The sequence below is a fragment of the Ceraceosorus guamensis genome (assembly GCF_003144195.1).
Source record: "Ceraceosorus guamensis strain MCA 4658 unplaced genomic scaffold IE81scaffold_6, whole genome shotgun sequence".
Taxonomy (NCBI): Eukaryota; Fungi; Basidiomycota; class Exobasidiomycetes; order Ceraceosorales; family Ceraceosoraceae; genus Ceraceosorus; species Ceraceosorus guamensis.
This window is the reverse complement of record NW_020290001.1, coordinates 1-126,411: the sequence shown is the minus strand read 5'-3', so window position 1 is coordinate 126,411 and position 126,411 is coordinate 1. Positions and strand designations below refer to the sequence as shown.

Genomic DNA, 126,411 nt, shown 5'->3' with positions numbered 1-126,411 from the left:
TTGAAGAGCTTGCCAACACGGCCGAAGAAGCTGCTGCCTCGCTTTGCGCCTGGCCGAGAGCTGCCTTTTGCGGTAGCCTCATCATCGCTCGACGCATTCCTACGTGCCGTGCGGGACTCTGGCCGAGCCTGCCAGCCGCCTCCGCGATGCTGATGTGTTGGTGCGCCCTCCGATGAAGAGTCATCCCCACCTGGCGCGTCGCTTCGCGGGTACAGGCGGGGTGCTGTCGGCACAGCACCAAGGTTCGTGCCATCCAGATTCAAGCGCGGGGCAGTCGGAACAGCAGGCATTGGCACAATGTTTAAGTCGTGCTCGCGTGCTGGAATAGGTGCCGCATTCGCTCGCTGAGTGGGTCGATCTTTCTTGGGGACCGATGGAGCAGACCCCTTGGCGGCACTCCCGTTCAGAGACGCGCTAGAGCCATTGATTGGCTTGACTTTCGAGGACTGAGCAGGGGGCATGAACGGCTGCGCTGTGGCTCCCACATTGGCGTCAAGTCTGTGTGGAGGGGGTAGGGTTGACGAGTGCGCGCCACCACCCTCGTGCCTGTCGGCGTTACGGTGTGCCTGTTGCCAACCCTCTTCGTCGTCGCTGTCATCGCTTGCCTGGAGTGCGTCAACGGGACCGCGCTCCCTATCTTCATCCTCGCCAATGTCATTGAATCGGTTGGCATAGCTATTCACGCCCGTATTTCCAGGCCTGTTCGTCTGCGATGCGGACTGTGATGGGGTGACACTGTTGTTTTCGAAGGCGGGATGGTTGTGTCGAGACTCTGCGCGAGTTGAAGGGGCAAGGAAGGACGATGAGCCCGGCAAGCTTGCTGATTCAAGCGAGCGCTAGGGATGCGCCAGGCAGCATCTCTACTCACCCTCTACACCCTCTGGCCCGTCTCCGTATTGATTCCAGCTATTGATGCTGTCATTGCGCCCGTGCTGCCCGTTTCCGTAACCGATGCCGGAATTGGTGGGCTGGTACACATCGCTAGAGTCAAAGTCGTTGAGCAGGAGAATGGCGGACTTGGCCGCGTCCACCATGGCAGCACCAGCGTCTCCCATGGTCTTGCAGCGCAAGGTCAGGGCCTCCTTGAACGTTCTTCTCTTGACGCCGACCAGAGCAGCTTCTTCGAATTGCAGCACTTCCTCGCATGCGCTCAATTCTCGCTGGGCGTGAGCGACTTTTTCAGCCCTCTCTTCTGGTGAGCGCTTGCTGCTTGAGCTTGCCTTGGAAGCCTTGATCAATCTGCCCACAAGAATGTCGCGATCTCGCACGACGTTGCGGATGCTGGCTTCCCGATCGGCTACATCTTTGAGCGCGGTGCGGTAGCCCTCGATTGCGCTTACGTGCGTCTCTTGCACATCTGCCGCATTGTCGAAGAGTCCTGCAAGCTGAGCGGAAGCTTCAGCAATATCTGGCGCTTCGGCCGTGCCCCATGCAGTTAGCGCAGAGGCGGCAGTGTGCGCAGAGCCAACGGCAGAGGAGAGGTGATTGATGTAGTTTCGCTCGGTCTTGATCAAGTTGGTCAGCAGTCGCGAGTCTGTGGTCGTTGTCGTATGCGGCCGCGAGAGTGAGGAGGGAAGTAGGGAGGTCATCGCGCTGCGCTGAGGCCGAGCGCGGGGAAGCACAGTGCTAAGGACTCGAGAGCAACCTCAACAAGTCTGTGCACGCGAAGCCTGCGCTGTTTTGGAGGTTGATTGAGAAGAAAGAGTTGGCGACCGCCTCTGATGCGGATGGTCTGCCGTGCGACGATTGTGTTGCGCGACGATGGAAGGCGTTAAGCAAAGTTGTGGTCCTCGCGTGGCATGGCCCGGCTTTGCTGACCGCAACGACACTTTGCGCAGCACGGTGACGACGTTGCTTTGGGCCTGCTTTGGGCGATGATGAGATCTGCTGGATGCTTGTTCTTAGCTCAGAATCAGCAGCACGAGACGGGTGCACGCAGCCGGGCTCTCATCGCGCTTCTCTGCGCGCGCGCACTCGTGAACTGTCTTTAGCCACGCGCGTTTGCTTGATCTGGCTTAATTCAGCATCCCCGCACGTTGCACCGTTGCTTGCCTAGACCCATATAGACTCTTCTGCTGGTCTGCCCAGACGTGCTGACTCGTGACTGTGACTTAATTCACGCGGCGCGCGTGCGATCGATGCATATGAAGCTGGCGATCAGCATTGCGCCGTTTGCGCGACCATGCAGTCAAGCCACGCATGTGGAGGGCAGGTGGGCCAGACTCAAAGACTGCAAATATCGCGCACATTCTTGACTCATTCAATTAAATGTATGCACACCGGCAGAGCAAGTCAAAGTAGAGCTGCATTTATACTTGCGATTGATAGAACATCCAAATCAAGAATATATCACAACTTGTATACCGGCATGTGGATGCATGCGCAGGATCGGCACCGCGGACGCAGCATCTGGAGCTTCGTGCCCTAAATTGCACACTCACAGACTTGAGATCGTTTGGCGCTGAATCTTGAATATGGCGATGGGACACCAGCCGCCCGCTAACTGACGCCGGGCCGCCGATGCCGTGGGGAGCGCTGCACGCATGGTGATCTGCTACGGGGTGAAGAGGTATACGTGCTGGTCAACTAATTGAATGAATGCAGAGGTAACTAACTCCCTTCCAATGCGTGAATATACCTCGAACGTGCCTATATCTGTCTGTTGTACCTCGCTGCCTCTCGGCGCATTCTTGATCGTCCTACGGATCAAATGCCGAGCGCGTCTTTACACAATCAGAACGCAAAACGACAATATGAGAGCATCCAAGCCACTCGTTCTACCTCAAAGCACTCAGCAACGGAGTTGGAGGGAGAGTCACGGCCTCACAGCTCGCTGCTCACACAAGACTCGCCACGATCTCCCTTCACGGTCAAGCCTTTGGTCGCATCATTTCGTGTGATCGAATCCATGTTGACTAGCTCACTGCGTCCGAGTGTGAGACGAGTCGGACATGTATATTTGCAGGCAAGCTCCATCAGACGCGTCGATCCATTCATGGTTATGAGACGGGCCGCTGCTTGCATGCCACGATCGTGCTGAAGGTGGCTTTGGTGTGCCAGCAGCAGCAGCAACAGGAGCTCGGCACGGTCTAGAGTATGACGAACATCACTCGATTATGATCGAGAGTTTTGCGCTCCCGATGGCACGCTCGACACGCCCTTTGGAGATTCGATCTGCGTCGGGTGGGGGGAGCCCCTGCGCAAGTTGCTCGCTTCACTCTTTGCTACTCCATCCACAATTCGGCTGCACGTTCACTCCACTGACTCGCGTGGTTCCGAACGGAAGGGTGTGCTTGCATTCAGCGCCAACAGTGACGGCGTGGGCTTCCTCGTAGGTATAAAACAACAGCAACTAAGCGCGTCGGATACGGTCCTGATCTATCAGCGCAGCACATCTCACAGAGTTACTCTGCTCCAGAAGGCGCCGTTTGCCTTAGATTGCCTATGCTACCTCCATAGAGTGTCAAGGTCCATAGTTGACCCGCCTTGGCACCGCAAGGCCGTCGCTCGGCTTCATAAACCCGTCGTGACCATCTCAAGGCTGCTTTCTCCGTTCAGCATACCGTACGGGGCAAGCGATCCTTGGGCTCCAGTCGGAAGAATGAAGAATGACTCTCGCTGCAACGTTCGTGATTTGGTTCCGGCAAGGATCCCCCAGCGTCCCATTCGTTCCTGTCCGAACGTGATCAGACCACATTCGAGCGGCAGAATGAGCGGTAAGAGGGCCTTGAGCAGTGATGGAGTCGTGTTGACGAGACTTGAACATTGTCATTCGGTAGGCGGCCGATGCGATTTCTCAAGATTGGGGGGCGATGTCGTCGCCAAAGGGTAGAAAGATGAGGTTCTCATGATAGATGGTGGGTTTCGCTCGCATCAGTACACGCGATTGGGGAGGGGGCCTGGCGCTTCGACGAATCGTCCCGCTTTCTGATGGGTAGTCACGAACACCTTACGGCAGCATCCAAGGATCAGCTAGGCGAACTTCGCGGCCGAACACGCATCTGATTCTCTGCGATGAGATTCGCCAAGCGATTTAGGGTCCCACTCTTCTTATCGCGCACCATGCCAAGTGCGCGCTAGGCAAGGCTCGAGATTTCACGTGTAAGACTTGGTGACCAAATCCTGCCACACATCTTGCGGCTTTGTTACACACTCGTCGTGTCTCGGCATGTAGAAGTGTGATTGGCCAAACGCGGAGCATTGAGAGCGCTTCTAATGGCTGCACGGGCGGTCACTTTAGTGTGAATCCCCAATTTTGACCAGGTGACTCTGCTGCATATGAGGTCTTGGCGATGAACCCATTGCACGTGTCAAGACGACGAATACACAGCTAGACTTGCGCATGTGAGATCGCTCCATGCCCCAGAGTCACGAGTCACAACAGTGATTGTCCACGCTGATGATCCAGACGTTCCTCGGACTCCGCCATACGGTGAGCACGGGTATATGCGATGCTGTACGGCGGACGATCAAGCATTCATTGACACCATCGTGACGTCGTGGATCTTGAGTCTGAGGCGTGAATCGATTAACGCCCCTTTCCAAGCCTGCCACACGCCGGACCCTGCGCCAGTGCGGGTGACGTGACAGCCAGACAGACGTGTGACCTGGTGCTTGCATTCTGATTCTGATCCATCCTCGCGCAAGATGGAGTCCTCGGCGATGTCTTACCAGACTTTACTTTCATGCAGTTCTGATCGACCCGGCGCCTCGTGCTACGTCGTGCGGGGATCGCGGAGCAAGAAGGACCATTCGAAGTTCTCGCTGCAGCGAGCGTCCTTCCAGACCTGGGGGATCCGCACATCCACGATTGTTCAAGCCCATTGTGATTCTTGATTCATGTGATTCTCCATCGCCGAAGGTGTTGATGTAAGCGCTGATGATGATGCGCGCGCAGCTAGGACAGTCTTGCGGCCGCCACACAACGGCAGCACAAGCTTGACCTTAATTCGCTTGTTCCAAAGAGCCGGTTTAGGTGTACCAAGAACAGCTCAAGACCTTGGCTTGCCTTATCTTTGACGCTTATCGGGCGACCGCCTCTGAGGCACTTCAAGAGTCTGTCGAGTCAGCACTGCCGTTGCATTCATTCACCTTCCCAATCCGCGTGATTGAAGCAACGACTGCCGGAACGCGCGCTGTTCGCTTGCATCTGTTCGCTGCAGCTGCAGAATGCGAATGAATCACTCCGACAGCCCCCCGACTTTGCATCGCTGCGGCTGCTTTTGCTGTCGAGGTGCACCATCATCCATCTGCTGCTGCTCGTTGCATGCATGCACGTCGTTGCAGCATGGCCCCCATCCAGGAACGGCCGGCAGACGGCAAGGAGCAAAAAGGTGCAGCTGGACCGCATACACCGCGCAAGTCACTCGCTCAACACACGCTGTTGCATGCACGCATGTTCAGTCTGGGCGAATGAAATTTCAATCCTTATCAGTAGGCATTTCGACCAACGAGCAGCACGCATGCACCCATCCGACTTTGACAGCCGCATGATGCGCTCGCCCCATCAGACCCCCCTTGATCCCCATATGAAGGACTGCAGTATATACCGGTAGACAATTTCTGTGTGGCTTCTTGGCTTATGCACGCTAATCAGCGCACCGGACACTTTCCAGATGGAAAGACAGAAAGAGGAGGAAACAGACAGGTCGGAGAGCGCTACAACTCATGGCCGTTCGGCTTACTGTAGCTAGGCAGACCCCTGATCTGTGGACCGCTCCGCTTCCTCAACCGCTTCCGCCCGCGCAAGCCGACAGCCGGGTTGTTCGTCTTGCCGCCGCGGGCCCGTGCTTGGTCGTCGCTCATGCTGCTGTTTCCCGGTGCCCGATGTTGGCCCAGCAAGGACGGAGTTGCGTGAGAAAGCTTGATTTCCAGGCACGTAAAAGCGTAAATTGGTCGGTCCAGCGCCTGTGGATTGGTCGAGCTGCGCGCTGATGCGCCACGACGCATGTGTGTTGCCGTCTGAGTTTTGGGCCAAGCCAAGATAGCATAGCCGCACCGCACCTCGCTCTATCGTCCCTCGAACTCGCCCCTCACTCTTGTGACTTCTCTCTACGGTCTCAGATGCTTCACTGAAGAGCGTCGGCAGCAGCACTCTGACTGTGTCGCCCTCTTTCTCTCTTGCCCCCCCCCTACCTGCTTCTCAGCTCTTCCCTTTCCAGTTCTCTCCTTACACGCGTTCTGCCAAGAAGTTTTGGGTGGTCGCGAGTCCTTTTTTGGCTGCGCACATTGAGCAGCACACTGCTCGGCAAGTGATAACCGCAAGCCACGGCTCGGAATTGCTCATAAGCAGGCGATTGCAGACGCCCATCTCTACTCTGGCTCACCCCCTCCCCTCGTCTCCACATCGACCATCTCCCTTTCCTACTCTCCTCTCACTCTCCTCTTCCCTCCCATCTTTTACCTAACATTTCGACTCCTTCCCACTCTGACAAGGCCACATTGAATACCGCCCACTACCCTCGCGCAATCCCACCTTCGAACTTAACGCGATGGTGAATGCAACTGTCGCCCCCGAGGGCATCTACACAACGTGAGTAACATGTCGATGGTGTCAGACCTCCTGACGTGTAGGTACCTCGAGCCACACTCTTTCGCAGCATCTGACTTTGGTCGCGTATTTACTGCCTGACTTGCAGTGCCGATGGGCAGGAGTATCTCTACAATGTCGGAGACATCTCGTGGGTCCTCACGTCAAGCGCTCTGGTCTTCATCATGATTCCCGGTCTGGGCTTCTTCTACTCCGGTCTGCTGCGCAAAAGAAGCGCTTTGAGTATGATTTGGATGTCCATGGCGGTCTTGTGAGTGCAGTTGGCCCACAGGTTGGGGCACTAGGTTGCCTCATTCTAATCGCTCGTTTCACGCATTTCCTCTGCAGTGCTGTCGTCTTCTTCGAATGGTTCTTCTGGGGCTTCTCGCTCGCCTTCTCCAAGACCGGCTCGCCCTTCATCGGTAACTTGGACCACTTTGGCTTCATGGGTGTTGACATTGGACCCTCGACCGGCTCCGACTTCATGCCCCAGTTGGTGTACGCATTCTACCAGGCCATGTTCGCGTGCATCACGCCAGTCATTGCTTGCGGTGCTTTCGCAGACCGGGCTAGGCTCGGACCCGTTCTTCTCTTTGCCTTCTGCTGGGCTACCATTGTTTACAACCCTCTGGCCTGCTGGACCTGGAACCTGTCTTCCGGCTGGCTTGCAAGCCTGGGCGCCCTCGACTTTGCGGGAGGAACACCCGTCCACATTTCCTCCGGAACAGCCGCGTTCGCGATCTCCCTATTCCTCGGCCGCAGAAAAGGATACGGCACGGACGCCCTCGCCTACAGACCTCACAACGTCGCCAACGTCATCCTCGGCACCGTCTTCCTGTTCTTCGGCTGGTTCGGTTTCAACGGCGGTAGCGCTCTTGGTGCTAACCTGCGCGCAGCAATGGCCAGCACTGTCACTGCCTTGTCCGCCTCCGTCGCCGGATTGACTTGGATGCTGCTGGACTGGCGCCTCGAGCGCAAGTGGTCCGCTGTGGGTCTCTGCAGTGGTATCATCTCTGGTCTCGTTGCCATCACTCCCGCTTCTGGATATGTCGGCGCTCCCGCTGCTGTCGCCATCGGCTTTGTGGGCGCAGTCTGCTGCAACTTTGCAACTAGTTTCAAGGGCCTCGTCGGTGTTGACGATGCGCTCGACATCTTCGCTGCCCACGGTGTGGGAGGCTTTGTGGGTGACATCCTCACCGCTTTCTTCGCCGACAGCCGAGTCGCTTCATTCGACGGCTCTGACCCCATCGACGGGTGAGTACTCGAAGAGTGCACATGACGCGTGTTTAAAGGCCGAGCTGATCATCCAACTTTGCCCTCATTCAGTGGATGGATCAACCGTAACTGGATCCAGCTGGGATACCAACTTGCTGATGCGACGGCAGGAATGGCGTACAGCTTCGTCGTCACTCTGATCCTCCTCTTCCTCATCGACCGCATTCCTGGTTGCCACTTCCGCGCTTCTGAGGAGGCCGAGGTCATTGGTGTCGACCTCGATCAGATCGGAGAAGAGGCCATTGTGTTCCCAGCCAACCACAGCCCTTACTCTGATGATGTGGAGCGCGCAGAGTCCAACACTCCTCACGGCAGCACGTACAAGGCCGACGAGAAGCCCTCTGCACAGCCTCAAGGCGAGGTCGTAGCAGCCTGATCAATGCTTCGCCCGCACCTCGATTGCACCTCTTCACCCCTTTACCCAGCCTTCCATACCCTTCTTGCTCGTGCTCAAAGGCGTCATCGCTTCTCCTTTGGCTCATCCGTGGTCGCGCACCGTTCTTGGTGCTCTATTCGTTCGCCTTCTCACCGATTGCCACCTCGGCGCTTGACCCCTTTACCACAAACCTGTAACGATACCGTCAGAAATTGAAAAGAATCATCATTTAGAGAGACGGACAAAATTCGTGCTTGCTGGGACCTTTGCGCTGCTGGTCTGCGTGCGTTTATAACGAGCCAGGACAGGCTGCTCGTCAGCCAGGCCAGGACGCGTCTGGCGGACGTGCTGCAATCGAGCTGCGGGGCCCGGTGCTATATAGAAGGCGGCTACCCGCAACTTGCGTTCCGAGCTCTGAGGCACGGAGCAGGTGGCAAGGCGATGGGCATTCTTGGCATTCACGGACCGCCATTCAAGATTCCATGCGGCGCTCAGCGCGGCCAGGCTCGCTCAGGCTCTCGCTGATCAGATCCCCTATTGTCGCTTCTCATCCGGCAGGGTGCCTGCCAAAATCCCGAGTTTGACGCTCCGCTGTCCTTGGTATTTGAACGTTGAGCAGGACGCTTGTCGACTTTTGTACTTTTGCCGAAGAAGGATCAGGCCGCGAGAAGGAGCAGAGTAGCAGCGATGGGCGTGCGCATCGCACTGGTGATGAACGAGACGGACGCTTTCTGCCCCAAAAGAGGTATGGCACAGCGCGGACTAAGCACCACGGCACCGCAAGATGGTCTACGCATAGATGAAATTGTATCTGGACAAGAGGTGCGGTATGGCGGACAATTGTGGACCGTATCTGTGTGCAAAAGAGACATTGTACGTCAGCACCCTGCGCCCAAGCTCAGGCGAGAGAAGCGACGTGCGCTGGTGCGCGCTGGCTCACCTCTGGGAGTTGTCGTACAATTCGAACAGAGGCACAGCTAGCAGCTTCATATTCTTGGGAACGCTCAATGTCTCTGTAACACGCAAAAAAAAAGGTCCGGTGTCAGAGGTGAGCATGAAGAAAATGCTTCTCGATGAGCGAATGAATCGCTCAGTGGGGCCACTCACTGGTTGGTGGAATCTGAACGAGAAAGAGCTTCTTGTGCTCTTTGGGTTTGGTGATGTGCGGAGGAACGTAAGGGTACTTGATAGCATCGAAGGGCACAACAAGTCAGCCGGATGCCTCGAGTGGCCCCCCTTTTATTTAACGTCTGCGCGTCAGCACAATACCTGAGCTGCTTCTTGGCCTACGCACCATGAAAGTCTCAAAATTGGGCCTCCACCACTGAGCCAAGCAATCGCCAATCTCCCAAGTCCCAGCTTCGCCCGCTTCGCCTTTGGGACCATACGAGTTGGGATCGCTAGACGTAGGCGCCAATTGACCCTCTAGGCGTGTTGAGAGACCTGAAATCTCATCCTCACCCGGTCTGAGGTAGTCTCCGGGCCTGCAAACATGTCGCGGCGCGTAGATGTCAGCAAAGCGGTGCCAATGCATGCTACTGCGAAATGGTCGCTTGAGCGCTCTCATATACCGATACCAGCCCTCTGCAGCCCTTGTGTGAGCAGCACAATAGTCACCTTCCACTGCCTTGCCATACTCACAGTTTGAAAAAGGCGTTGGCGATCTGCAGCATCAGAACGTGTGGATGACCGTGCTCGTGCACCACCAGGATAGCCTCCACCGTCCTCCTCATGCCCATGTCCTCATAATTGTTCTGAAGTCTCTGCAGTCTAGCCGCTACGCTCGGATCTTCTTCTGGCTGCGAATCCTTGGTTGTGAAGGTGAAGGATGAGAGCGGATGAAGGGTCAGGGTCGTCTGTGTGGCCATGTTGAACCGCTTGATCGTGAGAGGACTGGAATGCTTTGTCTGATTGCGCTTGGCGAATGCTCGTGAATGGCAAAGAGGTCGGCCAAAGTCTGGCTTGAGGTGTGCGGTCGATAGATGGACCCGCAGTGGGTGTGTGGATGTCTAGGATGAGGAGCGACAGTCACGAGTCGTGAAGCGCTGATGATGGAGTCGCGACTTGCACATACAATAAATATGCTCTTCAAATGACATGTTTGGCTTGAGCGCAGCACTTCTTCTTGCACGTGACGAGGATCGCACACACGATTCAAGATTGAGGTGCATGCTGTGCGCTAGCCGCCATGGCTTGACTCGTGACTTTTGAGTTGACGCGCGGCCGGAGCTTCGCAATCGGTGCTGTACGTGTGCCGTGTGCTTTGATAACAAAAATGCACGCAGGTCCCGGCGGTCAAAGCTGTGGAGTGGAGCTGGGCAGCTGTGCAGCTGCTGATGCACCCCAAAGGGTCTCCCTGCATCAGCTACAAGCGCGCGTTGTCATCATGTCCAGCAGCAGCTGAGCTCAGCTCCAAGCAACATCATTGCTGCCCCTGGCCCAACATGTGACCAACTTATCAGGATCGCCTCTACTCCGAACCGTGTGCACTGCTTGGATCCTGCAATGCCGGCCGAGCTAATTCTGCTTGGCCACCATCACTCCTTCTGCTGCGCAAGTGAGCAATTGCACATACCATCCCGGTGTTGCGTTGATCGCCGGACTTGACGGATGGAGCTCATGCAGCGGTCTTAGCATTCTTACTTGCTGTTCGGCAAGCTCCTATTGTCGTCCCTCTTTCGCATTCGAGACCGTTGGACTATCCAGCCTCGCACTGCGACAGCGCTGTCATCTCTGTGCACACCCCGTTCCGCCACCTCGCCACCCGCCACGCGCCATCTAGACCTTTCTCGATGGCTCCTCCATTGCATCCACATACACTTCGACTTTGCCAGCAATTTCAACGATGTCGATGATGATGATGCAGGTCCAAGGCTTCGTTGCGCTGCATCAGCAAGATTCGAATTTTGCAGATGTGCTCGGAGCTTTTCTGCCGTTTGCTGTGTTACTGCTGGCAATCTCGGCCTCCCTCGTGCCGGCATCCAGGTTGCCCAGCTGGCTCAAGCTCGTCCTTTTCGACTTTGTCACCGACGAGGACTTGGAAGAAGCGGGAGTGGCGAGGTACTACGAGAGTCTCCGCGCGCAAGCCGATGCAGCGGAAGTCGAGGAGCACGATGCGGACGAAGAGCTCAGCAGCGAGACTCAAGCTCTCCTCTCGCCTACTGCCACATCAGCACCTGTAAAGGACCGCAGTGACATTGTCACAATTCTGCGGCCCAGCTTTGCCCGTACGGCAGCCCTCTTCGGTTTGGCTACCGCGCAGCTCTGCTGGGTCGCTGGAGGAGCAGCTTATGCAGGAGCACTGACAGCAAGCAGTCGAAATTCGTCGGGCATCACTCCTTCTGCAGTCCTGCGCATCATCGTCTGGAGCTTCGTGCTGCTTCGACTCCTGCTCAAACCACCAGCATCTCCTCCCTACGATGTCGTCGCCATCACCTTTTCGAGTCTGGTCGGCGCAACTCTATGTGCAGCTCAACAGCTGCTTGTTGAGGATCAGGGCGAGACCAAGACACTAAGCATCTTTGGCGATGCGATCTCGGTGGCGTTGCTGCTTGCGCTTCTGCTGCAGCTCAGCGCGCTGCCCCTCAGCACATTGCGGCTAAAGGGGACCAGAGGCAGAGCAGTGGCGCTGGAGGACTCTGCCACGTTGGCTTCATGGGTGACCTTCAGCTGGCTGACTCCGCTGATTCAGCAAGGCTCGAGGCGAGACTTGGACGATGTCGACGTGCCTGACGTCAGCGCGAGCATGCAATCGAGCCTGCTGCTGTCCAAGATTCTCAAAATGCAGGGCTCGTTGCTGAAGAGGTGCTGGCGCGCCAATGCACACGACGTGGTGATTGATGCGTAAGTCGATTACCCAATGTGCGCGCGCCTTGGCCAAGCAGACGAGCTCATCAGTCTTTGACCGCTTCCTCCCCCACATTTGCACGCGACAGGTGCTTGACCTTCGTGTCTGCCGCGCTTTCCATTGCCGGTCCATACTTCCTCAAGCGCATCCTGGAAGCAATTCAGGCTGCCGACGTCGCCAGCGGTGGTACGGGGCGCGTTCCAAAGTCCGCGTATGCCCTGCCCCTGGCTGCCTTCTTCGCGGCTGTGTGCAAAAGTCAAAGCGATGTGCAGCACCTTTTCGCTGGTCGACGTGCTGGCGTCCGCGTGCGCGGCGAGCTGATCTCTCAGATCTATCACAAGGCCCTCAAGACGCGCGCCATGTCCGCGGGACGGACAGAGGTCGAAGCGAGTTTGCCAGGCGTAGTGGATAAGATGAGCATGCGGGATCGTAGAAAGAGCAAAGGCAGCTCCAAAAATGTACCGCCGGACCAGCAACAACCGGCGGGCAAGGATTTGGGGGCCATCGTATCACTCATGGCAGTTGATTCCCAAAAGATCAGTCAGCTCGTGTCCGGTGCGTACTTTCTGTACTCGAGCCCCGTGGAAATTTTGGTCGCCAGCATCTTTCTGTACCGCCTCCTAGGTTGGTCAGCGGCCGTTGGCTTCTCCGTCCTCCTGGTCTCTACGCCTCTACAGTCATATCTGACTCGCAGAGCGATGCATATTACGCGAGAGCTTGGCCAAGCTCGAGATCGAAGGACTGCCCTCATCGCCGAGCTGTATGCAGCCCTTAGACCTGTGCGCTACTTCGCGCAAGAAGAACAGTGGACGCAGCGCGTCCGAGATGCGCGAGAGGTGGAGCTGCAATTGCTCAAGAAACGTCAAGTGCTGAGCGCTGGCATTGCTGTGCTATGGGCTGCCGTCCCTGCCGCCATCACGACGATCTCCTTCTTGACCTACATTCGTACCGGGAACCGTCTTGGCATTGAGGTGGCTTTCCCAGCCATTCAAACCATCTCTGCTATGCGCGCAGCGTTGAGCATCTTACCAGTCTACATCACAAACTTGCTCAATGCGGGCGTCTCCATGGAGCGTATCGAAACTTACCTCGCCGCCGACGAGGTGCCGGAGTGGGTCTCCACCTTAGAAGCGAGCCACTCTCCAGTCGTTACGAGCGGCAAGCTCGGATTCAAGCAGGCCACCCTCAGCTGGGAGAAAGCGGACATCACAGAGCCCGTTCGCGAGGCAGAGCCTCGACAATTACATAAACAGGCGCTCCTTGCGCGCGCTGTGCAGAGAATCAGAGGTCAACGAGACAAGGCTGGAGAGACTGCGCCTCTTTTGCCTGGCGACGGCGCCCTGCAGCCACCGACGGGAATAGATGGGTACGACTCAGGAGCCGCGACGCCAATTTCACCCTTTGCGCTCGAAGCTTTGGACGTCATGTTCCCTCAAGGCAAGCTGTCTTTGGTGTGTGGTCCGACTGCAAGTGGCAAGAGCTCGATGCTCGCTGCTCTCTTGGGCGAGATGGAGATTCGCGAGGGCGATGTCTTCTTGCCCAAAGAAGCTGGAAGAGTACTACAGGGTGGCTTGATATCCAGCGTTGCTTTCGCAGCCCAGAGACCGTGGCTTCAACATGCGACTGTGCGGGAGAATATTCTTTTCGGAGCCCCATTTGAGGCGGATAGGTACGAGATGGTGTTGGAGTGCTGTGCGTTGAAGCCCGACTTGGTGCTTCTACCAGCTGGAGACGAGTCGGAAGTTGGAGAAGGTGGATTGGTCCTTTCGGGCGGTCAGCGAGCTCGAGTAGCTCTGGCAAGAGCGATGTACTCGCGTTCCGCCACTGTACTCCTCGATGATATCCTCAGCGCTCTCGACGCGCAAACCTCCAAGCAGGTGGTCACGACGTGCCTCAATGGCCCGCTTCTGGAAGGTCGCACTTGCATCATTGTCTCGCATCATGGTGGGTGTCGGTCGCCAGATTCTCACGAGATCTCGAGAACTGATCACCCTCTTCCGTCCACACAAAACAGTGGAGCTCGTATTGTCAATACCTTGCGCCCTCGTGGTTAAGATGAGCCACGGCCGCATCGAGGCTCAGGGAACCCCAGAGGAACTGCGGGAGCAGGGTCATCTGGCTGCTATCAAGGCGGAAGAAGCTGCTGAAAGCATCGAGCAGGATTTGCAAGCACCGATCACTGGAGCCCAGCAGTTGGAGCCAGAGGGCTTGCCCGCCGCCGCACCTTCTGTGCCTGCCCTCAACGTTGGAGGCAGCCTAGGCAACGCCGCAGCCCTGGCCGTCGAAGTGCGTAGCAGGCGCGAGCGAGGCAAGCTCGTGGAAAAGGAACGGAGGGCGAAAGGGGCGATGAAAGTGCAGGTGTATGTCACTTATCTTGCAGCTTATGGATCGATCACTGTCGCGCTGGCTCTGCTTGCTCTAGTATCTCGGCAGACCTTTGATACGGGGGAAAAGTTTTACCTCAGCTTTTGGGGCAGCTCATACAGCACCAAGGCAACGAGCGCTGCATTCGCAGTCGCAGCGGCCCCGCAGCAGGCAATCTCCTTCCTATTCAGTTCCGTTGGAGAAGGCATTACAGGCTTCCATGCTCTAACCTACTTAGCGTCCGACCTGCAACTGGGTCAAGTAGGTGCATCGGCGCTACCGCCTGCCAACGAAAATGTTTGGCCATACCTCGGAGGCTTTATCGCCATCCAGGTCGCAGGCTCAGCATGCCTATGCTTGTTGATACTGATTAACCAATCCGGTGGACGAAATGCTGCACGAGCACTCTTCATTCAGGCTCTGGAGACATTAATGCGCGCGACGTCGAGGCACATCGACATGACGCCCAAGGGAAGAGTGCTCAACACTCTCAGCAAAGACGTCGGACAGGTGGATGAAAGCGTGCACGACACGATGCAAGCCATGGCGGGATACATAATTGGTCTTGTGACCTCTCTGGGTGTCATCACTCTCACTTTGCCTTTCATGCTGATCCCGAGCGCGCTCTTGGCCTATGCGAATTATAAGGTGGCGATTGGATATGTTCGTACTGCTCGTTCCCTCAGGCGGATCGAGTCCACTAGTCGATCTCCACTCATCTCGAGCTTCAGCGAGCTGCTGTCGGGCCTGGACACTGTCCGCGCATTTTGCGCCGAGCGACGATTGCTTGGCAAATTCCTTCAGCGACTGGATCATACGCAGAGCGCATTTCACTACTTTTGGATGTGCAACAGACATTCTCTGTTACGTCTGGATGTCCTTGGTGCTCTCGGTATTATGGGCGCGTCCATGACCGCGCTGGCAGGAGGCATTCCGGCTGGCCTGGCTGGTGTGGCTCTGAGCATGGCATCCTCCACCACAATGGCCATTTATTGGCTTTCGAGGTACATCACTTCTCTCGAGCAGGATGCCAACTCGCTCGAGAGGCTGCAGGATCTCATCACATTGACTCCAATGGAGGCATCAGCAGTGATCGAGAGCAACAGACCGCCCGCTTCGTGGCCCTCGAAGGGTGCCATCGAAGTGCGCAATCTGTCCCTGCAGTACGCGCCAGAGCTGGATCCCGTGCTGCACAAGGTGACTTTCACTGTGCAGCCTGGCGAGAAGATCGGGGTGGTGGGCAGGACCGGAAGCGGCAAGTCCACGCTTGCGCTCGCCCTCTTTAGGCACCTGGAGTACATGCCGGGGTCTCAGATCCTGATCGATGGCATAGACGTCTCTGCCATTGGTCTGCGGGATCTTCGATCGAGGCTAACAATCATCCCACAAGATCCCACGCTTTTTACCGGGACTGTGCGCTCGAATCTAGATCCATTCAACGAGCACTCTGACGAAGCCTGCATCGAGGCTCTCCACCGCGTTCATCTCCGCACCACCCCACCGGTCTCCCAACCCGCCAGCAGGATGACGAGTCGATACAACACGCTCAGGCGCAGACCCAGTGCTCTGGACGGCTCGTTTGCGAGTGCAGAGGACGACAGCGGCACGCCGGGTGTAGACGGGGAGGACGAAGATGAGAGGAGCTTCGTCACCCTTGATTCTCCAATTGCCGATGGCGGCACAAATCTGAGTCAAGGCCAGCGCCAGCTCATTGCCATGGCAAGGGCACTGCTACGCGCGGGCAAGGTGATCATCATGGATGAAGCCTCTTCCTCGGTCGATTTTACCACAGATGAAGCTATTCAAAGCGCCGTTCAAGATGGGTTCAAGCACTCTACCGTGCTGACCATCGCCCACAGGCTTTCTACCGTCGTCGGCTACGACCGGATTCTGGTGATGGACGCCGGTCGTGTTGCGGAGTACGACACGCCTGCGGCGCTACTGTCCAAGACGGAAGGCCTTTTCAAGAGCCTCTGCGAAAAGAGCGGCGATTATCGACAGCTGCGGCAGGTCGCTGAAGAGGCCGCGGAAGCGAGACGAAGCAGGCAAGACTGAAGTTGTGCGTCAACGCACCGGATTCACTGACGAATACATCCGTATGGCTCCAGATAGAGCGGGGAATTCCACTTTCATTCCCGGAATGCAAACCTAGTCATCGGCAATTGTCGGCAGTATCAATGAATGCATGTGCTACGTTCACGTGATTCGTGCCTGTTCTGGTCATTTCCCCTATCAAGCACCAGCGACACACTCGGTCGACAAAATGACTACGATCAGCATACAGGTAATGTGCACACATACAGCAGACAGGTCAAGCGACATAGCCTCGTCAAACCTAGAAATTATGAAGTTTGGAGGACGCGTGCCGGCACGTCGACAGTCGTTGAGCAGAGAGATCCATCTGCTGGTTGGGATGTCCATCAACGCATCTCTTCTGTCTGGTCACCGTCGTCCTGCGCCAGGGGAGATCCAGATTGGCTGTGGTAGGAGGAGCGAGAGATGCGCAGGCCAGCTTCGGGATAGTCCCATGTCCTGTCGACGCGATCGCGCATCTCCTCTTCCTCGACCGTGCCAAAGGTCCTCAGGACTTCCATGGCCGATGCGTTTGTGCCATTAGTCGCCGTCTGTCGGTTCTCTCGCGCAAAAGCCGACATGACGTTCCTCGCGGGGATCGTGGAGGGGACAGGCAAGACGGGACGAGATGGTGGCGTGTCGCACTGCGCATCGTCCATGCCTGGTGTCCTATTGTAGGGACTGGTCCGCGCTTCCTCGTCTGGCGTTTTGCTGCGATCGCGCGAGGTCTGCAGAGCCAGCGGATAGCTGCGATGAGGCAGGGTATTGTTCGACGACAGTGTTGCTGTGCCTCGCAGCACTTTGTCGTGTGCTGATGCGGCTCGCAAGGATCGTACGATACGACAGGCCATTGTTGAAGTGAGGACGGTGTGAATGGGGATCAATTGGTCTCTGCAAGCAAGCGTACCGAGTGCAGGAGGTCAGCGTCTATTCATGGGCGAGGAAGAGCAGCACGATACCGCACGCACCTGACGAACGAGGGATAACCATCGGGCGGGATTGCTAGCAGCATCGCGCAGCTTAGTGATGTCAGCACCATCACGGCGAAATAGCTGGCGGTGCTTTGGAGCAAGGAACTGAGCGCAGGGCTTGTGTCTTAGTGACGAGCTTGATCATTTTCATACACCGCCCTTCAGCACTTACTCGCGAACGGGTCTGTGAGATCCGCCGATGCTTCCTCCGTCGCCGTGCAAAAGCCACAGCATGAGGCAACTCATGCCGAGATCGTAGAAGAAAGCCATAAAGTAGACTAGAGAGGAAAGTCTCTCGTAGGTGGGTGTGACGGGGCATGCAGTGACGCTATTGGACGTACAAAAGCATGTTAGGGGCTGCAAGATCGTTGGTTACACAGCTGACGACGAAGGACTCACCCGCCGACGTCTGGCTGTTGGGACGTATAGGTTGCCAAGAAGATGATGTGGGAGCTGCGAGGACGATGAGTCAGCGGACCTTTCCAATGATGCAAATTTGGAGAGGAATCCTCACAATGTGGTCAGAATGCAAGCTGTCCAGACTGTGATGGTCAAGCCTTTCCTGCCCATCAAAAGAGCTTGTGCACGAAGAGCGAGGATGGAGTAGGATCCGGCCGCAGAAATCATGGCCAGCGCAGCTATCGACTTGAAGACTGCGGCGCAATTGATAGCTGGGTGATCACCAGCGAAGAGTTGCAGCAGATAGAGCACGAATGCAGACAGGGTGCTGATCCTGACGGCAAAGTAGGCGAAAGTGATCGTCCGGAAGGGCGCTAGCAACATTTCAAGCTCGGCAAAGATGGAATAGCTCCAATCCCCAACGAAGAAGCCGAACGCTGCGATGTAAGGAACCGCTGATTTGATGACGGCATTGGCAAAGGCTATGCGGAATTGATACAGCGCGACTTGGGCGGACAGGTCGCCGGCAGCGGCCGCCGCAGCAATGGAAGGATCCATAATGTTTTGAAATTTTCACCTCGGAATAGCTATTTGTGAACGAGGCTGAGCGTAGCAACGATGACGGACTGGAGCAGCAAGCAAATGGGAGCTGTGAGACTGGAAGGCCCCACAGCGTCTAGACTTCAGGGATACTTACTTATACTTGGCTCGAAGAACGACTGAGGTTCAGGTTGTCAGCGACAGCAACGATTCGCAGCAGTGTGTTTCGGGTACCGGCGCCATGATTGGAGACAATCGGCCTCGGCCAAAGAACAAATCGCCGGGGGGCATGAGGCACCCTGCCGTTGGAGATTGCCTAGATTGTCAAAGGTGGGGCAAAGCTCTGCAAGCAGAATGCTGTCGCAGCCTACGCGGTCTCCCAACGGGAGCTTGGCCTCGCTAACACAACGGATGCATCACGGCTCTTGGCGGGGCGACTGCGCGTCCCGGCCTTCATTGTTCCGTTGACGAAGTGCTGAAGATCTCATCTCCGCTGCTTGTTTGTCTCACCATCCAAGACGAGCTCTCCATTTGCCGCAACCCGAGTCACTCAGACCGATGAGCAGCAGACCATGCAAACCTTGCCCGCATTGGCGCGCACTTTGGGAAGAGATGCCGTTCCGTGTTTCTGCGGAAGCAAGTCTTGGATATTTCCAAAGACCCGCATGATGAGGTGATTAGCGTAGATTTGTGATTATTGCAGCGGCACACACCCGACGAACAGCACGTGCACAGTCAGCACTGAACTCTTTGAAGGGTACAAATCGGAGGGCAAGACTGGGTCTGCACAGCGGACAATCGTACCACAGCACATCGCACAAATCTGTTTGTGTGTATGTGACGGAGCTCATCATGCGCTGGATCAAGTGCGACAACAACTACGCGCTTCAAATTCGCTTTTCGTGCTCGTGAACAATCGTGAGTGTCACTTTCCGGCCGTTTTGCAATCCAAGATTCCAGACATGTCGCTGCACTACACCAAAGCCACTGACCTTTCTTGCGGCTCGTGACTGGCCTCTGCTCTACACTCACAAGTCTTGCGACAGATTGAGTACTGTATGCGCTTGGGTACCGTACCATTGGACATGCATGATGTTTCTGCACCCTGCTGCTGTGCAGCTAGCTGCGTGCACGCTAGTGTCAGTGAGTTGAGGCCGCTTTCGGTGAGCAAACGTGGAGCTTTGGATGCTCCGCATTCGTGCTTTGGAACAGCCAGGACGAGCAGCTCACGAGGGAGATGAGTAGGTCGAGGTGCCGCTTGACATCCACTGAAGCCTAGCCAAGTAAGTGCTGGCTGCAAGTCAGTCAACAATACTCCTACTCGACCGCGGCATTTCCAAATTTGGTTGAGAGGCCGCAGCATGCATTCTGGCTGTCTGTGTGTAGTGAGTGGCCTTGATACATTCCCCTCCATTCCCATGTCTCAGAATTTTTGACCCGCAATGCGAAGCGCCAACCCTTCGCGCTCGAGACCCGCTCCGGGCTACGCAGTGGCGAGTGGCGGCAGCGTTAGCGTGTGTAAACTTCTTGCGGATCCGCATGGCTCGGCGCGGCTTTGCTTGGGGTGCGCGGTCATCATCCGACCATCTGATGCGTGGGGCTCGATCAGTGAGTGAGTGCCCTTTGATGCCTTGCAATTTGAGCGTGAGAAAGTCGAACACAGCGCTGGGTGGGGAGGCGTTTGTCGCAGCGGTCATCTGTCATCGTTCGCCGAGGGCTGCTAGCGGATGCCGCTGACGCTCCTCTATGCCCCCAAGAGCCGGCCGCTTGGACCACCAAGACACGACCGACTGCAGGTCTGGTGATCAATTGCACCACACGGCGGGACGGTCATAGTCCCGAGCGTTGTACACAGCTTCGTTGTCTGTTATAGGCTATGCGACGGTCTGCCGAGCGGCCACTTGCGAGGCGAACAGATATTCACATGCTCCCAGCCCACACCGTGTGCAGTAAGCAAGCATGGAACGAGTGAGCGAACCCGAATTCAATATGATCCGCACCTAAATGTAATAAATACGTAGAAAGGAGTGTGGATCCGCACTTGATACGGTCATCGTGATCAGCGCTTAGATGAGTGCTGTCAGTGATGGTGTGATGGAAGATAATCCCACTGATCGAGTCGCGTGATGAAGAGGAAAGGTGCGAGTATGCAACCTTGCAGCGATTTCGTCCAATTGGTTCGCGACAGCTTGGTCCATGTCACCATTTCTCTAGTGCTCTGCGTGTGCACAGCCCTTAGCCGAAGTAATATACGTCTTACTGTCAACGCTTACATTGCGGTGGGCAGTCCGTTCAGATGAAAGACAGTGTGCATGAACGATGATGAGGTCGTTGTCGGTGTCGGTGCCAGACATGAAGCGATGCACCTGGACATCAGGCAGAACAAGTCTGTGGCCCGTTCGACAACGTCTACCTTGCCGGCCTAGATAGTATTGCCAGGTCATGCACGGCCGACATGGTGCGGCAAGATGAACATCGCATTGACAACACCAATCCGGTCGAGGCCGAGGTGGAGCGCAGTGAAAATCAGCATGTGCACATCGTGGTGGCCGGTCGCCAGGGTTCATTTGCTGGCGATCAATCGAAACAAGACACAAAACGCTTGGGTCTTGGGCCTTGGGTGGACCGACAATCGCAAATGGTGTGCCAGACCTCTTTGAACGTCCGTGCGTCTTTGGAGGGCTCGCTCTGCAGCAGGACCGCGGTGTGATTCCGACCCGCCTAAGCCTGTGTCTAAGCTGCCAGACGTGAGTGCAGGATCTAAGGTCGAGCTTGCCAAGACGTTCCCAATTTAATCAGCCCGTGCCTTCGGGACAGCGCCTCGAATTTGGCGGCCAGGAGACGGAGGGCGTCACAACCATACAGGCATTTGATCCTGGACAATGCTTGTAGGCAATTTTCGCTGGCAAGCAATGTGGTGCGCAATAGATCTTCATTCTCGAGCATGTATACTTGCAAAGAGACAGGACAAGGCAGTTGGAATGGGATCATTAGGCGTGAGTGACCAGCGCAGGTGTTGTTGTTTCATTGAAGATAACGCAGAGCGAGTGATAGAGATGGATCATGACTATAATAAAGGACGTGACGGTGATGTGCCAACGGTGCCGAGTGCTTCAGCTATGCTCTGCCACTGCTACGTCGATTTCAGTCGACGAGTGGTCGAGTTGCACCCAGCGCAGAAGGCTCGCAACGAATCGAGGATGTGCGTGGCTAAGAGGAGTCTAATGTTGATGAGTCATTAGCTGCAAAGTGATTTAGAGTACTTTGGCAGTGTTCACCCAATCGATGTTGTCTTCGGTACCCTCGATGCGATCACGGGTGGTGCCGCCCAAGGTGTCCCAGATACGAGTCTGTTTGCCGTAGTTGGAGCTTACTTTCCATCCCCTGCGATGGTGCAAGTCGTGATCCTCGAGGGCGAGATCCATATTGAAGAGCCTCAAGACGGGGCCTGCGGAACGCGGCATGGATTGATAGTCTTCAGCCTCTGAAATCAATCTTAGCAGTCATCGAGCGACGCCACTTACCGGTCATAGGTGTCTGCCAGTACAGACGGACGCCAGAGTGACCCATCGCCTCTGTGTAGATGATGAAGACCTGGCAAACCCACCAGGTGGGGAAGTTGACAGGAAAGACGAGCCATGTCAACAGGGGGATGACGAGAATGTCTCCCCACTCTTGCTCATTGTCGGCGAAAGCGGACAAAAGAGGATTTGGATGACGAGTCTTGTGGTGGAGTGCGTGGTGATGCCAGAGCCAAGGGACGGTATGCATTGCTCGGTGGTAGCAGTAGAACCAAAAGTCGAGGATGGCGCTGTACAGGAAGAGTTGCACAGGCAGCATCAACGGATCGATGTTCCATGCACTTTCTTGGCGATTATAGATCAAAAAGATGGCAAAGAGTGGTCTAATGCTGACAGTGCCAAGCATGCTCCACAGCACCTTGCCGCTCATATTGTCCGGAATGCCATCGCGCGGCACAGCACCGTCAAAGTAACCGTATCGCTGACCCATGCGGTTGAAGGATCGGACGGCTGCGAGTGCGGTGAACTTGAAGGCCAAGAAGTAGTAGACAAAGGCGAAAGCTGGATGGAAGTTCCAGCCCGTTAACTTTTGGAACGCGCCGTGGATCGCCAAGGGCAAGAGCGCCCTCGGCATGATCCACTTCCACTGCTCAGTGTAGACAGGAAGGTACGGCACCTTATCGCCCTTCTCCTTGCTAAAGACCGGAGGCTTTGGGGTATCCTTGGCCTGTTGCAACACATTTAACTTGAGAATCAATCTCTGCTCCCAAGATAGCTCGTCTGCTGGTTTGAGGTGCCATGTCGACACCATTCGCGGATTCTTGTTGAGGTTGGGTCCCGCCGCCTTGGCTGGTGCCGGTGCCCCAGCCATCGTCTGAGTCGACATTGTTGACAAGTCTGGCGCGTCGAGTGGAATAGGATCAAGGTCGTGCGAGGCTGTGTATTAAAAATCCTCGACAAGGTGTGTCGTGGAAGACGGAAGGCGGATCGGAGGAATTCAACGGCCAATGTATAAATGCGAATGCCTAACTTCGCTGTTTGCTCCACACCACTCTTGCCACACGCTGGAGCTATCGCTTTCAAACGGCTCGCGTCGCTGCTGATCAATTGCGGGCTATTGTCGAGTGTCCCAATTTCGCCGTTGTTCAACACATTGGCTGACGACCGCTGTGCAGTAGCAGTAGCCAGCGTGTTTGAAAGTTCGGAGGTACCTTGTTGCACATCACGAGAAGTGGACGAGCACAGGTCGCAATCCGTCAATCACAATGGAAATTAGCCCGCTGTCGCCATGAAATGAAATGCCCACAGGACGGTCTCGGGCATCTACCTCGGTCATCAGCCACAGTTCGATGAAAGCGGTGGGGTACAGTAATAGTATCGCAACACATCATCTGCTGAGCTCTCTTCATCAGTAGTAGTAGTGTGACTGACTAGCATCGCATAAGTCCGCGCGATCTCGTGCCTGCACGCTGAGCACTGGCAGGAAGCTCGTCGCAGGTGGCATCTTTCAAACATCGCTCACAATTCTCCACCCAAATTGATGCTGAATCCTCTTTCAGCTCTTTCTCTGAGTTGCGGCGGAGCAGTGCCAAGCGCTTGCCTGCGTGTGCTGCCTCATGCCTGCAAAGGGCATCACAGCCAGCAGACCAGCAGGGCAAGCACACATCGCACGCTCGACTCCTCTCTCCATGGTCTGTTGCAGCCAATTCGCTGCGATGGCGATGCGACTCACGCAGAAGAGGAATGCTCAGCCAAAGTCAAATCTTGGAATGGCGAATCACGAATGCGGAGTGAAGTCTTTCACCGCTAGACAACCTCGGCATGTTTAGGCCTTGATGCGTGAGCCCAGCAGGCACTCGTGACTGCGCGCAGCACGTCTCGAAAGGTGCGTAGCTATGGCTGCATGGCTGGACGTCCTCCAGCACTCACACTCACGCCCACTCAACTCTGACTGCAGAAATGAATCCCTCAGGAGCGAGCTTCGAGATGCGAGATGCAAGATGCAGCGACTACTCCAGCAGCTCCTGCACCGCTGCAGAAAGCTCTCTTGCTCGATCCATGTCAAATGCGCGGCGGCCGCTCGCTTGCGATAACTCGCCATCGCCAGCGTCCCACCGCGCATGCAGCGGCGCGTCGGCGGGCTTTTGGCGCATCGAAAGTCTCGAGAGGCGGGCTGGTGCTGCACGTGCTGCGTGCGTCAGCAGATATAAATTCACCGCGGCGTGAGCGTGCCGAGATTGGGACTTTGAGGGTGCGTCGATTGGTGGCGCGGACAATTTAATTTGTATTCTCAATCGCAGCGCTAAGTCGGTCGGAGTGCTGCGCTTTCTGCACATGACAGCGAGAAGCGAGAAAGTACAAAACATCGTTATCAACAAGTCATCGATCAGTTGTCACGTTCAGTATCCGTACATAGGTGAACAGGGACACAAAGTGGAGGGCAAGAAGAAGGAGCTTCGAGGAGGTCTGGGCCACGAAGTCTGGGCTGCGGACGGCGCGGACTAAAGTAAGGGGATTGATTGCGTTGGGAGAAAGTGATCGAGGCTAGGGCGCCTTATGACAAGTCGTCGTCGTCGTCGTCGTCATCGCCTCCGCCGCGCTTGCCTACCATGAACGCTCCCTTGACTGGTAGATTCTGCAGCGTCAAGTGTCCAAGTCCAGAATTCCAAATTTTGGCCTTGGCCTTGCCTTCAATGCCCGTCAGTGCGCCTTCGCCAGTGACCAGCTTCCAAGTGTAGGCTCTGAATTCTTTGCCACGGCCATCGAGCACAGTGATGGGCACGTCCTTGAGCTCCGAGCGTAACAGCTTGCGCTGCTTCTTCGGGTCCGTCGGATCGATATAAGTCTTGGCCTCTGTATAGTTGTGCGGCCGAACTCTCCCGAATGCGTGCTTGGGCAAGGGCGAGGGCAAAGGCTCGGGTGGTTCTGGATCCTCAGTAGAAGAGCGTAGACCTTGTCGTGAGTGTGAGAGCCCATCATCGTCGTCATCATCGCCGTCGTCGTCATCATCGTCTCCGTGCCGCATGGAAGGCGGCTTGCCGTCAAAGATCAGAATGTCCGGCCAGAGGTGGGTGATCTGGACGTCAATCGTCGCGAGCTGGCCGGGAAGCGCCATCTCGCCCATCACGACACCGGAGCATACCAACTTTTCCTTCTCAAATGGATGCGGCGTGATTTTCAGGTCGTTGATGGTGACGTTTTTGATCAAGTCCGTCACTTTGCTACCCGGGAAACTGATTGGCAGATCGAGCAAGCGCAGAGCCCCATCAAGCCACTCTGGCAGGCGCGATCCGCCTCCAGGAAGAGTCGGGTCGTTCTGTGGGTCACCTTCGGCGAAAGGCGATCCGCCCCTTACAAGGACTGTATTAGGGTCTCCGCGCAAGAAGCGGCTGAGGAAATTGGAAAGCGCTGCTTGAGCAGGCGTTTCAGCGGTGCGAGCCGGACCGTCCTCCGTAACGCCGAATGCGGCCTGTCCAGCACCCGGCACGCTGGTGTGCGCATCGACGCTAGTCTCCGCGCTTTCACCGATACCGTCTGCTGGCGGCACGACACGGCCTTGCAGCGATAGAGAAATATTGGGTGCCCCAGTCAGCTCCAAGGGGTCGCTAGCGATCACTGCCAACAAGGTCGCGTCCTCTTGACTGGCACTGCTGAGACCAGTGCTGTCCGTCTTCGGAAGGGGCAGAAACGCGCCGAAAGGCAAGTTGTAGCGCACGTGACCGTGTAGCAAGTCGCCCAACGGGTTTTTTGCTTTGGCAAAAGCTTTGATGCCCAGCGCGCGAGAAGCGAGAACTGAAGTTGCATCCTTGATGGCTTCGGATCCGACCTCGAAGAACTCGTATCGCTGCAGATCGAGCAAGTCGGACGTGCTGTTCGAGTCTTTGAGCTTGGGAACTGTGCGCGTGATGTCAGCTTGGGAAGAGTTTCAATGAAGGCAGCTCACGCAGCACTCACCTCGCTGACTGATACGCTTGCGAATGTCACCTTGTCCGAGATTGATCCACCCGGGTACATTCCATCTTCCTCCTTTAACATCTCCTCGATTGAGCTCACGCTTTCCCAGCCCTCTGACATTCAGGCTAGCAACTTTGATGTCAAGCGTGGCTTTGCGCTGCTTGATGGCTGCCTTCGCGACCTCCATGAGGTACGGAGCAGGCGAGACAGGCTTAAGGAGCAGTGTCAGATTGAGAGGGCGAAGCTCTTGGTGAGCTCGATGTGTCTTGTTATCGCGAGATTGGCTCTCATCGAGACGCGAGCGCAGCTGAGGGAAAGGCACGATGATGGGGTCGATGTGAAAGGACATCAAATCTTGCGGCGGATGTGTGTTTGGCTTCGTACGAACGGCTTTGCCGTCTAGGCCGAAGGTGATGAGCTCGGCGGACTCTGAGAGTGCATCGCTTGAAGAATGCCGCTTCGAGTCAGAAGGGATGAGATCAAGGTACTTTTCTTCCAGATCCAAAGCCCAATCGGGTTCCGCAAATTGCAGCTGTCCTACTTCAACGCGCACTCCGCCCATCTTGCCGAGTGCCCATTCGACGATGCTGCGATCTTTGCGGGACCACCAGCTAGCCTCTGTGCGCTGTCCCAGCCAGAGATCCAGGGCAGTGTCGGGATCGATGCCCAGACGACCGTCAATGCGCACGAGTAACCCGGCATCGCTGATGTTGAGCAAAGAGACAGCATCAGGGCCTTTTACGAGCAGACTTTGATCCAAGATCTGGGCTTGCGCGTCCGCGTCCGGCGCCTTCAGTGTGACGGTGAATAGGTGCACCAAAGCTACAACAATCAACAAGATGACTGCTGCAATCAATCCAAGGAGCACCCAGAGAGCACGGAGGAGGGCAGGATGGTTCGCTCGAAAGACGGCAAACGAGCTTGGCGAATTGCTCGCGCTCGAGACGCGTCTTGCAGAGTTGGCGCTGCCAAGATCTCTCCTCTTTCCCCTTCGTACTGAGCCCCGACCACCTGTGTGAGAGTGAAAGAAGTCCGACCACCTCTGCGAGACGTTTGCGAACAGTCCACCCGATTGCCGCCGAGAGTTGCTCGTTCTCAACAGAGGGTCCGTCTCGTGTGCTTGCGCTTCAGCAGGAGCGCCTCCTCTCTCCAGCTCTTCGTCATCCACAGCTGGATCGAGCCCATCGGCCGAGGCATCAGAGTCATACATTGGCTTGCGGCCATGTCTCAGCTTACTTGGTACTGAAGTTGTGGTCGTGGTAGTATTGTGTGTTGCAGAGGGTACCTCTGAGCTATCGCTCGCAGCGCCATCCGCCGACCTGCGCTCTGCACCGCTCATCGTGGTGGATGTCTGAATTCGGCCGATGCGTGGCAAGGCGGTAAGACAGAGTTCGAGCAGTATTCAGCGATGTTGTCGTGAATGTTTTGGCGTGACGATCCTCAAGATCACCGAGTCATGAGGATGGGATGTGATCGCGGACGCGAATGACCCCCGACCTTGCTGGGTCGTGCTAGACAGACCCTCGCATCCAGCCGGATGTGACGATCGATCACGCCCACATCAGGAGCCGGACCCGCGCGTGCATTCGTGATTGCATATGGCAGGCGTGGCTGAGCCCATACGCATGCAGCAAGCATCACCCGCGTGTGCCTGCATGGAGAATTTCCTTCGCGAGCATTCTTGGACGAGCGCCCTAGCACAACGTGCATCAGCGGATACGAGGGTCACGGTGGCTTTCGCGATCTCGAGTGACTTCGCGATACGATTTGAAGTCAAAAGTACAAACCTTGAATGCGAACACCAGCACCAACGGGATCCACGATCTGCCAGACTTCAGCAATCTCTTTGGTCATATTAGTGTGTCAAACTCAAGCGGTCTGTCAGTTGCAGTCACGCTCGATTCCGCATTGATTCGCGAGGCTCGCCAGAGGTTGAATCTCCACCCTGATCCAGTGCGAAGTCCTTCTGCCACCAGACACACTTGCTCGCTTGTGTCAGGATCCCCGACATGGCCTCGCTCGCTGCAGTCAGGAACGCGGGCCGGCTACATGCTAGAGGTATCGGAGCCAGCGCTGTTGCTGAAGGCAGTCGCGCTGTCTCGTCGACTGCGAAGGTTCCAGCTGCTCCAGCGTGAGTAGACTTCAACCACCTTTACACACTCTGATGAGGTACTCTTGACTTATCTCTCGCCTCGAATGAACAGTTCCGATGCTGGTCCATCTGTCCTTGAACTGAGCCCATCTGCCAGGCGGCTCGAGTCGCCTGCTGGAAGGCTGTCAGGAATGCCCACTAGTAGACCCGACCCAAATTCCTTGCCATCGCCGTTCGAAGCTGCCAAGGTCCATCCGCAGACACATGGGCATCACGTAGCCTCGCTACATCTCAGAGTGTACCGGTCACCCGCAACGCTCGAGAATCTGGACTTCTTTGCAGACTTCGCGTTGCGGTCAGCATATGCTCTAGGGATGCCATGCACCAGACCTGCCATGCTTCCAACTACCATGAGCCTTTGGACAGTGCCAAGGGGACCATTCGTCCACAAGAAAAGCCAGGAAAACTTTACGAGGCACACCCACTCCAGAGTGCTCAAGGTTTACGATTCGCATCCTGAGGTGGTGGACAGATGGCTTCAATGGTGTCGCATACACGGTATGGCTGGCGTTGGACAAAGAGCGGAGGTGTTTCGGTAAGTAGCAAGCAGCATAGACCGAGACTTCGCATTCTGGTGCTGATCAGTGGACCGCATACCGTCGCAGACACCACCCCATCACTCTCGGTCAAGACATGGCAGACTCTGCTGTACGTCAATTGACAGGAGGAGATGTACTGCCCTCGTCGAAGGAGCATGCACAGCAGGGCGAGGCTGACTTCATGCAAGACACGGAGACATCAGAGGGCAACATCAAACGTCTAGCTAAGCAAGTTCGGCAAGACTTGGACAAAGCCGACGAGGAAGGCCGCAAAGCTTTGGAGGTCGAGCGAGCTGCACTGGGCAACGCGAGTGGATTGTCAGCAGCCGAGCAGACATTTGCGAGCTCCGCGGACGAGCCCCAAAGTACGGGTGCTTCGCTGGAACTGCAGCCCAATGCTGTCGAGATCGAGGCGAAGGAGGAGATGGCGGACAGCAATGTCGAGGCGCTTTCTGTGAATGAGCAAAGTGTTCAAGCCGAAGCTCAGGCTTTCGCTGCGGCAGCTTCCACCTCTGCAGCGACCACTGGCCAGTTGGAACAGGATCCAGAAAGAAGCACTCCTGCCCAAGTTGAAGTTGAGGAAGCCGCTCAGGAGACAGAGGCAGCAGACGCGACACCGCAACTCTCGCAGCGTGGTGCGCACTTGTCTCTTGCTGCAGAACCAGCGCAGCAAAGGCAGTCCGCCGCGGAAACGGTACCAAAGCAGCCCGAGGGCGCAAATACAACTGCAATGTCCGCATCCGAGGCAGAAAGTCAGATTGAGAAGCAGGTCGAAGTGGCGGAGGAACAAACAAAGGCTGATACTAGCTCAACGAAACAAGAAGAGCTGGAAATGGAGAAGGCGAAGGCGGAAGGGGAAAAGCAGGATCGATGAGGTCGTATGCTGATGCAAATGTTGGGAATGTGATGCTCATGATACGTGTATGCGCAAAGTGAGGGATCGACGGCGTGGATGCGGCAAATCTGATACCGTTGGTAGGGTGCACGGTATCTTTCTTGACACATTTGTCACATTTGAAACCCAGGAGAGGTATCCACGGATCGCACCGTTGCCCTGCAAAGTCCTCTGTGAATCATTGACACTCTCTCAAGATCGGTATGCTGCCGTCGAAAGACTCAACCGTCTTCACCTACTCACGACTGTGACGAGAGAGCACGGTCGACCCACATCCAGAGGTAAGATGTGCGAGATTCTCCTCTTGGCCCTGCTGCTCTCGAGAGCACACTAGGGCCCGACTGACAGAGACTTAGGATATGATCTGCTTTGTGGCTGTGTTGTGTCCCTGGTCAAAGCACGAGCGGAGCTAGTCGACAGTGTTGGTTCACGATCAAGGATCATCACCTACTATTCAAGATTCACATTTTTGATTCAAAAATTCGTGATTCATGATTCACAACTCGGGCTTGTAATTTGCGTCGTTATCAATCAAGAATGCCGACGAAGTCAGATGTGCATTGTTAACTTCAGTTTGAGTCTGGAACTCTTGAATATCTCAAAGTCAAGTTTCAACTCAAGACTCGAGAGTTGTACGCGTTGCGCCAGCTGCGGCTACTGGTCTTGCGCACGGCAAGACGCGCGGCGGTTGTGCGCGCCGGGCAGCGATGCACATGCGCGCCGCACAGGAACTCCCACGTGGCTCTCGCAGCGCAGGAAATGTTTGGGCGTCGAAGAAGCGTGACCGGCTCGGGCGCTTACCTGTGCTCGCCAAACTGTTGTTCAATCACTCACCGCTGTCACGCCTCTCAACCACCAACCTCAAGACATTCTCACCCACCTACAACAGTCAAGATGTAAGCATCGCGTCCGTCTCTTCCGTCTCGGGGTGCTGTCGAGGGCAGCACGCGCATTGCTGGACAATGTCAGGCGGACAGCGTTTTGGGGTCGTCCACAGCTGCGAAGCGGTGCAGCACAGAAGCTTGGGAAGGGAGGGAGCGGAAGCACTATGGGGCATGCCATTGGGAATCTTGCAGAGGGATTGCGTACGTGTAATGAGAGTGAAGCTGACAAGACTTGGCCTCCACACTTGCTTCTTTCTTTGCAGGGGTTTCCGTCACAACAACGTCCTGTGAGTGCACAGGATTGCTTTCAATTGGTTGCGATTTCTGCGATGTCGTAGCTGATTTGGCTATCTCTGCTCGTCTTGCCTGCGACTTCAGCCACAACAACCATTTCCGCAAGTGAGTGACCAGCGAATGCTGCGTCATGCCGTTCAAGCGAAGCGACTGACACTTTCGCTACCTTTCCTGTGCTGCAGGGTAAGCACATGTTGACAAGATCATGAGGGATGGGTGGATTAGCGCATGTGATCTCTGAAGAGTCAGGGAGAGGGTGTCGACTGAAAGCAGATGGTCAGAGATTGGCAGAGGCAGCGACCTCTGAAGAGCGAGGACAATGGACGGGTCAGCAAGGTGTTCGCTCAGTGGTCTCGTTGTCAACATCGCCACGAGCTCGTGCGCCGCATGGTGGAGATGGTGGCGTTCGGAGGAGGAAGCCGCAATAGCAGCGCAGAGCAGTCATACTGACTTTTAGCGCATGATGGTCCACAGGATTGGCAACGCCGGGTGAAGGTTTGGTTCGACCAGCCTGGTGCCAAGAAGACTCGCCGCAACAAGCGTCAAGCGAAGGCTGCTGCACTCGGTCTGCGTCCCGTAAAGTCTCTTCGTCCCGCTGTGCGATGCCCGACATTGAAGTACAACACCAAGCTCCGTGAGGGACGTGGTTTCACTGCAGAGGAGATCAAGGCGGCCGGTCTCGGAAAGAAGGCCGCTCGTTCTATCGGCATTCCTTACGACCACCGCAGGCGCAACAAGAGCGAGGAAAGCCTCAAGCTCAACGCTGACCGCATCAAGGCCTACCGTGAACGCGTCGTCTTCATTCCCAACAGGAACAAGAAGAACAAGGGCAAGGTGAGTGACTGCTACAGAGAGCGATTCGGATGGCAGGCCACCAGGTCCACATGTGGAGCCATGCGCAAGGCGAGGGAACGGGGAGGGCCTCTATTCGTCATCAGTCATCTGACCGCGTTGCGTTGAAACTCAGATTCCCAACGTCAAGGAGCTCGCTACCGAGCGCAACGCTTCTGCGGCATTCCCCGTGCCTGCCGGCATCGTTCCCGAGGCACCTCGTGCCATTACAGCCGAGGAGAAGGAGGGCTCTGCGTACCGCACTTTGCGAGACGCCCGCGCCAAGCACCGCAACGAGGGCGCGAGAGTTGCTCGCGTCAAGAAGGCCGAGGAGGAGGCCGCCGCTGCGAAGAAGTAGATGGCTCGAGGGATCTCTCTTTGAGTTGCTTTGCCCGTCGTCTGCCTCATCGTCACGTCAGCCTGCCGCGTCGTTCGTACATGGCCGGAGCAGCCTGTCTTCGCACATCCAGCTCCAGGCTCACACCTTTCAACACGCATCCATGCACCCATCGTCGCACGCTCTCCGCGCGCAATCTCCAGCGTTATGCCTCTCATCCATTTTGTACACCCCCACCCCCAAACCAAAAGTCTCACGGCTGGGATGCGTCCAGCGTGATGCGAATGGCTATGATGTTCTCGGCGAGAGTGAATCCCGTCCGTTTGATGCAAGAGAATTGAGGTGACCCACAAATCGAAGTCGTTACAAAGGTGCGCAACTCTCGCCCGCCTGTTCTGTCCACTGGCAATCGTGAAAAAGCTAACGCGCTAATGAAAATGCCAAGGCGGGTATGCGCGAGTGCGCGTCCAGGGGGATGGTTGCTGGCATCCGGGGAGAATTGCACGGACCATTGAAGGAAGCCAGGGAGCCGCGGAGCTTTGTGCGGAGTAGCTTCCATGGTGCGACCACCATCTCGTTTGATACTCTGTGCATACACTCGACATTCGACCACCACCGCTTGAGCTTTGGAGAGGCCCCGATCGAGCTACAATGGCGCTTGTGGGAGATGCTGGTACGAGGGAGAGCGAATTGGCAAAGTTGTTGGAGCAACTCCGCGTCGCTACACCTGCGGACATTGAGACGCGGGCAGTGCCAGGACGGGAATGGGCATTAGCCTCGGCACCAAGCTCCCCCACCTCCATCGCCGCACTGATCGATCACACGCTCTTGGCCCCCTCGGCAGATGAGAAGCAGATTGAAAGGACGCTGTTGGATGCGCACACGTTTGGCGCAGCGACGCTATGCATCAACTCTGCTTGGGTCGACTTTGCCGTGCGCAAGGCGAGGGAGAAAAGGTTGGATGTGAAAGTCATTTGCACGGTTGGCTTTCCATTCGGAGCAGGCAATACGGAAGCGAAAGCGCTCGAGGCCAAGGTAGCGATGCAGCAAGGAGCGAAGGAGATCGATATGGTGAGTCGTGGCAAGTCACGAGCACGACTGCTCTAGAAGGCACACGACTGACTGCATCGCCATCATTCCGCACCGCACGCTGCAGGTGCAAAATGTGGGATGGCTCAAGAGCGGACATCTCGTCGCGGTGTACGAGGATATCAGGGCAGTCTGCGAAGCTGTGCAAGGCACGCCCGTCAAGGTCATTCTAGAGACTGCATCGCTCACGAAGCAAGAGACCATCGACTCTGCCTTCATCGCTGTGAGTGATGGGTGAGGATGAGACGATCTCACTGAGCTTCGTTGGAGGCGCTAGGATCAAGCGGGGAATCCAAGGCGTTGCCAGGAGCGATAATTCGTCGAAAGCTGGCATGAGCTGACGGAGCCCAAGTCTCTGTGACCCCTGCCTATCGAACACACTCGTCAAGTGTCTCGCCGGTGCTCGTTTCGTCAAGACCTCGACAGGCTACGGACCAGGCGGGGCGACGGAAGGCTCGGTGCGTCTGCTCAAGCACGCAGTAGACTATCACGCCTCCCTCGCAAACTCGAATTCGAGCGCGCAATCTTCCGTCCAAGTCAAAGCGTCGGGAGGCATCAGGAACCTTTCAACCTTGAAGAGAATGTGGGAATGTGGAGCTGACAGGGTTGGAGCTAGTAGCACTGCTGCGATTCTGAGTGAGGCGGAAGGAGCACCTGCAGAAGCGGTCCCAAAGGCCGACTACTGAACATTCACATGAAATGAACACTTGACCCGCGTAAATGGGTTGCCGGGTTGTGGGAGGGCTAGGAAGCGTGTGGGATTCTTCAGCTGGCTGGCAGGGGAGCGAGGGGCGCACTCAAAAAGTCCAATCGATTGCATTTGTTACAAGGTGGCGCGCCGAGGCACAAAGAGTGCTGACAAATTTCACCCGACCCAGTCGGATCTTGCCTGCTGCGCCGCATTCTCCACGGCGCTCTTTACGTCCTTTTTTCCAGCGGTCAAGTCCCACATTTGCGAATCTGCCTGTCGCACAGGCAGCTCAGAGATGGCGAGGAGAGTAGCAGCCACGTCGTCTCTTGGCACCGAGATTCCGATTCGACCCCTCTCTGCCAATGCCACTTGACCAGTGCCAGCGTCGTTGAGAAGCGTAGAAGGACGCAGGACGGTCCACGGAAAGGCTTTGCGCTGAGACAGGTTCTGATCCGCCTCGTACTTGGCTTGCATGTATGCTGGCAACGCTTTCCTCATCCCTGCGCTCTTTTCAAAGCTGGAGCGCAGCACGAAGCAAGGCAGGCAAAAGTACGACCAGAATGAGCTGCTGACCGTGCAAAGGAGCGATGCGGAGTAAAGACGCGCTGCGCTACACTTACTCTTCGGGAGTGTACCAGTCCGGCTTGGTCGTCTCGATGTTGCGAACATCGATGGCACTGAGCAGCACAAAGCGAATGAAATCGCTCGACTTGCTGATGCCCGATGCCTCGATGGCGTCAAAGACCTGAGCAGCGCGATTGCGGCGGGGGGAAAGGATTTGCGCAATGAGGCACTGAGCATCCCGTTTGCTACGCAACACTCACACTGCGCACCGACGCAGCACTGCACTCACGCGAATAGCCGCATCTCTATCGACTGCTCTCGTCCTTTCCTCTCCGCCTTTGCCGCCAGCGCCAGCGGTCCAAAGGATCACGTTGGGCTTGTGTTGCTCAAACAAGCCTTTCAGTCTGTTCACATCCAAATCCTCGACGCTCTCCAGCAGAGGTTGCACGGTGCCTGAGCCTTTGAAGTTGGTAATGTCCGATGCGTGATCGGGATTGCGAATCTGGGAGATGATGGCGTGACCGGACGAGACGGCTTGTCGGGTGAAAGACAGAGCTACTCGACCGTGCCCGCCGATCAGAAAGATGCGAAGTGGATTCGATGCCATGCTTGCGTGAACTTTGCGAACTTTTGTTGGAGGGGAAAGAGAAAGGAGGGGAAAGCAGGAGGGATGAGTCGAGATCAGAGACGAGTCTGGAGTTGAGTGTGCAGTCAAGTGGAGCGACGTGAGTGCAGGGAGCCAAGCCAATGGCTGTAGTCACGAATCACGAACGATGAGCATCAGCTGGCTGCATGTTGGCCACGAAGCACGGATCATTCGGAAATCACGAATCGTGAATGCTTGCGCGGCTGCTCCCTAGATCATCCCTGTTGCTGCCTCCCCTCCCTCCACAGCCGAACGGGTCCTCCTTCTTGCCAGCAGCCATGGCGCCCCGCTTGTCCGACTCGAGCAGCTAGCATGCATGCAGAAAGCGATACCATGCAACGCGCACAGAACGTGAGAGTGTACGCATGCTAGACGTTAAGGATCCAACACATTCATCGTGATGATTCACGATTCAAAGCAGCTGCTTGACTTGCTCCATCGCTCGTGCCACACCGCCTCGAGATTCTTGACTGGAAGGGCCGGGAAGAACAGCAGCAGCAACGCCAATGACGCAATTTCGAATCCATCTCGAAATACCGGCCAAATTCGAAAGCGAAAGAAAGGTTTCTCCACATTCGTGCCAAAGCGTCACGTGAGTCGATTTCCTCGAACAACGCTCTTGCGGCGGTGCATGTGAATCAGGAAATCAGTCAAAGTTCAAATGGCTGGCCGTTGCATGATGGCTTCTCACATCTGTCCCGGAACTTTTGGTCCGACGATGACGACGAGGCATTTTGGGGGAGAGGATCAGCGTGAGATTGATGGAGCTCTGGTGCGAAATCGATTTGGAATCGTGAATGTGTATATGCGTGAATGTCATCCGGACTGACAGTCCCGAGACGGCGGACAATTGAACGAGACGCGATCGAGCTCGGTCCGCCAAATCATCCGGACGTGACTCAATTGCGAACATCGGATATTTGTTCTTCGCGAGAAGTGATCTGCTCATCTGCCACCACTTACGACCGAGGATGGAAGCAGAAGCCTGGGGCTTCTTTGCCTAAATTGATTGAGATTCGTGATTGTGGTGGCTCGGCATGCGAGTGGACTCGAGTTGATCAGTGCTCGACGGCGTGTGCGTCGATCAGCGTGATGGTCCACCAGCCCAAATGGTCGAGACACTTTCAGTCTTCAACTTGTAAACTTGATCCTGGACATGCCATCAGCTGATGTTGCTGCATGGTCAGCTCACCTGGTTTCGTCGGTCTTTCTTGCCCGCACAAAGGGGCGAGGAGGCGGGCCGCATGGTATGCGCTACGTAATCGGACTTCATTACCCTGACACGCGGCTTAGCAACCTTGTGCGTCTGTACACTGAGAGCCGGTGCATTTGTGAGCGCAGAGCTCGTGCGGGTGGAGTGAAAGGTACTTAACAGGAGTGGGTTGAGGAGCGATGACCTCTTCGGCCGACTCAAGGGACTCAATATCTGCGACAGACACGATAGCATTTCGAAGCACCACCAAGCCTTTCATGACCTTTTTCGCAGACATGTCGGTTGCTAACGCCGCCGTTGCCACCACCAAGGCAGTCTTTTGTACTCAGAAGGGTGGTCCCGAGATCAGAGATTTAGGACAAGCTGCTGCTCAAGCTCCAGACCTGGGAGAAGATGAGGTGCTCATCCGAAATGTAGCCGTCGCGTCGAATCCCAAGGGTGAGCGAGGCGCTGGCGGGCGATGCCACGCGATGCGATGAAGAACAAGTGCGAGACCTTGTGGCTAATAGTCACTTTTGCTTGTGGCGCATCCTTCTTTTGCAGACTGGAAAGTTGCCCGCTGGGGAATGTTTGAAGGTATCGAGGGCAACGACGTGGCAGGCACGATCGAAGCGGTGGGCAGCAAAGTGACCCGCTTCTCAGAGGGCGATCGCGTCGCCGCTTTCACCAGAGTGGCCACGCACGACAAGTACGGAGCTTATCAAGCCAGGAGCGTCGCCCCTGCCTGCACCACTTGGCACATTCACGCAAACACGACGTACGAGCAGGCTGCTGCCCTCAATTTGGCCTTTCTCACAGCTGCTGTGGGCCTGTACGTGACCCTCGGCGTGAGTGTGGTGTCACTGCTCTAACGCACCGGGTGTGCCTCATTCTATTCGCTCCGATCCCCACTTTGACTCATCTACCGCCCTTCACCCCTCACCCTTTGACTTTTCCCCGACAATAGCTTCCTGAGCCGCAGGACAACTCGCAGCCCATTTCAGGCGCAGAGAAGCAAGGGGTGATCGTGTGGGGTGCAGGCTCCACGCTCGGCGACTACGCCGTCCAACTAGCCAAAAAGAGTGGCCTGCGCGTCATCGCCGTAGCGGGCAACAGCGCCTCTTATGTCCAATCGCTCGGGGCTGACGCCGTCGTCGATTACCGTTCAAAGGATGCCGTCGACCAGATCGTCAAGGCTGCCAGATCGCTCGATGGCGTTTCGTGGAAGTGCGTGCTCGATGCGGTCTCCGAAAATGGCTCGGTCGAGAGCTCGGTGGAGGTCATGGACCAATTGGGCGGTGGTAGGGTCATCACCACATTGGCATCCCACATGGAAGAGAAGCGCAAAGATACGGTCGAAAGATACTCGGTCGGGTCGGCTTACGGTGCCAATGGGCACAAGTCGGAGAGGTGGAACCAATTGGTGGCCGAGTGGGTGGAGCGAGGTACTTTCAAGGTTCATCCCATCAAGGTGATGCCAAACGGACTGGCGAGCGTGCCGGAAGGTATCAAGCTGCTCGAAGAGGGCAAGGTCAGCGGACACAAGCTTGTTTGTGAGTTAGTTTCGACTCGAATGTCGATCGCTTCACCAAGTTGACTGATCATAACGGCTTCCATTTTGACGCATCAGATCTTATCAGTCAAACACCTTAGAGTGTGACCCACGATAAATGTGACATTATCTGCGCTCCGTGCGATGCTTTTCCATATCACCGGACATTCTCTGCGCCCCAAGCGATGCTCTTCAATGCTAAACGCATGTCTCTTCTCCATTCTTGCATGGCCACGTACCAGTTGGTCCAGCAGGTTTGCGGGCTCAATGAGAGTAATCGTATGCTATCAAGTGAGCATGAGAGAGCGTTCAGCGCACGTCAAGACTTCACGCTGCAGGCTTGATTCGTCGCGCAACTGACCTGAATAGAATCTGCTAGAATCTGTGTCGTCTTTGCTTGGCTGAGCGCCGCGTTTCTTCTGCCCACCCTCGGCCTGCTCCTTTTCCAGACGCAATTCTCTATCCTGCCTGAGCCAGGCCAGAGCGGTAGCAAGCAGCACGCTTCCTTCTCTCTCTACCTTGGAGTCCAGTGCAGGCAGTGCGTCTGTGGCATCAGAGGAGGAGGGCGGCCATGCGATTGGAAGGGGTGTGGTTGTTGTTCCCAGCTGCATGTGCACCACGTGCGTTGGGAATGTCTGCAGACCATCAAAGATGTGCGTTGCATCTGTCAAGCAAGGCGGACGAGAGGGCTAGTGAGCAACGAATCGAGAGTGCAGACCACTTCCGCTTGAGCAGCTCTCTCACATATGATGGTCGCCCCTCGTTCCCTCGTCTCCGTCATCAAGAAGTCGAGCAAGTCGGCTCGCACCTGAACATCAAGATCCACTGTGACCTCGTCAAGGAGCAGCACTGTCCACTCCTCCATGAGGCCCATGGTCAGCTGGACTCGTCGCCTCTCCCCATCGCTGATTTGATGCATTCTCCAAGCTACATCCACGTCCAAAATGTCCAAAAGACGATCCCGTCGCTCCTTGTGGCGATAGCCTCCTACTGAGTTGAGGAAGTGTGAGACTGTAATGTCGCTGCGAACTACTGGGTTCATGGCCCACTCTGTCCCAAGATAGCAGATGCCACGGGGAGCGTCATGAAAGACATCTCGTCCATAGACACGTACGTGCGCATCCCGACCAGGCAGCCGCTTTCCGGCCAGGAGCCGAAGCAGTGTCGACTTCCCCGCTCCATTCGCACCTGTTGTACAGCAGTAGCAGAGATCGAGAAGTCAAGGAAGAATTAGCGTGCCAATGGTCTGGACTGAACAGATCCTCCTCCTCACGCACCGATCAGTAGACACCTGCTGCCCCGTGTCAGGCTCAGGTTGCAATCAATCAGAGCTGGCTCCTTTTCGGGCGAAAATGAGAAGGTGAGATTCGTCACATCGACTGCTCGGGCGGCCGAATCAGTCTTCGTTACATCCTCGGGCTGATCCCTGGTGGACTTGGCTTCGGAGGTGTCGACGCCCTTGCTCTTGCTCCAGTCCCAATAGCCCGGTCCGTTCTTGACAATGCGCTGGCTAAGCTCCTCGAGCGCCTTAAGAGATGCCTCTCCCCAAGAGCCCGAAAGCTTATCAGCATCTGACTGTTCCACAAACGCAATCAATTCTAGACCTGCAGGACTGATGAACCCCTCTTGCGCAGCGTTTGTGATCAGCGTGCGAGCTCCTTCGTAGAAACCGCATACGTTGAGGAAGATTACTGGCTTGCGATGGATGCCCAACTGGCACCAAGTGACGACCTCAAAGGCTTCCTCGAACGTGCCGTAGCCTCCAGGCACAACGATGAATGCGTCTCCTTTGTCCTGCATGATGGCCTTTCTCTCGTGCATATTGTCCACCAAGATGGTCTCCACCCTATCAGCCGATTTTTGAGCCTCATCCTTCCACATCTCTGGGCCAGATCCTTCTGCGCTACCTGCCACTGCACCCGACTGCGATGCTCTAGGAGCAGGCGCCGATGCTGCGGATGGGTTCGCCGCATCCTCCTTGGCTGCAGCAGTGGGCATGGCCGGTCTGTTAGGTGCAGAGAGCATCGTGCGAGGTAGAATGCCAAGCGTTTGACCACCCTGGCTCAGCACAGCAGCCGACACGCCTCCCATGCTGTCAAGCGAGAAGCCCGACGGCAAGGAGCAATCAGCATTCGTAACGGGCTTGCAACCTGTGACTTCCGCCCTCGTCATTCTCACTCACATTCCTCTCGTCCCTCCACCATACACGAGCCGCAGCTTGTGCTTGGCAAGAGTGGTGCCTACATCTCGCGCAGCATCCAAATATTCGGCTCTTCTTCCTGGACTCGAGCCGCAAAAGACAACGACGGACTCGATCTTCTTGCTCATAGCGGCACCTTGTGCTGATCAAAGAACAGCGAAAATGCTTCACTTGTGGTCGCCGAAGTAGGATTGGTATGCGCACTGGCACCCAGTAGTATTGCGGATGTTGGTGTGTCACAACTCACCTACGCATGGCACAGCGAAGTGGATCATCGCAAAAGCAGCTGCGGACGATCGAGCCCCTCTGGGTCCATGAATCGGAATGACTCGCGGCGCTAAGCTAAGCGCGCATGAAAGCACCACAGAAAGTGGAGCGTGCGCGCGTTCGCTCGTTGCTCATGCGTCGCGCAGAATTCAACTCAGCAGCATCAGCAGATCCTTTCCATCTCATCTCGCGTTCCCCCTTCACCTTCGGAGTTTTGCCGAAAGCGTCTCTCTACATTTGACGTGTCTCTCTTCTGGGTGCCTGCCGACCGACCACGCACGAGCCCTGCGCATCGAGCGCGGCGAGCGCCGAATCACCAATACAATTGGATGGAGCTGGCTGATGCCCGGACGCGCGCTTCAACTTCGGAAAATGCTTACGTCTTCTGCAGAGCTCAATCAGTCATGAAACGTCATGCAAACGGTCACGAATCACCTCAAGAAGCAGATCGAAGCTCTCGTCCTCCGTGTAACATTACGAGGTATGCAGATCTGAAGAGCGGAGATATCAGTCGCAATGACATGGTGACGAAAAGGCGGGGCAAGGGTGCTGAGTGGGAGACGCGAGGACAGAAAGCAACGGTGACGAGATGCGTGTATGATATCAGTACATCGTGCTGGGTTTGAACGTTGAGAGACGAGCGGAGCGAGCAGGTGAGAGATGAGGATGTTTAGCAATAGCTTCGTGTGTATTGACCATGCGAGAGATCTGGAAAGAGCCGTTCTTGACACTGAGCCATCGGCGGACGTCGTCCTGCTTTGAGCTTGTGTCGTCAAACGGAGTAGAAGGAGAGGAAATGCTGGGCGAGATTTCGGTGTTTCGTCGCAATGCACGGGTAGCGTGTATGGTGTGTGCGTGTGGAGAACTGAGAAGTGGAGGCGGTGACCGCATCGATAGTCGTGGTCTCCAGCTCAGTCAATGCGGACAGTCAAGCAGCAAGCTCATGGCCGCTCGAGCCGGTTTAGAGATGGCGACGCGGGATAGAGTCCGATAAGTACGAGAGAAAAGAGTTGCAGATAAGTAGCTAAAGCTGAGGCACCGTTGATGTAATGTGGATGTGCTCAGTGCCATTGTGGACAGCTTCCAGAGCTCGAGTTCCTTCTGACGTCTGATTCTTCAAATGTCCACCTTGCCATCGTTGACATCCAATTCGACCTCTTCCGATAGGTCGTCGACATCATCGGTGAGACCCGGGATGTGGGCGCTCACAGCTGATGACTCGTCACCAGAGCTTTTCATTGAGATCGATGCTTCTTGTCTGCTATTGGTCAGACTAGCAACATGTCTCGCCCATTCTTCAATGAGCTGTCGACCCGTGTTCGGCTCCACCTCTGTGCCGTCCCTTGACACCATGACGGGCTTGCCATCGCGCCAGGGGTTACGGAGCTTGCGGACTTTGGAGAATGGCAGCGGAGTAGACATGAGCCACTGAACGCGAAAGGGTCTGCCCCACGAGTAATTCTCTCGGACATTCGGAAGGCCAGGACCGCTTTCCGGGATCGAAGTGCGGCCAGCATCCGTTGGTCTAGCACGTGGAGTGGCTACACCATGCGCCTCGCGCGGGCCTAGTGAGCCTTCGCCAAGGGCGACCAAGTGACCCTCAAGGGCATTGGCCTGACGCTGCGCTTCGCGCTCCTCAAGACGTAGGTTGTGAATCATAGCCCTGATTGACATTTGAGCTTGCTCGTTGGCACCCGAGACCGAGACAGAATCTGCTGGGCCTAGTGATGTCGATTCGGTTGGGGAGCCGGAAAGCTTGTCGCGCTCTGATTGCACCGTGTCGATGCGTTTGACACCCTCTGAGTCCGCAGGCACGGGCAGTGATCGGATTGGCGACAAAGCGCCAGGCGCAATCGTCTTTGACTTGCCGTTGTCAGCAGTGGAAACTGCGATCGATTGCTGCATGCCCGTAGTCACCTCTTCGTCGCCTCTCTCAGCTTCCAAATCAGGTCGCGAGGGAATAAGCTTGGGTGACAAAGTGGTACCGCGGCCCGCAGAGCTTGGCGGATGGGGGGGAGAAGCGGTGTCTGGAGGCCAGGTCGCAGAGAGTATGCTCTTGGTCTGGTCTTCTAGGCTCAAGGGAGCTCGCACCTTCGGCGGTGAAGGTTCGGCAACGGGTTGATCGATCTCTTCAACGGGTGTCAGCTGAAGCGGAGACGCAGCAATGTTCGGCGTCAGCCCAGGCGATGCGGCTGACAAAGTTTGAGGCGCGGTACCGATCCGTTGCTGGTCTTCGGAAGTCTCTCGCACTTGACCAGGTTGCGGTGTCTGAGAACCTCCATAAGCGGCCCGTGGCAGACCAGACGCAATGACGGACAGCTTCGCGGCGTCGTCGCCCGCATTTGACCGTGGGACGCCTTCAGACGTCGGCGCGTCTCCTTTGCCACGAGGTGGAGTGGCTATCGAGCCTGCCATTCGCGCATAACCGTAAAAGTTACCACTTTGATTGGCGCTGAAAATGAGATACACCGCCTCGCTGTTTCGATATGCTTGATCCAGAACTGCTTCATTGTGCGGCTGAGTTGCCCAGATGCTGGTCGCAAGGCATTGATCCAGGTCCTTGACATACAGGCTCTTGAGGATGAAGAAGCGTTGTCTGAAGACCTGATGTTTGAGGAGCGAAGAATTGGTCGATATGGAGATCGAGCCACTGGAGCTAGTTGCTCCTCCTATTGAAGGTCGTTGAGATGTCATCGACGCAGTTTCCGCCGCGGGAGAGACGTTTGGCACTGCAAGAGCAGACTTTATAGCTTCTGCTTCTGTACTTGGGCCCTGTGACTGTTTCAGTGCATCGTTGCTTCCGATAGCGGCCTGAACAGACGTGGCAGCAGCTGTCTGCGTGTCGACTTTCTTTTCCAATTCAGCAGCCTTTTGCTTTTGCTGTCTTTCGTATTCCTTGACGAGCGCAACATGGATTCCGCGTCCTCTCTGACCCTCCACGCCTGCTTGCGACTCGTCCTCTTTCTTTCGAACGCGGCAGACGAGCCTTACAGACGAAGCGTCTAGAGGTCGCAGCTGCTTATCATGAAAATAGTCGACAGCAGCATCCAAATGCGCGACTGTTGCATAATTTACAAATGCGCAATTGGACCGGGCAATCACGAAGATGGATACGATACCGTGCCCTTCGCAAATGGCCTCGAACGCAGTGTCAGCAGCCGCAAGGGCTGGGACTTGACCTTTGGCCGCGTTTGAAACCTCGGACGTGATTTGCTGCTCATCAGGATCCTGAGCAGCCGCTGCAACGGCTGAGGGGTCGGCAGGCTGCGTAAGCTGTGACAGGAAGCCATGCAACTCCTCAGACGTCGCATTGCTGGGAATGTTCCCCATCCACATCACGAACTGAGACCTAGGTGCATCGGGTGCGGGTGCTCTGGGTCGAAGAGTGGCACCTGGTGGCATGTTCGATCTTTTCTTTCCCTCTGCGCGACCTCTCGAATACGCCGTTTCGTGAGCGATGGGCGCAACGCCAGCCTGGGAGCGCGATCTTGGGGGCTGCATAGGCCGGGCTGCACTCGCAGATTGGCCCACCCTCGCAAATTGATGTGTTGACCCTGGCTGAAGTGGCGCTGCAGTTGCGTAGTTCAAGGCATGCTGCTGCGCCGGCGGATAGTACGCATTGCCGCTTACAGGATAGTGACCTGCATACCCGTACCCGCCCACAAAAGCTGGTGGTTGAGGTACACTTGGCGTCCACGTATGGGGCGCCCGATGCTGTGCAGGCCGACTGGCGCCCTGTCCGAGGGTATCGGCACGAGGCTGAGATCCCGATGGAGATCCAGACACTAGCGGAGCGCCCTCGTAAGTGCTGACGTGTCTAGCCGGCAGGGGCGGTCTGCGGGTTGCTGCGTGATTAGGCTGTTGTGTCTGAGGCTCATAGCTGTACCAGACGCCATTGTTCGCGCCTGCAAAATTCCCCTCATGATAGGCCACTCCGTACACAGGGCCTCTTGATGTCCAGGGCGGCCTGTGACCTTCATTCGCAAGCGGATGTTGTGCATGCTACGCTCAAAGAAGGCCGTACGACTGCTCAGATTCACACTCTTCTTCGAAATCAGATCAATATGGCTCACCTGGCTGTATGCGTAGGCCTCCAGGCCCGGCTGAACTCCCGGTGCTGGGTATTGGAAGTCTCCCATAGGGGCAGGAGACACTGACTGTGCTGGTCCTCCCGATGAGCTCCTTTGACTGCTCTCTGGACCTGGAGACGTGGCGAGCGAGGGCCCCGGCGGTGAATGATGAGTGACGAGTGATGGCGTTCCAGCTGAAGGGTCAGAGTGCCCAGGCGATGATGTGGAGTAGGGGGACGACGCCACGCCGGCAGGATAGTAAAAGGCAGAGTCGTAAGATTGCTGTCGGGAAGGGAACGGACTTTGGAGCTGCGTAGCAGAGAGCGCTGAATGGTAGCTCTGCTGATACGGATGAGCTGTTTGAGTCCCCTCTTGCGGTCCACTGCCCACAGACTGGTACATGTCAGGGCCGTAGGGATTCGACGCAGGGTATGTTGGCACCATCCCGGGAGCATCCTGCCGATACGCATACATTTGGGGTTGCGTGCCGTATTGGGACCAAGTGTCGCTGTTCCATCCAGGATGACTGTGATACTGGCTGGTCATCGAGGCTTGCTGCCCTTCAGTCCATGCCTGAGGTCGAGCGGCTAGTCGAGGTGGGGGCGGAGGTGGCACACCTTGACTTCGCTGCTCACCTCGGCGTGCCTCGTTGCCTCGACTAGCCATGTCGCAGCTTCTGACTCCCCTACTCAACTGGATGCGTGTGTCATAGAAGGTGGATGTTTAGGTTGCCGATCCAGAAGAAAAAAAAAGGGTGTGAAGGGGGGTCGGAATGTCGAGGTAAGCAAAAGTGTCAAGATTGAGGAAGGCGGCAAAGGCCGGGGTGACACTTCAGATCAGCTCCGCAGTGGGAAATGGCGTGGCGTGATGGCACCGCAAGAAGCTTCTTGGTGCTTCTGCGGGGGTCGAGGATGGCGAAAGGGTCATGCCGAAAGCTAGCTTTTCAACGCGACAAATGAAACGAATGACGCGAAATGGATACGGTAGGTGCTTGAATGGAAGCGAATGTGACCTGTCGTGGCCGAAGCAGGTGCGTGTCAAATGGAAAGAGAGCTGAGAGAGAAGGGGGGAAACGAATGGCTTGGCCAAGGCCAGACTATCCAGGCAGAGCGTGTCGAGGTCGAGAAGAAAGAACCCTTTGGCGTACAGCAAGCACGTCAGTCAACAAATACATGATTCCAGCGGCGCAGATGCAGTCAGTCGTTAGTGATTCTGCAGATGAAAGCGCCTGGCGCCTGCATGGCGACATGAGCCTGGCAGACTCGCATCAGCCTCATTGGCACATTGCTGCTGATGCCGAGCAAACCCACACACAAGTCTCGGCTAGCGCGCTGCGGAGCGACAAACCGCGCAGATAATTAAAAAGCTCATCCATGCAGTCACGCGTACCAATGTGAATCGATATATACGCGCTGAACCCGCGCTGCCCGCTGCGATCGATCAATCGTCCATCCTCAAGTGCCACGCGCGCTTCCAAGACTCGTTCGCATGTATCATACGTTAACCGCGTATGTTTCTCAAAGACTGGACGCGCCGCCGGCGCGTGGATCACGTCACCGATTCGTCTTGCCGCAGCAAAAAGGCTTTTTCGTATTTTTGATTTTTGATTTGAATCCCCGATTTTGGATCAGGGTCCTCTAATGAGGTCTGTGCATGTGACACATCTCCGTCGTCTTTGCAACGTTCTTCTTCAGCTCAGACCACGCCATAAAGCAATGATGGCAGCACGGGAGAGCGGCCTTCGTCTGGTCGTGGAGCTCAGCCATAAATAGAGGTCACTGGTTAAGAGCGAACGTCGGATGATATATATCTCATTCACGGGCTTGCGTGCCAAAGAACACATCTCATAGCAATCTTGGATGATGGACAGTAAGTAGTTCAGTAAAGGAGAAAGCGCAAGAAAGCGAAAGGCGTTGATGAGGAAGCCAACAACATTTTGGCAACAGTGTTGCTAAGCTGATCGATTGGAAAGCCGGCTTACGCCCGCGCGCGGGCTGCACTCTTTTGCGGCACTTTGGGACTAGCCAATTCATCCCGGGCATTGTCGCCCTGGACGATCTCCCCATTGATGCCGTTGGGCGACGAGGGACTACCAGGGGCTGTGTGTAGGGTTGTGGAGATCGCAGGGCTTGTAGGGCTGCCCGAAGCGTTTCCATGTGCTGCAGGATCGGTGTTCTTCGCAGCTTCCGCTGCTTCCTTCCAGGGATTCGACGGCGCACGTTGACCTGCCTGAGGGGACTTCGTCGAATTGCCATTCGATCCTTCAGTGGATCCGCTAATCGACTGGCGCAAATTCGTGAGACTTGGCGAGTGCTTGTAAGCAGAAGGCGCGGCAGCGGCCTGAGCTCGACGCTCCCTGCGCTCTGCACGAGCCGCGCGCTTTTCACGCTTGCGAGCAGCCAGATCCATGGCAGAGTAGTCGGCATCGCTGACGTTGGTATCGTCGTCTGTGATCATGCCGCCGCCGCCGCCTACACCAATGGAGGAAGCGGCACGGCCACCATGGGTGGCGTCGCTCTCATTTCCATCACGCGCTCCATGACCGCTGGAAGAGGGCAGGCCATATTCGTAGCGCATGCTAGAAATGGAAGCATTCGACGTCCTGCGGTCGCGGCGCCTCTCGCCACGGTCGCGCTCGCGTTCGTAAGTGCCAGAGCGACGACCTTCGAGATGTGTGAGAGTGGACTCCAGCTGCTGCTGAATGCGCGAAATTTGATCAGTCACCACGCTGGTCCGCGTTTGGATCTCGCGGTTCATTTGGTCGTCTGGGAAGTGATGAGTCTGCGACGAGGCGGGTGAGTGACGTCTTAAGCGCTCGCCTCCGTCTTGCGACAGACTTCTCCGTCTGTTGGTGTCGTGGCCGTTCCGCGACCTGGACGGTCGACCTTCCGAGATGCGTGCTTCTGCCGCTGTGCGATGGCGCATGATACTTTCGGCCTGCTGGGATGCCGTCTGACTGACTTGAGAGCCCGTAGGACTGTCGGGGCGCAGAAGTTTGTTGGGGCCCTGACCATAATTGTCAAAGCGAGTGAAGTCAAAGTCGCCTTCTTCACCACCTGCTCCCTGGATGACGGCTCGAATCTCGTTCATCATCGCCTCTCTTTCAGACTCCAGAGAGTCCATGGCGCCTTGCATCTTGAGCAGCTCCACTTGAGCAGCCTCGCGAGCGTCTTCCGTTTCTTTCAACTTGAGCTTGATCTGCACCTGCTCGAGATCTCTCTGGGCCAGCGTTGAGCTGAGTCGTCGACTCTCACGACGTTCCTTATCCACCTTGCTCCGCAGATCGTTTGCTTCACGGGTGAGGCGATCTACGAGCTGCTGGATCTTGGAGAATTGCTGTTTCCACATGTCGGATTCGCTCATGAGGAAGGCCAGACGCTTGTTCAACCTGCCGATCTTGTTTTCTAGACCGTCACGCGCATCAACAAAGGTGCTTGCCCTGCGCCGGAGAGCGAGGATGGCAGCCAACTCGGCCTCTGATGTAGCTCCCGCCTTGGCGGCCCTATTCTTGAGGACCTTTTGCAGAAACGTGCTCTTTGACAAATCTTGCAGCGCCAGGTCGAAGGCAGTGATGACAGCGCCTTGTCGGAACCACGAAGGTTGCTCGAGCTGCTCGTAGGCAGAATTGCGCTCGCGCAAAGTGATTTTGCTGAGCGGTCTAAATCGCCCGCCTGGGTAGGCTTCGATGTATTGTCTTGGTGGCGAGTAGTCGCCAAGATTGATGTTGATGCCTGTAGCGAGCTTACGGCGGCGCTTCTCCCGCACCTTGCCTTGGCTAGGCGCATCTTTCGGAGGTCGGCTACATTTCACATAGTTCATGTCGAGATCGACGACACAGACTTCTGAAGCAGGTGTGAATAGACTGCGTAGCTCGCTGTTGATGGCGATGATCCAAGAACCGGGATCCTCTAGGTAGATGCGGACGTCTCGAGCGTGACAATTCTGATGTGCAACGCCGCGCCAGCCCCGCAACTCAACGAGGTGCTTGATAGCCTCCACGCTCAAGCCGAGAAGTGCGGGATGCCGAGAGTGGAAGAGGATGCGACCATTTGGGGAAAGCGCGATTTCGCAGATCGAGAGGATGTTGTCTAGGCTCAAAGTTTTGAAGACGGGCCAGAAAGTGAAGTCGATGCCGATCAAGCCAGTGCCCCACTCGAGTGCTCCCGGGAACGTGCAGATGAACGTCAACTCCTTGGTAGGACTGTCGATACGTATTTGCTCGCCGAGGCGGGGCGCCGGGTGGCGCAGGATGGTCGCCATTTGCTGATTGTGCATCTCGATGTTTCGACTGTACTTGTGCCAAGCCATCTTGTTCCAATCACCGAGCAGATCGTAGATGGGGTATCGAGAAACGATGCAGATCGCGTAAGGCATGAAGAAGGTGTTGTGCGCAGGAAGGAAGGAGTACCCGTCTCCTTGACCTTCCTCATCCGCGGCGCCTTCCTCGCCAAGAGGGCCATCGCCCTCCTGACCGGTCCAGCCGTTGCCACGCTTGGTGTTCTTGGAGGCACCATTGCGCTGTCGTGCTGCACGAGTCAGCTCGCGCTTGATCGTTCGTGTGCGTCGCTCGTCAGCGGCACTCCACACAGTCAGAACGACACCGTAGAAGGTCGCGGGGGCGGGGCTGTCACCAAAGCCACCGGCAGCATTTGAAGCGCCCGAACCTCGCTCGAGACCATAACCTTCACCAACTGCGCTTGCTGCGCTAGCCTTTCCAACAGAAACGCCTACCGACCCTGCTGCTTTGCGCCCATCTGCGCCGCTTCCTTGCACTTCCAGGACTTCTCCAGAGGACGTGATCGTCGGCACTGAGAACGAAAAGCTGTGCGAGGTCGCAGATGGAGGGAAGTTGGCCTGACCAGAGATAACTTCGATTTCTCGAGTGAAGGATAGCTGTTAGGCAAAGCTGCGATGTGAGCTGGCGTCGTGCTCCCAGCGTCGCCTGGCGCTCGCAAGAACGCATACTACTGCTGTACGCACCTTCAGAGCTTTGCTCAACACCCGCGCGGTCTCTGCGCGCTCTACACCTCCGCGCCCGTCGGCCATCTCGATGAACTTGGGATTTTGCGGCTTGCGACCATCAGCATTGCGGCCTTCAAATTTGTTGGAACTGTCCTTGTCTTTCTTGTCGGCTCGATCCGTGCTCATGGAAGCACGAGCGAGCACTTCGGAAGGTGCTGGACAGATAGAGCAGCCTAGGACTTCAGGACGCCAGAAGCGACCAACGGCTCCGTCTATGTGCTGGACGCCCGCGACGCAATCCTCTTCTGCAAGGGTCCACACGGACGGGTCTTTTGGCAGCTGCATTAAATGTGTGCAAAAGGCGCAAAAAGTCAGTCATACTCGCCCCGAGATACGAACGGCTTAGTAACGCACCCCAAATACGGCATACAGCTGAGCGATTGTGTTGCCATCACCTTTGCTGGTCGAAAACTGGTAATCATCGTCCGTGGACCTGCCTTCGTTTACAGGACGAAGTCCAGTTGACATCTGGCCAAGGCTCGCTTGGCTCGAGTTGCCACCCTTTTTGCTCGATGGCACGCCTCGCCTGAGTGATTTGCTGAGCGAAGTCATGGAATTGCCGGCGGAACCGACGCCGTAGAAACGCTCGCTAGCCATGGGTGGTACTTCATCCTCGTCCACATGTCCATTGGTTGGCGTCCTGGCGCTATCGCGATTCCGATCCATGCTGCCGTTTTCGCGTCTTCGATTTTCTGATCTGCGTGGCGCGTCATATTCGTTCCTGTCGTTTTCTTGGGTCGGAGTCGCGTTCTCACTTCGTCCCGAACGGTAAGAAGACGTGCTTTGGCCACGGGGGCGAGCATTAGGCGTGGAAGGCATTGGCTTCTCGTAGTGTGTCATGCGGGGCACAGGGGGCGCATCTGAGTAGGCAGTTGTGCGACTGCTTGGCCTTGAACTTGTCCCTTCGCTTTGCGAGCCCTGATGAAGGTGGCAATGATCGCAGGGGCGTCAGCACATGCGGATGAGAATGTGTGTGCAAGCATGATCAGATGTGGTACGCATCGGCTGCCCGCACCACGGAATGGGAAGCAATGTTCGTAGTTCTCGGGCTGCGGTGTAGCCGCGGGACGCCAAGCACAAACGAGAGGGGCCGAATGCGAATGAGGGAAGCGGATCGATCCTCGCATCGGTGTGAATAGGGAGTGAAGCAGCCACGGCGGCGGCATCTCCGCTTGCCTGAAGCCCGCTCCACGCCCATTTTAGGATCACAAGTGCCAAAGCCCATCTAAGTCGAGGAGACCTGAGCACAGTACCGCTACTCACCTTTCGTCTACTAGCAGCACTCTTGACGCTCCTCAAACTCTCGCTCGACTTGCGCGAAGCTGCACGAAGAAGCGATGCAAACCCTTGCCCAGCCGATTCCAGCTGCTCGCCAAGATTGGCATCTCCGCGTCTCTTGCTGTTGCGGCCCCAGGTGCTGCTCGCGCTCTCAGAGACCGACATCTCCGTTGCGCAGGGCACGACGTAGTGCTCGAGGGTGTCGTGCAATTTATATCGATTGGTAGTGACCGCTCAGAGAAGCGCCCGCGAGGAATCCTTTGAGATCTTAGAGACAGCGAACCGGAAGGCGCGGCGGAGCCGTATCCGCAGGGTGTGAGGATAGAGACGTTGGAACAGTGACAAATCGAGAAATTAGTGTGGGATGAAGTGTGACGGAGATGGATGGCGGCCGGACGACGTTTGGATGGCCCAACTTGAGGAACGGTCGGAGTGAAGAGTGGGAATGCAGGCAGGCAGGAGGGAGATGGATGGACAGAAAGCTGGACTGTTGGGCGGCAGAAATCTGGTGGGACTCTGCCAACTATCTATCAATGACAACGTGAATCAATATTGATCGCTCGCTCGCTGCTTGCTGCCTTGCTGTCATAAGACTCTGGCCAGACATGGGAAACCTGGGCCTCGTGTGCTGATGCGGCGCTGCGCTGCCGTCCTGCTACTCGTGACTGTAGCTGCATCCGCCTCCGGAGTGCGAAGGCCAGAAAGGCAGATCAAGAGGGGCCTGTCATCTGCACCTGTCGCGAGTCAATGCGTACAGTACCGGCACTCATTTGCGCCTGGAGCGCAGCAAAGCGGTCACGTAAGTATTCTATTCTCACACCATGCTTGCTGCTGCACAGCTGCATCCCCACTGCACCGATCCCGGCCCTGTCGAAGCTGCCTGCCTGCCTGCCTGCCTGCCTGCCTGCCTACTTGCCCCGCTCTCCTGTCCGCTAGCTCCAGCAGCTCGGATCCACGCGCACGATTAACTGGGCACGCACGCGCTCCGACCTTCCCTTGACTGCTGGGCAGCGGAGTTTGAGGAGCGAACCAAGAGCCATGCAGCCAGCAAAGGAAGCACCCAATGCGAATCACCAAATGTGAATGTGAATGGGTCCGAGCATCGAAAGCCTCCTCCGCTTGCCCACCTGCGACTCTTCCGACTACTCGAGCACAAGCACCGTTTGCACCCTGAGCGGTCCTCTTTTGTCATTCCCGCTTGAAACCGCTCCTTGCTCTCAATAAAACGCTCGCGGCACACCAAGCCATTCATTCACGATTCACGTTCGTCACGAGGGAGCAGCAGCAACAAGTGAAAAGCGACTTCTGGCCCTCGTGGCATTTTATAGCCTTGAGTGGCATGCAGCAGCAGTGATTGAGCTAACGCACTCACACGCATGCTGATCACAACTTCCGCGCGGAGGGCAGATGTGATTTGTACGGCTCTAGTGCCCGATGGGAGCACATCTGCAGGCGCGCATGTGCACTCCGCAATTTTCGCCATCCAAGGTTTGCCCCCCACCGCTGCTCGATCACGCTCTTAATTCGGATCCAAACTCGAGTGAGCGCTTGCGGTGCAGCAAGTTTCGAAGTTGACTTTGCAAAGGTGACCCTGCGCGCGGTGCGAGTCGTGGTATTTACACGCCAAATCACATGTGAATGTTGCCATGATTCATGCAGAACTCGTGCGGGGCGTGACTTGCCCTTTACATTTGCGTCGTCGTGCCTGGTAGTACATACTCAAAACTGCCAAACTTTCTCTTCTGGCTGACAAGGATCGTGAACGTCACCAAAGCGTCGCTCCCCCGCTTCATCAGGCACACACAGCTGAAAGCGCGACAAGAAGCATTGCCAGGAATCCGCAACCGTGACCTTGCTCCAGGCCATCCTAGGTATCGGATGCAGCGTGTTTAAATGCCTCTCTTCTTCTTCTGTGCAGGAAGCGCACTGCATCAAAAACACTAGAGTAAAGCATGCGTTCTGCAAAAGGTGTAAGAGACACTTGAAATGCGGGTCTTGATAGGAGCCAATAATGAAGATGGCGAAACGATGTGAGGGCCAAAGGTGACAATAAAGGAGGGTGGGTCATGCGGTCGTGTGTATCCAGAGGGACAGGCGCGGAGGTAAGAGGGGCATGCAAGTGGTAGTAGTACAGTGGGATGAAGAGCAGAGTGCTTTCCAACGACAATGCCAGTCCGATAAATACTTCACGCTGAAGGCCGTCTTGTGATGAAAGGCGTGCGGGGCGTTGCAAGTAATCAGAAGTTGGAGCCACTGAGCATAGACTCGGACTGGTTCACAAAGGCAAACAAAGAAGGCTTTCAGTGGATTATGAAAGAAATTCCGCTCTCCGCGCCACTCACCTCTTCGGCCACATTGTCTAGAGGCATTCCCGGTTGATACCGTGCTCGCAGGGCCATGACATGATCCTCTGCTTCTGCATTTTCAAGTTCTTCAGCGTTCTCATGCTCATTGTAGAGACGCAGAGGGCGCTCGTTGTCGTCACGAACATATCGGGATGCGGACTCATCAGGGTAGATGGAGTCTGTATCGGTTGCGCCAGCGCTATCCTCAGAACGACGCCCAGCGGCCGACTCGGTCTCGTCAGCGTCATCATTGACAAGCGCGGCTGCAGCTACTGACGGCGACTGAGGCGCATTCGTGAAAGCAGCGAAGCCATTTGCTCCGGTTGGCTTCTTGCTTGGCGAGGGATCAGGACTGGAGATGGCAGAGCCTGGGAAGGGAAGCTTGGCCGGGGAGCGTTGGGTGCCTTCCGAGTTGGTTGGAGAAGCAATACCTGCCTTGCCAGGCCCTCCAAACTTTGAAGCAATAGCAGACACGCGACCTGCCGTCGGATTCTTGCTGAACGGATCCACACGAGGCCGCGCGTTAGGTGTTGTCGCTGGCGATACGGATTTCTGGGGGCTCTGAGGCGCGTTGGCTTTTCGAACGTCCACACTTTGCAGTCCTGCTCGCAGCTCGCGTGCGCGCTCCTTTGCCGCATCAATGCGAGCTTGACGAACTCGTTCCTTCTCAGCGGGACTCGCATCAGGTCCGGGCATCGCGGGAATGACGGATCGAGTGCTCTCACGAGTGTCATCTGCACCATCGACTTCCATCCGATCCAAAGGAGGCGAGCGGCGTGCTAGATGCGGCTCGCCATGGGCTGCCGACGTGCTGGAGGACTTCGCAGTGGGAGAAGCAGACGGCGTCGCTTTGACACCGGCAGATCGTGGTGATGTCAACTGCGAAGAGCGTTCAGGGCTACGAGTCGTAGCCTGCACCTCCGTCAATAGACCGTCGCGCGCATTGGGCTGCAGGTAGGGAAGTGAAAAGTCGGCATCGCTATCCTGAGCAGGAACGCCATTGCGAGCAGGCTCCCGGGACCAGCCCGCAGCGGCGATCGCAGCGGCAGCAGATGCTGGTCCAGGGCTGACAACAGTAGGCGCGACCTGGACATGTGCCGGTGCACTGGCAGGCAACTGAGTACTGTTGTGCGCAGGAGACCTGCTGGAGCCTCCTGGCAGACTTGCATCGCGGACAGGAAGGGTCACGGGACGCGAGGAGTTTGCCGGAAGGGGTGTGACGCCAAGACCTAGTGAAGGTGTCGAGCCGTCTGCTGCCTTGGGCTTGCTGCTGGGCGGAGGCGCATCTTGACCAGTCATCCGTGACTCGTTGGCCTTGACCATTACATCCAACCAAGAATCGTCTTTGCTTTCGCGGCGCGGATCACGCCGGAGAGCATTTCTCACACGCCCCCCACTCGGTGGCCCATCGCTAAAATTCAAGGCAGCCATATCCGGGTCATGCACACTGCGCGTCTCAAAGTCCGCCGATGACCACGAGGATTTTCGGACGAGGCCGTTTGACACATCCGATGCCCTCGCCTGGTTTTCAACTGGTCGCATAGCGGCAGGCAAGGTTGCACCGTGCTTTGGCGGAACGGCAGGTGCCACGCCTTCTTCATCTCCGTAGGAATTCTCATGGCCTGACCTGCCTCGCCTAGTACGCGAACGCAGGTGGTTGAGAAGACGACCTGCGGCGGGCTCCTCATTGCTTGGCGTGACCGCCCCTGAGGGCAAAGGCGAAGACCGATCGTAGCTAGCATTCGGCACTACGCCAGCATCCGCGCGACGTTGGTCGCGTGTTCTGACCGTCGTGTAGGTGGTTGATCGTTCTATATCGAATGCTCTGGATGTTGCGGCAGGATCAGGCAGTCGAAGTTGTTTCGTCATGCCCCCGACACCCGGGCGGAATGGATCATTCGGATTGTACGGCAAAGACTCTTCCGATCTGTCTTTCCACATGCGCTTGAAGACGTTGAACTTCCGAACGTAAGCTTTGCTCCGTCGCTTGAGACGACCAGCAGCGTCCAGGTCGCTGCGGTATTGAGATGGCACAATTTCCTGCACGACAAACCAAGCAGCATCCGTGCGGTCGTCGGCTTGGATCGCCTCGCCAAACTCGTTGTGATCGCGAACGCTGACACTTGTCGGCAGGGAGGCCGACGCTGACGACGCACCCTTGCCTACTGTCCATGGCGCTGGACGGCTCTTGTACTGTACCACCACGAAATTGGCGTTCCGGTGTGTCAGCTCGTCCCTGTTGCTCCAGCCACTACCCAAGCAGTAGTCGGCCCAGCATTCAGCAAAGAGATCGTCCATCCGAGAAATCGGATACTCTTGCCACTGTCCAGAGTGCTCCGACCCATCGCGCGAAGGGCTCGCCACACAGACTGGTGTCGTGTCGTAAGGAAAGGGCGGCAGCTTTTTGACCTGGTTTCGCAATTGCTCCATCAGTTCAGCGCGCTGCGAGGGCCACTTTCGCATGTCCTCTTTCAGCCCGTCGTCAAAGCTAAGGACTTCGCGGAGGCCATCGTCCGTAGCGACAAAGCCTTGCTCTTCGAACTTGTCCCAGGCCATCGATTGCCGCTTGTGTCGGGCTTTGCGCTCGCTCTCGCGAAGATCAAAGGCCAGCTTCGATTGATCAGGTGCAGCAAAGCCATCGAGCATGAAGTCACCCCAGTCTTTTGCAGACACGGATTCGTAAGCCTCAAATTCCAAGTCTCCTGCTCGCAAAATTTGAGACGCGCTCCTACCAATCGTGTTGACCTCCCCTTTTCGCCCTTGACCCGTGCCTCCTCGAAGGTTGACGAGTTTGCGGAAGCGATCCGAGAGTTGCGGATGCTGGCCATGGTAGTCGCTGTCGCTACAGCACGCAGCCCATTCCTCCGAGTCGTTTGTCAGGTCAATCTCACCGGCGGTCTGGACGAGGTCAGCACTGTAGAGCCGTACCTGACGCTCCACCTGCGTAATAGGTACGCCTTGTACGTGTCTAGCCGGGTGATTAAGCTCAGTAGAGAGCATCTTGGGGTATCCTTTGATGTGGTCTGCTAGCCTCACGGGCAATGCCTCCATCGTGCTGATGTCCCGGATGTATGCGTGCAGAAGATGCTCCGTGGCGTTGCCCGCCCGCACATATGAATCGTATGTGCGCTCAAACGTATCGTCCTCAGGCAAGCCGAAGATTAGCGCACCAAAGATGCGCGAGATCTTGGACGGTGTCATGCCGTTCTTGTGGCTGTATGAGGAGGTTGAAGAGAGCAAAGAAAATAGCGTGGTGAGAAGCAGAGAGGCTGATGAATCGGTCAGAAGGTCGATGAAAGCGGAAAAGGCAGTCGGAGGATAGTTGCGATCTAAATGGGGTCCGTGTGCATGGGTCATCAGAAGGTTGCAAGTGATCTGACATGTGCGGTACTCACTCCTCTCTTCCTCGCGCCAAGCCATGTAGTGCTCTAGCTCGAGGAAGCCGCGCTGCTGCACGACGATTGTTTCCTCCTCCAGCTCGCCTTTCCTCCCAGGCCCTCCCTTCGCAGGAGTGGGTACAGGCACAGCGAAGATGCGACCCATTCGTGCCATCGCCCATTTGATGACAGTAGCGAGGTCGTGGGGGTTAGCAAACCGTATTTCGTCCAAGAATCCCGAGGGCAGCGATTCTGGCTGCGCAGTGCCGTCCGGGCGACCAGTGATGGTGGTCTGCGACGCATTACGATCTGAGTCATTCAGACCCGCCAGATAGCTTTTGATCAGAGAACCCGTATTGCTCGGCGACACGTCTAGCGCCATGGATGAGAAGATGAGGGGCGAATCGATACCTGCAAGAAGCGAGACCAAAGTGAAAGCGCTTCTGTTGAGAATATGATCCACGCTACGTCAATGCTCATAGTCAGGCCAATCGCTCACCTCTGCGACGAATCTGGTCGCCACATGCAGTTATCAGGTCTGCAACTTGGGCAGCATCGAGCTGAGTGTCCCAACCTTCGTGAGCATATCCATATGTGTAGGGCTCTACCTGCTCCTGCACAGCATACACGGATCCCGGACCCTTCGTTGGACTAGCGACTCCAAGAGTGACTGGAGTGGTGGCTGTCAAAGGCACTAAAGGCAGCGTGCCAGAGCGATTGGGCTTGCGAGCAGGTGCCTGAAGGCTAGAAGACCCGAAGCGATCCTCTGACCGCTTCCCAAATGAGGCAGTCATATAGGGGCTTTTGGAGACCTGAGACCGTGCAGCTCCGAATTCGGTCATCGAAGGACCGGAGGCGGGAGTACGGTAGTCTGGTTGATACGTTGCGGGAAGGTCATCATGACCAGGCACATCAGGCAGTGGGCGGGCGTCTTGATCGCTTGGTGAAGCAGCTCGAGCAAGCAAGTCGCTGGAAGAGATCCCGTTGCCGAAACGAAGTGCGCCTAGCTCGCTGCCAGCAGGCCGCTGTCGGCGTGAGAATAGCGTTGGCATGTTTGACAGCAAGAGTGTAGGCTCAGCAATTGGAGACTTGAGAATTTGGGGCAATGTGAAGGAAGGCCAAAAGGCTCGGATCGAATCCTTGAGCGTCGTCCTTGAATGGTGACCACGAAGCCAAAGATCGCGCTGTCCTGCGCCGCTCGCCGCAGACGTTGCAGCTTGGGTTTCGAGCGCCAATAGCACGACCGCTGCGATGCTGCAGTCTCCGATTCCACGCTGGTGATATTCGCAGGCAGCGTGTCGGCAAGACGAGTGCGACTAAGTATCAGGTCAGGCACCTAGTCCGAAAGCGGCGGCGCAGTCAAGATGTCGATCGGCGCGAGGATGGATGGTCGTCGTGCCGCGTACCTTGTAGCAACTGCTCCGCCGCGTCTTTCAGCCTCTAATCGCCCCGCCAGCGCAGGACTCGGCGCTACGCACGTACGACGTATGTACGTGTCGCTCTCCGCCGTCAGCCTGAATCTGTCTTGAGAAGCAAAAGAAAGCGCGGTCTGAGCCTGAGTAGGATGCGGGCAAGAGAGAGACGTGAGGAGTGGACGACTAAAGATCTGCAATGGTCTGCCACCTCTTCATCTGGGTAGTTCATTGAGACGAAAAGGGGACGGACGGGAGGCTCGTACACGAAGGAGCGCGTGTGCGCGATCAGTGTGCACGCTTTAGCTCCATATTCACAGATTCAGTCACGACCGAGAGTGCCACAACTTCGTGCACAGGCACGGTGTGTGTCAAACGCGAGAGCAACGCACGGTTGACGCGCGGGCGCAGTCGCGCTGCCACGCCATGCATGCACGCACGCATCAGCAGCGTATATGCTATGTTGCTGCCGCGCGGGATGCAATGCGATGCGCTGCGTGGCTTAAAGTTCTGGCGTTCTGCTATTCTTTGATGAGCGGGCTACTTGCTGCATGGGTGCGGGGTTTCGATGTGTGAATCCCTTAATTGAGCGCACTGCGAACGCGCTGCATGGCATATATGCAGCATCAGCTGAAGCGAATAGCGGCAATAAGAATGACAGTCAAGACTCTGGAAGTGATTCAGCTTCATGAGTCATGATCGAGTGTTCATGATTTCAAGGATGACAAAACGCCTTCAGCAGGCCCTGCCTGTCTGCGCGAGGACCCACGCAGCGGGATCGGGAGCTGCGGGCGTCGTAGGCGTCTGAGTTCAAAGTCAGCTCGCGCGTACAAATCACGAAGTATAAGAAAGAGTCTCCAGTCAGAGTCACAGTCTGATTGAGTGTGCGGGCAAACACGTACGGTGCACCTGCTGCGCTGCACTTATCTATGTAAATGACGAATCCAATGTATTCACAGGTCTTTAATTCACGCTCCGGCACCTATAGATATATGCAGCAGCAGCGGCTGCTTGCCACGAAGATCCATAAAACCTTGAACCGCGCGCAGATGAGGGGTATAGCTTTCCTGCGGAGGCCTACGCTGATCGAAACGTTGCGTGCATACAGCAGTAGTACCCGTATACATAGTAGTAGCATCCGCAGGCATTCAAGCTTCTTGATTTGGTGATTGAGTGACTTCAATTCAATTGTGGACTCCAACACTCTAGATTCTTGACTTTGAATCGAGGTCCCCAACTCTGAGCTCCGATATCTAGTTAATCGAGGTTGCTGCACTTTGATCCGGATTCGTGTACCGGTACACGAGCGCAAGCGAGACTCGCGTCTGCGCCCATCTTGAGGTGGGTGGCATTTTGACGTGCTGGTGGTGCAGGGGAGACGTGTCCACGAATCAAGAATTGAATGCAAATCAAGAAATGCGGTACATCAGGTGCTGCATGAATCGATCAATCGTGAATCTGAATGTGAATGCTGGATCTTTGAAATTTTGGTCTTGGATGGCACGAAAATTTACGGCCTCAAGATCCCACCGTCAATGCCGAGTACGCCACCGTCCATGCGTATGATTAGCGCGATAAAGTCTCGAGTAAAACCATGCTATACACGCAAGATTCATGATAGTGATAATTCGTGATCATCTCCACCCCTGTTGCCTGGCAGTCAAGAGTCCAATTCAAAATTCGAATCGCGAATCCACGAGGAAGCTCTGTATAGCAAGAGACAGGAGCGAACAAAATGCTTCATTCTAAGGCAAATCAAGAGTCTCAGGCTTGATGCACTGAACTACATAACAGGGGTGCTTACCGTACAATAAGCACTAGATGCACACATCCGCCGCATCTGCACATAGGAGAGCACAGGAGGCCAGGTGCACCCGATCGGACCCACGCACACTCATTATCGCGAGCAGGCGAAGAGAAGCCTGACAGCCAGTCAACCTCGAGTGAAAGGTACGAGGATACCCAAATTCAGAGGGAAGCTGGCTCTAGGATACGAAACGCACACATCACACAGCAGCCTCCGCGGCCCAATTGCAAAGCTTTTCTATGAAAAAGTTGGTATGTGTGCTAAGAGAGATCAATATGCGGGAAAAAAAAAAAAACAGCTTTGCGCGTCTCAAATGAAGACCGAGTCCACTTCTGGCAAGACGGCAGAAAAGGGTTCGTCCACTGCCTTGACCTGCAGATCAAACGGTCTGCCTGACCTGTCCGCGCCATTCAATACGCTAATGAGGGTCCACCAAGCTTGCCACGACACAGCAGGGACTATGATGTTGCCCGGTTGTAATCCAGAAAGCCAAGCGCGCCACTGGTTCGGATCCCAAGCTCCACTCTCCGAAGGGTAAGGGCAGCTCTTTGCCCGCTCTCGCTCCTCGTCGCTCGTCGGAGCAAAGGACAGTTGGGCGGGTATGACCGATGTGCCCGGCGGTCCAAAGCGTTCGGCTACAAGGGGCGCATGAAAAACACAAGCTTCTAGATAGTCTAGCTCCCACGCGGACCTGTGCGTCCAATCCGCAGCGTTGACCTGAGAGAGCATGTGCACCAGCGAAGCGGTGCCGAGCGCTGCAGGCGGACCGTCGCAACAGTGCGCGTTAGCAACCTCAAGTGTCGAGGGAACCAGCTTGTGCCATCGAACTCACTGATTGCTGAAGCGAAATGCTTTGACTTGAGGCGACTGCTGGCCCATCGGTAATGCATGTGCTCCTCACCGCTCTCCGCGTTTGTCAAAGCGGGAGGCACACCAGCTCTGCGTCTGAAGGTGGACTTGGGGTCAAGCGCATCCTCACTGATGCATTCCGGCAAGTTCATGCTTTCAGCCGGAGCCTGACCGAAAGCTGAATGACCGTTCGACGCTGGCTCGTGGAAGCCAGAATCGGCTGTCGCCTGGAAGACGGGTGCGGTGCCGGCCGATCTTTGCACAGCGACTGGCTCCCGGGCCAAGCCAGAGTGGACTCGATCAGTCTCGTAGTCTTCCACCCAGGCAGCAATGCTTCGAGCGAGGCCAAGCCAGTCCTCCCAAGTGCGACCTCGCCCATATCCATCGAGCTGCAGGCGCCGCAGATCATGTGCAGGTCCGATCAGATCTTTGCTTCCTTGAACGGGTCCACCTGGTGTCGAAGCGCTGCGCGTCGGGAGTCGTTTTCGAAGTCGCTCCAAAAGCGTATCGCCTTTGCCCTTTTCCTCCCCGCGTCCAGTTCGCACCGCTTTGGCGGATGCGCTTTCAGACGGGGCAATGTCGGACGCATCATCTGCTGCATCAGACCGAGCGTCGGGCGCTGCAAGCTCAGCTTCTGTAGCAGTCGCTCCAGCGATCGTCGTGGCGACAACCTCGGAGCGCTTCAAAGCCGATTCGACAAGACTATCAATGCCTTGCTGCTCTTGCTCTGTAGGACTCGCACCTGTGCTCGCAACATCTCTGGCCCAGTTCTGCACCTTGGACTTTTCGTTTTGTTGTGCTGTGTCCAGCTGGGCCGCTAATCCGAGCGGTCTGAAGTCTTGGTCACGAGCTGCTTGCGAGCCTTCGCCGTAGCATAGTTGCATGATGCCCTCCCAGCCGAGCGCATCCGCAAAAGCGCAGGGGAGTGTGATGCTGAGAGGGTCTGTATGACCACACAGCCACCATGAGTCTGTATCAAGTGGCTTTGGTGGTGGGCCTACAGGAGTCTGGGCACCAGATGAAAAAGGTGTAGGACTGCTAGGGCTGGAATCGCCTTCCTTGCGTTTACCCTTCCCGGCGACTTTCGGGACAGAAGGTGATCCAGCACAGGGCTTCACGTTCAGCACCTGTTCGCACGCACCTCGCAGCAAGCTCAAGAAGTCCTCCCCAGCTTTCCACTTGCGCGTGCTGGACCCCTCTTCAATATGGCTACTCGAAGAGGCACGCGTCTGGCTCCATGCCGTTCCTTCCGCGAGGGGTTGCAGGTCGGGAGCCATGGCCAAACCGCTCGCGCCCGAGGGGTTGTTGCTGAGCACAGAGCCTGCAGAGGCGCGCCTGCGCTGCCATCGAGCAGCGGCGCTGCTTCCCATGGAACCAAGGTCATCGTCCGCAGTGTCGACCGCTTCTTCCTCGCTTTCGTTACTCGCCAACGTAGCTGTACGACGACGGCTTCCTCGTCCGAGAGAAGCGGAGGGAACTGTCAAAGAAGCTGAGCTCTCGGCTCTCGTCTTGGCTGATACCTCCGGAACGCCAGTAGGCGGCCCACCTTCGTCTCCGGGTACTATTCCGGTGGTACCAAAGCTTGCATCAGCCCCTTGATGAGTCGACGCTGCTTCGCTACCGCTCGACTTCTTCGCACTCTTGCCAAAACTAAACATGCGGGAGATCATCGAGGGTTTGCGTGCGCTGTTGGAGCGTGTGCTGCCAGCCATCGACCCGTTCGGGCTTTTGGACCGCTCGACATCGTAGCCTGGGCTGGTCGAGAGGGCTGTAATTTCGCCGTCGTGGGCGCTTTCGAAAGTAGCGGTGCTGTGAGCGCCCTCTTGCGACATCAATCTGCCCAGACTATCCATGCGGCTGTTTTGAGATGCTGTAGACGCCTCGCGGCCGCCATGCCCGCCTGACTTTGTGGGCTTGCGACCAAAGATGCTTCGATCGGCTCTCGGTGATGAAGGTGACTGGCCAGAGCTCACGCTCCGTGCCAGGCTGCTGCGGGATCGCACACTTTCTGGACTGACGACGCGGTGTAAACCTCGATCTGGTGAAGAGGCAGAGCTACCAGCTCTGGCGCGCGCGAACACATCATCTTTGGAGGTGCCAGCCCACGGATGCGACTTCGGCGATATCATCTCCTCCAAGTGGTCTTCCACTGAGCGCCCTGAGTGGACTGGAGAGGCGAGGATCTGCGTGTTGAGGATCGGAGCTTGATGAGAACGTTTCGAAAACGCTCTGGGCACAGGAGGCGGCGGAGCGAGAGCGACCGAGTGGAGGTCCAGGCGCACTCGAAACCGGACGCTGCGGGCTGTATGCTCCTCGCCAGCTCGGGTCTTAGAAGTGCGAGGCGGGCACTTCAGCTCGGGAGCCCTCAGATCGCTCGTGGCGCTGCCTTCGTCGCCCGAGTCCAGCGCGTCATCCCTAGAGAGCGCACGCCCCAGTAGGCCGAAGCGACTTCTGCCTCGACCGCTTAGTGCTGCAGAGGCAGATGAGCTTGCTGTGCGCGATCGTTGCATACTTCTGCCCACCGACGATGGCGCCACGAATGATGGTCTTCGAGGATTCTCGCTCTTGACCGCCGAGCTTCTTCGCCTAGACTGCGCTTTCCTTGGAGACTTTGGGACATCCTCGATCAGGTGACCTTCGTGGTCGAAGCGGGCATCGAAGAATGCGCGCAAGTTTGAAAAGGCCGGATCATCGTCTGCGTCGGCGAGCAGGGCAAGCAGCTTGGACCACGAGCAGACGGCCTGCAATGCATTGGTGTTGGCAATGAGGTAAGAAACGACGTGGAGCTGGTGAGGTGGGACTGTCTCGAGACAGCCTTTGAGCTTGAGAGCACCAGAGTCGCGAGAAGCGTCCGAGCGATCCGATGCGGAGGAGTCTGCGTCCGATGTCGAGTTGTCTTGCCCACCTGCCGCTGATTGCTTGGCTGTGAAGTAGAGGTGGGGAAGTGGCTGAAGCCGCAGTGCGAATGGTAGGGTGAAGAGCGACTGCAGTGGCGGGGCTTCTGGTCTTGCGTCTTGAGTTCCGGATTCGTTCGTGAGGGCAGTCAGTGACTCTGCAGGTGCATCCGCAGCCAACATGCTTATGTTGTGATGGCGCTCAGCGGAGTCCTTGGTGCCGGGTCGACCTCGCAGTGAACTGATGCGGGAGGAGCTACAATCGTGCGTCGCACAACCGCTTGCCTCTGATGTATGTCAGAAGGCTCAAATGCGAATGAAGTGGACGTGATGTGTCATGTGGAGTGACGAAGTGACCTTCCGCAGTAGCGCGTGGTGGTGTTGGAAAACATCGAACGCTCGGCTGCGCAAGACTTTGGGTGAATGGTCAGACCGATGATGGGTGAGAATCACGATCCAATCTTCAAACAGTGAAAGTTACGATCGAAAGCGGACTTAAGCCTAATGACTTGTCTGCGCACAATTCGGATCGCGTGAGGTTGCAGGTCTGTTTCATGGGCGCGGTGTCGTGGCAATAGTGAATGTGAATTAAAGACGCAGTGCCAGTGCTGGAGTCAGAGGCGACTGGACAGCAGGCAAGGATCGACTGTGCGCGGTGGATGAACCTTGCAGCCAATAACTCGCTTCCGAATAACGGCTCAGGTAAATGCGACAATCATGAATGCGGCAATCGTGAATCGTGAATGCGTACTGGTGTCGTACTCTGGCTCCACTTGGAACTTCAGTGACAAATCTTGATGAGTATGTAGAAAGATTCGAGCGAGACGCATTACCGTCCTACGTATGGGCGGCGAGCGGCTTTCTTGGGGTGCGTCCGGATCCAAGACGTTGTTGCGCAGCACGTCGTTCTGCTAGCTGCGTTGGTGCTGCTGGTGTGTGGAGATGCAGATGCATGGCATGGCATGCGTGCACAGCGCTTTGGGCTTCCTCTTCGCGGGGATATTTGGCAGGCAGCACGGCGAACGCATCAGCTTGCGCTTGTTCACGGTTCTCTGCTGCTGGATCGATCTCGACTTAATTCGTCATGAACATGCAGGGACCGAAAAAGGTGCATGTAAAGTACCACCGATTCACCGATCACAGCGGGGCGTGCGGCGGCGCGTGCAAATTGTGGGCTTTCTGTGACGACTGCTCAACTGCCCGGGCAATGAAAGCGCTAACTTTGGCTTCGTATCGCACTCAACTCATCCATGCACCCGAATTTAGCATGAACACGACCAAGCGCGCATAGACGCCGGCATGAGCAGCAGCTGCTGCTACAGTACAGACACACCTGTACGATACTCTACTGACTACTGTAGGTACAGCTCATGGTGGGTCTCCTGCATACGCGTATACGTACCTTTGCAAACGACCCTGAAAATCTTCAATCGTGGATCGTGAATTTTTCAGTCGAGTGTAAATCAAGAATCCGTGAATAGGGTTTAGGGAGCACTCGCACTCGCAGCTCTCACTTGATACTCTGCATGAGTTTCGGAACCGACTCGCTCCATTCTTCTCGTCCTGGGCAGTTCACAGCGCCTCAAGCTTCACGGTGCAGTCGTGGGGCAAGTAATCACTTATGCAGCGTTCGCTTCCAGTCATCTCCTTACGGAGGAGCCGGAAGCAAAATATGATGCAGGGACGGGGCGCGAAACACTGTTCGGACGCTGAAAACGCTTCGCAAGTTGCGGAGGCAAATACATTTTAGCGTGCAAACGCGGTGCAGTAATCGGCGGGTGAGGCTGCACGGTCGCCCTTTCGCTTCACATTCCCGCCGGTTTCGAGGTAGAGATCGCGTCTGTGGATCGCAATAGCCCCTGCGCCAGAGACGCCCCTGCGCCAGAGACGGATCACGATTTGGTGAGTGCAGCTGGAAGTACATTCGACGCGATTAAAGTGGATATCACATGTCTCAGCTCTGTGCTCCGAGCTCACATTCAAGACTCTTGAGTGGACCATGGTGCGCTGAAGACTCTATCAAGTCTACGATGGTCAAGCTGTACCAGCAATGCGTACTTTCGTAAAAGCAAGTGTTGCTCGAACGCACTCACTGGCTTAAGAGGAACGGCACACAACATTGGCAAAGGTTTCGAAGTGTTCCGGTACTTGCGAGCAAGCTCAGATGTGCATTGCTCACTTCCATCCCTTCGACAATGCACTGAGCCGCTCTGCTCCTTCTCTCCAAGCCCTTTCAGCGGGCGACGTCTGCCTCAAATCCAATACCCTCACTTCCGCGTCCCCCCTCGCCATTCTGGTTCCTGACGAGTACGGCCTCAAGAAAGAGTCGATCCTTCCATTGTCTTGTGACGCGGTATGACCTGGGTCAGGAAGGACGAGAAAGACGAGCAAGCTGGTCGATTTGCGTAATCTGGATATCGCATCGTGATACGCGTCCATATCGGTTTTGGTGCATTCCTCGTGGCGGCTTGAATCCATGAGCACCTCGACGTGGGCATCGCACTTGATAGCTCTGGCTAGTGTCAACTTGCCCGACTCTGTCTCGTGAAGCATCGTCCGCCGCTCATCGTAGCCGTCGATATCTTTGAGCTTCGAGCTGAGCGCCTGTATGCACGAAAGTATCTCGGCATCCGACTTGCTTTCATGATCAGCTGGCAGCAAAAGGTGCACCGAGAAGACCTGTGCAATGACCGGCAGTAGCAGCTCTCTGATGCGTAAGAGGTACTCAGAGGTTGGCTCGTCCGTCTGAGGCATCGCGAGGGACAGTGTAGGCCTGGAGCTTGGCTGCACCCCATTGGCAGAATTCAGAAAGACGGTGAGTAGGGGAATCATGCCAATTCACGTGTTTGAAAAAGCAGCACTCACAATGCCTTTTGCGCCATGTCCGTCTCGTGTCCGACTGCCAGAGGCACCTCCAACAGTGCGACCATCTCCACCCGCCTGATCGCCAGGAGAGGCGCGACTATTTGACCAGCTCCAAGCTACCCAAGCTAAAGTTGCTAGACCTATCACTGCGCCTCCCACACCTGCTGCGCTTGCCAACGCTCGCGGATCTGACCATGCTCGCACGGAGCGCGAGCGTTGTGGTGGCCCTCTCGACATGCTCCCGTGTGTGCCTGGACGAGGTCGTGATCAAGGCAAACAGAACGCTGAGAGACTGTCGCGATAAGTGCGAGCAAACTTGCGGATGAGATTGACGTTGGGTCTTGGGCGAGATTGACGCGAAGCCGTGCGCTGATGGAAGCTGACGAGCCAGTCGCTAGTCACAGTCAAGAGCAAGAGACAGTCATGAATCTCCAATCCCGACCATTTTGACGACACTCACGACTCCGAAGTTGACTCTTGACTCGAACTCAATGACTCTTCTAGCTCCGACTCCACATCTCAATCAGCTTCGCGGCTTCGCCACGACCGGCTTCTGCAGTTTAGGCGGACCGGGCCTGCATGTGCTCAAGACTGTACGTCATGTCGGTGCGCGGGTCTGCCTGGCTGCGCAGCCTGACGACATCACACGTGATTTGGCGCGCGCCGCGTGCGAAATCGAAGAGCAACACGCGTTCAAGCTTTGGCGCGCGTTTGTCTCGTACCGCGCGTGTGAGTCCATACGTACCGCGCCCCACGCATGTGCATGGGCAGCAGCAGCTATAAGCGTGTGTTGGTGTAGCAGCGGCTGCTGGTGATTCATGCTGTTGGCCGAAAGGAGCGGTCGATTGAATGCGCGCGTTTTGCGTGCGTGGTGTTGAAGAAGACCAGTCTGGATTGCGAACACGATTGCTCGGCGTCAAGGCGCCGTCGTTGCTCAATTGACCTACCCTTCTTCACCCTCTCACACGCTTATCATTCCTCGTACGACAAATCCCAAAGTTTCCAAAGCCACACGTAGCGTCCGACTACTCAGGCCGAGGTCGATCTCATCGCTGACGCGTGCCTTGCGATCGCGTCGCTACGCACCACTCCAGCGCTTTGGCTCGCGATCGCCATCATGGCGCGCAATGAGCGAGGTCGAGGAGTGACAGAAGTAGACGAGTCGATGGAAGACTACACGTACGGCACATTGGACTTTGGCCACTCGCAGTCCACGCGCGGGCTAGGGGTCGGTCAAGGTCCGGCAATCACATCCACCTTGCCGAGGTCCAAGGCGGGGCAGCAGCAGCAGCAGCAGCAGCAGCAGCAGCAGCAGCAGCATCATCATCATCATCATCAAGCAGCGGGAGCGGCGCAATGGGCAGCTCCCTCTATTCCCTTGAACGACGAGTCTCTTGGAGGCTTGGACGCACATTATCCCAACTTGCCGTCCCCTGGCTTCCTCCACGGAGCTCACTTGAGACGTCAAGTGCACCTGCGCCAAGCAGGCGATGAGACGCTTAGTACAGAGCAGGGCACCGAGATGGGCGCAGCAGGTCATCACAGCCGACCTACGCAGCACACTGCGTCAGGCCGAGCGCCAGACAGTTGGATCGACCACGACTCTTGGGCCCCTGGCGTAGCGCGCGGTGTGCCGGAGAGCTCGACACGCCCAGACCATCGCCGGAACGTCAACAACAGACAAGCGCCGGCGTTCCCTCCAGAGAGCATACATCCGAGTCCAGCCGTTGCAGAGCGCTACGCCCGCGGTGCTCGAGGTGCATACGCTTCTGGAACAGCACAACAGCACGCTTCTTATGCCGCTTCATCTTCGTCCCTCGACACGGCTAGCGAAGATGAAGATGATGAAGACGACATTTCAGAGACGCGAACCCCAGAGACCAGAAGTACAGGCAATCACGTGGATCTGAGAGCTACGCCGGTGGGTCAATCCCGTACTGTCAAGCAGTTCGACAGACCCACGCTCGGAGAGGAAAAGATGGCCAGGCTCAAGGCGGCCGAGCAACGGAATTTCAGGCACGGTCAGAATCGCACAGAGACTCGACGCGACGCGCTGACACAGCAAGATGGAGAAGGACTTGTGAGTCAGCAGAGGTGGTCTTGTTATATTGTGGAATGTTTGTAGTGCTGAGACGTGCCCGCGATCATCGGACACTCACTCGCGACCCAGGCTGCTCGCGCGCAGCGCATCAATCGAGCAACATCCACGTCACGACCAGATTTGCCATCATCGCCCTCGCCTGCTCCCTCATTGACCAGGAAAAGGGTGCATCGCAGCAAACAAGCCTCGATCGACGACGTGCGTGCAGAGCAAGCCGACGACATTTTCAGTCAAGCCGCCCCGCGCCCCCAAGCGGGTGATGACCACGAGCAGGCACACAAAGACGACAGCGGTGGGTCTGGCTATGCAGCGGGCGCTCCTTCGGGTCAGGAAGGCGAAAGCTCAGGAGAGACGTTGCTCGGATCTGGTAACGTGTGGAAAGGCGATGCTTATCATGGTATGCAAGGTTTGGATACGCCATGGATGCGCCTGCCTTCTGGCCAAAGAGTGGGACAGGGAGCATACGAGGCGCGACTGCCTGACTTGACTGGCATCACGTCTGCAATGGCCAGTCCTGCACAAGCCAGAGATACGCATGTCCCACTCGCAAAGCTTCGCCCTCCGCCACAAGAGCTCGACGAGCTCGCAGAGAGGCTGGATGCGGTCAAAGCAACAATGCAGGCGGAGGAGATTGACTTGCGAGGTCAGAGAACCCACCGTGGTCGCGCTTCTCGCCCGGCCCAAGTACACGGCAGCGAGCCGAAGCTTCCATCGAACGGGCTGGGCCCCCTGCCTGCATGGCGCTCTGCGGCAGAAGCTGAGTCTGCACCGCGAGATCTTGGCTTCGACGTCGATCGCGCACAAGCCGAAGCCATTCGAGCGATGCGAGAGAATGTGGACCGCGTGGATGCAAATTTGGACTCTTATAGGGCCTATCTCAGCTATCAGTACGGCAACGCCGCGCTCCCCATGGACATTCAGCGTCGAAGCGCGCCTTCTGAGGCGATCCAACGCCCTGTCCGGGACGATCTGGATAGGGATGCCTTGCGCACCCAATTGTCCCGAGTCGAGTTGGAGCTTCGCATCTTGAGAAAAGTGGCTGACAGTGAAGGTGCACATGTTGCATCTTCGCCTGGTCCGACTCGACGCAGGACAGAATTACGAGAAGAGCAGCCCAGAAGCAAAGCTGGACAACCTCGGCGCTCGCATTCACTCGACCGCACCGAGCAGGTCGTGAACCTCGCGGACGAATCGGCAGTCGAAGGAGACTTGGGCGCAAAGGGCTTCGATGCTCTGCACCATGACGCGCCCAGTCGTCATGTCAGGTATGAGCGCGTCGAGGTGCCCCGCTCTTCAACACCTCCGGCCAATGCGAAACCAGCCACTCCAGCTCAGGCGGCGCACTCGCAGATGCAGCCCCAGCCGCACCGCCAAGCAGCACTCAAGGAGCAATTCAAACGGTCTCAGAAGTATGCCACGGCTCCTGCCGATGATCCCGACGAAACAATTCGTGCGTCCCGAGAAAAGGGCAAAAGCAGCACGAAGCCGTCTGAGACGGAGGACGCCGCTGTGCAGCCGATTCTTCCTGTAGAGCTTGACGAAGCGGACGTCACGGCCGCACACGAGAGGGCAGAAAGGGTTTTCGAGACCATCTCCGTTGATATGGGTCAGCAAACAGCTCACACCGCTCCGAATGCGGACACCACGGTCTCAGCTGCTCAGCCTGGCATGCATCATAATGCCATCACCTGTACTGTGTGTGGCAGCATGTACAAGAAGGAGCGCAAGAGAGTCGCACGGAAGGAGAAGGCCCGACGGGTTGCTGACGCGGGAGCTTTGGCAGATGAAGAGACGGTGTCGGCGCTGCTGGAAGCTGGAGAGGAGTCGGGAGGCGCAAGGACGAAATTGGGCGCCAAGCAGATCAAAGTCCTCAAAAGGCTCATCAAGGAACACATGGACGAATTCATCCACTCCAGAATGCTCTATGCGGAGTTAGCAGACGAGCTGAAGCTCGTCGAGCCCAGCATGAGCTCCAAAAATCGACAGATCTTGGCCGAGCACGTGCTCGAAGCGGTCGAGACGCTAGAGTTCCGCGCTCAGCGCATCAATCATCTACAGGCTCTTTTACCAGGGACAGACGAGAACCAGAACGAGGTTCTAGCGCAGGTAGAGAACCGCATGGACTCGCGCGAGAACCGCAACGAAGGCGTTGCGAAGGGTCAAGAAGGCTCCAAAAAGTCGCGCACACAGACGGACAGCAGACCTAGGGTCAACTCTCCTCCTACCATCGACGGTGCACCGCATCCGGTCTCCAAGACGCGCCCCGTCCGCTCCTGAGCGATTTTGACTTTTACGCTCGCCTCGACGTACCTTATATCTTTGTTTTCCTGCTACGTGTATGCTTTGTCATGCCCACATCTCCGAGTTGCACACCACCGTGGCTCAGCTTAGCTGAAATCTGCCTTTCGCCCAGCAGTAGAGGCGTGGCATCAGGCAATGGCCGCCCGCGCACCTCCAACTTCATTCACCTATCACTCGCTGTCGTGACGCTCGATCTCACCAGCAGAGGCCTTTGACCCGAATGTCATAGCTGTACAAGATTCCATATGAGATTGAGTGAATATGGTACAATGCAGACCGTCGAAAATTGCAAAGTGCAGTGGAGAGACTGAGAGTACGAAGAGGTTCGCGAGGAATGCAGAGACGGTCTCGAGCTAAATTACGAGCGACCTGAGGTCTTCGTCAATATCCGGCAGAGCAGAATCAGCAGGCGCATCGATCCGCGTCGCGCTGCCGCTCCGATCAGCAAGACTAGCTCTATCCTTCTGATCTATCAAGGCCTTGAGCGTTCTGGCTGATACTTCCGCCTGTCTGAGGGTCCTCTCCACGTCGATAGACTGAGAGAGACCCTGAAAGTAGAGCAGTATCTCGTCAAAGTTGTACAGATAGGTGAGCAGCGGATCTCGATGCTGTTGCAGGATGGCAAGGACGACGAAAAGGTGCAGGTCGTTGGAAAGACTTGGCGATGCTGGCTGTTCGTCGATGGTGTCCTTGTCACTAGGCGATGCATCGTCCAGCTCCGCTGCCCAAAGGGCCTCCCACAACTTCAGAATGTCGCCAAAGTCGAATTCGCGCTAGGCAGGAGGCCGAGCCAGGTGTTAGTGCAGCAAGCGTCAGATTCGGGTGGGTTCGGCTTCATTCACCTTGAACAAGACCAACAGCCATCTGAAACAGAAGAAGAGATGCAGAGAGTCGGTGCGCTCCAGATGGGCGTACACGGCTGGATCCATGACCTGGATAAGCTTTTGCAATAGTCCTAGCTGCCTTCTCATTCCGCTTTGGTCAGAATAGAAATTAGAACGCTGTCGTCGCACCATCGGTAAGGAAAGAGGTAGATTCGCAGTTCAGCCAATGCCGCTCGCTTGCGATACCTCCATTGGATCGGGACTCGCCATACGCTGCATCAACCCCACAAAGCACCAAAAGGTCTGCGCTTCGTCACCTTTGCAGACGACGTACAGAGGCGCACAGAGGTCGCTCATCCCCTGCACATAGCTCTCTAGAGGGGTATCCTTTGTGCCTTCTCGACTCTTTTGGCGATGGGAAGCGAGCCCCTTTGCGATGGTGGCAGCTGCTTCAGCAGGCGAGGCATTTTCCGGCAGCACATGCTCATGAGCACCACCACTGCTCTTGGCTTCGCTCTTGTCCCAGATCACATAGGTAAGCAGAATATCGGCGAGCGCTTGCATGTGCGAGTTCGGCTGCGCTGTCGAGTCATCGCCCGTGGACTTCGAGGCGACTATCTGAGGTGCTGCAGGGTCTCGACCTCCTATCTCCTCGCTACCATGTCCATCCGCGGCTCCCGCAGCCTTTACTTTGACATCAGAGAAAAGAGGCATCTTTCGGTCTGTTCGGACGCAATCGACACGTATCCTGTGCAGCTGTTCCTTCATCCAAGGCGTTTCTCTATCTTCTCTGCAAGCCTTCTCCTGAGCAGCCAACTCTTGCTCGCTGATCGACGCGTACAGCGGGTCCTTGCCAGTCGAGGAGACGAAAGGATCTAGACCTTCGAGAGGCTTGGAGCGTGGTCCAGCCCAAGCTCGTTTCAGAGTCCAATACTGGCTCGCCTTAGCTCGTCGCTTGGCACTCCTCTGCTCGCACGCCTCTCCGATGACCCACTCTTCGGCACCCAGGAGCAAGGGCCATACCTGAGCGCGCAGACCCACGCGCAGCTCGGATGCTGGTTGCCCAGGTCGACCGCTTGGCGCTGGACCAAGTCCCTTGTGAAAGACGAGTTCTCTGACCTTTGAGAATGGAACGCTTGGCGCGCCTGTGCCAGCAGTGTCGAACAGGGCATCCCACTCTTCCTGGGAGACGGGCGTTGAAGCATTCCTCCTTGCTCTGGGCTTTTCGACCGAAGGCTGAAGGTCCAAGATCTCGAAGGCGCCCAGCACACTCTGTTCGAAATTCGCATCCCCATCCGCGCCATTGCGATTCCTTCTTGCTTGTTCCTCCTGCTCGGCCAGTCTGCTTCTCTCTGCCTGCTCAGCCACTTGCTTAGCAAACCTCGCCAAAAAGACTCTAGCCGAGTCGAACTCTCCTCCAATCGCCTTGACCGCTTCCGAATGGCGCCACTCTGGATCACTTGGTCCCAAAGGGCCCACGGGTCCGTGCTGAGCCAAGGAGGTGATGGTGTTGGCCAAGCCCGCACTCCGAGGTCCACCATGCTGAGAGTCTGCCGCAATGCGTGTGGCCAGAGGGTGCGAAAGCAGCGCATGAGCTCCGTTCCGCGCCGCGCTGGTCACTTGTGAAAAGTGGGAGAAGACTGCAAACCGCGTATTCTTAGCCCACGTAGCCAGATGGTCATCGTCAGCTGCGTTCGATCCAGACTTGATGGGACGGGTGGATGCATGGCTGGAAGTGGAGCTTTTCGTCGCCGCTGTGGTGTTGGAGCGACGAGAGGATGAAGAGCTGCCAAAGATGTCGTCGGGGTAGTCCGATCCGTCATCATCGGTGGTGGAGGCGGAAGAGGATGCTTTTGGGAACGACATGACGACGCGCTTGGTGCCTTGCCTGCCGGACGAAGCACCAAAGCTGTGAGCGCAGCGAAGCGGTCGGCCTGACGATTGAAGCTGCTGCGCTATCGATTGCGGCAAGGCTTGTCGAAGATGATCTGCTTGCAGACGAGGGTGGGCCTTTGTGAGCCACACAACCAGGACTCGGCGGTGCGGTCTGGATTTGAAAAAAGCAACGCTTGTTCGCTGCGATAAGGTCTCGTTGCACGCTTGAGGCTCGAGATCCTTGTGAGTGCGCGTGCTTGCAGTCAATGTGAATGGTCATCGACTTGAAGCCGACAGCCTCTGAGATCGCGACGAACGAGGATGCTCCGTGTGATTCTGATTCGTTTGTGATTCTCCTCCCATCAACGCCCAGACTGAGCGCTCAGCAGCGGGCTTTAGAGTGCGTCCACCGCGATAGTTGTGAGTGCGTGTGTAGGCGTGTGTGCGCGTCGCGATATCCCGCATGCACCGATCATGCATGCATTTCCGAATAGCCAGTGTGGATCACGTGAGACAACGCGAGAGATCTTCTTGAAGCTGCTGGCAGATCGACGCTTCGTGGTGCATGGATCCAGCTCTCGCATTACTTCGCCGGTTGCGATTGGACCACTTTGGTTCAAATCACGGATCAAGATTCAGTCACAGGGTGGTCTCATTGCCGCAAGTGCGATCAGTCCCGAATTCGAATGATCAAAGCGCCGAAAGCTAGAGCGGTCGGTTCCATAACGTCCCCAGCTTCCCGTTTCTCGTGGTGTCTTGCTTTATATGGACAGGACACAGTCAGGGTGGGAATACCTGCCGCAACGTCCTCTTGCGGAACAGTACCACCGGGCGCTTCTTGGGTGAGAGCTGCATAACAAATGCGGGCGGACGTGGCACCTTCAGAGCAGCTGTCATTTTCAACCAGTCTGAGTGATAGTCTGCGAAGCACATAGCTCGATCAAGTAAAGACTTGGCTACATCCGATCGCGCAAAGGTGCACACGGACCTCGCACGCGTCTTGCAAACGAGCGCTGGGTATGAGTGGACCCCTTTCCCTAATGAAGGGCCTCGAGTCCATCACGAACACGAGCAGATCCGTTCGTTCTGATGCTAAATGATCAGAAGAGTCGGGCGCACCCACCTTCATTCTATTGCGGTCGACTCGGGATTACAAGGGTAAAGGGAATCTCGAGGGGGACCTCCTGATCATGGCGCCCTTGCGTCCGGATAGAAATTTGAACCATCTTTATGACGTCATCAGTAAGACAGAAGCAATTTGAATCACGAATGCGCACTCGAGAGTTGGTCGAGATTCGGAACAACTTGCCGCCTTGAAAAGCGGCCCGAGCTACTCTCACACTACCACTCCTCTGACTCGCTCAGACTTGATGCTCTGGGCCCCCTCGCAGCTCGGCCCCTTCTTCTTGCAAGCCGGGGAACCCCTCGATCTGTAGGACCTCGGTCGAGCCACATCAAGCGATCGAGCGGATGCGCCGCGAAGCGTCACTCAAGCCGAGACGAAGTGACGAACGTTGAGTCCCGCTCAGTATTCTTAGCGTGGATGATTTACGCAGTAATGACACTGGCGCATGGGTGGGATGAGAAATGGCCCTGACACCACACCGATATAGAATCACATCATGAACTCAAGTCAAGTCAGCTCGGCGGATCTTTGAGAGGCCGGTGCTGTCGAGATTGTACTCACGACTCGGTCAACTTGGCAAGCACGCCAAGGGCCTGTGCGCATGACCGAGACCTTCCCCGTCGTGCAGACAGATCTCTGGAACCGAAGCAGGCTTGCCGAAGCAACCAATTAAGCGAAGACGGATTCCATGCACATTTACTATTCGTGCATGGGAGGTTCCTTCCTCGTGATGTACCGTATGCACGCTGCATCTTTTCTCTGACTCTTTGCGTGCACTCGCGCAAGCGAGGTGATGGGCTCGAGCTCAAAGCCGAGCCGAAGGGCTGGGTCGATGATGTAGGGTGTGTAGCGGGACTACTCTGTCCCAACAGGACTGCAACGCAGCGCTTTGACCCCTTTGCGTGAGTGTGATTGTGAGTGTGAGTGTCGCATGGACTGCATGCTGGCTCGGAGCTGCACGCACGGTGCGCCACAGGGAGGGGGATCGACGCTGCAGCACCTCTTTAGCGCCCTTTGGCTGCAGAGCAAAGCGCAAGAAATGATGGCTGACGCTTGCATGCTCCGCGCTTGCCGGTCGGTGACGACGCACATCGCAATGACTGCGAACAGTCAAGGGTCAGATGAAGCAGACCCTGCTTCGATGCGGACGTTTCCATCAGACCATCCAAAGGAGGCCTGTGCATCTTGACTGTAGTCTACAGGGAGCTTTCTGCGATGAATAGCGAAAGGGACCGCTGATTTGAGTAGAACCATGCTCCTCTGACTTCCGCGCAGCGGAAAGGGCCGCGCCCCTCTCACCACGCACGCTGATGTTGCTCTGTGTATCGATTCGTCAGCAGAGAAGAAGCGCGAAGTGGCCTGGCGGACTCAAAGACCAGATGGTCGACAGAGAGGAGAGGCATGCGCGTCTATGAAGCTTGAACTGGCCCATGATTTGAATTGGAATTTGTCCGTTCTTGTCGACATTCCGCATGAGGGTCCCAAATCCCAAAGAGATCAGATTGATGATTGTACCGAAGCTCCTTCTCATGCCTCAGAGCGCACAAGGCGCGAAAGTTCATCGAAGCCAAGCGCATCACGATCGGTCATTGGGGAACGTGCAAGTTGTGGCTCGAAGGCAAAGGGTCACTTTCGGCGGATGCGAATACAAGCATGATGACGAAGAAGCCATTCTTTTGGGAACGGCGACTGTCTGTCCTCTGCCTGGAATCACCACGAATTTGAATGCAAGTGCTACGCGAAACATGCCGCTTTAGGGGTCACTCGCATCCTTTCGCATGCAGGGTTCTTTTGATTTTTCCGGTGCGGCTCTCCAGAAAGCCAAGGACGCCACCAACCTCGCTCCAAAGGCTCGGGCAGTGTACCTTGTTCCGTAACTCTTTCTTGGTAAGACCAAGGGGCAGAGGTCAAAGTCGAGGCTGAGATGATTGAATGCTTGTGGTGCCAGTTTAGAATGTACGGGACGGAGTGAGTCCCTCTCGATTACACAGCTCCCAGTGGCGGATTCGGTCGTTGGCGGTCCAGGGAACCGCGTGGAGCACGCTAGGTCCTCTCGTCATGGCAGCAGCGTCGAGAAGGGTTCGAAGGATCGATCTGTGTCTTGTGCGCGATGATAGGCAACAGGATTGCGATTGCGGAAGGCCGGCCGACGGGAAAGCTTGCGAGAGCTAGCTGGGCAACGTGACCCGCTGCAGCACACACACGCTTGCACCCTTGTGCTTTGTGGCGGTAGGGGGCACTCGTCTCTCGATCGTCACTCAGACTGGTGGCGTCCCGAGCTGTCATTCATTCATGAACAGCAGTCATGTGCGTGCGTGCGCTTGTTGCCGCGGCTGACAACCTTGCGCGCGCGACTCACGACTGATGCAGCAGCAGCAAGCATATTCGTGATTGCAGCTGCAACGTGCCGCGGAATAGCGCGCCCATCCATCATACTACTGCTGTACAACTGGTATAGCGACGTCACAGCATCAGGCATCGAACGTTCCACTTTGAGTGCGGTATCATTACGGCGCATTGCGCTCCGCGTCGCCTCATTTCCCGTCAATCTGGCCTGTGGTACGGTACAGTCGTGAGTATAGCCGACTTTGCACACGATCCGACCCTTGGCAATCACTCAAGAAGCAGTCAAGAGTACTCGGACTGTATGTCGACCTTCGTGCAACATCTCGTCCGTCCATCTTTCGCGGGCCGCCAAGGCTCAACGCGGCATGAGAAACCCGATGATCGGTCATTCCGAGACCCTGCCATGTTCGTTCCGCTTGCCCCAGGGTTCCTTCAGACAGAAGGGAGACAGGAACAGAGAGACAGTTGGCAGTCTTGCACTCGCCAAGCGAAGCCACTTGCCCATCTACACGCCCAGTCGGCTTTTGGTAGTCACAAGTCCTCTTGATGTTGAAGGTCGACTGTGGGTCTCGCTCCATGCGATCCCCAATCATTGATGTGCTCACTCGGCTCAAACACGTACTTTTGACACAAGCGAGACTCGTTCACCTTCAGCAATCCGTTGTGGACGAGCGTGCAAGGCATGCGGGACAAACCTGGCGAGCGTTTGCCCATAGTCGCCCGCCGCCTGGTATCTCTTGGCGTGTATGCAGTCTGTCGGGGCTTCAAAGCTTCAGCTTAAATTGCCTCTACGTTGCGATTTTTAAAGCTTTTGAGGACGGGCGGCCGCTCCCAAGGTGCTCTGACTGAGGCTGCTAGCAAGCAGACTTTGGAGCCGATTTGCCGCTCGCTCTTGTCTGGACAAGTCGCTAACGTCATCCAACGCGCGTGCTGCAGCGCGTTATCGGTTGTGTGAGTTGTGACTCCGAATGGCAAGACCAGGTTTGTGAGTGTCAATCTCATCACTCATCAGTCGTCAATCGCGGCCATGGCGGTCGACGACCCTCTCTCGCCTTCGTGAACAGACATGCTATGCTCCGGAAGCCTTGGCCATCGCTACATCGAGCCGATGGCGGATTATGGCTATGTGTGGGGACGCGGGACGCGGTATTTTGCTTCCGGAGTCCGCTGTGCAGGCTACGAGTCTAAAGGAGTGGTCGCGCTAAGGATAGAGACCATGTGCAGCAAGCGGCAGTCGTACAAGGCGGAAGCAATCTCGGTAATGTGCACGCAGAAGAGTCACGAATACATTACCCGTCGCAGAGCGGATCCTGGCGGAGTGTGTCAGTCATGCTCTGCAAAACCGCGAGGGGGTCCTTCCAAGTGGTTGCTGCTGATGAGTCTCGGGTGAGCACAGCAGCCCTGCATCACGGCGGTCGTTTACGTTCATAATGCAGAATTGGGATGTAGCTCAGCAAGTCTTAGCCAATCTTGAAAATCACGAGTGTAGCTTTGACGTACACACGATGGGAGGAAGCGCGACGATGTGAGTGGTGAATGTAAATGCATTGCAGAAGTCAAGGGGTAGCGCTTGTGTATGTCTCATCGGGCATGAGACGCACGAGCGTCGCGGCGTCCACGTAAACCGTACCGATTATTATCGAGATATGCGAAATGATGACCACCGTCATGATGGTAGCGTCAGTGCGCATCATCTCGGCCCTCTGCGAGCAGTCTTCGAGTGTCACGAATCACAAGGCAGGTCTGCAGACGTGTCTCACACATCGTGTACCCCGGCCGACCTATCAATCTGCCTACGTGCCACGATGGCGTCGATTGACGATGATGACAAGAAATAGGTTGACGAGACACGGGCGATGGGAGGGACGTTACTCCCCACACGAATAGCTGCGCGGACAGTGCATTAGCGAACAAGATGCGGAATACAACTTGTTACGATAGCGTTCACTATAAAGCGTGTGTGTGCATATGCACGGTAGTGAGCGCTAGGAGCGCAGCCAGAGGCTCGCGATACTAGTCAAGACTATACCGGCACTGTAGTACGTCGCATAGAGCGGCGGAGTCGAGAAGGGCCAGGGCGGTCGACCGAGGGGTTCGGCACGGCTCCTACACTTCGCGCGCAATCTTGAATGACCTTCATTTCAAACCCTGCATTCAACGAGCACCGTCAAAGTCGGCCTCGCTCGATCGCGACGCTCGACGATCGATGCCCGACCATGCATGCGTGCATGTGTGCATGCCACCATGCACGCAGGCCCCGTCACCGTGAGGTCCTGACCGCTCGCCATTGTCGAGTGTCAGTTGTGAGTCGCGAGTGGTCCTGCGCCCGGCTCAAGCTAATCTGGCTTTAGCGCGTCTCTCTCCCTGCAAGCAAACAAGGTCAAACGAAAGCTAGGAGCGAGTCTCGGGAGGCGCCATTCAATGGCGCCATTCGTGAGCCTAGCCTGTGTCGACCCTGGCGATACACTCTCATCAGACTCACACTCCCAATAGCACCATTTCTGTCCATCCGAGGTACCTTTGATCCCATCATTCTACTCGAGTCAGACATTGTCCAGCGGGTCCGTCTAGCTGCTCGTCACTCCAGCAAAACACTCCTCCTTTGCCTCCGTCTGCTGGATCGCGCGCACTCGGAGCCCGCCTGCACGCGTCCGGCCTTTCCCCTCATGGCGTGCCGACCTACGCATCCACCCGCGCCTCAGACTCCTCGTAATCAGTGAGCGAATTGAGCGAATTTGACCCCATCGTCGCAGTCTGTCGAGGACCGTCGCTCGGAAGCTGGCCTCTGCGACAAGCAGCGTCGCATCCCTGCGAGAACAAGAGAACTTGCACGCCTTGGCGGCAGGAGCAGGCATCAGCCTGCAAGCTCTATCGTCATGGCCGCTGCTGCTGCTGCAATGATGCAGCCTCTCCAGCTGGATTCATACACTCCAGCGAAGGGAGCGTGCGCTCCACCGTCAATGACAGACTCTCAGTCGCCCGACGTTGCGCTCAAATCAGGTCGGACCTCCCGTGTCTCCACACCCAACACACCTCTCGCGGCCAGAAGGTCGTCGCTGTCACGCACGCGAACAGAGGAGCAAATGGCAGGGCCTTCAGACTATGGTCGATCGCCCCGTCGACAGTCGACGAGGCTTGCTGAGACTCGGAAGGTTCAAAAGACGACGGCGAGCAAGCCCAACACTCATTCCGCCGATTCTAGCCTGGACTCGCACGAGCAATGGCGACGGGTTGCGGACAATTCCATCACGCCGGTGCGACCCTCACGTAGCCATTTACGCCCTTCGTCTCCTACGCAGCATCCTTCGCACGTCGACTCTGCCTCACAGCCTTACTCGAACTTGCTTGCGGCGTCCTTGAGCACACCGGAGCTTCACCTGTCCTCAGATCCACTTCTAGATGAAGGACTTCGCGTCATTCAGACGCCCTCCGACGCGTTCCAGGGCTTCGCGTGGCCTGCAGCCACCACAGGCGCCAAACGTCCGCTCGATGCACTCGACGGTGTTCCACCGCAAACGGCTGCCAGAATGCTGAATGGCCCTTTGCCCAGCATTGGCTCAGTAGTTGACAGTCAATTGAGCCCTCGTGAGCGCAAACACAGCACTGCTACGGTGCGGAAGGAGCCACATGCCGGTACGCAGAGCTCGTTGCATGGTAGTTGTAGCTCCTCGGCCACGGTGCAAGCCTCGCCCCACCCGGATGAGTTTGGTTCCAGAAGCAACACGGCGGCGAACTCTCCTCAAACCACTCCATCGCGTCGTGAGGAGAAGCGACGCTCTAGCGCAGGCCTTCAAGAGCCATCTTTCCGACACCCACGGACCTGGTTCAACCGGCCACGGAGGTGGAGCACAGCGTCGAAGACATCGACGGACATCAACAGTCCCACTACGTCACCTGCGCCCTCGCCAGTGATTGCGTCGACCAGCTCGGAAGGGTTTCCGATCCTTGGAAAGTATTCGCCATCATCTCATCTCTCTACAGATGCCGAATCAAGCTCGATGCTCTCGACGCGACGAAGCAGTACTGTGGAAGCTCTGGAGTTGGTGCGGGGTGCAAGAGCTTTCCTCGTTGGTGAGCTAGGCCGGCTCTCGACTGATGCTATGGGTGAAGACCGCGAAAGAATAGCAAGCCTTGCATGGTACGCTAGGCAGCAAGAGGCGGAAGCCGACGGAGTCGCGATCGACTCGACTCAAGAGATGCGCGAGTTTTGCGTCAGCATTTCGGATGGAGTTGTTCTTTGTCTGGTTGCAAATATGCTGCGGCCGGGCGCTGTCGACTTCATCGACCGAAGGCCTCTGGAGTGGGTCAAGTCGGACAATATTTCACGATTTCTACGCGCAGCACGAGATGTGTTCGGCCTTCGCTCGAAGGATCTGTTTCACCCATTGGACCTCACGGACGGAACGATCGAAGGCTTGCAACGCGCTGCCGAGACCATCCTCGAAGTGCAGCGCAGATGCCAGGCAACGTCCAATCGCGTTGATGAGCCTGGCGCGTCTGCGGCCATGCGTGCGTCAAGCTCGTCCGGTCGGACGGCCGATGTTGTAACCCCACCCTTGACACCAGACGGCTCTGTGGATGACAGGGAGTCTGTCAGCATCGGCAGGAATTCGGCAGTGCCATTTCCCCATGCGATCGATGGCTCGCCTCATGGCTCGCCTTCGAAGCGCAGCTCAGGCATCCGGAACGGCGCGTATCTCGGTACTCCACTGTCCGTACAGCAGCAGCGGGAAGAGGCTGAGCGCATTCTTGTGTCTGCATCTGCGACCAAAGTCCCGTTGACGAAGGAGTTGCAGGCGCAAGGCCGACGCCGACGTTCCAGCGACAGATCTCAATCACTTCTCTCGGCATCGCGTCCTGCAAAGGGGCCTTCGATCACATTTGCTGAGTCAGTCAGTATGCGCGGGCCTGACGAAGACTCACGCATGCCATACAGGGACCGCAAGCTCAGCGAGTCAGCGATCAGTCTGACGGGTGTGATGGAGGAAGAATCGGAAGAGGTCCTTTGCACGCCAGTGGTGCAGCAAGGCCCTGTCATGGGCTCGACTGCTGCCTCGACCATCAATCACCTGGAAGAGCCTAGCGACTACTCTCGCGAGGGTCCGTCGAGTCCCAGAATCGGCGCCACGAGTATCGCGTCGTATGGCTCTTCGCCCCTAGCACGGGCCGAATCCCAGCGCCGAATCAGTCAAGAATTGTCCTTTGGTGGTAACGGTAGTCCCGGCCGACCACTGAGATCATCTTCTGAATTCGATGAATTCAAATTTCCCACCACAGGCAGTCCACTTCGCCAGACGCCAGTCCGCCGCCACAGCGCCCGTGCATTTGCAGGACCATCGTCGCTAAATCCGTCTCGAGACTCGCCGAATTTTGAGCTGGCGGATGGCGCAGGAGCGCCGAGCTCTGCTACAAACGGCACCGGCGTGCCAAGCAGAGTGCCATTCCCTCGAGCGCATTCGGCCAACGAGTCGCCGAGCGTGAAGAGAGTTGGCAGGCATCTCTCGCTGAATACCGGCATCGCCGGATACGACTCTTCTGCGGCTTCTCAGAGCGGATATGCTCCAACATCGCCAAAGCTTGGTGCAAGGCCAAATTATCGGCACATGCGGTACTCTTCCGACCTGCAAGTTCCGAGAAGTGCTGTCCCTCTCGGTCAGCAGGATCTCATCAGCGATCGAAGTCCCACGCTTACAGCGGCGCCGCTATCTGCGCAGCCATCCCGGAGCCGTTACGACTCCGAAATGGGCTCCATGTACAGCAACACGGTGGCCAGCTACAGCACAGAAGATGCCTTATCGATGCCAGGAATTGGATCGCGACTGAGCCGTGAGGCGTCCGTCGCGCCTGCTGCGAAGCACAAGCTCGTAGTCACCGAAGCTGGCAAGCCTAATGTGTCTTATGTGAGCAAAAAACCTATGCATTTCATGCGGTTCTTTGACAGCTGACTGATCATATACTTTGACTTGCAGCAACTTGGCAACTGCATAGGCAGGGGTCAATTTGGATCTGTCTATCGCGCTCTCAACCTCAACTCTGGTCAAATGATGGCTGTGAAGCGTATCAAGCTCGCCGGCAAGACCGAAGACGAGGTGATGCAGCTCATGAACGAGGTGGACCTGCTCAAGAGCTTGGCGCATCCTTCCGTCGTCAAGTACGAAGGCCTCGTGCGCGGAGACGATGTCGTTTCCATCATCTTGGAGTATGTTGAGAACGGGTCGCTGCTGCACACGCTCAAGGCTTTTGGCAACTTTCCGGAAAAGCTGGTTGCAAGCTACGTCGTCAAGATACTCGAAGGCCTCAACTATCTGCACGAGATGAAGGTCGTGCATTGCGACTTGAAAGCTGCCAACATCTTGACCACCAAAAATGGCAACGTCAAGCTATCCGACTTTGGCGTCTCCTTGAATCTCAAAGCCGTGGAAGCGATCAAGAACGTCAAGAACGACGCCATTGGCACGCCAAATTGGATGGCACCTGAAGTGATCGAATTGAAAGGCGCTTCGACGTCCGCTGACATTTGGTCACTCGGGTGCACGATCATAGAGCTACTGACTGGCAAACCCCCTTACGGGGATATGCTAGCCATGTCTGCCATGTGGCGCATCGTCGAGGATGACTGCCCTCCGCTTCCAGCAGACATTTCACCGCCGCTGCGCGATTTCTTGCTGCTCTGCTTCAACAAGGATCCATCCAAACGACCAAGCGCAGAGATGCTTTTCGACCATACTTGGTTACAGCAGACCTGGAATGGACACAAGGAGCTCAGGCCGCAGGACAGCGTACCTTTCTTGCGTCGCATTTCTGCTGATTTCCGCAAAGTCGACATCAAAAGTCTGCATGCCGCTATCAGCGCCGTCTCGGAAGCTAACGAGCCTGCTGCGCCTGCACCTACAGCCTCGTTGTGCGCAACGCCGCTGCTGACAGAAGTTGGCAGGTCCACGTCATCACCGCCTCCTGCTACTCAGTCAAGGCCTGACCTGCTCGCGACTCGCGCATACTCGGTGCCGGATGGCTGGTCTGCATCCAACCCTGGCGTCGTCTCCCCAGTCGCGCAGCCTGCTACCTCGGTCGAGTTTCCGATCCTCGCAGACTTGGAAGCAGCCATTCGCAGAGGCAGCCAAGGATCCGTCGACATGTTGCGCTCACCTAGCATTGCTGCAGCGAGCCCTCTGGGAGTACCTCGCTTGCCAGGAGCTGCAGATCCATCGGTGCTCGATCTCAATGCGTATCAAGACTGGCCAGCGAGCGAGCCCGCCAAGCCGCACGCATTTGTTAAGAGCACGTTCAGCAAAGCTGTACAATGCCGCATCTGTCGAGATCCTGTCAAGAAGCACGCAGTCCTGTGCGAAGAGTGTGGTCTCATTTGCCACGCCAGCTGTGCTCGTCATGCACCCCACGCTTGCAACCTTCGAGCACAGCTGCTCATGTTTGCTGGACGCGATTCGCAAGATTTGGCCCGAGGCATCTCGCCCGCACCTTCGTTTGGTGCTCCGCGAACACTCTCGCCCGCACCTTCCACTGCAACTGGCGGTCAGTCGCCAGCCTTTGGCCCCGCATTCCGCGTGCCTTTTGCAAACAAAATGAAGCGCAACAGCAAGGGCGCAACAGAAGCGCTGGCATCGCCTGCGATGAATTCCTCCGCGACCGGGTGCGGCGATGCTAGTCCCGCCTCGAACAACGCAGCATCGCCACCAGCAGCAGAAGCGCGAAAGAGGCGCATCTCACTGCTCCCCAGCATGGGACTGGGAAAGGCACGTTCGCCCTCGCCTGCCTCTAAAGCTTTCCCTGCTGTTGTGCAGGGTGACGCAGCATCTGTTCCTCGGTCCTTTTCGAGTGCAACGAGCGGCAATGCGAAAGGTCGATCTGCTTCGGTCGTCAACTTTGGCAGCATGAGCGGAGCTAGCAGCATATCGAGCGGATCGCAAGCCATGGTACAAACGCCCTCTGCGGGCTCCAACGCTGCCAATGGGCCTTCCGTCCAGCGTTACTCTTCTCACCAAGGCGCTCCTTCTGCGGGACATCGCGCCTCGCGAGGTCATCGCGTGACTCACTCTGCAGCGGTCAGCACTCCTCACCTCAACAGCTTGGTATCGTCGAACTCTCGGCAGGGCGAGGGCGACGCCGATGTAAGACTTCGTCAGCGGGTGGGCTCCTTTACCGGCGGGAATCGCCTTGCTTCCTTTGGCTCCAAGATGAGCGGCCACAGCGGCGAAGGCACCATCATCGACCACGAAGCACCGAGTGCCGATGGACGTCGTCCGCGGCGTATCAGCATGAAGCCGACCGACGACAAATGTGTCGTGGCGTAGCGTAGATCGCTGGCCAAATGTTGGTGTCGCATCTCGCATCTCTTTCCTTATTTTTCACCTGGCCCCCCTACTGCCATCCTCTTTGATCCATCCATCCCTCGCCGCATCACTAGCCACCTTTTTATACCTTGCAATGCTTCGTCTCTGCTACTCTCCTCCTGTCCGCACCCATTTCGGCGATTTCGGCAACGCATCGATACACGTGATATTACGACTGCAATGAATGGCTTTCCAACGTCCTGACGTGTGCGGAATACTTCTAGATGGCGCCAGTGCGAGCGAGCCCTTGAGTGGTCCTCTCGGCGCTACCGGTAGGTACAGCTATAGCTGCCTGGTCCGCCTTTCGCGTTTGCGTTTCACGTTTACTTTTCGTGCGGCTCCGGTGCGCAATGTCAAGGTCGAGACGTCGTCAGGATCTGCGAGCGTGAGCGAATTGCGGGGGTCGAGAAGAACAGAAGTCAAAGACCACGCACGGCTCACGTCCGCATCAGGAGGAGCTATCTATCATGTAGCTGCATGTAGCTGCAAGCAAGCAGCAAGCGTTCGCGCAGAGATGGTCATGAGGGAGCATCGAGCAGATAACGCTCCGCGCGCACGCCAGAACGCTGTCAACGGCGGCGGTATAGTTAGTTACACTTCTGCGCCATCACGCGGGCGGCTACTCGACGCGCGCAAGCTTTCTTTCGATCACTTCTGCACTTTCTTCCATCCATTCCGCAACCTTTCTCTCGATCACTTCTGAACTTTCTTCCATCCATTCCACAACCTTTTCTTCCACCAACTCTGAACAATCTTGCTTATATTCCCATCCATTCAGGATCTCTGAACAGTCTTGCTTATATTCCCATCCATTCAGGATCCATTCAGGACCTCCAAAGGAGCATCAAAACATCAAAAAAGTTGACCACTGCAGGGGTCGAACCTGCGACCTCCTGATGACGACTTTCTGTCTCATGCTCGTACAAGCCCAAGAACCAAATCGTAGTCAGACGCGCTACCATTGCGCCAAGCGGCCTCGGATTATGTAGTTCTATCATTTCATTGCCGTGTATGAACCCTTCCCTGCAAAATGTTTTCGAACGAATCCTTCTTTTTCGGATTGCCAGCGCGCGTGGACAAAGGATGATGATGGATTCAGTCGCGCGTGGGTGCCGCCTGCGCGATTCACGTGATGGGCTGCGTACGCGCAACGCACGCGCGTCGTGGTTCATTCACATTTTGACGAGAGATGCTAATCAAATTCACGATTGTTGGCGCCGTTCGTTCGTGCGCGGGCGCGTGCACGACAAGATTCGGCTCATCACTTGAACAATCACATTTGTTGCTTCGATCCCAACAGCTGGATCACAAATCTCGATCGAGCCTCGATCGCACCACGAATGCGAATGAGCACCGCGGTCAACGCGCGACATGATGGACGAAAGCGAGGCTGCTGCTGCGCGCGCGCGTCTCGCACCTTTTGGCTCTGCTCGATTGTGAATACCACCCATCCGACTTGATGGATGCTATGCGAGCATCCACTGCCCGGAGTTCACGATCTAATTCGCATCCACTGCGCGACATTCACGATTTCACTCGCATCCACTGCCCGACATTCACGATTTCACTCGCATCCACTGCGCGAGATTCACGATTCACTCGCATCCACTGCGCGAGATTCACGATTCACTCGCATCCACTGCGCGAGATTCACGATTCCTACTCTACGATGCTGGTAGCTCCTTAGCTGTCACGCATGCCGTTACTGACACTCGCGCAGAGTGACACCTTCACCGAGTAGCGCGCAGAGTGACACCTCATCGAGTAGCGCGCAGGGTGACACCTTCACCCAGTAGCGCGCACCTTCCCACAGCCGTCACCAGTCCCCGCGACCGTACTCGTGCCTGCATCGTTCCGCCCCCGCCCTTCACGTCGCCATGATGCGAGTCTCGGATCACTACGCTGTCATCGTCGTGGATGGCAAACCTGTCAAGGAATCCAACGTGAGGATCAACTTCCAACCCGCCACCAACACGTTCGTCGCTACTTGCGAAATACCTTACACGCACGGTGCCAACTTTGCCATCCACTACTACTACAAGCACACGGATCGCTGCTACACGGCCACTGCAATGGTCGATGGTCAATTCGCCGCGTCGATGATTCGCGACCCTGCGCTGATGCCCAAGGACAAACCTTTGAAGCACGAGGGCTTCATCACTACTCGAGGTGTACGCCTCTTTCGCTGGGCTCGCATGGCGCGCAGAGAGGGTACGTAAGGCGGTGATTCCTCGGACCCCCACCCTTTACTGACACCCAGCACTACGGCTCGCTTCTCAGACGGCGACGAAACCAGCCAAGCAAAAGAGCTACCGCCAGATGCTAGCACCATCGCTCTCATCCTGAGCCCGATCACAGGCTACACCTCTAGCAAACGGCGCCCTCGCGTCAATGCAGAACCCCTTTCCGCCAGCGGCATGAAACCTGCAGAGAAATCCATCAAGCCAGCGCTCGTGTCTGCTGACCAAATCGTTCCACACAAGGCTCAACAGAATTTTGTGGACATCAAGCCGGACTCTTCGCGCCCAAAAGTCATGATGAAGTGGCAATACCTGCTCGAAGACCTCATCATAGAAAGACGAGGCCAGGACGGCTTGACTGCTGACACCGGCGATGAGCGCACTGAAAACGGAAGCGAGACTGAGCCTCGTACGCAGGTGAGTACCACGATGAGTGCGCAGCGTGATCTCGGACAGCATCTGAGCGCACGCGTGTTGGTGTCGCAGCAAAAGTCTCGCCAGGAGCAGATCGAAGAGGTGAGTAGGTGCAAAGATGTGCGCGGTTTTCGCGACGGGTGCAAAGATTTGCTTGCACGCTTTTCGCGACACTGACCTCGATATTCTGCTCCCACAGGAAAAGCAAAACCTGCAAGCACAGCTTGCCGCTCTCAAACAAGAAAGCCAGGGCTTGGGAGGATCGCGCGAACATGTCAAGCGCGAAAGTGCTGGAGCGTCCACCAGCGACCCCACTAAGCGTCCTAGAAAGGAGTACGTCGATCTCACCAAGGACGACGACTAAGAAGATCGTCCAAGCTCTCGCAAAGTGATGATCCCTCAGCAAACCGCAATTCAGTCTCCACGCTACGACGAATCACACATCCACCAAGAGTACGCTGAATCAGCGGCAATCATGTCGTACAACTCCAAGATACTCGCGCCGGTCATCCCAATGTCCACTTTGAAAGCCATACACGAGCGTTTGAGCATGCCAGCAGTGATTCGTATGTGCTAGGTCCACCCGGACCTGACGAGCGAGTCGGCGCCAGCCAAGAAGCGCGCATCCGCGCGCTTGGAGCCATCTACGCACCGCTCTACCTAAGTTTCTCGCTCTTCTCTACTCTAGCATCTCTCCCGTAGACAAAGCGCCCAGCTGCGCACAAGATAAGCGGCACAATGAATGCTATTCCGATCTAGTTACGCTTGACAAGTACAGTCTCTCCCTCCTCCGCATCGTCTTCTTGTGCTGCGTGCGATTGTTCGTGCCCGCGCTGATCCGCTCTCGCGGTCTGCTCTGCCGCTTGTGTGCTCGCAGCAGCCAAAGCATGCTGCAGGTCCTTTTCATCCAACAAGCTCTCTGGATCCGTTCTGACCTCTGCATCTCCCGCCTCTGCGTTCTCGTCCTCTCGAGGTTCAGCGCTTTCAGCCAGGGGGTGTCGGATACCGGAAAAAGCGGATGTCGAAGCACCTTCGCCATTGGATGGCAAGTCGAGCAGATGGCCCATCCTCTCCACCTTTGTCCGCAAGTACCTTTCCAACTCTGGACCTCGAGTGATGCTCGCTCCCAACATCGTAGCTCCGCTCCTCCTGAGCACGTGGTCCACGTACTCTTCCTCCAGTCCATCGTCGCTTTCTTCATCCCACTCGCTCTCCCTGCTCGAATCCGAATGAGAAAAGTCCGCATTCACACGCGGAGAGCCCTTGCTGCTCTCCATCGGTGCTTGTGAAAGCACGCTCGAATCCATCGGCACAGCACTAGCCTTCTTCTTCAAGGTCTTGCTTCTCGTCGAATGTTCTCTGCGCCTAGCTGCTCTTCTACGCCGATGCTTGGCTCCGATCTCTTGTCTCCAAGCACGAGGTACCATGGCCACCCTTTCAGACACCCGAACACCCTCTCTTTCCAGAGCTTCCATCTTATCTGGATTATTCGTCAGCAGCCGGCAATCTTCAACACCCAGGTCGCGCAGAATGGCAGCTGCAATGTCGTACTTCCTCGCATCGGGCAAGTGCCCTAACAGCACATTGGCGGATACAGTATCGTGGCCCATATCTTGCAAATTGTACGCCATAAGCTTGTCAAGGAGACCTATACCTCTGCCTTCTTGGCGCAGATACACGATCACCCCTCGAGCTGGTCTATTTGCCGTACCTGTAGCATGGATGAGTCGAATCGCTTCGTCGAGTTGCTCTCCGCAATCGCAACGTTGAGAGCCAATCGTCTCGCCCGTGTAGCATTCGCTGTGTATGCGCACGAGTGGAGCCGTCTCATCTTCGGTGCGGGCAGCTACCGCGTCCGCACGTCTTCCTAGCCTAGCGTCCCGACCCACACTAGCCTGCTGAAAAGAAGGACCCAGTCTACCAACATAGGCTCCTCTCACAATCCTTTCCATCTCCGTCTCTTCGGAGCTCCACATCTCGTCGAGCGTAGCGCTGCGAAGGTGTCGAGATGAAGCAGCCGCATCTTCTCCCGTCGGCCCATCAGCAATGTGAGCCATCGTCTCTTCCGAATTCTGAGCGGGATCAATCACGAGCGCGAGGTGCTCCTTGCCATCGTGATTGTTGCGGTAGAGATGGCAAAAAGCTTCGCCGTGCGGGGTTGGGATCCGGGTGCGAGCATAGCATCGCACGTGCAGAGGAGGGGGTCTGACGATGGAAGACAAGCCCGCCAGCGACATCGGGGTGGACTGGCCGACCGGCATGCCTAGCTGCGGACCTGCGGACGGCAGGCTGCCCAAATGGAGAGGTGTGGACGGAGCGGACGAGATGAGCTGTTGGCGAGAGTGCAGAGCCTCTGATAGCTGCGCCGCTGCTTTGCTTGGCTGGGAAGTGCTCGCCATTGGAGCAGCTGGCGATGGCCGAACATCCGGATCATCAGTGAGAGCTTTTGAGCTCTGGGCATGAAGGGACTGAGCCTCTGCTAAAGCTGGAGGCCGATCGCCACGCGCCGGCTGCAATGAGGGTGAATTGGCAGTGGCGCTCTGCTTTGCAGCTTTTGCAGAGGCATCCGCTTCTAATCGTAATCGTTGGCTTCGAGGTGCTTGCCTCGATGCGTAGTAGGCCTGCTCTTCATCCGTCACAGCCGGCACGAGCGAGGTGCTACTGACCAGCTCTGCGATCTCGCTCTCAGCTCGCAATGCATCCGCTTCCAAATTCTCGAGCGCTTCGTCGTTCAGGTCGCAGTTCGCATAGCTCCCGCTGACCGAAGCTGTTCGTTGCTTGCTTCGACCTGTCGAGGAGTCGGATGTTGATGCCAATTCGGAGGATGGCGCATTTTGCAATCTTTCTTTGCGCTGCGAGACTGACATCTGTTTACTCTGTCTAGGCGCTCCATAAGAATGGTGGAAATGGTGCCTGGTGACGTGAGGTCCGCTGCTCAGAGAAGCAGCGAGAATGATAGGATCTATTGGCGGACGTCTCAGAGCTGCCAGAGTGGCCAGTGGACGTTTGTCATTCGCCAAGGGAGCATTTTGAAAAGATGGCGATCCAAAGGCGGGCTGATGGCGAGACACGGGAGCTTGACCGGGGGCGGGAAGCGTGGAGAGCATATCGAGCAGAGCGCGATCGCTTGAAGTAGCAGGGGAAGAGGAGTGGAAGGAGGCGGGGTTTGAGCTTGGCCTCGAGCTGGAAAGGTGCTGAGGTTGCGCAGTGTAGAAAGTCATGGCGATGATCCTATCCTTTATACTCAGCGCTCAAATATAGCACAGACGATTTCCAGGACAGCGCGGCGCTGAATGGGACCTCAGCTTCGCCCTATCGCCCGCGGAGACTTGTATGAAATGTAGTACAGACCTGGAGAGTGGTGGGTAAGGACAGGATGCGCGGACACGCAGCATGGTCCAGAACGGAGATGACGATGGACCCCGCTACCGCGCTCATGTCGGACTTGGCGATGTATAGTTCGCGCGGTGATCGCATCTTCTGCACCGTAATCGTCCACTGTGCATCGTGCCGGCTCCTAAAAGCCGAGTTCGTTTAGCACGCGCTTCCTAAGCGGGTTCGAGCTACAACAAGGCCAAACAAACGCTATCAGCGCAGGAGCGGGGCTCTCGCGCGCATGCATGGGCCGATCAGCCGGTTCGGTGAAAGCGTCACCACCGTCAGTCAGACGCGAAAGGCCACGTGGTTTAGGTGGCGCGGGCGCGGCTTTGCGCCGTTGCCTGGTTCACGACGCTCATGGATTCAGACAGCCCTGATGACAGACTCCTCCGTGTGATGTGAGTTGTGATGCGATACCCTTGAAGAGATTTCGGGTTGTGAGCACCTCTACGATCCTAAGGACGGCATGCGCAAACAAAGCACGAATCAGAATTTTGTATCAGCATCTTCAATGTGAGGCCTCGTCAGGCACGTGACCATCTTTTACGCCGCACCATCACCATATTCCAAGACTCGTCGCGGTGTACGCGCACCCGCGGATGAGCGTGGGTGTGCGAGAAGCGCACGCAACATGCATCAGCGAGCATGCAGCAGCAGCAGCAGCAGCAGCAGCAGCAGCAGCAGCTCTTTATAGCTGACATGTTTGTCGCCGCGACGCAAAAGACACACACACACACGCACACGCGCGCGCGCGCGCCCAACAAAGCTCGCCGCGACGGCGCACATGAGCAGCAGCATCATCAACGGCAAAAATCGGTGCACGACGGCGGCGCGCGGTGGGTGTGCTCGTCGTCATCCTGGCGCGTATGTTACGTGCTGTACGCACCACGGCAATCACAAGTTAGAGCCGTGAGCAGGTTCGACCTTTGAAAGTCAGGTCTTTAGTTCTCCACCACTATCACCACCATCATCCACCACGCCCGCATCTGCAGGTATAGGATCGATACGGCGCAATCTCCACCCCTCCCTGCTGCGCACCACATTCAGCGTCCCCCCTGAGCACTCTGCCATCATGTCAGGGCTCAGAGATATGACTCGCCGCCAAGAGGCGTTCAAAAACAAGTCGCAATTCAAGACCGATGAGCTCCGTCGCCGTCGCGAGGAGGCTCAAGTCGAGATTCGCAAGCAAAAGAGGGACGAGTCCATGGCTAAGCGCCGAAATCTCAATCTCGCTTCTGCACTTTCTGGAGGAGAGACCGATGAGGAAGATGTGGTCGGCGCTGCTACGGATGCACAGGTGAGTGGGCTGCGCCGTACCAACTGCACGGATTTATGCGCTTGCAAGCGCTTGGAGAAGTTGTGCCAGACGATTGTGATATCAAGGTCGCCCTAACCCGAGCGCTGGCTAGTGTTAGCAAGCGCAAAGGCTTCGATTCACGAGTCTCTAACGCCAAATTGTTTTCCCCTCGTCTTTTCCAACTTCGTCAGCTGGAGGAGCAACTGCCTGAGATGATTGCGGGGGTCATGTCCGAAGACCTGGACAGGCAGCTGGACTCGACGACGAAGTTCAGAAAGCTCCTGTCAAAAGAGAAGAACCCGCCCATCGAACGTGTGATCGCATGCGGCGTCGTGCCGCGCTTCGTCGAGTTCCTCCGCTCACCTCACAGTCTGGTTTCGGTCAGTCTGCTCTCATCATGCTCGTATTGCCAGAGCGCCATGCTAAGCAACTCACCTCACTACCACAGTTCGAAGCGGCGTGGGCATTGACAAACATCGCATCGGGCACCTCTCAACACACGCAAGTCGTCATCGACTACGGAGCTGTTCCCGTCTTTATCGAGTTGTTGGCGTCGACCGTCTTGGACGTGCGCGAGCAAGCTGTCTGGGCCCTTGGTAACATCGCAGGCGACTCGCCTCGCTGCAGAGACTACGTCTTGCAGCAGGGTGCCATGGCTCCCTTGCTCAGCTTGCTGCAAGAGAACCACAAGATGAGCATGCTTCGCAATGCGACCTGGACCTTGAGCAACTTCTGCCGTGGCAAGAGCCCTCAGCCCGACTGGCAACTCGTGAGTAGATGGTGCGAGGCCTCGTGTGTCCGCAAGGCATTCACTTCACCTCTCACCTTTTCGGACACCTACAGGTCTCTCCTGCCCTGACCATCCTCACGAAGCTCATCTACTCTCAAGACGACGAAGTCTTGATAGATGCATGCTGGGCCATCTCATACCTCTCGGACGGCGCGAATGAGAAGATTCAGGCTGTCATCGAGTCCGGTCTGTGTCGCAGACTAGTGGATCTGTTGACCCACTCTTCCACCGCTGTGCAGACACCCGCCCTACGATCCGTTGGCAACATCGTCACCGGTGACGACATGCAGACACAGGTCATCATTGCTAGCGGCGCTTTGCCTCCTCTGCTGTCTCTCTTGAGCAGTGCAAAGGACGGCATCAAGAAGGAAGCTTGCTGGACCATCTCCAACATCACCGCTGGCTCGAGCCAACAGATCCAGGCCGTCATCGATGCGAACATTATTCCTCCTCTCATCCAGATCCTTGTCCATGCTGACTTCAAGACCAAGAAGGAGGCGTGCTGGGCGATCTCGAACGCTACCTCTGGTGGCTTGCAAGAGCCTGCCCAGATTCGGTACTTGGTCTCCCAAGGGTGCATCAGGCCGCTTTGCGACCTGCTGAAGAGTCTCGACAACAAGATCATTCAAGTTGCCTTGGATGGCTTGGAGAACATTTTGAAGGTCGGAGAGCAGGACAAGACTGCGAACGGAGCCGGCGCGGTCAACCAGTATGCACTCTACATTGAAGAGTGCGGTGGCATGGTGACCATTCACAATCTTCAACACCACGAGAATTTGGAGATTTACAAAAAGTGCTGTGAGTATCTTCTACGGCGCGTGTCCTTCATGACTGCTAGCTCACGCGGCTCTCTACATGACTTGCAGTCTTTATCATGGACAAGTACTTCCCAGATGAGGACGAGAATGAGGATGGAGGCTTGGCACCTGCACAAGTGGATGAGACAGGAAGCTTTGCCTTCCAGTCCAATGTCGCTGCTGCTCCTACCGGCGGCTTCTCCTTTGCGGCCCCTGCACCCAACGGCGATACCTCAATGCAGTAAACGCACGCGCATCCCTTCGCTTTGAGTGCAATCGCGAGCGACTGTTGCAGCAAAGCTCACGCGACCTTTGCCTTGGCCTTTCTGCCTTTTGCTGTCGCGATCCAGCTTCTCCTTGTTCAATGTCACCAGCCCCTCTGTCCAAGCCTTACACACCATCCCCTTTTGCGCCTTCCCAAGTCTAGATCCACCCATGCATGTTATCCGCTTCGCGCTTCGCTCGCGAAAACCTCAATCACCCTCTGCTCCCGCTCCGTTCCAAAACGTCTAGTACCACACGTCGCTAGTAGTACACACCCCACATCATCGATGCGTGAGAGGAAGCACAAATGTGCCAAGCGCAAGATCGTGTGCTCTGCTGACGCGTGCGAAGAGCGGCTGACGGGATGTGCAAGCACGCGGCCTGGAGCTCGCTCTGATCTTCCTAACGACGAGTTGACGCTCGTTTGCCCTTTGAAGCAGGAACAGCATCGTCTTCGCTGTCATTGATGAAAGCTGCATCTTTGTCCTCCTCGTCGTCATCGTCATCGTAGCGTCCTCTTGTAGCAGTGCTCGCGCGAGCTGGGGTCCTCTTGGCTGTCGAGGGTCCGGCTTGACTGAATGTCAGCTGACTTTGTCGGGGAGGGGCTTTCGAGCCCGTCTTGGACGACGTTGTACTTTTCTTTGACGCTGCAGGCGTCTTCCTAGCAGGTGCCTTCTTTGTTCCCGCTCTGCTCGACAAGATGGCACGACGACGTTAGCGTGGCTGTCATGACATCGCTTCGCCTTGCAGCCCATTCACTCACGCGGCAAGAGCAGCAGCTCGTGAGCTGGGAGCGGGAGCCGACCTGTCCTCATCGATGATCAAGTCATCATCGTCTTCATCCTCATCATCACCCCCTCTAAACACAGCCTTCTTTGTGCGCGATCGAACTGCTGGCGACGCGCGCACGGTAGTCCTGGTCGGCGCTCTAGAAGTCGTAGTTTTCTTGGCTGCTGGAGCTCGCATTGCAGGGCTTGAGCTGCGTGAAAGGACTTCCGATGGGCCTGCACTTAGCATTGAGTCATCGCTGTCGATGTGCGCAGCTCTACCTCCCCGCTGTGAGCCAAAGCAGATACTTGAGCCGATGCGCACCCTCGTTTCCTGTTTCTGGTGCGCCACACTCACTACGACAGTCTGTTCTGCTTCGTCGTCGTCATCCTCTTCCTGGACACCGCCTGTGCCAGCATTGCGGCGGCCCTCTGCATGGTCTTGCCCTGCACGGAGATTCTCCTCGCGAAGTCGTCCCAGCTAGAAGCGCTATATACGTGTAAGTCCCACGCTCAAATTCACGCGATCCGCAACTCTGGACTAACTTCGACGTCTAGCTGCTGCTCATCCGGATTCATCGAGACGAGGTCCTTGTTTGAGCTCTTGAGCATATTTGCAACGAAGCTGTGCGAGAATGCGTTTGCGTAAGCATACTGACCCTTTCTCGTGCAACGAATGAACCTCACCTTTTGATAGCGTCCTTGCTACCTCGTCAAGTACGCACAGCGGCCACAGCAGCGTGAGTAAATCTCTGCGTGGCCAGACGAACCACATTGCCGCGCTACTCACTTGTCTTTCTCAATGAAACTGGTGACCGCTCTTTCCAGACCAACGGGATTCAAAATGTTGAGTTCTTGCGCCTCGAGGTACTCCCTCACGAGATCGCCAACGTGAACTTTCTCGAGCTTTTCGGACGCGACCATCCCTTCTGCCTGAGGGTCAATGTACTCCGTTACATTCTCATCTCGTTCTGCCGCAGGAGCAGTGGCGAAACGATGAGCACCTGATGATTAGGACAGTGGTAGATTACTCACTCTTCCTGGCACCTGAGGCCTTTTTCTTGGTAAATTGAAGCACGTCCTTGGGGTTCGCTAACTTGTCGACGAACTCCTGTCCGAAACGGACCAAGTTGCCCATCTCGTGCTTGGTGTACGTGACCCGAAGACGAACGAGAGGCAGCGGCATGCGCTCAGCAGGGTGGCTTGGATCTTCCAAGCGTTGCTGCTTGGCAGTCCATTCCTCATGCGCGCGTTGTATCAGTCCATAGACCTGCAGGTAAGCCAAGTTATCAGCGAAGGGTAAATGTTGTCAACACGGGCGCAGCTACCTCACGTGTTGCTTTAGCAGCTTGGTCACTGCAGGCTTGTCGTCCGCTGCGATATTGGCATCTTGGATCTCATCGTCGAGATCAATGTCTTCCATCACAAATGGACGCACGGTCCTCAGCGGTATCTCCTCCAGGTAGTAATCCCTTTCTTCCACGTGTATAATCGCCACCTTTCTGTGACAGTGAGGCACAGCAAGGTATTAGCAGGCGGTCAAGCTACTCGACCGTGACGTGTGATGACCTACTTCTCGGCCGCTTCGCCTGGCATCAGACTGGTGGCTACACTGCTGCCAGGCTGCGTGACACAGTATCTTTTCTCAGCTACAGGCTGAGGTGTGATGAGCTGTTCGTGCTCATGACCCCAAACGACAAGATGAACGCTGTTATCGAACATCCCCTCGGGTACGAAAGCCTTCGGATCATGGCCCACGCTGGGTTGGGCAGACGATGAATGAGCAGCTGTGAACCTCAAGTGAGGCTTTCTTCCGGCCCCTGTCTCTCACCGATTTTGGTGCACGGCCAAGATATTGAACCAGCTCAGAGGTTCCTCGGCAGGTCGATACATGCGCACTCTATTCGCTCGCAGCTCGTATCCCATCCTATCATCCTTTACGTTGCCCATGCCGTACAGTGCAATCCTTGTGCCGCCTTTCTGCAAAAGTACTGGTCGAATACGGATTCCGTCCTCCATAAGGGGGTCGTTTGCTTGTGCAGCGCTTCGCCCGGCCGTTCCATCAGTGCTGGGCAACTCCACCTTGCCAAAGTAATTGATCAAGCCGGCCACTGAAAGAACGTCCAATGCGGATAAAGCACCCTCCTGCGAGCGATTGGCCAGCGTCAGTACTCCCAGCGTGAGTGGTATTGGGCTGCTCCGCCACTACGCACCACACCAACGCCTTGCGGGTCGTCGTGGTTGCCGTGTATGGAGAAGACGGGGATTGCCACGTTCAAGTTAGAGTCTTCGTAATTGACCGCTGGAAAGCTGAAGACAGCAAGCTTGGCACAGTCAATCGTCTTCTCAAGGCGCCAACAGGCTCACGTCGCCGCTTCCACATACCTATACCCATCTGCCTTGCCGTCGAAGGGATCACTGAGCAACTCTATGCTCACTGGCTTGTCCCCTAGAGTGTACTCTCGTAGAGAGGCCATGACACCATGTAGCGTCGCTCTGGAGGGCTTATTCTCGTGGAACAAGTCACCACCCAGCAGTATGAAGTCGACCTGAGCATGTGCAGTGCGCGCGATATGAGTCATGGACAGCTAGATGCGCATGCCGCGTCCTTCTGAACCCACATCGTGCTGCTGAGCCAGCTGAAGAATCTCGCGGAAGGTGTTGAGCGAGTCTTGACCGCGAATCGGATCTTTTTCCAGGTACCCAACACTGCAGCGATAGCGGAAAGGGTGATGAGAACGCACAATGATCATCCACTAGCATACACGTACTCACTGATTGTCCGTTGCGAGCATGATCTTGACGTGGCTCGATTCGTCTGAGGATGACGACGACAGGTTAGCTTGCGACAGACCAGACACGAGAAGCTACGCAAGGCTCACCTCGGGCACTGAAAGTTCCGCTTGGCATGAGTTGAGGGCTATGATTCGCATCGGAACCTCGCTGAGCAAGCTCTTGTCGCGACGCCGCATCGCTGTGCTACATGACTCACCGGTTCTGTGTCCAGCTTCCGCTCGCCATCGGCTCTTCCCTGCCTTCCGTGGTAGAGCTCGCGGTTCTAACGCTGTCCAAGCGATGCCCGGGACTGAGACCGGCTCCGAAGTCATCTTGTCCCTCCATGTAAGATGCGTTGTTTGTATCTCGTGGCGCTGAAGCACTATGTTCTCGGCGTCTCGGAGAGTTGCTGGATTCGCCAGCCCCTCCGTGTTCGGACGGAGGTACGTCCTGAGCGTCGCCTTGCGCAGTGCCTATCGATGCTCTCGAGTTCCTCTCGGGACTTTGTGGAGCATTGGACCTATTGGAATCTACAGTCGAATGTCTGGTCCTTCTGTTCGACCTGGTACTGCGCTCACTAGGAGCAACAGAAGCCTGACGCACGTCTACATCCTCCTCTTCTCCTGGGCTCACTTGGCTTCTGCTGCGATCGTTGTCCGTCGCTGCAGCTTTCGCTGCTCGAGTCTTGCGCGTAGGTCGCTGCGACATTGAGCCCAGACAGATTCGAGAATCGGGGGTGAGAGGTCTTTTGGGGCAGCGTGGTCCACGATGATGGCGTGACAGGTTGGAGGGCTTCACTCGTGCATGCTCTCGTTGCACTCAGTGACTCATCAAAATCACAGATGTCGCGGGGCGAAGAAGTGCATGCATGCGCGGCGGTGTGGCAGTGCGCGCGGAGGGCACTTGCTCGCCCCCGCGCGCATCGTCCAGCAGCTGGGAGAAGTCACGAGCTTGATGAGTATCATGCGTGTCACTCGACGACCATTCGCGATTCACCATTCTTCACTGTGACTCCAGACAGCAATCAGAGCCCATCTCGAGTCATGAGTGTTGAGTCAATGTTGGCATCCGTGCCATTTGATCATGTCCTGCACATCGTCATTGAAATTACTGAAAGGTGCAAGACGGCTCGCTCAAACATGTGGCGTGACAAATCGTATCCATTCAAGCATCACCCTCGAGCGCTACCTCACACGGAAGGGCACATGGTCCGCAAAGACACACACCCGGAGACTCCATGCCTACTTGTCCTCCTCTTCTTGCTGCTCATCCGAGCTCTCCTGCTCAGTGTATCCATACGCAACAACGGCGGCAATTCCACACAGCGCAGTGATGATGCAACCAGTGAGCGCTCCCACAGCTTTCGGAGTCCAGCCGGTGACGAGGTAAGTAGGTTCGGCTTGCAGTCCTTCAAAGTCCGTAGTGGAGTTGAAACCCGCCGCATTGCCGGTGGGCGAGATGCCTTGCGATTGACATTGCTGTCCGAACACCGCCGGGGTGGAGAGCGTCTGTTGCGCCTGAAGAGGCGCTTCCAGAAGTAGTGTGGATAGACCTTGATTCATGTGCCACTCGATGTGGCCTACGGAAAGGCATCGCGAGGTTCGTTGGCGTCAGCCATAGCAGCTTCAAATCGGCCGAGGAAACCCGCTACGTCCAACTTACAGTGCAAGAACCAGGCCCCAGGGTTGTCCGCACGGAACCGAATTGTAGCACTTCCCGTGCTGTGAATAGTGATGGTATCGCGGCGCATTGGGTTTACCTGAGTCTCATTGAAAGGTGGGTTGAGGGCGGGGTCATCGCTGGTAACATCGATCGCCTTGTGGACGACTTGGAAGTTGTGTCCGTGGAGATGGAAAGGATGTGTACCTGCATCCCAATTGTAAATGGTCACCTGCACCATGTCCATATGATTGAAGATCGTCGCTCCCGTGTTGGGTCCGTAGACTGCCGCATCTGCGGACAACGAACCCATCGATGTCAATGTGGACAGAGAGGGAGTGTTGGGGTTGATGAAGCTGATGTTGTTGAAGCTCGCGTACGGCTTGCCGTCGCTGTACGTGTTGAAGCTGACGTGCAGGTCGTGCGATGCATCCGCTTTAGACATGCCTTCGACGGCGGAGGGAACCAGGACGGTATCGTCGAAGTACTTGTACTCGTCCAAGGTGGGCCGTTCAGAGCCCAGCTCTTGCCCCGATGCATACGACAGTGTCGCCGTGACATCTGCAGTGGTGTCGCACACCAGCGTGCGTCAGCATTGCGATTATCGCGAGATTGGCAAGTGTGCAAGCAACGCGCGCTGACTCACTGAGCTGTAGGTCGTCTGGCACAACATCGTACATGTCTGGATCGAGATTGGCATGGATCGGCCAATTCTTTGAGGTGTCAGATCGAGCTGTGATCAGAATCGAGTATCGCTGTGCGACGCTGATGGTGATGACGTCCACAGGCGACTCCTCTGTGTCGACGCCATCGGCTTCGATGATGCGCATATCGTGGCCCTCGATCCAAAAGTGATACATGGACAGAGCTGACATGTTGATCAGTCGCAAGCGATACGTCTTGCCAGGCACGAAAGGCAACGTGGCGTTCTCGTTGAATCCAGCCAAGTAGCTTGCGCTGGTCGCGTTGCTCGTGTGGGCAAAGTACACTTGCGCGGCTTTCGGGACTGGCTCGGCACCGGTGGGGTTCTTGACGTTGATGAACTCATTTTTGAGCAGGTAGTCGTGCTCGTCGTGATACCAGTCCGCTAGGATAATTGTGTAGTCGTCATCGTATGCGTGCACCTCGTTGGCGTTGTGAATGATGGCTGGTGTGCGCAAACCGTCAACGTACTGCCCGGCGTAATGGCCGTGACTGCATCACAAGACGGTTGTCAGCGGGGGTGCAAAGAGCTTGAGTGCGTCTCCGGTGCGCTTCTCGACTCACGTCCAAAAGGTTCCCCACTGCTCTTTGCGGCCCGCACTACCGCTTGGTGAATTGAGCGGCTCGTACGTGATGCTTTGGCCTGCAGGAATGGGACACTGCGTAATGCCTACAGCGCCATCCCAATAGCCCGTCTGAGAGGGGAGCAGAGGTCGGACAGATCAATGAGCATTTGACTGGCCTGAGCTTGCATGCGAGCACTCACATTGTTGAAGAACATTCCGTGACTCTAGCCCGTCAAAACGAGACGCTTCGCGTGAGCACTTTGGCCTACGTCGAGGTGGCACAGCTTGCACTCACGTGTAAGGCCGTTCCGGTCCCATCGTCAAAAGCGTTGTTGACAGTGACACGCAGCACATCCGTCGAATTGACATTCTGTCAGGTGCCAACGCTCCAGGGTCAGATGACCCGCCTAGCAAATGACAGCTTCGCACTCACGATGATAGGAGGAGGCCAAGTGCCGTTGACGCCGATGGCCCTTCTCGGCTGCAGGCCATCTGGATTCACATCGTTGACCCATCCGACGTTCCACACGTGGTCGACGTTCGCTGCGAGTGTGGAGCTGGAAGCTGCGACGAGCGCAGCTGCGCCCGCAACGATTGCAGAGGAACTCGCTCGCATTGCTGATGTTGCTGTGCTTGGCAAGACAAGAAGGGGTGGTGAAGGGAGGATGGGAAAAGAGGCGGGTACGTGGGAAGCATGAACAAGCGTGTCTGTGCAATTTAGATCTTCCTGCGTGCTTGTAGCGCTGGCTCTGAGCGATTTACGCTCGTCGTTACAGCGGAGAGGGTTGATGTCCAGACCGGCTGATATAGAAGGGCGAAGCTTGAGTGTGCTGCAAGCCACCGGATGAAGCGTCAGGAACGCTTCTGCTGCGTGAAGGCTCTCCAAGTGTCACGCTTGCAGGCGGCAGGCATCGACTCGAGAGAGGAGTGAATGGGGAGTCTAGCTTCTGCTCAATAAGGCTAAAGTTGCTGCGGTGAGGTTTGATCTGATCAATGATTGATCAGCGCGGTTTGGATCGCAAATTAGGCGGACAGAAAGCCATTCGAGGGACCGCGGTGAGGCAACCAAAAGACAAAGTCGCGCACCGACACGCAGTGTGAATCATGAATCAAGAATGGTGGTGGACCTATTCGAATGCCTACAAATTTGGGGCTCCTTGTCGCGTGAGAAGAGCAAGCATGGTGCAACGATGACCCGCAGCGGAGATGCCAAAGGATATCCTTCGATAGCAGTCAGGAGTTCTGTTGTACTCTCACTGCTCCATACTGCCGTAGGGCGCCTCCCTGCCGTCACTGTACTGTAACGACTTGGCCTAGAGTTACGATTGCGGCGGCAGCGAACGAGAGCAGCACACAAATTCGGAAGCCAACTCAAGTAAGAAGCCGCCCGCATGGCCTCCGGTTTCCACTTGTCGCGGACCGGCGGGCCCATGCAGGAACCTCGGCTTCGTTGCTGCTGCTGCAAGCGAAATCTCGCAAGTCTAGAAATTCGAGCAAGTCCATGCATGAAGCCTCATCAGGTGATGTGAGAGCATATCGAGCGAGTCGGTCCGGCTTGTGAACAGTCTCGATTTAGGACGATGATTTAGCGCCGGGAGGAGGGAAGCAATCAAATCATGGACAAGAGCAGAGCGACACACACGCTCGCCGCTGCTGCGTTGTGGCTTATCCGCGCGCGTAATCTGATCCGACGCGTCTGGAATTTTTTTTGGCGTCGCGGAGCAGGATCCAACAGACAGCCCGCTGATGGTTCAGTGGTCGGGATCGGTCACGTGTCGCCTGGGAAGTCACGTGCTGTGACGAGCTCGGGAAATCGGCGCTCCACTCGTGACTCACGACGCGCGCGACTCATCTTGACCCATGCAGCGTGAACATTCTTGATTCACATCAGGGGTCGTACGTAGAATCAGAATGGCCATCGAGGTGGGAAACAACACTCGATCCGTGTCGCTTCCCTTCAATTGACCACGACTGGTGGTTGACAGACGTCTGGGAGACTTCAGGATGTCTCCAAGCAATACGCGAAGGGTGCAGGCTGCCGCTGCTCGGAGGGCCGCACGAGATGAAGCCAGAGCACATCGCCAGCAAGCAGGGCAGAACGCAAGAGGCGGTCAACACAATGGCAGCAGGATGGTGCCGGACGATGTAACGCCGAGGGCTTTACTGGGTGGCATCGCAGTAGGGTCCTTGCTAGCATTCACCAACCTCTACTTTGGCCTGCAGTCATCATGGATCACCATGGCCTCTCTTCAAGCCGCGTTGGTGGGCTACGGTCTCGTCAAACTATTCCCTGCACCTCCCACTTGGCTCGCTTCTCGAATAGGCTCGTCAGGCTCCCCACTGCATAGCGGTCCCTTCTCACCGCAGGAGAACGCTGTGCTTCAGGCTACAGCTGTGAGCGCGGGAGCTATGCCTCTCGCTGCTGGCCTCATCGGCATTGTGCCCGCGTTCACCCTGCTGGACCCTGCGCGAGACGGCGGAGCTTCGCCATTCAAGTTCTCCTTGGCAGAGCTCATGCTTTGGAGCGGCAGCTTGGCATTGTGAGTAAGCTCGGCACGTCCAGCAAACGCATTCACTCAGTCGATCTCCACTCCATCCTTCCTCCTCCCTCTCCCAGCTTCGGCGTCTTCTTTGCAGCCCCTCTGCGCGTTACCTTTGTTCTGAAGGAAAAGCTCAGATTCCCTTCAGGAACAGCAACTGCACAGCTCATCGGTGTCATTCACAATGTCAAACTACGCCAAGATGAGGAAGTTGCGTCGCAAGAAGGTGGGGACCCCAGCGCGCGGGCCGACGAATCGGGCGAGCACAGGCCGCTGCTCTGGCAGGTGCACGCGCCGGTCAATTCTCACGAGGAGCCCGAGGACTTGGGCACCAGCGATACGCCGAACCCTGCACCTGTGCCGGGAGTAGATGCGTCTCCTTCTACTCAGGCCGAAGAGCCTCAAACTTCTCAAGAAATCGAGGAGAGCTGGAGACCAATGTGGTACTCATTCTTGTTGTCTGCTGGGGTAACTGTGAGTGCGCCGAGTCGAGCAAATGCCGCAGCTCTCGAATTGAGCCAAGCTGCGCTCTCGTACTGTCACTGCAGCTGCTAGCCTATTTTATTCCCGTGGTGTATGCTGTACCTGCCTTTGACATTCTATCGCCAGCGCACGATCTAGCAAAAGTCTGGGGTTGGTGGTTCACACCATCCCTCTCTTATGTCGGTCAGGGAGTCATCATGGGTTTCCCAACGTCAGCGGCCATGTTCGCCGGAGCTATCGTGGGCTGGGGCATCCTCAGTCCTTTGGCGCATCACTATGGATGGGCAAAAGGGGAGCCATTGGACGCTGACACCGGATCACGAGGTACGTACCCAGCTCTGGTGCACGTCGCAGGTCCGGCGTTGACACGACTTTCTTCCTCTGCCAGCATGGCTGCTTTGGATAGCATTGGCGATCATGACCTCCGAAAGCTTCGTGGGGATCTTAGTCTTGCTCTTTACTTGGCGCGGCAGCGAACCTCAGAGAGTGCGGGCTCAGGCTCGCGGGGCTCGAGGCGTCAACGGCATCGGCAGCTCGGCGCACTTGACGCAGAGCCGTAAATCTGATGACGAGGACGAGCCGGCAGCAAGGCTTATCCCAGCTTCTTGGCTACTAGTGGGCCTCGTGCTGTCCGCCGGCTCTGCAGTAACCATCTTGATCTACCTTTTTGGTAGCCAAGGAGTGGATTTCCTGCATGTGGCCTTGGGAATTCTGGTGGCTGCCGTGCTTGCTGTTTTGGCAGTGCGCTCCCTGGGCACTGTAGATTTGAACCCCGTCGGCGCGCTAGGCAAGGTGAGCATCAAATTTTGGCTTGTCCGCTCGACTGTTGAACTCCCACGCATCCAAGTACGGCTGACGCCACGCTAAATCTGCAGCTCAGCCAGCTGGTGTTTGCCTTCGTCGCGCCAAACCATGTGCTAGCCAACCTAGTCGGCGGAGCGCTGGCCGAAGGTAGTGCAATGCATGCTGGCGAGCTGATGCAAGACTTCAAGACTGGGCATTTGGTTCGTGCGAGTCCTCGAGGGCAGTTCGTCGGACAATTGGTGGGCGGATCAGTGGGTCTAGTCGTGTCTTCGATAGGATACAAAGCGTACGAATCCTCGTACGCGATTCCAGGACCCGAAATGCCAGCTCCAGCTGCTAGGTTGTGGCTCAACTTTGCAAGGCTCATCAATGATGGTGAACAACTACCTGCGCGAAGCAAGGAATTCATGATTGCGACTGCTGCTGTCTTTGCCACCTCTGGTGCCCTCAAGACGGTCGTGAGTGCAAGGCAAAACGCGCGCGAACATAGACGAGCACTGCAGGGGCGCCCACGCTCCCCGCTTCGGCCTCGCTGGGAGACCATCGTCGCTTGGCTTCCCAACGGGATAGCCTTCGCGGTCGGTCTGGGTCTGAACACAGTGAGTGGCGCAAGCTCTGCCCGTTGATGCAATGACTGACCATGTTGCACACTTGATCCGACAGCCAAATTACACCCTAGCGCGACTTCTGGGTGGTCTGCTATCCATTTGGTATCAACGTCGACAAGCGCAGAAAAGGGGTGGCAAAGCGCCTTCTCCTTTCGATCTTCCACCCGTCTTCTTGCTCGTCCTGAGCGCCGGCTTTGTGCTGGGCGAAGGAGCAGCTAGCATTGTTACGCTTCTGCTTAGACAGGTCGGTGCTCAACCTTGGTCCTGCTGGGGCTGCCGAGGTGGCTGTTCCGGCATTTGCGCGGGATGACATTTCGCGTCCTCGACAACTTGCCATGAGATCATGAACACGCGCCTCGTGACTTGTTTGCAAATCGCCTTCGATCCAGCAAAGAGTACGATACCTTCAACCGCTTTAGGCAAACAAGATAGATGGATAACCTTTGTGTAGCCCTTGTTTCGCACCCGCAAACGCTTGGGTCACCAAGAATGCGTGCCCCTGCTCGCCCTGTGCAGGGCACACTCATGTTTTCAGTGCAGATACATATCAGTCCGACCTGTGATGTCTGTGCGCGTGCGTGCGTGAAACGCTTTCTACAGAGGTCGAGTGCGCGCCATGCCACCTCTTATTCAAGTTTACAATTGAAAGTTTGCCGCTCTGGAGTCCGCCGCAACCCGCTGGATCTTTATCTGATGGGGGCAACCAACTCCGACGGTCCCGCTGCACATAAGCTTTAGCATGCATCTTTGAGCCGCAGGAACCCGTCGGGGGCTACGTGCAACGCATCTATAGCAGGCAGGGACCAGCAGCGCAGCAGCAGCAGCGATCTTGCCCGGCGGCTTGCCTGAACGGGCCAAAAGGCATGCCGCACCGTGTACATCGGTGTGCATGCAGCAGCGGATTCTCATCTGGTCGTGTTCTGCGCTAAGCAGAGCGCAGCTTTCTCTCACTCCTTTGCCTACCGCGGTCCAGACCTTCACAACGGCGAAGGAGGGAAAAGAAGCGCTTCGATCCGCCGCCAATCTCCACTGGTCACTGACAAATCCTCGTATCAGCCACAAAAGCAGGAGACGAGATGGGCTGCTCACGACTGCTCACGACTGCTCACGACTACTACTGCTGATCTGCACGATTAGGCCTCTGCATTCTATACCGCGCGCCGAGACTGAACAGCATTCAGCCTCGACCGACCGACCGACCATCTGATCTCTTGATTTCGCTGATAATCACGCGACTCGACTTTTTCTCCCACCTTTTCGGCTCATCACCACTTACTTGCATGACTGCGCTCGATCGTTGGCCGCACGCCAATCAAGAAGCCCGAGCCTCGCGCGTCTTTGGATTTGTTGCTCGCAAACCCGCCCAAATCTGACGAGCGAAATTTGCGCTCTTGCAGCGGACCTGTGCCCTGGACGCTTCTAACTTCATCGGCGCTTCTTCAAGTCCCGGCGCGCTGCACTCTCTTGCCAGCAGCATCTTAATGTTCAAAGAGTCGCGACAAACTTCCTCCATTTAACTCGCTCGTCATCCATCGACATCTCCGCTCGTGTGTTAGGCCAACAACACTCCAACTTTCCGTCGTCTGCAGAGGCAACATGTCGTCCCCAACCGGCAACAAGGTCTTCGCACCTGCCATCTTCTTCATCGCTTTTAGAGAATCGCTCGAAGCGGCGCTGGTCATCGGCATACTGAGCGGTCTGTTGGAGACGCTGGTCAACACTGGTCGCGTACAGTCCAAGGTCAAGGCGAATGACAAGAGCTCGGATGGAGAAGAGAGCGATGCGGCAAATGCTACGGGCAGGTCGCAAGACGAGAGCAAATCGCTCGTGACGAAGCTCAGATGGATCGTGAGTCGTGCTCACCGCCCACACCTCTCCTGCGACCGACTAGCTGACTTGATGCTCGGGTTGCATTCACCGCATTTCCTTCCCTGCTGCAGGTCATCCTCGGCGCCCTCTCCGGTCTGTTCATCGCTTTCTGCATCGGAGCCGCCTTCCTTGCCGTCTTCTACACTCAAGCCAACGATCTGTATGGCAAAGCCGAAGAGCTGTGGGAAGGCATATTCAACCTCATCGCCGTACTTCTCATCACTCCCATGAGTCTAGCCATCCTGAGGGCAGACCGTTCCAGAGCAAAGTGGAGACGCAAGCTGAGAAACGCGTTTGCCGATGTGAGAGCGGACAAGCACGGTGAAGGTAGCGGTTTGAGCCCAAGAGCTGGCAGCGAGGAGGCATCGGAGGGCAAATCCCCCGCTAGTGAGGCCGAAAAGAATTTGGAGCAGCCTCAAGAGATTTCCACCTTGCCTCAAGTATCCGGACAATCCGTCGACGACTCTCAGCATCGCAGCAAGGGCTTTGCTACCAAGCTCAAGTCCGCGCTTCAACCACTTCGCCAAGGCAAGAAGGGCGCCCTGGCTCTCTTCTTCATCCCTCTAGTCACCACATTAAGAGAGGGCCTTGAAGGTGTCGTCTTCATAGGAGGCGTTTCGCTTGGTCTGCCGGCCACTAGCATCCCGCTGCCTGCTGTTGTAGGTATCGCAGCAGGTCTTCTGGTAGGCGCCATCGTATTCCGCGCTGGTTCCGTAGGCAAACAAGTCCGGTTGTGAGTCTGTCAGCCCACGGATCAATCTTTATTGCTCTATCGCACCACGCTAACCCTTTTCCCCGCACACAGCTTCTTGATCCTCTCCACCGTCGCCCTCCTCATCATCGCAGCAGGTATGGCATCCCGAGCAGTGTACTACCTCCAATTCTACCGCTACGTCAAGCTGGTAGGTGACGCAGCAGCCGAATCAGGTAGCGGTCCAGGTTCATACTACTACAAGGACTACGTCTGGCATCTGGACTGCTGCAACCCTGAAGACACGACTTCTTCTGGTGGGTGGGGTATCCTCAACAGTCTGGTCGGCTGGAACAACACTGCAACGATCGGCTCGGTACTGGCTTATGTGTTCTATTGGCTCGCCATCACTGCTTACCTTGGCTATGCCGCTTGGAAGGAGGGAAGGCTGGCAAAGGTGGTTCGGAAAGTCAGAGGCGTCAAACCAAGCAGCAACGCCAACGCATCCGTATCTGCCTGAGTACATGTCCGCGCGTCACCTGCTCTCGCCGAATCGCCGCCTCAAGTACGGTACTCTCGGCGTCCCGAATGTCCCCTTCTAAGTGTCACGAGCTGTACCCGGCAGATCACGTTACGAAAATGAGAATCTGGACTCGAAAGCGAATCAAGTTGCCGGCGCACTGGCACGACTCTGGTTGACAAAAGGTGACTGATGATGGGAAGCGAAAATGTGAATTGTGGCTGGGCCGAAATGGGGTCTTGAGTTGGTGATTGATGACAGATGACTGGGCGATGTTTGATGACATTACAGGAATTGCTGGGAGGTGATTCTTGATGACGACGGCGAAATTTGCTTCAGACCATGACGCAAAGGCTTGAGTCGTGTCGAACTTCAAAATGCAAGTGGTCTGATGGCAGGACGAGAATGCAGCCGTTAGCATGAAAGCTGCTTCTGCTAGCGTCGTAAGAAGAGCTCACTGATTGACTGTAAGCCGAGTAGACCTCTGAATGCTTCGGGTGCTCTCACTCGTCATCGTCATCAAGCTCGGTAAGATCGATGGAGATGCTTTGGCCAGTGCGCTCTCTGACTGGTGGCGGAACGCTCTGCACGCTGGCGTTGCTACCTGCTCTGGATCGCACGCGGTGTTCGGCCTCTGGCTTCACATTAGCAGTAGTCTCGCGCAGCTGCAAACGCTCTTGCTTGATGGCTGCCCAGCGGCTTTGAAGCTGTTCAGCTTCCTGAAGAAAGGATAGCATTCAAGAGAGACGTGAGTAGGGTTCGAAAACTCCCTTTTCCTAATCTTGCTGCCATGCTCACCTCATCCAGCTCGCGTTTGCGCTTGACCGGAGACTGATACAATGCCAGCATGCGAGACGGGCGAGGTCAACCGAAAGACGACGGAGCTACACGACGGCTCGGGAACTTGACGTGTGACGCACCTGAGCATTGCTTGCTGCCGAGTGATTGGAGGCGGACGAGCTCGAGGGAGCGCCCAATGTTGCGGATCGACTACCTTGTGATCGATCGACGATAAGATCACGCAACATGTATTTCCAGATCATGACAACAACAGGGCGAGATGGGTCGTAGTCGCTCGCGAAGGAGCGTAACGGAGTTTTCTGCGCGACTTCTGCATCGGCTCCGACCAGCGCCGGTTTGATCATGCCCTTGGAAGGTTGCAGGCCAGTCGCATCCAGTGGGCCGTCGGAAGCGGGTATTATCGCCGGTCGCTCGCTGAGATTCTTTCGCGGCTCGATATGGAGCTTGATGGTCCCTGCTTGAAGAGGAAGTGACGATGTCGAGGTTTCGTCCTCAAAATCTGAGACACAACGAGAAACCTCGTAAAGAGTCAGCCGATCACTCAGCGATGCACCAAACAGCTGCCCTCGTCGGTACTGCTCACCCGCTCGGTGTGCCAGGCGAGACCACCTGAACGGCTTGTAACCATGACTGGCGGTACGAAACCCCTTAATATAGCCCTCCCTCTGACCTGCGTCCTGGGTGCAAATGTGACTGTGCGCACACTGGCCATCAACATACAAGAAGTATGTGACAGTCTGATCCTTGCTTTCCTTAGAATAGGTATGATGTGTGATAAAGTTCGCGTTGTGAGTGTAAGCGATCTCCGCAGTGCACGTGTGCGTATTTGTGTTCTTGTCGTAGGTATGCTCCACATTGAACTCTTCAAGCGCCTTCCCATCCACCATCACACTCGCTTGATGCTCTCCGTACTTCATGATGCCGACGGAGGATGGGGTATGCACTGCGTGCGCGAGTCAGAGTTTCCTTCACTCGAGCTTCCTTGACTCAGAGCCTTTCAAGGCCCGGGAGGGCTGGGTTCATCCAGCAATTCCGAGTGCCAGATCTTGTGTACAAGCTGTTCAAATGAGGAAACAGAAGAGGGCGGATGGATGCACTTGGCTGATGGATGGATTTCGGTGCGTGGATGGATCTCTGTGGGGATGGATGTATGTGTGTGGATGTGAGGGTCATGATGTATAATTAACATGCACGAGTCTTGAGCTTATCAGTCACGAGTACGCCCACGTCCCGGCGCGTCGTGTTCATGCGCGCGCGCTTAATTCACGATTCTGATTTCTTTAAGCTGCTTGCATGAGTCGTGAGTGCGGGGAGGCGCGCCTACACCAAAAAAAGCGCCTGCGAAACGATCACGTGGTCACATTTTGCTTCTTTGTATGGAACAGCATGCAGCTTCGGTCTTGAATCAAGAGTACCATCGATTGAAGGCGCATACACATTCTTGATCCAACGACTTTCTCTACTTGAGCTCACCACGCAGCAGCAGAATCAAGCTTAGAAGGTGGAGAGGACACAGGTGCACAGTAGCGAAATCACCAAGAGCACACTTTGATCAAGGAAGATGCTTAAGATTCAAGCGCGTGGATGGCTCGGAACGTGCTGCGTTGCACCGATGTGCTGAAGTCCCATGTCCTGGGCAGGACTGTGATGGATTAGGATTTGACTAAAGGGACCTACTTGCTGTGCGGGTCGGCGACATCTGAGCCGCTTTTGGCGCGACGAAGGCCGCTTCGGAGCTAGTGGAAGTTTTGGGCGCCGAGACACATGGCGAAAAGGCAAGGTTTGATTCGAGGTTACCGGACATCGTTGAGCACTCTGCGTTGCGGTGGCAGAGTATCGTTACTGGCAGCTCGCAAGTTCTGCTTCCTCCCTATTCCTAGTCACGGGAATTTTTTGGGGCTACTTCGTCTTGCGACCCAGTGCTTCATGTGTTGATCCCGACAATCCAGCAGTCCCCCGACTTCAAAGACCGGTTTCAATCTTCTTCGTCGCCTCCAGTCAGATCGATTGACATTAGCTCGCCGGTACGCTCTGGGGGTGGGACACTTCGGATGCTCGAGGTGCTGGCTCGAGAGAGGCTCCTAGTATTCTTCTCTTGCTTGACGCGGGACACCGAAGGCTCGAGCTCTTCGAGCTCTTGCTTAAGTTGTAGAAGTCTGGCTTGCAGGCGCTCGGTTTCCTACGGGGCGAAGAGGGTAGTGTAAGTGATTTGCAAGATAGCCTACCGAATGTCGATACTGGACCGCACACTTACGTCATTGATGTCCCGCTTGCGTTTCTGCTAGGCCGCTCGGCAATAAGCAGGCGCATGGTCAAATGTGGGTGTCAGCACTTGAGAGCACTCTGGATCGGCTCGCAATGCTTAAGCCACCTACTCCCGCGGCGGTCGGCGCTTTCCCCTCGCGTCCAGCGGATTCTTGCACGCCCTGTCGGCGCTTCTCCACAATCAAATCCCTCAACATGTATGTCCATCGCATCACCACACGAGGCCGTGTGCGATCAGGCCGGCTATCGATTGTGATGAAACGCGAGGCTATAGGGTCATCGCAAGTCACAATAGCAAATTTGATGGCTGTTGAGGAGGGACTGCGTGCAGCAGGGTTGAATGGCTTGTCCGAATACGCGGTGAAGGGGTTGCCTGTGTAGACGCAATTGCGCCGAGGTTTTAGCAGCATTGACAGCGTGCCTACATCCGACGGAGGCTCTGAATCTGAAGAGACTGGGGCGTCTAAGTTTGGGTAGGGGCAGACAATCGGTATTGAGCTGAGTGTGAATCGTGTTACTCTAACGGAATGCAGTGCCACATCCTCACTCTGTCTTAGCCCGAGACGAGTCCAACGGAAAGGTCGCACGGAGCCAGGCTGCTCAAATCCTTCGATGCACTCTGTGGTGACCTCATCGAGCTTCCCTATAACGATCAGGTCACACGCCGCCTGACCGTCGACATACGCGTCGTACTTCACGCCATGGCCTTGCTTTTGAGCAGTATAAAGCATCTGGAACTGAAAGTTCTTATCGTGTGTGTACGCAATTTCGCCAGTGTACGTCCAAGTATTGGTGACAGTATCGAACTTTTCGTCCACGTTGAACTCTTCTAAGGGCGTCCCATCGACCACCACCTGGACTTCGTGCTCATTGTGCTTCATGATCGCGATCGGGACCGAATCATGAATGTCAGCAAATGATCGCTGTGCCAAGCCGACGTTTAGCGGTGCTGAGTGCACGGCCGGCCTGCTTAATTGGTCCGTTGGGATTGGGAGGCAAGGGTCGAGCCGCAACCTCACTGATTTCAGAGGCAGCCGTAGTGCTCAACCGCGTGTGGACGTCCTACTGAGGTGGGTGAAGACGAACAGCTGAATTACTCAATCTGGCGCACCAGTCGACTGGAGCCGGCAAAGCTCTCCGGATTTGGATGGGGAGCGTACGTGCAATCGTCAATGCTGAAAAGAAATGCCGCCAACAGCATCAAAAGTTATGCCACTCCGGACCTTGACTGTGACTGTTGCATTCGCCGTGTGATCTGCTGTGCAAGCCACCGTCGTGCGTGGTGGTCTGTAGGACTTGTTGTCTTTGGCCGTGGACCTCTCCTGGTTGTGCTTCATATAAGATGCGTGTACCCAAGTATATATATAGATATGTGTCGTAAAAGACGGCAGCCGCTGCTCGCGGGTCCCCTGCGCTGGCGACAGATTGACCTCTGCTAGGCGCGCGTCGTCATCAGCAGGCAGAGCATAGCAGCAGCAACAGCATGGAGTCATCTATACAGTCTTGAGTGAGTCTCGAGTGTGCCCAAATTTGTCTTTTGGCGACAAATCAACCTCTTCCAGGCAGAGCACGCAGCAGCAGCATGTATTATAGTCAGTCTCGAGTCTTAATTGAGTGCGTGCAGCATGATTGGTCATAGTCACTGACCTATACCACTCTTTAAATTTGCAGACAAATCAAATGGCGGTCGAGACGCGCGGTGGTCGTTGCATGGTCCTTGATTCATTCGTTTCGTGAAAGACACCCTTCACCAACGCGCAGAATTGTGACATTGCATGGCTGCCGCCATGGCAATTGCCATCCAGCAGCATGCGTGATCGATTGAGGGCGCATTCGATGCAAACTCGGCCAGGGTGAGACACGACTCACATGGCTTTGAGAGAAGTGATACACATGGCAGCGCATGCCGAGCGCAGCTGCTCTTGCAGATTGACCTCTGTGTATAAGTCCCGGCCGCGGCGACTCTCGAGGAGCTTCTGATAGATATGTTGGCGGCCTAGCATGGCACCTCTATAGACGTCGAGTCGCATTTCAAGATCGAGATAGATGCAGCATCGACCTCCGTGCTGGCCACATGCAGCTGCTGTGCATGGCGAGACCTGGTTTCACGCTTCATGTCAGACACTGAAGGCTAGAGCGGGCAAGTCATTCTTGAACCCGACATGTGATTTCACTCTTGTTAATTGTGCGACTAGTCTTCCGCTCATGAATCCTCCTCCTCTTGAGCTTCTGCCGGATCAGCAGGCGCCCATCCGCCAAGTTGTGCGCGCGTGGTGTTTTCGAAAAGTCTGCCGCAAGCCATACCATCCAGTAAGCCCGAATAGTTATGCATCGCGCAAGTGTCACCGCATACTCACGAAATGTTGAGCGCTGCCAAGAAGCACGGCACGCTGTTATACTGCCCCTCCAGCCAATACCTCCTCAAGCTATCCACATCGGCCATGCCTCTCAGCGCTTCGCCCGTCACCTTCATCTCGCCAACATTATTGGCCTCCGATCTAAAGATCAAAGTCGTTCCGTGCTTAGACCTTGCAAAGCTGGAAGTCAACTTGACCCGGCCGTCCATCTCCCATTTGCACTTGTACCCGAAGAGCGCTTCGAAAACTTGTCGATACTCTCGCGCTTTGGCACTGAAGGTCTGCGAGTGCGCGCACAAGGTGATTGTCAGTCTTTGAGCGCTTCACGAAGCTGCGATAGCATGCTGGTTGTGATACAGACCTGGCGCAATCGAAGTAGAGCCTTATCCTTGGCCTCGATAGATGACTTGAGCTCCTTGACGATCGTCATCGTCTCAGCTGCCGTAACAGAAGCAGCATCGCCCTGCTGCGCACCGTTTCCTTCAAGCCGCTCTAGCTCCGCCACGCGGCCCAGCAGCTTCTCATTCTCGCTCTGCAGCGCTTCGATCCGTTTGCGACTCAAGTCCATCTTCTGAGCAGCTGGATTAGCTGGCATCTCGAGCACTCGAAGCGTCTTGGCATGTTCTCCTCCCATGTAACGTCTCCAAATATCATCGTTCTCCTTGCCCAGGCGTTCGCACTCCTTCTCAAGCTGACTGTGTGCCACTTGTCCCTGCTCCAATTCTGCATTGTTCCCATGGTTGTCGTTTGTATGAGTTGACGACGCTCACCGCGCGCCGGAAAGCCGGAAAGGGACTCACCTTGGCGCAGTTGCTGCAGTTGCGCTTGAGCCAACTCGCGCTCTTTGCTGTCTTCGGGAACAGCTCGACTGGATGCGGCAAGAACCTGTGCTCTAGCCGCTTCAAGCTCAGCACTGAGCTCGCTGCATTCCGTCTGAAGTCTTTGCACAGCCGCCTCGAGCTCCGACACGAGCTCAGCGTTGCCACGGTCGTACGTAGCCGAGTGATTGGCAGCTTCCATCTCATACGTGTCCTGCAGATCGAAGTAGAGAGAGGCGATGAATTTCGTCGATGAATTACGTAGCCGGCAAAGATCATTTGCTGAGCTACACTCACAAAGATAGCCTTGTGACGCTTCACTTCCTCTTGAGCGCTCTGCTCCATCTTTTCGGCGCGCAGCTTGGCCAAGCTAAGAGCATCCTTTTCTTCCCTGAGTTTCTCAAAGTCCCCTCTCAAGCTTTCCGCCTCTTTCTGAGCTTCCAGGGAAGTGATTTGAGCCGCTTCAAATTTCGACAGGACATGAACGAGTCTCTGCTTGAAGCCTTCGCATGAGCCTCGGAGCGTCGCGATAAAGCCTGCGATGTTATCAGGTGTGAGGGATGGCGGGGCATCGATCGTGGGCAAACTCGAGCTGGGCGTCGCATCGCTCGCTAGCATGTATGCCTTCGTGTATGCTTCGACAGAACCTTCTTTGAGCTCTTTCGACCTGAAAGTTGAAGGCGACTCATCTCTGTCAGCACAATGAGCGCGTGATTGAAGGCTTTGCACTTACCAATTCTCCTTCTCATCTTCGAGCTGCATCACTCGCACTTCCGCTTCGGCGAGGCGTTTGTCGGTGTCTTGCAATCTAGCAAGACGTCCTTCCAGCGCACGCTTCTCCTCACGCAGCACCTCGATGGAAGCTTGATTGCTCCTGAACCTCTTGTTTTCATTTTCCAAGTGCAAATTAGTGGACTCCAGCTGTCTGACATGACTGACTTGTTTGTGCAGCTCATCGGCCAATTTTCGATCCTCTTCTCGATTCGTTGCTTCCGCGACCTTTCCACCGACCAACGCTTCCTTTTCCTTCTGCCACTCTTGCGTAAGCCGTTCCCTCTCCGCTCTTTCCAGTTTCCAGAGCTCTTTCGCCTCTGCATTCTCCCCATCAGCCGCGATGAGTCTCTGCTTCAGCTGGGACACCTCTGTCCTTGATTGCTGCGCAAGGCTATCGTGTCTCGTCTGCAGCAGCGCGAGGTCATTCGACGCGGCCGTCCCGCTCTTTCTCGACGCCGAGACTTCCTGCTCCAATCTCGCCTGCCAGACAGTACAAGGTGTCGGCGCGCGTATCGGAAGGGTTCATACCGAGGCAGCTCACCTTGGTCTCTTTCCAGGCACTCTCTTTGCCTTTATGCTCCTCCACCTGATCCTCCCAATTCCTGAAGATCTCCACCTTTTCCCTCTGAAGCTTTTGCACCTCCAGATCTTTCTCTACAAAGAGCGCTTCAAGCTTCTCGTAAGACTGGTCGTGCAGCAGCCTCTGCCTTTCCAGCTCCGTTTTGACCATTTCTGACTCGAGAATCTTGGCAGGGGAGGGAGGTATGCTCGAGGAAGGACCAGTGGAGGCGCTCAAAGGATTGTTGGATGCGGACACTGAAGATCTGAGCACCGAGGTGCGAGCAGCCGCCGGTCTTCGACTCGGACCTATTCACAGCATCGCACGAAGGATCTGTTATGTCTCTGAAGCAGTCTCAGTGGAGGATGCCCTGATGCACTCACCAGCTGCATCTTCCAATCCAGCGCTCTCCGCGTCCCTCTTGGAAGAAAGCCCTCCCGATCTGGTCACTTTGCCCGCGCCGCTGGGTGGTAGAGTACCACCTGCACCAGAGAAACCGAAGCGAGAAGTAGCACCAGCATTGCCTGCAGCGGTGGAGCCCCTACTTGCGCTGGACGGCCGTGGCAGGGTGGAAGAAGGCGCGGCTCGACTTGCGGATCGGGTAGCTCCTCGGGCCAGACCTTCTCGACTTGGTGGGCGCAGGTCCATATCGAAGGATCACACTGAGTGATTCGAATGTCAGAGACGCCGCTTGAGATGTGGACAAAAGAAGATGCGAATGTGGTGACGAGACAGCCGTGTAAGCTTCGAAACTTGAAAGGAAAAGATGAGTGGAGCAAGCGCAGCTCGATACAAGGGCCGGCGATGCTGGATGGTGTTGCTTTGCTGAGACCGGCTGGGAGACGCGTCGAGCAGTCGAGGCGGTGCGGGCGAGGGGCGATATCATGCGCGCTTGTACATGCACGAGCCTCATCCATGTCAGTCGTGAGTCTTGAGTCACGAGTCACGAATGGATGGACGACCATTCTGTTCCAACCTTGCGTTCATCATCTTCATGACCTCATATGAACCAACACAACTAATTACCTTCGCTAATAAGCACTTTGAAAAGTGAGGTAGAGTAAGGTCGGTCGCAGACGAGCCTTGACTGGTCGATCGGAGCTCAGCGCCCGCTCATCCGGCAACTGAGGAGCACTCAAAACGCACACGACCAGCTGAATGTGAAGCCGTGCGACGACGTCACACGCTTGTGATCAGCACTTCTCACAATTTCGCTCTGCTAGGCAAAATCATGCTGATAAGTCCGCTATGACTGAAGTTGAAGCAGTAAGCGCCCACGGCGGCAAGGCACAGGTGGGGAACGTTCAGTACAGTGGCACAGAGCGGGATGCCTCCACCGGGCGAGACGCTACTCGAAGTGCTAGTCAGCCTGACCTGCCAGGCGGGATGCAGGGTCCAATGTCTCATCCTGATCTCAAGGTCGAACAGGTAAAGGCCATCTCGGAAAGAGCACCCACAATGGTGTCAGCACCAGCCTCACCCACTGAGCCCGCATCGACTCCCAAACTGCGAGAGTCTGAGCTGCCATCTGATACGGGCGCTGCTTATGCTCTCATAGGGCTTGGAATACCCACCAGTGCAAGACCGAACGAATCTCCGCCTGCGGTCAAGAGAGCTGCAACTTCTCCCGCCGTGCCTCAGAGTCGAGCAGAGCAGAACAAGAAATTGAGTGCTGGACTAGCTGCTCAGTCTCAGCACGAGACTGGCCGAATGGGAGAGCTCAAACGCTTCACCTTGTGGGAGACCAGAACTGTGAGTGAAAGTCTGTACTTTACCCCAAATTGTTGGCATGCAGAAGGCTTTGCTCACATCGACGGCCTCCCGTATGTGCCTGGGTAATGTATGGCAGCGATTCTACCTGGTCGCGTTCAATACTTCTCAGACACGCTTTCGCATACTCAAGATCGATCGGACGGCTCCCTCTTCGAAAAGTAGTGAGCGAAGCGCTGCATCTGGCGACCCTGCGTCAGCCTCCAAAGAAGGAGGCAGCGGGCTGCCAAGCAGCTCTTCTCAACCTCAGGTGCAGCAAGATCAGTCGCAGAACCCCGGTCTCTCTGCTCCTCCTCCTGATCAAAGATGGGAGCTCAACATCACGTCTGACCGAGTCGTGTACTCGCGGCAGCAAGTGACGGAATTGTTGGATATGATCAATGAGGGCAACCGCTCTTCTGGCGGTCTGAAGGAGGTGGGAAGGTTCTATGGGATTGTGGGTTTCATACGCTTCACGATGGGTTACCACATGGTGCTCATCTCGGCTCGGTCCGTGGTGGCGCTCATTGGGGGTCATTACGTCTATCATGTAGACGACTATAAGATGATTTCCGTCTGCCATGCAAGTGTTCTTGCTAATCTGCCTGGGAGGTCCAAGGCGAAGGAAGCGGAAGAAGCCCGCCTGATCCACACTTTCAAGCAAGTCGACCTCACCAAGAACTTTTACTTTTCGTACACCTACGATCTGACGAAGACTTTGCAGGATAACTTGACGGGGATCAGAGACGTCAAGGCGGAGCTGGGCGAACGCGGACTCCCTTTGACGACTGCGTGGGGTCACAATGAAAAGTTCGTCTGGAATCATCATTTGCTTTTGCCCGCTTTTGGAAGGTCCATTCACCTCCCATCTCGCAGTGCGGGACCGAGTGCGCAAATACCGCGCGCCGAGGAGGATGCTGATGCGGCAGCGGCCGAATGGGTCTTGCCGTTGGTGTATGGCTTTGTCGAACAGGCCAAGTTGGGCGTCATCAATCGTACCATACACATCACACTTCTTGCCCGCAGGTCAAGGCACTTTGCTGGAGCCAGATTCCTCAAGAGGGGTACCGACGAGCATGGACACGTTGCAAATGATGTCGAGACCGAGCAAATTGTCGCGGAAGGCCTCTCTACGCCATTCTACGCTCCCAAAGCCTCGGATGCCAATCACAGCAAGGGGACATGGGGCGCGAATCCGAGATTCACCTCGTACGTCATGCATCGAGGTAGCATTCCCATCTATTGGACGCAAGATTCGACGAACATGTCTCCTAGACCTCCAATCGAGATCTCGGTCGTTGACCCATATTTCAGCTCTGCGGCGCTGCATTTTGACGACATGCTGCGCCGGTACGGGTATCCGCTCATCGTGCTCAACCTAATCAAGTCCAAGGAGAAGCAGCCGCGAGAGATGAAGCTGCTGCAAGCTTTCAGCGAATGTGTCTCGTACCTGAACCAATTCTTGCCAGATGATAAGCAGATCAAGTACATTGCGTGGGACATGAGCCGCGCAAGCAAGAGCCAGGATCAAGATGTCATTGGAGTGCTCGAGGACATCGCGGAGGACACTGTTGAAAGCACAAGATTCTTCCACTCTGGACCGGAGCCTTATGCTTTTGAAGTTGGAGCAGGAAGAGGGCTCGACTCTGCCGGACCCAGGAGAGAAAGTCTGTTGCTGCAGCATGGAGTAGCGAGAGTGAATTGCGTCGACTGTCTCGATCGCACGAATGCAGCGCAGTTCGTCATTGGCAAAGCGGCGCTCGGTCACCAGCTCCATGCACTTGGCTTACTGGACCACCCAAGTCTACCTTTCGACAGCGATGCAGTGGACATGCTGACGGAGATGTATCACGACTTGGGTGACACAATCGCCCTTCAATATGGAGGCAGTCACCTGGTCAACACCATGGAGACGTATCGAAAACTTAATCAGTGGACTTCACACTCGCGAGATATGCTCGAGGGACTCAAACGATACTATGCCAACTCTTTTGCTGACGCGGATAAGCAAGCTGCAATCAACCTTTTCTTGGGCGTTGAACCTGAGCACGAGGAGACCAGCAGGGTTGCTAAGGCCGCTTCGTCGACACCTCAATTATTATCTCGGCGCACTCCGAGACGATCGTACCAGCAATGGTACACTCCTCAGAACCTCAGACCAAGAGCGTCACTCGCACAGTACGAAAGACGGCTTGCTGAGGTGGCCACTTCGGACCTTGGCTTCTGGGCAGAGTACTATAGACCCAGCCTTTTCACCGATCTCCTTCGGCACTACGCATTCAAGATGACTGCAGTGAATCAAAGCCTCGTATCAGGTCCAAACATCCCTTCGACGGCAGCGTACGTTCAGGCTTCCAGGTTTGCTCAGGGTGCGTCGGGACACGGACGAAAGAGCTCCACAAACTCGACGAGCAATAGGAGCGTCAGCCTTGGTTCGCTCGCGGACACTCAGTCTGCTCTTCGGTCTGCTATTCCTTTGATGGAAAACGATTCCTCTTTCACGTTGATCAGCCCGTTCACTGCTCGCATCGGTTCAGGCACCACTGTTCCTGCTTCGCCTGCGCGGACCGACCGCGCAAGTCAGCTCTCGACGTCTGGGATAGCAGCAGATTCGCAGCCGCGGGCCCTCATGGGTGGGGTGAGACGATGGATGAGTCTGAATAGAGGTGACCATGCGAGCTCCAGCACCTCTCAAAAGGCCTCGAGAATGAAAGGGCGACGATCAGGTGCTCGAGGAGCTGGTGGCACTGTGTGGGAGCACGCCTCGACGAGCGAGTTCAAGGAAGCTCTTACGATCTCGGAGAAAGATGCTTGGCCAATCTGGGGAGATCCACAATCTCAGGCCGTCCTTGGCGCCACACCATCAGCTACGGCACTTCGAACCCTCGTTTCGGCTCTGATCGCGCCCGAGGTACCGGCAGACGAGGCGAACGAGTACGCGAATTGGCTAGAGCAGTATCGCGAGCTTTGTGATCTTGCTGCCAGTCCTTCGACTCGCATCGCAGACGAAGACGCAGAAATCTATGTGGCCCAAGCGCAATTGGCCAACGGCGATACTGAAGCCGTCGCGCGCTTCTCGAGCATCAGGACGTGCAGTGAAGCAGCAAATGGGCACGCGCCCAACGCGCTCGGATATCACGCCTCCGACGAGGAGCTCTTGCAGAGCGTGGAGCCTGCTCTAGCCGCCTATGCTACTACCGCGTCCATGTTGAAAAGCGGAGCTCCATCCCTTCCTGCTAGCGAGAACAAGCTCCGCGCATACAAGCGCTGGCTTGCCGGCTTCTAGACCAGCGCTGAACCGGGCGCTCAGAAGAGTGCGCTCATTTGTAATCTCTGTTCGACCGCTCTTTCCGAACGTGTATTTGTATCCTCACATTGTACACCACAGCTGCGCAGGCATGCATTGCTAGAGGAGCAGACAACCACCCGGGATGCGAGATGCGACATTACAAGAGCTTCGCAGGGTTCTTGTCCTTCGGACCAGTAGGGTTGATTTCTAGGTGTGGTGCGGGTCAGTGAGCACATCTCTGCGGTACTTGAATTCCTTTGACGAGATGTTCAAACTCACTCTTGAATCCGAAGAAGTTGGGGAAGCCGACGAAGAGTTGTTGAACGGCCCACTTGATCTGCAAATCGTTCGCGCGAGCAGAATGGTGAGCTACAACGTCAATGCAAATTCTGAAAGCAACGCCTGCCGCGACAACTCACAGCGACGGCAAGACTGCCGCCCTTTCTGAGCACGTACAGTAGCATGAGCACCGCTTCGACGGTGTGCACGCCAGCTAGAGTCTTGAAGATCTTTTCTGCGATTTCTGGAGCGTCTGGATACTTTTGCAGGATGGGCAAAAAGGTGATCTGAGCGGCGGGAATGTCGTAGGCTTTTGATGCTAGGTAGAGCAGACCTGCGATCAGTACAGCTCCCGGTAGCAGAGGATGAGCCGAGAATCGGACTGGGTACTGTGTGCGCGTAGTCAAAGGCTTGGTCCACAATCAGCCTGCATGCACCTCGACTCAGCTTGACTAAATTCAGGGGCTTTTCCCACCGATGGTCAGCTCGCCATTCACTCACCCAGAGCCCAGATGCCTCATCACTGAGCTTGACAAAGACGTGTCTCGCTTCATCCGCCTTTTCCAAAGGCTTGGGAAAGTCCACCTTTACGACTTGACGACGAGGCTTGCTGCCGAGCGATTGATGAATGTAATACTCTGCTGTGAAACCCTTGGCATCGATGGATGTGGCCTTGACGTCGTAGGGCAAGATGACCGATCCTTCGGCTTTGGCGACGATGGCTCGCAAGGAATCCTTGTGATCCTTGTTGAGGTGGGAGAGGATCCGGCTGGACCGTGCTTGGATGTCCGACATGGTCGATCAACGTGCGCTGTTGGTGAAGGGTGAAGGGCGAAGAGAAAGGGATGGCTGTGTGCAATGCAGGCCGGTTCCGCTCAGCGATGGTATGAGGGAGATGAAGCAAGTCAAGCGCCCCTCGCCTACTCACTCATCAGCGTGACGATCCGAGCACTTCCCACCCTCCTCATCCCCTTCCAGTCACTACTACACTCTGACTCTGACTACTGAATCAGAATGTGAATACCCGCGTCTGCGCAGCCGTGCAAGCGCAACCATCGATCGATCGAATGTCCCACACGCCGGTGAGAGCGTGTCCGAGAACCGGCTGCCGCGACTCGCGACTCACACTCACGACTTCATCACTGGCCGGCCATCCTTGCCTAACCTGACCCCACGCTCGAAAGCCCGAGGCTTCCGCCATGATGACGCCAAGGTGCGGTGGACTCACGCGCGGATGCGCAACTGGTGGGACCATGGATTCCAGTCACGTGCTGATACCATCACGTGATCTGGACTGCCAGCACCCCTCGAAGTCAAGAGTCAAGAGTCTTGCGTCGAGTTTTGAGTCGAACTCTGGCGGCGTCTTGATCATCGACTCATCAGGCTCTCCGGCCCGCTAAGCCTTTCAATCTCAGTGGCCAACGAGGTGTGCTCAGACCTCGTGAGGTCGACCAAGTTGCAGTAGTGCCAACCACATTGACAATTGGGACTTATTCTTGATTGACTCTGATGTTGGCAGATAATTGCGTCATTCGTGACTGATGAGTGAGAGTATATGTGTAAAGCGCTTATTCATTATTGATTGAAGCACCTACACGCGCAAGCAATCATGAATACAGCCGCAACGCGCGGCGAGGCGGCACGCGGGCGATTGATGGTAGGTATACGTGTATACCCATGGAAAACCCAGCTGCTGCAAGACGTCGCAGGCGCGCAACATGATGGCGGGGGCACAGCCCGCGTGGCGTGCATGGATGGCACTGCTGCTGGCTCTCTGCTGCAGCTTATTATAGATGGCTGCTGACTCCAACCTGCTGAGCCATCGAGCGCGGACGTGCCGCATGATTTGCGCATATTGTTGACGCGCGCGCGTCAAGCAACGCAAGGAGAAGCGCCGTGTAGGTTGGCAGGTTGGCAGGCAAGCGGGCACCCAGCCGGGCAGCGCAGAGGCCATCCATCCAAACATCGCCCATGCAGTCACGCGCCATGGCCATGGAGTCACGGGTTTAAGTCACAGTGATGGAGCGTTCGAGATTCGGCTTGAAGCTCGATCTGCTCACAGCGTGTTCACTCGACCACCTCCATCTACTCGTAGAAGCTTCCTCGATATTCACAACAGTCCATCGAGAAGTTCCTTGCAGAGATCAAAGCGTATGCTACTGTGCTGCTTCTGCCAGCGCTCCGTCTCAGGTAGATCACCCCATCCCTCAACTACGAGACAGACCTACTCCCCATCCGCCTTCTTCAACAGCAAGGTCCATCAAGGAGCTGATACAGTATCTATTTGACGCATACAAGCTGGAAAGAGCTTCGAGCACCTGCTCACACTCCAGCACTGAGAGAGACGATTTCTCGACCTATCGATTCGACTCTGAAAAGTGCTTTTCAACATTACACGATGGAGTCAGACGAGTCCCTTTACCCCATCGCCATCTTGATAGATGAGCTAAAGAGCGATGATGTGACGTTGCGTCTCAATGCAATTCATCGGATCTCCACCATAGCCTTGGCTCTCGGTCCTCAGCGTGCTCGAGATGAGCTGGTGCCCTTCTTGCAAGACAGCCTGGATGACGAGGATGAGGTCCTGCTCGCCCTCGCGGAGGAGCTTGGGCCAAGCTTTGCCGAGCATCTGGGAGGACCACCTTACGCGCACTTGCTTCTTGGGCCCCTGGAGAACCTGGCCGCGGTGGAGGAGACCGTCGTTCGCGAGAAGGTGCGTGGGTGAAAGGATTCAGAGTCAGGAGACCTGATCTGTGGACTGACATTTGTAGTGCTGCACATCTTAGGCTTCCGAAAGCATCACGAAGCTGGCTGCCCTCCTCACACCGGCTCAAATTGACGAGCACTACCTTCCCCTTCTGAGGCGTCTGAGCGGAGGTGATTGGTTCACGAGCCGCACGAGCGCCACGAGCCTCTTTGCGGCCGTGTACCCCAAAGTGGGCGGAGATGTGGCCAGCACGCAAGAGGATTTGAGGAAAATGTTTGCAGCGCTCTGCAACGATGATACGCCCATGGTTCGCAGAGCTGCTGCGAGGGATCTCGGAGTGAGTAAGAGGCGGATGTCGTCGCTCCAGATGGCACTTGCGCCGAGCCCTGAACGCGTGCTTGCGCTGTCCTTCCCAACAGCCTTTCGCAAAATGCCTGTCAAAGGAGCAAGTTGTCACGGACATTATACCCCTCTATCGCAAGCTCTCCTCGGATGATCAAGACAGCGTCAGACTGCTCACTGTGCAAGACCTCATCGCTATTGCTGAAATCGTGTCCCACGAAGAGACAAAGAGCTACCTGCTGCCCAGCATCCGGGCAGCCGTTGGTGACAAGAGCTGGCGCGTACGCTACATGGTAGCGGATCACTTTGTCAAGGTGCGTTTGGCATTGACATCGCCCTCCAGTTGAAGCCGCTGTCTGACTTGTGCTTCGTGTCCGGCCGGCCCCCCTCTACAGCTTGCGACGGCAGTTGGACAGGATGTGGTGCGAGACGAATTGGTGCAGGCCTTTGTCGCGCTGCTCAAAGACAATGAAGCAGAGGTGCGGACAGCAGGATCGGGGCAGGTACCAGGCTTTGCCAAGCTGGTAGACACGGACATCATCCTCGCCAGATTGCTGCCCTGCGTTAGAGAGCTCTCAACAGACCAAAGCCAACACGTCAGAGCTGCGCTTGCTACGCAGATCTCTGGTCTGGCGCCTTTGCTTGGCAAGGATGCTACTATTGAGCATCTGCTGCCTCTCTTCCTGTCTCTTCTGAAAGATGATTTCCCGGATGTTCGGCTCAACATCATCTCCAAGCTGGAGCAAGTCAACGAGGGTGAGTAGCACTTCAATTGCTAGATGCAATTATAGAAGAAAGACGCTTGCTGACGCAGTCGCATTTGGTATGCCCACAGTCATTGGCATTGAGCTGCTTTCTCAATCCTTATTACCCGCCATCGTCGAGCTGGCAGAGGACAAGCAATGGCGGGTCAGACAGGCGATCATCGAGTACATTCCTCTCCTCGCAAACCAATTGGGCGTCAGCTTCTTTGACGAGCAGCTGGCCAATCTGTGCATGTCTTGGCTCGGAGACACGGTCTTCAGCATCAGAGAAGCGGCCACTGTCAACTTGAAGAAGCTCACGGACGTGTTTGGGGTCGAGTGGGCTAGACAGACGATCATTCCCAAGGTTCTGCAGATGGGTGTGCACCCAAACTACCTTTACAGGATGACGACAATCTTTGCTATCACTGTGAGTAGCAGCGGGCGAAAAACGAGTGAAATGTGCTATTGTTGATGGTCTTTACCCTTGGATTGGCAGACGATGGCACCTTCGCTCAATGCTGAAGCCATCAACGATACGATCCTGGACGCTGTGGTTCCCATGGTGGAGGATCCGATCCCCAACATCCGTTTCAACGTGGCCAAAGCCTTCGAAGTGCTGGCCAGCGTCTTGTCTCAGACGGATGGAGGGAGATCAGCAGTGTCGAGCAGGATCGTGCCTGGCTTGGAGAAGCTCAAGGAGGACTCGGATGCGGATGTGAGGTTCTTTGCTCAGAAGGGTCTGCAGGCCATTGAGAACTCAAAGACTGCTGCTTAGGACACTCTCGTGGTAGAAAGGGGATGGCTGGAGACACGGAGAGAAAGAGAAAGAGAAGGGGGAGGCGGCATTCGGATTCTGGTTTCTCCGCTTTGCAAGCTTCATTTCCCCTTGTCCATCCTTGAAAAGTCGTCAAGTCGAGACCTTCTTCTTTTCTTTCCTTAGCAGGGTGGAGCAGGGCGAGATCCAAGTATACACACATTTTCAGACACTAAAGTTGGATGCGATTATCGATACGAGCAAACTCGAGGCGATGCAACGAGAAGCAGGCTGTCCGACAGCGTGGACGAGCAGCAGACGAGATGAGACAAGCAGGGTGTGGGCGAATGATGATGTTGATGTGGCGCGTCAGCGGCTTCGAAAAGCCTACGAGCATCGTGCTTGGCCAGGGCACGAGTGGCACTTGCGCGCACGTCATGTGACGGGTGTGATGGCCACTCGCATCCAGAAAAGCGCACTCGCAAGACTGGTGGGGCTCCAAAACTTGCGCCGCCGTAGGCGCCCAGCAAACCCTGCCGTTTCGTATATTGTGCAGAAAATTGTCGGGGAGAGGGCCCTTGAAGTGTTGCAGAAGAGAATGATCGATTGGAGCCTTGCTGTGCGATTCGTACTCGTGACTGCAAGGGATGCATCTCTGCCACAGACGTGCACAGCTTTTCAACAAAGCCCTTTAATTTTCGGGAAACGTGCTCGTGCTCCGTCCGGGCATCAAGACACGCCCCCTTTGGATGATGAGCCCGGCATTGCGCCTACATGACGAGCAAAAGTCGTCTCGTCTTTTGCGAGGCGGCTTGACAGCTTTGAGCCGCGCATTGATGGTTACCTTGCAAGCGCCATCTCGCTTGCCCGAATCGCACCTTCGACTCATCGTACGCTCACTTCACTGCACGAATGCGACGACCCCCACCTCCCGCCTCCATCTCCGTCGCCTCTTCACGCCCTAGATGGCACCGAAACAAACCCC

General features: G+C 56.1%; 39 protein-coding genes and 1 non-coding gene across 40 annotated transcripts in view; 16 read left to right on the top strand and 24 right to left on the bottom strand.

Annotated features, from left to right (window-relative positions):
• The window catches only part of IE81DRAFT_320360 (hypothetical protein), a 4,642-nt gene extending 2,715 nt beyond the window's left edge, over nt 1-1,927 (bottom strand). Inside the window, exons 1-2 of the mRNA XM_025513001.1 lie at nt 869-1,927; nt 1-772 (exon numbers count right to left, since the gene is read on the bottom strand). The exon at nt 1-772 is cut by the window's left edge and continues 2,715 nt beyond it. Of these exons, the coding sequence (XP_025372348.1) occupies nt 1-772; nt 869-1,589 (1,493 nt within the window). The 5' untranslated portion in view covers nt 1,590-1,927. The remainder of the gene's footprint in view (nt 773-868) is intronic.
• Nucleotides 1,928-6,035: 4,108 nt separating this feature from the next.
• On the top strand, nt 6,036-8,420 carry IE81DRAFT_320359 (putative high affinity ammonium transporter). The gene is made up of 4 exons (XM_025513000.1): nt 6,036-6,532; nt 6,639-6,800; nt 6,878-7,783; nt 7,856-8,420. Exons 1-4 carry the CDS (start codon nt 6,492-6,494, stop codon nt 8,178-8,180), a joined length of 1,434 nt encoding a protein of 477 aa, XP_025372347.1. The 5' UTR covers nt 6,036-6,491; the 3' UTR covers nt 8,181-8,420.
• Nucleotides 8,421-8,969: 549 nt separating this feature from the next.
• Nucleotides 8,970-10,069, bottom strand: IE81DRAFT_309336 (cleavage and polyadenylation specificity factor, 25 kDa subunit; the record flags this gene model as incomplete). The annotated part of the gene is made up of 5 exons (XM_025512397.1): nt 9,822-10,069; nt 9,475-9,664; nt 9,307-9,363; nt 9,121-9,191; nt 8,970-9,033 (listed from the first exon to the last, which is right to left on the bottom strand). The coding sequence occupies exons 1-5, from the start codon at nt 10,046-10,048 to the stop codon at nt 8,970-8,972; spliced, it is 609 nt and encodes a 202-aa protein (XP_025372346.1). The 5' UTR covers nt 10,049-10,069.
• A 956-nt stretch (nt 10,070-11,025) lies between these two features.
• Nucleotides 11,026-16,446, top strand: IE81DRAFT_344880 (hypothetical protein; the record flags this gene model as incomplete). The annotated part of the gene is made up of 3 exons (XM_025515857.1): nt 11,026-12,023; nt 12,116-13,971; nt 14,042-16,446. The coding sequence occupies 3 exons, from the start codon at nt 11,026-11,028 to the stop codon at nt 16,444-16,446; spliced, it is 5,259 nt and encodes a 1,752-aa protein (XP_025372345.1).
• An 80-nt stretch (nt 16,447-16,526) lies between these two features.
• On the bottom strand, nt 16,527-18,532 carry IE81DRAFT_320356 (hypothetical protein). Its single transcript, XM_025512999.1, has 5 exons — nt 17,950-18,532; nt 17,835-17,888; nt 17,608-17,763; nt 17,433-17,540; nt 16,527-17,355 (listed from the first exon to the last, which is right to left on the bottom strand). The coding sequence occupies exons 1-5, from the start codon at nt 18,390-18,392 to the stop codon at nt 16,812-16,814; spliced, it is 1,305 nt and encodes a 434-aa protein (XP_025372344.1). The 5' UTR covers nt 18,393-18,532; the 3' UTR covers nt 16,527-16,811.
• A 1,237-nt stretch (nt 18,533-19,769) lies between these two features.
• IE81DRAFT_207034 (hypothetical protein) lies at nt 19,770-20,374 on the top strand. Its single transcript, XM_025510943.1, has 2 exons — nt 19,770-19,982; nt 20,132-20,374. Exons 1-2 carry the CDS (start codon nt 19,817-19,819, stop codon nt 20,245-20,247), a joined length of 282 nt encoding a protein of 93 aa, XP_025372343.1. The 5' UTR covers nt 19,770-19,816; the 3' UTR covers nt 20,248-20,374.
• A 926-nt stretch (nt 20,375-21,300) lies between these two features.
• Nucleotides 21,301-22,781, bottom strand: IE81DRAFT_309329 (hypothetical protein; the record flags this gene model as incomplete). The annotated part of the gene is made up of 2 exons (XM_025512396.1): nt 21,301-21,822; nt 21,890-22,781. The coding sequence occupies 2 exons, from the start codon at nt 22,779-22,781 to the stop codon at nt 21,629-21,631; spliced, it is 1,086 nt and encodes a 361-aa protein (XP_025372342.1). The 3' UTR covers nt 21,301-21,628.
• Nucleotides 22,782-24,168: 1,387 nt separating this feature from the next.
• Nucleotides 24,169-27,351, bottom strand: IE81DRAFT_364206 (hypothetical protein). The gene is made up of 2 exons (XM_025516841.1): nt 25,850-27,351; nt 24,169-25,789 (listed from the first exon to the last, which is right to left on the bottom strand). Exons 1-2 carry the CDS (start codon nt 27,186-27,188, stop codon nt 24,450-24,452), a joined length of 2,679 nt encoding a protein of 892 aa, XP_025372341.1. The 5' UTR covers nt 27,189-27,351; the 3' UTR covers nt 24,169-24,449.
• A 290-nt stretch (nt 27,352-27,641) lies between these two features.
• Nucleotides 27,642-29,579, top strand: IE81DRAFT_364205 (hypothetical protein). The gene is made up of 3 exons (XM_025516840.1): nt 27,642-27,980; nt 28,054-28,536; nt 28,607-29,579. The coding sequence occupies exons 1-3, from the start codon at nt 27,859-27,861 to the stop codon at nt 29,412-29,414; spliced, it is 1,413 nt and encodes a 470-aa protein (XP_025372340.1). The 5' UTR covers nt 27,642-27,858; the 3' UTR covers nt 29,415-29,579.
• Nucleotides 29,580-30,397: 818 nt separating this feature from the next.
• IE81DRAFT_344875 (hypothetical protein) lies at nt 30,398-31,802 on the top strand (the record flags this gene model as incomplete). The annotated part of the gene is made up of 5 exons (XM_025515856.1): nt 30,398-30,520; nt 30,583-30,606; nt 30,698-30,718; nt 31,088-31,447; nt 31,581-31,802. The coding sequence occupies 5 exons, from the start codon at nt 30,398-30,400 to the stop codon at nt 31,800-31,802; spliced, it is 750 nt and encodes a 249-aa protein (XP_025372339.1).
• Nucleotides 31,803-32,331: 529 nt separating this feature from the next.
• IE81DRAFT_320349 (deoxyribose-phosphate aldolase) lies at nt 32,332-33,704 on the top strand. The gene is made up of 3 exons (XM_025512998.1): nt 32,332-32,852; nt 32,938-33,093; nt 33,260-33,704. The coding sequence occupies exons 1-3, from the start codon at nt 32,433-32,435 to the stop codon at nt 33,554-33,556; spliced, it is 873 nt and encodes a 290-aa protein (XP_025372338.1). The 5' UTR covers nt 32,332-32,432; the 3' UTR covers nt 33,557-33,704.
• IE81DRAFT_320348 (NAD(P)-binding protein) lies at nt 33,495-34,934 on the bottom strand. Its single transcript, XM_025512997.1, has 3 exons — nt 34,415-34,934; nt 34,182-34,306; nt 33,495-34,078 (listed from the first exon to the last, which is right to left on the bottom strand). The coding sequence occupies exons 1-3, from the start codon at nt 34,730-34,732 to the stop codon at nt 33,736-33,738; spliced, it is 786 nt and encodes a 261-aa protein (XP_025372337.1). The 5' UTR covers nt 34,733-34,934; the 3' UTR covers nt 33,495-33,735.
• A 1,325-nt stretch (nt 34,935-36,259) lies between these two features.
• Nucleotides 36,260-37,560, top strand: IE81DRAFT_285894 (GroES-like protein; the record flags this gene model as incomplete). Its single annotated transcript, XM_025511651.1, has 3 exons — nt 36,260-36,422; nt 36,528-36,811; nt 36,931-37,560. The coding sequence occupies 3 exons, from the start codon at nt 36,260-36,262 to the stop codon at nt 37,558-37,560; spliced, it is 1,077 nt and encodes a 358-aa protein (XP_025372336.1).
• Nucleotides 37,561-37,802: 242 nt separating this feature from the next.
• IE81DRAFT_285853 (hypothetical protein) lies at nt 37,803-39,843 on the bottom strand (the record flags this gene model as incomplete). The annotated part of the gene is made up of 4 exons (XM_025511650.1): nt 37,803-38,179; nt 38,260-38,703; nt 38,793-39,607; nt 39,698-39,843. 4 exons carry the CDS (start codon nt 39,841-39,843, stop codon nt 37,803-37,805), a joined length of 1,782 nt encoding a protein of 593 aa, XP_025372335.1.
• Nucleotides 39,844-41,037: 1,194 nt separating this feature from the next.
• Nucleotides 41,038-44,882, bottom strand: IE81DRAFT_206845 (hypothetical protein). Its single transcript, XM_025510942.1, has 2 exons — nt 44,056-44,882; nt 41,038-43,984 (listed from the first exon to the last, which is right to left on the bottom strand). The coding sequence occupies exons 1-2, from the start codon at nt 44,716-44,718 to the stop codon at nt 41,099-41,101; spliced, it is 3,549 nt and encodes a 1,182-aa protein (XP_025372334.1). The 5' UTR covers nt 44,719-44,882; the 3' UTR covers nt 41,038-41,098.
• Nucleotides 44,883-45,848: 966 nt separating this feature from the next.
• On the bottom strand, nt 45,849-50,976 carry IE81DRAFT_320343 (hypothetical protein). Its single transcript, XM_025512996.1, has 4 exons — nt 50,338-50,976; nt 49,429-49,992; nt 49,033-49,353; nt 45,849-48,945 (listed from the first exon to the last, which is right to left on the bottom strand). Exons 1-4 carry the CDS (start codon nt 50,515-50,517, stop codon nt 46,030-46,032), a joined length of 3,981 nt encoding a protein of 1,326 aa, XP_025372333.1. The 5' UTR covers nt 50,518-50,976; the 3' UTR covers nt 45,849-46,029.
• Nucleotides 50,977-52,470: 1,494 nt separating this feature from the next.
• Nucleotides 52,471-57,354, bottom strand: IE81DRAFT_206814 (hypothetical protein). The gene is made up of 4 exons (XM_025510941.1): nt 56,574-57,354; nt 56,093-56,485; nt 52,695-56,026; nt 52,471-52,622 (listed from the first exon to the last, which is right to left on the bottom strand). The coding sequence occupies exons 1-4, from the start codon at nt 57,124-57,126 to the stop codon at nt 52,590-52,592; spliced, it is 4,311 nt and encodes a 1,436-aa protein (XP_025372332.1). The 5' UTR covers nt 57,127-57,354; the 3' UTR covers nt 52,471-52,589.
• Nucleotides 57,355-59,602: 2,248 nt separating this feature from the next.
• Nucleotides 59,603-63,219, bottom strand: IE81DRAFT_328131 (hypothetical protein; the record flags this gene model as incomplete). Its single annotated transcript, XM_025515094.1, has 2 exons — nt 59,603-60,048; nt 60,126-63,219. The coding sequence occupies 2 exons, from the start codon at nt 63,217-63,219 to the stop codon at nt 59,603-59,605; spliced, it is 3,540 nt and encodes a 1,179-aa protein (XP_025372331.1).
• Nucleotides 63,220-64,824: 1,605 nt separating this feature from the next.
• IE81DRAFT_320339 (hypothetical protein) lies at nt 64,825-66,362 on the bottom strand. Its single transcript, XM_025512995.1, has 2 exons — nt 65,902-66,362; nt 64,825-65,820 (listed from the first exon to the last, which is right to left on the bottom strand). The coding sequence occupies exons 1-2, from the start codon at nt 66,136-66,138 to the stop codon at nt 65,212-65,214; spliced, it is 846 nt and encodes a 281-aa protein (XP_025372330.1). The 5' UTR covers nt 66,139-66,362; the 3' UTR covers nt 64,825-65,211.
• Nucleotides 66,363-66,766: 404 nt separating this feature from the next.
• IE81DRAFT_364194 (hypothetical protein) lies at nt 66,767-70,556 on the top strand. Its single transcript, XM_025516839.1, has 2 exons — nt 66,767-67,981; nt 68,072-70,556. The coding sequence occupies exons 1-2, from the start codon at nt 67,019-67,021 to the stop codon at nt 70,277-70,279; spliced, it is 3,171 nt and encodes a 1,056-aa protein (XP_025372329.1). The 5' UTR covers nt 66,767-67,018; the 3' UTR covers nt 70,280-70,556.
• Nucleotides 70,517-72,993, bottom strand: IE81DRAFT_364193 (RabGAP/TBC; the record flags this gene model as incomplete). Its single annotated transcript, XM_025516838.1, has 3 exons — nt 70,517-71,076; nt 71,146-71,304; nt 71,374-72,993. 3 exons carry the CDS (start codon nt 72,991-72,993, stop codon nt 70,657-70,659), a joined length of 2,199 nt encoding a protein of 732 aa, XP_025372328.1. The 3' UTR covers nt 70,517-70,656.
• A 2,463-nt stretch (nt 72,994-75,456) lies between these two features.
• IE81DRAFT_206734 (hypothetical protein) lies at nt 75,457-75,981 on the top strand. The gene has a single exon (XM_025510940.1). It carries the CDS (start codon nt 75,601-75,603, stop codon nt 75,883-75,885), a length of 285 nt encoding a protein of 94 aa, XP_025372327.1. The 5' UTR covers nt 75,457-75,600; the 3' UTR covers nt 75,886-75,981.
• Nucleotides 75,982-78,890: 2,909 nt separating this feature from the next.
• Nucleotides 78,891-85,019, top strand: IE81DRAFT_309303 (hypothetical protein). Its single transcript, XM_025512395.1, has 2 exons — nt 78,891-82,374; nt 82,444-85,019. Exons 1-2 carry the CDS (start codon nt 79,351-79,353, stop codon nt 84,781-84,783), a joined length of 5,364 nt encoding a protein of 1,787 aa, XP_025372326.1. The 5' UTR covers nt 78,891-79,350; the 3' UTR covers nt 84,784-85,019.
• A 665-nt stretch (nt 85,020-85,684) lies between these two features.
• On the bottom strand, nt 85,685-85,798 carry IE81DRAFT_t4. Its single transcript has one exon. It is a non-coding gene; the product is annotated as a tRNA-Arg (tRNA).
• A 704-nt stretch (nt 85,799-86,502) lies between these two features.
• On the top strand, nt 86,503-87,086 carry IE81DRAFT_206705 (hypothetical protein). The gene has a single exon (XM_025510939.1). It carries the CDS (start codon nt 86,700-86,702, stop codon nt 87,039-87,041), a length of 342 nt encoding a protein of 113 aa, XP_025372325.1. The 5' UTR covers nt 86,503-86,699; the 3' UTR covers nt 87,042-87,086.
• IE81DRAFT_206704 (hypothetical protein) lies at nt 87,087-87,579 on the bottom strand. The gene has a single exon (XM_025510938.1). It carries the CDS (start codon nt 87,519-87,521, stop codon nt 87,132-87,134), a length of 390 nt encoding a protein of 129 aa, XP_025372324.1. The 5' UTR covers nt 87,522-87,579; the 3' UTR covers nt 87,087-87,131.
• A 626-nt stretch (nt 87,580-88,205) lies between these two features.
• IE81DRAFT_320333 (hypothetical protein) lies at nt 88,206-90,946 on the bottom strand. Its single transcript, XM_025512994.1, has one exon. The coding sequence runs from the start codon at nt 90,695-90,697 to the stop codon at nt 88,232-88,234; it is 2,466 nt and encodes an 821-aa protein (XP_025372323.1). The 5' UTR covers nt 90,698-90,946; the 3' UTR covers nt 88,206-88,231.
• A 648-nt stretch (nt 90,947-91,594) lies between these two features.
• Nucleotides 91,595-94,321, top strand: IE81DRAFT_320332 (ARM repeat-containing protein). The gene is made up of 5 exons (XM_025512993.1): nt 91,595-92,151; nt 92,343-92,531; nt 92,600-92,920; nt 92,995-93,739; nt 93,808-94,321. Exons 1-5 carry the CDS (start codon nt 91,927-91,929, stop codon nt 93,981-93,983), a joined length of 1,656 nt encoding a protein of 551 aa, XP_025372322.1. The 5' UTR covers nt 91,595-91,926; the 3' UTR covers nt 93,984-94,321.
• Nucleotides 94,207-95,301, bottom strand: IE81DRAFT_206632 (hypothetical protein). The gene is made up of 3 exons (XM_025510937.1): nt 95,128-95,301; nt 94,766-95,058; nt 94,207-94,690 (listed from the first exon to the last, which is right to left on the bottom strand). Exons 2-3 carry the CDS (start codon nt 95,017-95,019, stop codon nt 94,405-94,407), a joined length of 540 nt encoding a protein of 179 aa, XP_025372321.1. The 5' UTR covers nt 95,020-95,058; nt 95,128-95,301; the 3' UTR covers nt 94,207-94,404.
• IE81DRAFT_206597 (DNA repair exonuclease) lies at nt 95,189-97,621 on the bottom strand. Its single transcript, XM_025510936.1, has 11 exons — nt 97,545-97,621; nt 97,391-97,478; nt 97,155-97,318; nt 96,983-97,079; nt 96,601-96,914; nt 96,343-96,528; nt 96,103-96,271; nt 95,805-96,039; nt 95,560-95,740; nt 95,457-95,474; nt 95,189-95,394 (listed from the first exon to the last, which is right to left on the bottom strand). The coding sequence occupies exons 1-11, from the start codon at nt 97,562-97,564 to the stop codon at nt 95,289-95,291; spliced, it is 1,578 nt and encodes a 525-aa protein (XP_025372320.1). The 5' UTR covers nt 97,565-97,621; the 3' UTR covers nt 95,189-95,288.
• Nucleotides 97,622-98,785: 1,164 nt separating this feature from the next.
• IE81DRAFT_344858 (putative iron transport multicopper oxidase) lies at nt 98,786-101,087 on the bottom strand (the record flags this gene model as incomplete). Its single annotated transcript, XM_025515855.1, has 7 exons — nt 98,786-99,123; nt 99,207-99,764; nt 99,850-100,397; nt 100,470-100,600; nt 100,672-100,695; nt 100,767-100,841; nt 100,905-101,087. The coding sequence occupies 7 exons, from the start codon at nt 101,085-101,087 to the stop codon at nt 98,786-98,788; spliced, it is 1,857 nt and encodes a 618-aa protein (XP_025372319.1).
• Nucleotides 101,088-101,330: 243 nt separating this feature from the next.
• IE81DRAFT_206493 (hypothetical protein) lies at nt 101,331-101,975 on the bottom strand. Its single transcript, XM_025510935.1, has one exon. The coding sequence runs from the start codon at nt 101,901-101,903 to the stop codon at nt 101,574-101,576; it is 330 nt and encodes a 109-aa protein (XP_025372318.1). The 5' UTR covers nt 101,904-101,975; the 3' UTR covers nt 101,331-101,573.
• A 391-nt stretch (nt 101,976-102,366) lies between these two features.
• On the top strand, nt 102,367-105,461 carry IE81DRAFT_320328 (OPT superfamily oligopeptide transporter). Its single transcript, XM_025512992.1, has 6 exons — nt 102,367-103,011; nt 103,089-103,485; nt 103,560-103,818; nt 103,883-104,286; nt 104,370-104,897; nt 104,962-105,461. The coding sequence occupies exons 1-6, from the start codon at nt 102,602-102,604 to the stop codon at nt 105,214-105,216; spliced, it is 2,253 nt and encodes a 750-aa protein (XP_025372317.1). The 5' UTR covers nt 102,367-102,601; the 3' UTR covers nt 105,217-105,461.
• Nucleotides 105,462-106,308: 847 nt separating this feature from the next.
• On the top strand, nt 106,309-108,039 carry IE81DRAFT_206439 (iron permease FTR1). The gene is made up of 3 exons (XM_025510934.1): nt 106,309-106,754; nt 106,847-107,508; nt 107,581-108,039. The coding sequence occupies exons 1-3, from the start codon at nt 106,503-106,505 to the stop codon at nt 107,984-107,986; spliced, it is 1,320 nt and encodes a 439-aa protein (XP_025372316.1). The 5' UTR covers nt 106,309-106,502; the 3' UTR covers nt 107,987-108,039.
• Nucleotides 108,040-109,704, bottom strand: IE81DRAFT_360531 (hypothetical protein; the record flags this gene model as incomplete). The annotated part of the gene is made up of 5 exons (XM_025516718.1): nt 108,040-108,705; nt 108,785-108,817; nt 108,907-109,286; nt 109,371-109,480; nt 109,508-109,704. The coding sequence occupies 5 exons, from the start codon at nt 109,702-109,704 to the stop codon at nt 108,490-108,492; spliced, it is 936 nt and encodes a 311-aa protein (XP_025372315.1). The 3' UTR covers nt 108,040-108,489.
• A 1,169-nt stretch (nt 109,705-110,873) lies between these two features.
• On the bottom strand, nt 110,874-112,077 carry IE81DRAFT_206308 (hypothetical protein). Its single transcript, XM_025510933.1, has 3 exons — nt 111,600-112,077; nt 111,042-111,515; nt 110,874-110,966 (listed from the first exon to the last, which is right to left on the bottom strand). Exons 1-2 carry the CDS (start codon nt 111,931-111,933, stop codon nt 111,100-111,102), a joined length of 750 nt encoding a protein of 249 aa, XP_025372314.1. The 5' UTR covers nt 111,934-112,077; the 3' UTR covers nt 110,874-110,966; nt 111,042-111,099.
• Nucleotides 112,078-113,190: 1,113 nt separating this feature from the next.
• On the bottom strand, nt 113,191-116,388 carry IE81DRAFT_320326 (MAD-domain-containing protein). Its single transcript, XM_025512991.1, has 8 exons — nt 115,944-116,388; nt 115,543-115,868; nt 114,961-115,481; nt 114,525-114,894; nt 114,210-114,441; nt 113,771-114,132; nt 113,410-113,690; nt 113,191-113,340 (listed from the first exon to the last, which is right to left on the bottom strand). The coding sequence occupies exons 1-8, from the start codon at nt 116,206-116,208 to the stop codon at nt 113,256-113,258; spliced, it is 2,442 nt and encodes an 813-aa protein (XP_025372313.1). The 5' UTR covers nt 116,209-116,388; the 3' UTR covers nt 113,191-113,255.
• Nucleotides 116,389-116,535: 147 nt separating this feature from the next.
• Nucleotides 116,536-121,003, top strand: IE81DRAFT_320325 (hypothetical protein). The gene is made up of 2 exons (XM_025512990.1): nt 116,536-117,312; nt 117,410-121,003. Exons 1-2 carry the CDS (start codon nt 116,809-116,811, stop codon nt 120,593-120,595), a joined length of 3,690 nt encoding a protein of 1,229 aa, XP_025372312.1. The 5' UTR covers nt 116,536-116,808; the 3' UTR covers nt 120,596-121,003.
• IE81DRAFT_320324 (hypothetical protein) lies at nt 120,641-121,765 on the bottom strand. The gene is made up of 4 exons (XM_025512989.1): nt 121,379-121,765; nt 121,018-121,266; nt 120,878-120,935; nt 120,641-120,805 (listed from the first exon to the last, which is right to left on the bottom strand). Exons 1-4 carry the CDS (start codon nt 121,670-121,672, stop codon nt 120,756-120,758), a joined length of 651 nt encoding a protein of 216 aa, XP_025372311.1. The 5' UTR covers nt 121,673-121,765; the 3' UTR covers nt 120,641-120,755.
• A 1,510-nt stretch (nt 121,766-123,275) lies between these two features.
• Nucleotides 123,276-125,447, top strand: IE81DRAFT_344850 (ARM repeat-containing protein; the record flags this gene model as incomplete). The annotated part of the gene is made up of 6 exons (XM_025515854.1): nt 123,276-123,590; nt 123,664-123,921; nt 124,004-124,240; nt 124,322-124,682; nt 124,762-125,099; nt 125,169-125,447. 6 exons carry the CDS (start codon nt 123,276-123,278, stop codon nt 125,445-125,447), a joined length of 1,788 nt encoding a protein of 595 aa, XP_025372310.1.
• Between the last annotated feature and the right edge of the window lie 964 nt (nt 125,448-126,411).

Coding starts and splice junctions, on each gene's coding strand:
- IE81DRAFT_320359 (XM_025513000.1), top strand. CDS start 6,492: ATGGTGAATGCAACTGTCGCCCCCGAGGGCATCTACACAAC. Junction 6,533..6,638: donor CCCGAGGGCATCTACACAAC/GTGAGTAACATG, acceptor CCTGACTTGCAG/TGCCGATGGGCAGGAGTATC. Junction 6,801..6,877: donor TGGATGTCCATGGCGGTCTT/GTGAGTGCAGTT, acceptor TTTCCTCTGCAG/TGCTGTCGTCTTCTTCGAAT.
- IE81DRAFT_320356 (XM_025512999.1), bottom strand. CDS start 18,392: ATGGATCCTTCCATTGCTGCGGCGGCCGCTGCCGGCGACCTGTCCGCC. Junction 17,541..17,607: donor TCTCACAGACCCGTTCGCGA/GTAAGTGCTGAA, acceptor CCCTGCGCTCAG/TTCCTTGCTCCAAAGCACCG. Junction 17,356..17,432: donor GGTTATCCCTCGTTCGTCAG/GTGCGTGCGGTA, acceptor GCTTGCTTGCAG/AGACCAATTGATCCCCATTC.
- IE81DRAFT_207034 (XM_025510943.1), top strand. CDS start 19,817: ATGCGAAGCGCCAACCCTTCGCGCTCGAGACCCGCTCCGGGCTACGCA. Junction 19,983..20,131: donor TGATGCGTGGGGCTCGATCA/GTGAGTGAGTGC, acceptor TATGCCCCCAAG/AGCCGGCCGCTTGGACCACC.
- IE81DRAFT_364206 (XM_025516841.1), bottom strand. CDS start 27,188: ATGAGCGGTGCAGAGCGCAGGTCGGCGGATGGCGCTGCGAGCGATAGC. Junction 25,790..25,849: donor CAAGCGTATCAGTCAGCGAG/GTGAGTGCTGCG, acceptor TCACGCGCACAG/TTCCCAAGCTCAAAGACTCG.
- IE81DRAFT_364205 (XM_025516840.1), top strand. CDS start 27,859: ATGGCCTCGCTCGCTGCAGTCAGGAACGCGGGCCGGCTACATGCTAGA. Junction 27,981..28,053: donor AAGGTTCCAGCTGCTCCAGC/GTGAGTAGACTT, acceptor TCGAATGAACAG/TTCCGATGCTGGTCCATCTG. Junction 28,537..28,606: donor CAAAGAGCGGAGGTGTTTCG/GTAAGTAGCAAG, acceptor ATACCGTCGCAG/ACACCACCCCATCACTCTCG.
- IE81DRAFT_320349 (XM_025512998.1), top strand. CDS start 32,433: ATGGCGCTTGTGGGAGATGCTGGTACGAGGGAGAGCGAATTGGCAAAG. Junction 32,853..32,937: donor GAGCGAAGGAGATCGATATG/GTGAGTCGTGGC, acceptor CGCACGCTGCAG/GTGCAAAATGTGGGATGGCT. Junction 33,094..33,259: donor TCGACTCTGCCTTCATCGCT/GTGAGTGATGGG, acceptor ACACTCGTCAAG/TGTCTCGCCGGTGCTCGTTT.
- IE81DRAFT_320348 (XM_025512997.1), bottom strand. CDS start 34,732: ATGGCATCGAATCCACTTCGCATCTTTCTGATCGGCGGGCACGGTCGA. Junction 34,307..34,414: donor ATAGAGATGCGGCTATTCGC/GTGAGTGCAGTG, acceptor CGCGCTGCTCAG/GTCTTTGACGCCATCGAGGC. Junction 34,079..34,181: donor GACTGGTACACTCCCGAAGA/GTAAGTGTAGCG, acceptor GCTGCGCTCCAG/CTTTGAAAAGAGCGCAGGGA.
- IE81DRAFT_206845 (XM_025510942.1), bottom strand. CDS start 44,718: ATGGCTAGTCGAGGCAACGAGGCACGCCGAGGTGAGCAGCGAAGTCAA. Junction 43,985..44,055: donor AGGCCTACGCATACAGCCAG/GTGAGCCATATT, acceptor CTTTGAGCGTAG/CATGCACAACATCCGCTTGC.
- IE81DRAFT_320343 (XM_025512996.1), bottom strand. CDS start 50,517: ATGTCGGTCTCTGAGAGCGCGAGCAGCACCTGGGGCCGCAACAGCAAG. Junction 49,354..49,428: donor AGCTGTATGCCGTATTTGGG/GTGCGTTACTAA, acceptor CATTTAATGCAG/CTGCCAAAAGACCCGTCCGT. Junction 48,946..49,032: donor TGTTGAGCAAAGCTCTGAAG/GTGCGTACAGCA, acceptor TTTGCCTAACAG/CTATCCTTCACTCGAGAAAT.
- IE81DRAFT_206814 (XM_025510941.1), bottom strand. CDS start 57,126: ATGCCAACGCTATTCTCACGCCGACAGCGGCCTGCTGGCAGCGAGCTA. Junction 56,027..56,092: donor TTGGCGCGAGGAAGAGAGGA/GTGAGTACCGCA, acceptor GACCCCATTTAG/ATCGCAACTATCCTCCGACT. Junction 52,623..52,694: donor TAGACAATGTGGCCGAAGAG/GTGAGTGGCGCG, acceptor TTTGTGAACCAG/TCCGAGTCTATGCTCAGTGG.
- IE81DRAFT_320339 (XM_025512995.1), bottom strand. CDS start 66,138: ATGTCGAGAGGGCCACCACAACGCTCGCGCTCCGTGCGAGCATGGTCA. Junction 65,821..65,901: donor GACATGGCGCAAAAGGCATT/GTGAGTGCTGCT, acceptor AATGGGGTGCAG/CCAAGCTCCAGGCCTACACT.
- IE81DRAFT_364194 (XM_025516839.1), top strand. CDS start 67,019: ATGGCGCGCAATGAGCGAGGTCGAGGAGTGACAGAAGTAGACGAGTCG. Junction 67,982..68,071: donor AGCAAGATGGAGAAGGACTT/GTGAGTCAGCAG, acceptor CTCGCGACCCAG/GCTGCTCGCGCGCAGCGCAT.
- IE81DRAFT_206734 (XM_025510940.1), top strand. CDS start 75,601: ATGAGGGTCCCAAATCCCAAAGAGATCAGATTGATGATTGTACCGAAG.
- IE81DRAFT_309303 (XM_025512395.1), top strand. CDS start 79,351: ATGGCCGCTGCTGCTGCTGCAATGATGCAGCCTCTCCAGCTGGATTCA. Junction 82,375..82,443: donor GCAAGCCTAATGTGTCTTAT/GTGAGCAAAAAA, acceptor TTTGACTTGCAG/CAACTTGGCAACTGCATAGG.
- IE81DRAFT_206705 (XM_025510939.1), top strand. CDS start 86,700: ATGATGCGAGTCTCGGATCACTACGCTGTCATCGTCGTGGATGGCAAA.
- IE81DRAFT_206704 (XM_025510938.1), bottom strand. CDS start 87,521: ATGCTGTCCGAGATCACGCTGCGCACTCATCGTGGTACTCACCTGCGT.
- IE81DRAFT_320333 (XM_025512994.1), bottom strand. CDS start 90,697: ATGACTTTCTACACTGCGCAACCTCAGCACCTTTCCAGCTCGAGGCCA.
- IE81DRAFT_320332 (XM_025512993.1), top strand. CDS start 91,927: ATGTCAGGGCTCAGAGATATGACTCGCCGCCAAGAGGCGTTCAAAAAC. Junction 92,921..92,994: donor CTCAGCCCGACTGGCAACTC/GTGAGTAGATGG, acceptor GGACACCTACAG/GTCTCTCCTGCCCTGACCAT. Junction 93,740..93,807: donor GGAGATTTACAAAAAGTGCT/GTGAGTATCTTC, acceptor CATGACTTGCAG/TCTTTATCATGGACAAGTAC.
- IE81DRAFT_206632 (XM_025510937.1), bottom strand. CDS start 95,019: ATGCTAAGTGCAGGCCCATCGGAAGTCCTTTCACGCAGCTCAAGCCCT. Junction 94,691..94,765: donor CGAGCTGCTGCTCTTGCCGC/GTGAGTGAATGG, acceptor CTTGTCGAGCAG/AGCGGGAACAAAGAAGGCAC.
- IE81DRAFT_206597 (XM_025510936.1), bottom strand. CDS start 97,564: ATGCTCGCAACGGACAATCA. Junction 97,080..97,154: donor GGCAAGGCAGATGGGTATAG/GTATGTGGAAGC, acceptor TGCTGTCTTCAG/CTTTCCAGCGGTCAATTACG. Junction 96,040..96,102: donor CCAAGCTGCTAAAGCAACAC/GTGAGGTAGCTG, acceptor GCTTACCTGCAG/GTCTATGGACTGATACAACG.
- IE81DRAFT_206493 (XM_025510935.1), bottom strand. CDS start 101,903: ATGGGCCCGCCGGTCCGCGACAAGTGGAAACCGGAGGCCATGCGGGCG.
- IE81DRAFT_320328 (XM_025512992.1), top strand. CDS start 102,602: ATGGTGCCGGACGATGTAACGCCGAGGGCTTTACTGGGTGGCATCGCA. Junction 103,012..103,088: donor TGGAGCGGCAGCTTGGCATT/GTGAGTAAGCTC, acceptor TCCCTCTCCCAG/CTTCGGCGTCTTCTTTGCAG. Junction 104,287..104,369: donor CCGTCGGCGCGCTAGGCAAG/GTGAGCATCAAA, acceptor CTAAATCTGCAG/CTCAGCCAGCTGGTGTTTGC.
- IE81DRAFT_206439 (XM_025510934.1), top strand. CDS start 106,503: ATGTCGTCCCCAACCGGCAACAAGGTCTTCGCACCTGCCATCTTCTTC. Junction 106,755..106,846: donor TGACGAAGCTCAGATGGATC/GTGAGTCGTGCT, acceptor TCCCTGCTGCAG/GTCATCCTCGGCGCCCTCTC. Junction 107,509..107,580: donor GTAGGCAAACAAGTCCGGTT/GTGAGTCTGTCA, acceptor CCCCGCACACAG/CTTCTTGATCCTCTCCACCG.
- IE81DRAFT_206308 (XM_025510933.1), bottom strand. CDS start 111,933: ATGAAGCACAATGAGCACGAAGTCCAGGTGGTGGTCGATGGGACGCCC. Junction 111,516..111,599: donor TCGTCTCGGGCTAAGACAGA/GTGAGGATGTGG, acceptor ACCCAAACTTAG/ACGCCCCAGTCTCTTCAGAT.
- IE81DRAFT_320326 (XM_025512991.1), bottom strand. CDS start 116,208: ATGGACCTGCGCCCACCAAGTCGAGAAGGTCTGGCCCGAGGAGCTACC. Junction 114,895..114,960: donor GAAGATGAGAAGGAGAATTG/GTAAGTGCAAAG, acceptor TTCAACTTTCAG/GTCGAAAGAGCTCAAAGAAG. Junction 113,341..113,409: donor TTGGCAGCGCTCAACATTTC/GTGAGTATGCGG, acceptor GGCTTGCGGCAG/ACTTTTCGAAAACACCACGC.
- IE81DRAFT_320325 (XM_025512990.1), top strand. CDS start 116,809: ATGACTGAAGTTGAAGCAGTAAGCGCCCACGGCGGCAAGGCACAGGTG. Junction 117,313..117,409: donor CCTTGTGGGAGACCAGAACT/GTGAGTGAAAGT, acceptor AATGTATGGCAG/CGATTCTACCTGGTCGCGTT.
- IE81DRAFT_320324 (XM_025512989.1), bottom strand. CDS start 121,672: ATGTCGGACATCCAAGCACGGTCCAGCCGGATCCTCTCCCACCTCAAC. Junction 121,267..121,378: donor ATGAGGCATCTGGGCTCTGG/GTGAGTGAATGG, acceptor ACGCGCACACAG/TACCCAGTCCGATTCTCGGC. Junction 120,806..120,877: donor CAACTTCTTCGGATTCAAGA/GTGAGTTTGAAC, acceptor CACCACACCTAG/AAATCAACCCTACTGGTCCG.